Here is a 141,829-nt window from a genome sequence, read left to right as displayed (position 1 = left end):
TACAATCTCCTTGCTAAAGCTGGACATGGAGCAGTCACTGGTGGAGGCACTCACAGCCCCTTGCAATGTCATCATTCTGTTTGGACCAGTCTCTGCCACAGCTAACAGTGCAGCCTTGCAGTGTGGGTTAGGAGAATGCCTGCACCTGAGCTGAGAACACAGCATGCAGTCCAGTGGGCAAAACCGACACCAATCAGCCAGGTGGAGTGGGGCAGAGGTGGGTAGGGTTTTGGGCAGCCATGCAGCACATTAAACTCTCGCCATCCAAGTGGTGGCCAGCAGTCTCTAAGAGTTAAGGGGCCTTCAGACTGAACCAAGAGAAGTCCTTAGTACACCCAAGCTCCCCCACGCATCTTTCTTTCATCCTGCAGGAGGTGTACATCAGGAACATGGAGCCTGGTAAACTAGCTGTATGCCTCGTGGCGTACAGAGAGCAGAGACGAAGGAGAAGAGAGCAATGTAGGCGCCTGGCTGGGCAGAGGGAGGAACAACACTCTCAGCACACTCACACTCTGGGGCTCCCGCACATGCCACCGAAGAGCCAAAGTGAGCCGTCACTGGTTAGACCCAGGATCTATAGTCACCAACTTTCATTCCTGCAGAAGACCGAGAACCAGTGTCACTGAAGACTGCGCATGTCTAGGGAACTGGTCGGTCGCATCTGCCACCAGCTGCAAGATTTGGCGCCACAAAGACATGGAAGGCATCCACTGCCAGTGGCCATGAAAATGACAGCAGCACTCAATTTTTACACACCACTGGCTCCTTTCAGGGCTCCACAGGTGACCTTTGTGGGATATCATGAGCCTCCACCCACAAATGCATCCATGAGGGCACACAACTTTGTGCATTTCGCCCAGGACCAGGAAAGCCAGGATGCAAGAGCAATTGGATTTGCCCAGATCTCAGGCCTCACACAGGTGCAGGGTGCCATCGATTGCACTCACATGGCGCTCAGATCTCCGTGGCAACAAGCGGTCAACTACGTCAACCACAAGAGCTTTCACTCGCTAAATGTTCAGCTGGTGTGCAACCACCATAAACACATCCATGGAGTGCCATGACCCCTACATCCTTAGCAGGTCATAGATCCCTGACGTCTTCAAGGGTACACTGAGGCTGCAGGGTTGGCTCCTCGGGTTCAAGACTACCTGCAGAGGACGTGGCTGAAGACATCCATGTGGTGGCCTCAGACTGCAGCTGAGTGAAGGTATAATAAGGATCAGGCTGCAACTCACAACTTGATGGACCAGACCATTGAGATGCTGAAAATGAGATTCCAGTGCCTGCACCAGTCTGGTGGAACCCTGCAATATAGTCCAGAGAGGGTATCACGCATCACCGTCACCTGCTGCACCCTTTACAATCTGGCGCTGCAACGGAGAGATGAGATGGCTGAGAAGGAGATGGAGGAGCTGCACATCTCCTCCGATGAGGAGGATTTCAATGGGAATCAGGGTGAGGAGGCCCTCGAATGTGATGATGATAGGGATGAGGCCCTCGCACTGGCTGGACAAGGCAGGCATGCTCGGGAGGCCCTCATAGCTGCTAGATTTGTGGAGGATGATGACGACATGCAGTGAGGAGACACCATAGATCCTCGCATTGTATCTGTGAATGTTTGACTCCATTCTGGCTTACAGCAGCACACATACCCTCTGTGTTAATGCTCCTATCATGGAGACACAGTGGAGGCCCTAATAGTCACTCAATTCCAGGAGGATGATGACGACATGCAGTAAGGACACTCCACAGATCTTCACATAGCCTGTGTGAATGTCTGACTCCTGTCTGGCCGTGGACAGCTTACTTGTACTCTGTGATCAGGCTCATATCATAGAGACGCAGCCATGAAACTTTAGAAGCATCTGATTCTTTGTGACTTCAGCACCTGAGCCCTTCAGGAGCACAGAGTTACTGGTCACAGATGCTGAAGAGATGGGGGCCAGCCCCACCTTAAAAGTGCTGAGAGCACACAGAGACTATGAGAGAGCTCTGTGACGCTTGCCCATGATATTCTGGCAGCAATGACATAGAGGTGCAGACATCAGTAATGTGTCCAGGGAGTGTGAGGCCGGACCATCACTTTGGTCTGAAGGCCGCACAAAGCACATGGAGGGGGCCCTGGACTGAGACAACTGGCTTTATCTTGTGCAGGAACCAAGATTTCACATCTGAGTGAAAGCAACACTGCTCATCAGATCAAGCAGCCATAGGCAGGGAGACATTCTTGGGAGTTTATTTACAATAGTGAACATTATGTACAAGCGATTAACACCTGTGCCTAGGTTGTGAACCTGCTCTTGGGCCTGGCCAAGTTGGCCATTAACAGGTCCAGGCAGTGGGCGATCGACGGGGGAGTCCCGCCCGATTGTTTATCCCTCTTACGCGGCTACGTTCGTGGCCGGGTACCCTTGGAGAGGGAGCACGCGGTGTCTGCCGGCACTCTCGAGGCCTTCCGTGCCCGGTGGGCACCGCGGGGACTGCGGTGTTTTATTGACCCCTTTAATCACGTTTTGTAAGTTTGTAAGTTTCCTTTAAACTTTGTTCTTAGTTCTACAGCTGACCTGAATTAGTGGCTGGGCTTGATTTATCCCAATTTTGTTAATTTAGTTTGATTGTTTAACTCAAGAAAGAGTTACATCTTCTTAACCTTTTTGTTTTCTTTGCGCTTCCACACTCCGGATCTATGGGCACCTGGTGCAGAAGGGGGTCGGGAAGGAGGAGGACCTCCTCGTGAACCTGCTCCTGGGCCTGGCCAAGTTGACCATTAACAAGTCCAGGCAACGAGCGATCGAGGGGGGAGTCCCGCTCAATTGTTTGTCCCTCTTCCGTGGCTACGTTCGTGGCTGGGTGTTCCTGGAGAGGGAGCACGCGGTGTCTGCTGGCACTCTTGAGGCCTTCCATGCTCGGTGGGCGCTGCGGGGACTGGGGTGTTTTATTGACCCCTTTAATCGTATTTTGGTTTAATGTTTGTAAGTTTCCTTTAAACTTTGTCCTTAGTTTTACAGCTGACCTGACTTAGGGGCTGTGCTTGATTTATCCCTTATTTTGTTAATTTAGTTTAATTGTTTTAACTCTAAAAGAGTTACATCTTCTTAACCTTTTTGTTTTCTTTGCACTTCCACATTCCTGATCTACGGTCACCCGGTGCAGAGGGGGGCCGGGAAGGAGGAGGACCTCCTCGTGAACCTGCTCCTGGACTTGGCCAAGTCAGCCATTAACAGGTCCAGGCAAGGGCCATCGAGGGGGTTGTCCCACCCGACTGTTTGGCCCTCTTCCGCCACTACATTCGCAGCCAGGTGTCCCTGGAGAGGGAGCACACGGTGTCTGCCGGCACCCTCGAGGCCTTCCATGCCCGGTGGGCACTGGGATACTTTATCGATCCTCTTTATCACATTTTGATTTCATGTTTGTAAGTTTCCTTTAAACTTTGTCTTTGGTTTCACAGCTAACCTAACTTAGGGGCTGTATTTTCTTTATCCTTTATTTTGTTAATTTAGTTTAATTGTTTGACTCTGAAAGAATTACATCTTCTTAACCCTTTTGTTTTGTTTGCACTTCCATGCTCCTGATCTACGGGTACCCGATGCAGAGGGGGGGCGAGAAAGGAGGAGGACCTCCTCGTGAATTTGCTCCTTCTGGCCAAGATGGCCATTAACAGGCCCAGGCAGCAGGCGATCGAGGGGGTCGTCTGACCTGAGTGACCCTCGAGGCCTTCCGTGCCCGGTGGGCACAGGGTGGGGGGAGTGCGGTGGAGGGGGTGGCTGGTGTGCTTTATTGACCCTTTTAATCACATTTTGGTTTGATGTTGTAAGTTTCCTTTAAATTTTGTCTTTGGTTTTACAGCTAACCTAACTCGGTGGGCTAATCACCAGCGCTGCCACCTCCTCCCATGCCTTCTTTGTGAGGTGCAGCGGCCTCCTCCTCCCATCTCTGTGGAGAAAGGTGTCCCTTCTGGCAGCCACTTTCTCCAGGAAGACAGGGCGGCACTCGTCAGAAAACAGGGGCCGCGTGGCCCCCTGACCTGCCCTCCCACCTGGTGTTTGCTGCCGCACTTGAGTCCATCCTTGTAATGGCAGGCAGATGTCCTTCCCTCACAGCCTTTCTGGGGCTGCCTGGGCTGTTTTGAAACAGGCTGCCGGGTTGCCATTGGACTCGAAGGCCGACAGGAATTTGGAATTAATAATGGTAAATAAAGAAATGGCTGATGAATTGAAAAGATATTTTACATCTGTCTTTACTGTGGAGGATACAAATAACATCATAGAAATAATAGTCAATCAAGTGGTGAAAGGGAGGTAGGAACTGAAAACAATTACAATCACTGGGAAAAGGGTACTGAGGAAATTATTACAACTAAAAACTGACGAGTTCCCAGGTCCAGCTGGACTTCATCCTAGGGTCTTCAAAGAAATGGCTGCTGATAATAGATGCATTGGTTTTAATTTTCCAAAATTCCCTAGATTCTGGAAAAGTCCAATTAGAATGGAAAACAGCAAATGTTGCTCCTCAAGTCAAAGAAGAGGGGAGACAGAAAGCAGGAAACTTCAGGCCAATTAATATCTGTCACAGGGAAAGTGCTGGAATCTATTGTTAAGGAGGTTTTAGTGGGGCACTTAGAAAATCTCAATGCAGTCAGGCAGAATAAACATATTTTTGTGAAAGGGAAATCCTGTTTGGCTGATTTATTAGAATTATTTGAGGAAGTAACAAGCAATGCAGATAAAGGGGAACTTGTGGATGTGGTCTACTTAGATTTCCAGAAGGCATTTGACAAGGTGCCACATCAAAGGTTACTACACAAAAGAGCTCATGGTGTAATAGGTAAGAAATTAGCATGGATAGAAGATTGGTTAGCTAAGGAAACAGAGAGGAAGCATTAATGGGTCATTTTTGGGATGGCATAATGTAACAAGTGGGGTGCTACAGGGATCTGTGCTGAGGTCTCAATATATATTAATAACTTGTATGAAGAGACCAAATGTATAGTTGCTAAATTTGCTGATGACACAAAGGTAGGCAGGAAATTAATTTGTGAAGAGGACGTGAAGAGTCTGCAAAAGGACATAGGTTAGGAATTAGGCAAAAAATTGGCAAATGAAGTATAACCTGGGAAAATGTGTACTTGTCCACTTTGGCAGGGAGAATAGAAAAGCAGTTTATTATCTAAATGGAGGGAGACTGCAGAACTTTGAGGTACAGAGGGATCTGGGTGTCCTGGTACATGAATCACAAAAGGTTAGTATGCAGGTGCAGCAGGTGATTCAGAAAGCAAATGAAATGTTGTTATTTATTGCAAGGGAAATGGAATATAAAAGCAGGGATGTTTTGTCACAGTTGTACAGGACGTTAGTGAGATCATATCTAGAGTCCTGTGTCAAGTTTTGGTCTCTTTATTTAAGAAAGGACATAATTGTATTAGAAGCAGTGCAGAGAAAGTTCACTTGACTGACTCCTGGGATTAGAGGTTTATCTTATCAGGAAAGGTTGGACAGGCTGGGCCTGTATCCATGGGAGTTTAGAAGAATGAAAGGTGATCTTATTGAAACATATAAGATCCTGAGGGAGTTTGATAGAGTAGTTGTTTCCCCCTGTGGAAGAGACTGGAACCAAGGGACACAGTTTTAAAATAAGGGGCCATCTCCCATTTAAGATGGAGATGAGAAATTTTTTCTTTCAGAGGTTTGTGAGTCTGTGGAACTCCCTTCCCCAGAGAGCTTTAGGGACAGGATCGTTGAATATTTTTAAAGCAAAGGTAGATAAGATTCTTGACTAACAGAGGTCTCAAGAAGTATAGGGGGTAGGCAGGGAAGTGGTATTGAGGCCACAATCAGATTAGCCTTGATCTTATTAAATGACAGAGCAGGCTGGAGGGCCAAATGGCCTACTCCTGCTCCTAATTTGTATGTTCATATGTAAACCTCCAAGTTATCTGTGCTCCTCTAATTCTGACATCTTGCGTGTCTTCACTTTAAATTGCTCCACCATTGGTAGCCTTGTCTTCAATTGCCTAGGCCCTATAAGCTCTGGAATACCCACCCAACACCTCTCTGTCTCTATCTTGCTTTCCTCCTTTAAGACACTGCTTACTTGGACCAAGCTTTTGGCCTTCTGACCTATTATATGGTTGACTCTTAACAAGTCTCAATAAAGGGCAATTAGGGATGGGCAATAGATGTTGGCCATGTATTAAAAAAATCACTCAGGGAAATAATGGAGATGGACAGTATTAAAAATATATGGAAGGATTTGATCAAAATTTGAGGAAGCACTTGTTTTTTGGACTGGTTGGTTTGGCTGTATGGTTTCCTTGTGCCCTGTACTTTCCTATGTTCCCTACTTATCTTCAATTAACTTTTATATACAAGTACTTGCCAAGGTACAGTAACTAGTCCATTCCAAATCAAATAATTTAGCTCCAGGTAAAAAAAAAAACTGCCCTGTTAGCAAAACAGAGCTAACGACTAGTTTAAATAATATTTTAAAACTTGCCTATAACGGAGATTATTTGTCCGTTCTCCCTCATTAAAACACTGCTCTAAGCTACTTGAACAGGTCTCAGTAGGGGACTGGGACAGAAGCCATAGGGTGCAACCTGGAGGCAGTTATAGAAATTGAAACCAGGCAGCTACACATGTGATGACAACCTGACCCATTGTTCTATTTAAGAAACGCAGTCCTAGATTAGAGATGCAGGCTGGGTGAGAAAGATCGCAGAAGCAACAAGAGCGACCAATTAAGTTGCCTTCTGGCATGCAAAGGACCTCCTCAGAACAAAAATAATTTGATTCCAAGTTCTCATTGATTCCAAGTTCCCTTCCTGCCAAGGTAAGTCCAAGCCCAATGCCGAGACATTAGAAGAACAAAAAGTTTGGCTGATTATAGAAAATAATTAAGCTTTAAATCCTTACTTATAGGATTTTGCAAGACAAATCCTCCCAAGCGTCTCTGTTCCACTGTGCAGTGCAAGGAGGTTACAGGGATGGAAGGGTGAGGACATGGAGAAATTTGAAGAGGAGGATGATAATTTTGGAATCGAAGTGTTTCCGAACCGGAACTCAATGTAAGTTAGCAATCATAGGGGTGATGCATGAACAGGGACTAGGTGTGGGTTGCGATAGGGCAGTAGAATTTTAGATGAACTTAGGTTTATCAAAGCTGGAAGGTGGGAGGACAGTCAGGAAAGCATTGGAATAGTCAAGTCTAGAGGCAACAAAAGCCATGGATGAGGGCTTCATCAGCAGATGGGCTGAGGAAGGGACAGACAGGCGATGTTATACTGGTAGAAGTATATGATCATTGGAGAAGATATGAGTCAGAAGCTTAGCTTAGGGTCATGTAGGATGCTGAGGTTGCTAACTGTCCAGTTTAGCCTGAGATAGTGGCCAGGGAGAGGGAGGAAGTCAGCATCCAGGGAACAAAGATTTTAATCTTCTTAATATTTAATTGGAGGAAAGTCCAGCCCATCCAGGACTGAATAGAATATAAAAGTTGACAACATAGAAGCAGTGGAGAAGTCGAGAGAGATGGTGGTAGAGCTGGGTGGCTATCAGTCTATGCAGAAACAGGTATAGGCCATTCAACCCAATCAAGTCTGTTCTGCCATTCAGATAGATCATGGCTGATCTGTACCTTAACTCCATTCACCTGCATTTGCTTCCTTAATTAAGATATCCTTCGATACCTTTATCTGACAAAAATCCATCTCTGCCTCTAAAGCTTTAATTGACGCAGTATTCATAGCCTTTTTGAAGAGTTCAGCTTTCCACTACCTTTTATGTGTAGGCACACTTCCTGATTTTACTATCATTCTGCATATAATATATTTATATGTGTGTATATGTCATTTATATATGTCCACGAAACTACCCAGTTAGGCCATTACATGTTTCCTGAGGTGGGGTGCCCAAAATTAAATACAGTACTTTAAATGGGGGCTGAATAAGGTTCTATACAACTGATATAACACTTCCAACTATTTGTAATCCTGCCCCCTTGAAATAAAGACCAATATTCCATTAGCCCTTTGCACAGGTCCACCAGCTTCTGTGTACATGGACACCTAAATCCCATTGTTCCCCCACAGTATTTAGTTCCCCGCTATTTACAAAATATTAGACTCTGATTTGTCCTTTCTGGATTCAATGGGAATCATCTCACACTTTCCGGCATTGAACATGATTTGTCACTGTTTTGCTCATTTACTTAACCTGGCTCTGGTCTTTTGTAATTTCCTGCTCCCAACTGCATTACTTAGCATGCCTCCCAACTCAGTGCCATGTGAAACCTCACATCAAATGTTCGGATCATGTCATTAAGGGACAACTTACACGTGAGAAATAGGATGGGAGCTCGGATAGATCCTTGTGGGGCTCCAGAGGTAATTGTGTGAGAAAGACGGGCCATTGCAGGAGATTCTTTGGCTGCAATTAGATCGATTAGCAACTAGATCCCACTCAGAAACATTGCAGGATGATGGTGTGCTCAGCTGTGTCAAAAGCTGCGGACAGGTTGAGAAGGATGAGGAGATGTCGTGTACTATGGTCACAGTCATGTAGGATGTCAGTTGTGACTATGATAAAAGCCATTTGTGTCCTGTATTAGGAATGGAAACCTGATTGGAGTTCGATGTTGTTGTGTTTCATGTATACTGTTTCTCACTAAATTTTACTGATCATTGAATTTACAAGAGAAACAAAGGAAACTTTATCCAGTAGTCTGGTGAAAGTTGTGCCCAACCCATTAATCCTCCATCAATCTAATATTAATTCTGCATTCCAGAGAGAAACCATGTGTGCTGTACCTTGCTTATGCTGACCTCTACGTCCACATTCCGCCAACTGAAGCTCTGCTTTGGAAATACCATATTTTGTGAATCTCTTTACAATTTCACTAAACCAGTTGGGCTGAGGAAACCTTCCACCAGTGTGCTATAACTGAGAACCAACAACAACCTTATGAAGTAAAATGATATCACGTGTGCAACAGGAGCATTATCAAACAATATGTCACCGATTCAGTTAAAGAGATACTAGGACAGATGATCAAAAACTTAGTCATGGTTCCAAGGGACGTCTTAAAGGAGGAGAGAGATAGAGAAACAGTGAATTTCAGGGAGGGAATTCCAAAGCTTAGGTCATAAGCAGCTGAAGGAACGGCTGCCATAAATGCCACATGGGGCGATAAAAATCAGGCGTGTAGCAGAGGCCAAAATTTAAGGGTCTTAGAAGATTATAGAGGAGGAGAAGGTATGGCAGGTCAAATCCATGGAGATATTTCAGCACAAGAATGAGAATTTTAAATTTGAGGTATTGCCAGTCAGTGAAGACAACCAATGTAGATCAATGAGCACAAAGGTGAATGGGACTATGTGAGTTAGAATAGGGGCAGCAGAGTTTCAGATGAGCTCTGGTTTGTGTAGGGTGCAAAGTAGCAGTTGGCTAAGAAAGTGCTGGAATAATTGATTGTCTGTCTATATTCAGCACTGTATTTCAGTTGTTGGCTCTTTATCATTTGCCAGATTATTTCTGTGTGTGCAGAGTCAGCTCTTTTGAAATTGTTGGCCAGCTTTTGTTAGATTTCTACATTGGGATGTCTGGCAAGTGCTTGTAACCTGGCAGAGTATAATCTGCATTATACCCGATGTGATTTCTTCAGTAAATTGGCTGTGCTAAATCTGGTTCCGGCATGTTTACAAAATTGGATGCAGGTGTATCTCTTCTAACTGAAAGAGTGATAAAGCTTACACTAGAGATGACAAAAATGCTTTTTTCAAAAAATACTGCTTTCAATCATTTTATTATGGGATCATGTTGTACTAAAGTAAGTTTTATTACTCCTCTGTGCAGTTAGCAAGTTGGCTTGCTCACAAGATGACACACCTAGCTCCAATGGGCAATTTCTGTTGTTGTAAATCATTTGATTTTATGGAACTTAAAAATAAATGGTAACATATGATTTTTATATGGAGTCAGCTACACATATACCTTGAACAAAGAGAGTCCCCATTTATTTTCCATATAAAAATCATATGTTACCATTTACTTTGTTCCCTCGGCACAGCAGTGCCAAGATGCCTGGTAATCAACTGATCAAAGCTAGTCACTGTTAATTGCACTGCTGATGCTGCTGTCATTGAGTATACCAAAGGCTTGCCATTGCAGGGCAACAAGAGGGGTACAGTTGAAGAAGGCGCTTCAAGATATCTCAGCTTATCCCACTAAAAGGAAAGATTGGCATTTACATCTCAGCTCCCATCATTGTGTCTTTTGTGTAATCCTCCTAATTTACAGCAAGTGCTGCCATGAAACTGAAGTAGAACACAATATGATTGATTTCAAAGCCACAATCTCAGCATTAAAGGGGAAGAAAGGTGTAAATTAGAACCAGTACATTTTGTTCAAAATATCCTCCCATTGCCTACTGAGAAAAGAAAGGTACAAAGATATTGACTGTCATTTTTGTTAAATGTAAATTTTCTCCTCATCCCCTCCAATCTTTCTATCAATGACTGAAGGTACTCTAGGTCCTATAACTGTTCTTGCTATATTTCTCCACTGCTATGTTTTAATTGAAAAAAGTAACTTACATTTTAGTGAGCACATTTCTAAAGTTATACACTTACTGTGAAACATTTTGACATGTCCTCTGTCCACTAGAACTTTTTAAAAATATTTTGCCCGACGGCTTGTCTCCTAAAAAAAGTGTTTATTTTATCATCCCTTTGGCCTTCCTCTCTAATTATTCATTTCCCATTTGATGTCTTCTCTTTTGTAAAATGTTTGAAATGTCCTTCCAAGTGAGGACTGCAGTATAGGTGTAAGATCTGTTTCTCTCTTTAGCTGATTTTGTCTCAGTTCCTCAAGCCCATATAATTCCCTATCAATCTGAACTTCCCCTCCCTCCTACAATCAAGTCTCATAGAACTGAAGCTGAGCAGAGTAACATAGGAACAGGAGTAGTCCCTGTAATTAGTTACATCATTCAAAGTGAAAGTTCTAGTTGAGCTCAGCCTTGAACGTCATGAAGTGAGGGTTGTTGTAAGGTGTTGGGCATAGTTCGGTAGGTCTTATTAAGGTATTTGTTCTCCTATGTGGTTCAACCAGAAGTATTTATTAACTATGAGAAACTGTATACATAGGTACAGTAAAGGTCCAAGCTAGGAGCTGTCTCCATGCTTGCTTCTACACATGGCTCTGTCCAACACTACACTGACCTCTTGGTGTGGGTTATGTGTTCTCTTACATCACTGCGTGGGCAGTACTGTACTCAGTTGCACATTAACCCTTTATGTGCCAGACACTTTTCTACAAGGATCTCTTTGTTTATTGCTGAATTCTTACATCACAACAGTGACTACACTTCCAAATTAATTCATTGGCTGTAAAGCACTTTGAGAAGTCTCGAGGTTGTAGAAGGTGCTATGTAAATGCAAGTTTCTCTTAAAAAAAAAATGAAGTCAACTTATAAATGTCCCTCCCAGTGCAGGTTTTCATGACTTCTGGTGTTTGAAACAAGTAGTATGTGCATGTCCTAATCCTGATCTCCAGATATTAATTTTCTGGATCGGTAAAGGTTTTAATGGTGTATTTGATTGGCTTCACATCTCACTGCCTCTTGACTCATATATTCTGTTGACCTTACACAAAACTGGCTATCAGAGTAGGAGCAGACCTACACACAGAACTGGATTACCATTTGGCTGAGTCACAGGGTTGCATCTTGTTTCATCATGCAGTGGTGCTCTTGTCTGGGTACTTTTCTTCTCCATTTTCCTGAAGATGTTGACTCTTGCCACAGATGTCAGCAGGGCTCTGATATCTCCTCAAAGCAGCCACGCTTTAGGTATGAACCTAGGCATTGAGTGCCAGCAACCTATTTGAATGTGAAAGGCAGCATTGCTGAGCCCAATCCTGTCCTCATTTGACAATTATACACATGAAATTCCAACAGGTAATTGAGGAGTTGTGGGTTTGTGTTTCCCTCCTAGCTCAGGAACACAATTATAGCACTCCTTCAATCATGTGTGCTGATGTAATGTAATACAACTGTAGACATCACCTAGTTGTCAACAGTAAAATTCAGTTGTGCAGTCTTGTAACCTGGAAGTCAGGTCATGGGTTTCTGCTGGAGTGGGGATTTTTAAATATGCTATTTAAGTCCAAAGAAGCACTCTAATTGTTGTGGTAATAATTAGTTACTTTTAGTTCCAGACCCTCTAGCACAAAAATTCCCAAACTTTACTCATTACATATCTCTTTCCCGCTGTATGTGTACTTCGACCAGAATAGAATTTTAAACAGTTTAATACCTAAGTATTGTACAAAAGGCACACGTCGTAATATACACATGTGTACAACTTAACCAATGACTTAATAGTGCTACTCACCATTAGTGTGATGGATGAGGTTGTTTGTTTGAGCTTGGTTGTATAACGTTTGGATTGTTAATAGCTTGAACCCTAAATTGTTTTCTATACAAAGGCATTGACAATACTTTGATTTCATTCCAGTGAATGATGAAAATCCACCTTCACACAGGTAAGTTGTAGCAAATAGTTGCAAAAATTATCAGCCATGGTGGACAATTCAGGAAAAGCTGTTTGCATTTGGATCCAAAACTTAAGACAGCAGCTTTTGTTGGAACTCAGTCTTGATTCCACTGTCTGTTGAGTCACCCAGAAGGTTCTCTTGTTCTTTTATTGATAGGTTTACTGGCATGGGAAATGCAGAAAAATCTGTGAAAGGGTAGTGGAATCAGTTGTTTGCAGTCCCCATCAAGGGAAAGTAATCACATAATTGTCTCACAAGTTTAGTGAGAAGTTCCTTGATGTCATCTGTCCCACAATGGCAGTCAGGAATTCATGCATGTTTGGAAAAATTACAGTGTAGTTTTCCTCCACAAAGCAAAGCCCAGAATTCTAGCTTTTTTAATCATTGACTCAATTTTGTCCAAGGCATTGAAGGTGGTTGTACTCAGCCCTTGAAGTCCCAGATGAAACTCAGTCAGGTGGGAGAAAACATCTGATAAGTTGCCTAGCCATTGGAGCCAGCCATATCATGCAGACAATGAGAGAGTGGGAATGGGTAATCAGTAAAGAATAACTTCACCTCAGAGTGGACTTCAAAGAAACATGCCAAGACCCTGCCACGTGACAGCTATTGAGCCTCCATGTGCATCTCATTACATGGAGCAGATGATATTCTGGAATTCAAGGCTTAGCTTTCATAAATTTAGCATCTTTGCAGGACCTCCTTCAAATTGTTAAGCATGGTTTTGGTAGTGAGTGCTATCCCATATATGCTCCAATACCCCCAAATTAAATAGGGAACTACTTTGATGCATGTCACTTCTCCACTGCTCCTACTAGACATTGACTTGGCTCTATTTGTGGATGTGTCAAAACCTTGTGACCAGGTGATTTATGAAGTTGTCGAGCAATCAGAAAATCTCCTCAGTTGCTGTTCTGGTAGGCAGTGTCCAACAAAACAAAATGGCCACCTGTGTTTCACCTTCATAAACTTATCTCATGTACATCAGAAGGTGAGCTAAACCTGCCATATCTGTGGATTTGTTGCAAAGCAAAGTACTGGCTCTAATGACACAGTTCCCTAACTGAATTAGGATATTATTGGCCATGTCATTAATTCAGCATGATGCTGTGCTCTTTGATAATTGCAGTTCTTCTACTTTCAACTTCTCCCATTTTACTTGGGGTCGTTACAATGCTGGTTGATCACCCTTCTCCATCTCCTCTTCCTCTTCCAATGTTGCTGTGTTTAAATCATGATAAAGCTTTAACATGAGTAGTTGGAAATAACAATAGCCTTTTCCAAGTTCCTTTTCATGATAGCTCGATGTTGCTGATCTCTTTGTTGCCAAAAGCTTAAAAGTGTTTTATGAGAATTTTTGTTTACAGCAACAGAACAAGGTCATAAAACCACCACCAGATGGCAACAATTTGGCAACATTCTAAAACCAGTCTGGATTCTTTGCTATAACTTTTAAAAACTTTAAAAGTAATAACAATTTGTAGAACTTGCTCTCTTGGGCACCTGGACATTGCATCACACATCAGGAATCAACCACAGGAACATAGGAGCAGGAGTAGGCCATTGGGCTCCTCAAGCCTGCTCCGCCATTCAGCTAGATCATGGCTGATCTTCTACCTCAATTCCATTTCCCCGCACTATCCCATATACCTTGATATCTTTGATAACTAGCAATCTATTCATTTCTGTCTTGACCATGCTCAATGACTGAGCCTCTGCAGCCCTCTGAGGTAGAGAGTTCTAAAGATTTACCACCCCTGAGTGAAGAAATTCCTCCTCATCTTCATCCTAAAGGGCCAGCCCCTAATTCTGAGACTGTATCCCCTGCTTCTAGACACCCTGCCCACACCACCCCCCACCCCCCACAGCCAGGGGAAACATCCTTCCTATATCTATCTTGTCGAGCCCTGTATGAATTTCGTATGTCTCAATGAGATTACCTTGCTTTCTTCTAAACTCTAAAGATACATCAGTCTTCCCACTCTCTCCTCATTGGATAATACTGCTATCCCAGGAATCAATCTGGTGAACCTTCGTTGCACTTCTTCTATGACAAGTATATCCTTCCTTAGGTAAGGAAACCAAAACTGCACATAATATTCCAGGTACAATCTCACCAAGGCTTTATACAACTGCAGCAACACTTCTTTAATCCTGTACTCAAACAATAAAGGCTAACATACCATTTTCCTTTCTAATTGTTTGTTGCACCTGCATGTTAGCTTTCAATGACTTGTAACTAAGGACACCCAGGTCCCTTTGGACATTAACACTTCCCAATCCCTCACTATTTAAGAAATAATCTACATTTCCGGTTTTCCTACCAAAATGGATAACTTCACATTTTTCCACGTTATATCCCAGCTGCCATGTTGTTGCCCACTTACTTAGCCTGTCTAAATCCCCTTGAAGCTTCTTTGCATCCTCCTCACAATTCACACATCCAACAAGTCATCAGCAAACTTGGAAATATTACATTTGATCCCCACATCTAAATCATTGATATAGGTTGCAAATAGCTGGGGCTGAAGCACTGATCCTTGCAGTACCTCACTAGTCACAGCCTGCCAACCTGAGAATGACCCATTACTCCTATTCTCTGGTTTCTGGCCGTTAACCAATAGACATTCCATGCTAGCATATTACCCCCCACTCTCATGAGCTCTAATTTTGCTTACTAACCTCTTGTGTGAGACCTTATCGAAAATCTTCTGAAAATCCAAATATACCACATCCACTGGTTCTTCCTAATCTGTTCTCAAACAACTCTAAAAAGTTTGTCAAACATTATTTCCTTTTCAAACATTATGCTGATTCTGCCTAATCCTACTATTATTTTCTCAATGTCCAGTTATCACATACTTTATAGTAGACTAGCATTTTCCCAACTACTGTTGTCAGGCTAACAGGTCTGTAGTTCCCTGTTCCCTCTCTCCCTCCTTTCTTAAATAATGGGGTTACATTTGCTACCCTCCAGTCTGCAGGAACTGTTCCACAATCTATAGAATTTTGGAAGATGGCCACCAATACACCCACTATCTCTACAGCCACCTCTTTCAACACTCTGGAATGTAGATCATCAGGTCCAGCGGATCTATCAAATTTCAGTTCTGATAATTTCTCCAGTACTACTTTTTTACTAATACTAATTTCTTTCAGGTCATCAATCTTGCTAGTCCCTTGGTTCGCTGGTATTTCAGGGAGATTTTTTGTATCCTCCTCCATGAAGATTGACACAAAGGTCTGAATTTTACCCTTGGTGGGCTTGCGCCATCAGTGGGCCCGCAATCAGTCTTGGAAATGGTCCACCACCCATGATCGGCCACCAACTGCAATTTCACGCTGGCTGGCCAATTAACAGCCAGCCAGCATAAAATGCATCTTCCCAATGTTGGGAGGGGCCAGGTGGGGGTCTGTCGGGCTGCCGAGTCCAATGGCAAACTGGTGGGCAGTTTTAAAAACAGCAATGGCAACTCCTTGAAGGCTGCCAGGGAAGAACATGTTTGTAGCGTGCTGAAGACTGAAGCTATGGCCTCAAGTGCAGCTGGAGACTCCAGGCGAGAGGGCAGGTCGGGTGGGCACTTGGCCCCCCCCCCCCCCCCCCCCCCCCCAGTTTTTGGACGAGTGCCTCGTGATCCTCCTGGAGGAGGTGGCTGCCAGGAGGGATACCTTCATCCCCAGAGATGGAAGGAGGAAGCCACCACACCTGACAAAAAAGGCTTGGGAGGAGGTGGCAGCCCAGGTCAGCAGCCACAACATTGTGAGGCATACAAGGATCCAGTGCTACAAAAGGTTGAATGACCTGCTGCGCTCAGCAAGGGTGAATACCGTGTTGGCATGGATCAGTGTTTTGAAGTGTTAAGGGCTGGCTGTCCCCCCCACAGAGCTCAGGGGGTTAGAGTCTGAGCACCAACTGTCAATGACGCTGGAGCTGACCAAGAGAGTGAACCCTGGCTGCTTGGACTGAGTGCTTTGCGGCTCAAGGGCCACAACTCGGACATGCCCTGCAAAGTGTTCCTCAGGTGGGGTTGGCCAGGCTGCAATGGCGCTGCAGGTAGAAAGTGGACCAATCAATGCTCCTCTGTCCTTTCAGGAGAAGACGATCCATAACAACATAGAGAGGTCATGGATATGGAGGCCCCCCAAACCTCCTAATCTTTACGAGCTTTGAGCAGGATGCCTTGGAGCAGGAGAGGCTCAGTCAGTTGGTCAAAGAGAGGCTGGGGTGTCAGACAAAGGTAAGAGTGCAGCGTACAGAGTTGAGAGTTTCGGATGGTACAAACATTCATGTTTAGTTTCTTCATTGATGGGAGTCTCAAAGCTGGGGTTCCCAATGATTATATGAAAGACGATGGCACCATGATGCAGATCTCCATGGTGTCACCAGAGTTCCTGGTATGCACAGTGACAGTGTGATGATTTAAACTAATGACATATCATTGTTCTCCTTTAGATTCACCAACATGCGCGCATTCTCAGGACCCCGGAGAGCCACCCCTGACACCAGAGGACCGCCAGGCTCCAGATGCACCTGCATCACACCCAGGCTCTGAACCAGGCACCAGCACAGATAACAGCACCTTGGTGGGCATTAGATCTTTGGCTAGAATGTCGGAGCACAGTGGTGAGGGAACTTCACACACACTTGAGGAGCAGGCTGAGGTAAAGAGTGCCCAGGGTGCCTGGAGTTGGAGGACTACAGGAGACCAGGATGATGCTGAGTCGAAGGCAGATGATGAGCCTCTGGAGTCGCCCATTAGGCAGTAGATGCTGGATGTCCAGCGGGATGTGTGGGAGAATCTGGCGGAGATCCATGAGGATATGCATGCCATGGTCTCTGTTGCAGAGGAGTCCATGTGAAGCATAAGCACTGCGTTGATCCTCATGGCCGAGCACACAGCCTCCTCCATTGAGAGAGTGGTGACTGTTATGAAAAGGCAGCTCCAGGGACAGAATCAGGTGTTGCTGGGGTTGTGCTTGGACCTGCAAGCCCTCACACAGGCAATGACCTCAGGTGGACAGTGTCAGTGTGGGAGATGGATGAGACACCCAGTATCGCAGCTAGGTGCTCACCCATCAATGGTGAGCAGGGAGGTCCAGTGTGACCTCACTTTGGAACACGAGCTGCCTGTTGTCTCTGCGGGCTGTTCTCAAGGTGCTCTGGGTGATGACAGCAGCTCCTCCACTCCTCTGCCAGTGACTGTGGCATCTGGTGAGGCTGCGATGACTGGGGAGATGCCAGCCGTGGCACTGGCCGCTCCCTCCCAGGTGGGGCCAGCACAGGCTCCACGGACCAGAGGACGACCGCCAAAGTCAGGCCAACAGGGCAGCAGAGTCAGCCGGCTGTCTCCAATGCCAGTGCTAGCGAGGAGTGAGCACCAAGATGTAGCTCTCGCAAACGTAAGTTTAAGGCACAATGAGCACAAGAGGGACTCTTTATGGGTGACGGCTGATCTTTGGCAGCCTAGGCGAAGGAGCATTGGATCAAGGTATCCCGGGTGTCCTTGCCTCCCTGAAAGATACAGAAGTCTGCTTCCATGCTCTCAGCATTCTCCTCACTGTGCTCCTCTCCTGATTCATTACTGGACTCATCCTCTTAAGCCTGTGGAGCTGCCTCAAGATCCTCTTCCTCCGGTGGGTTCCCTCTTGCCAGTGCCAGATTATGGAGAGCGTAGAATACAACCACAATCAGTGACACACAATCTGGGGGTATTGTAGTGCTCCCCCTGAACGGCCTAGGCATTTGAAGCGCACCTTCAGAAGACCTATGGTCCTCTCTATCACCACCCTTGTGGAGGTATGGCTCATAATGCAGCTCTGCCTCTGTTCTTGGGTGGCAGAGAGGCATCATAAGCCAACTTTTCAATGGATAGCCCTTGTCACCCAGCAGCCATCCATCCAGTTGGGCTGGAGCAGCGAAGAGCCTCGGCACCTGGGAGTGTCTGCGGATGTATGCATCATGGGAGCTGCCAGGGTACCTTGTACACACTTGCAGAATCTGCATCCTGTGGTCACACACTATCTGCACGTTCATGGAGTGGAAGCCTTCCTGTTGACGAAGGCACCTGGATGGCCCGCTGGCGCCTTGATGGCCACATGTGTGCAGTCGATGGCACCCTGGACGATGGCACCTCTGGCTCACTGAGCCTGGGTGGCCTCATCCGTACGGAAATGAATAAATACCAATATCCGCCTGAACAGAGCTTCTGTCACCAGCTTGACACAGCTGTGGACAGCTGATTGGGAGACTGCACCCAGATCCCCCAACGACCCCTGGAAAGAGCCAGAGGCATAGATGTTAAGGGCCACTGTGACCTTCAGAGTCACTGGCATGGGGTGACCACCCACACAGTCAGAGCTGATCTCAGGCCCTATTATCTGACAAACGGAAGTCACAGACTCCCTGGAGAGATGCAGCCTCCTTCGGCATTGCACCTCTGCCATATTGAGGTAGCTGCATCACCGCCTGTAAATCCTGGCAGCAAGATTGTGGCATCTTCTGCGGCCCCTTCTGCCATGGACTACTTGTTGGCCCTGTGCCCCTTCTGCCTGCACCTCTCCTCCCACTGGTCCCTCTCCTGGAAGCTGCACTGGGACACCTGGCCTCTTCTCCTTTCTGTCCGTCGCTTCCTCCTCAGAGGAGGTACCTCCAGCGGAGGCCAGGATCCCCATTATGAGGGTAACAGAAGGCTGTCTGATACCTGGAAGGGTCCACATGATCAAAATCCTCTGGGGGGCCTTGGAGAGTCCTGAAATGAAGCCTGGAAATACAAAGAATGAAGCTCAGAACAAGTTAAGTTGTTAAGTTCAAATGTGCAACCAGCTGCAAACTATCTCCTAAACTCCTCACTCCTCACACTGGCAATGCTGCTGACCCTTTTTATTCTGCCCTTAGATGAGGTTTTGCAAAATGTGGACTACACGCCTGCCTGTTTTTCCCATGTGATGAGTGCGAAATCGCACGGGCAATGTAATATCGGGTTCCATTGGGTTTTTAATGCCCTTTTAATTGATGGCGGGCATGGCTCTGACACCTACACACGCCCACTGACCTGAAGATTTCACGCGTGCGGGATGATGTCGGGACACTCACCCAATGCCTTCTTGAGCTATTTTACGCCCAATCAGGTCGGGTGCATACCTGCCCCCGAGGGGTAAAATTTTGCCCAGAGTATTTGTTTAGTTTCTCTGCCATTTCCTTATTCCCCATTCTAAGTTATTCTGTCTCTGCCTGTAGTGGGCCTACAGTGCTACAGTGGGTCTTTGCTAATCTTTTCCTTTTTACATACCTATTGAATCTTTTACAGTCTGTTATTATGTTTTTTGCTAGTTTAACTTTCATATTCTATTTTCTTCTTCTTTATCAGTTTCTTTGTTCTCTTTCACTAAATTCTAAAATTCTCCCTGCTCTCAATCCTCAGACTTATTACTCTTTTTGGCAATTTTATATGCCACTACCTCTGATCTAATAGAATCTTTAACTTCTCTTGTTAGCCATTGCTGGATCATTTTTCCTGTGGGGATTTTGTGCCTCAAAGTAATGTAAATTTGTTATAAACCCTGTATTAATTCTTTAAATGCTAGCCATTGCCTACCATTGTACTTTTTAATGTTTCCCAATCTACCACAGTCAACTTGCCCCTCATATCTAGGTAGTTTCCTTTGTTCAGATTAAAGACGCTAGTTTTGGAATGAACTTTCAATTACATTCATATTTAATGTAAAATTCTATCATATTATGGTTCCTTTACAATGAGATTATTAATTAGCCCTTTCTCATTGCACAATACTAGATCCAAAATATCCCGTTCTCTTGTTGGTTCCTCAACAAAACTGTTTTAGAAAACCATTGAGTATACATTCCAGGAATTTATCCTCCTCAGCTTTAGTGTTAATTAGGTTTACCCAGTCTATATGTAGATTGAAATCCCCCTTGATTACTGTATTACCATTGTTAAATGCACCTCTAATATTCTGATTTAAACCACGCCCTACATTACCACTACTGTTTGGTGGCCTATAAACAACTCCTACCAGTGTTGGTTGTCCCTTGCTATTTCTTAGCTCCATCCAAACTGATTCTACATCTTCTGATCTAAGATGGTCTCTCACTAATACACTGATATCCTTTATTAACAGTGCTACCCCAGCTTCTTTTCTGCTTTTCCTAACCTTCCTAAATGTTGAATATATTTGAATATTCAGTTACCAGCCTTAGTCACCCTCCAGCCATAACTCCATAATGGCAATTATATCACATCTGTTTACTTCAATTTGTGCTGTTAATTCATCTACCTTGTTATGAATGCTGTGTAAGTTCAGCTAAAGTGTGTTTAATTCTCTCCTTTTATCATTTTCGCAACATCTAGCCTTATCTCCTGGCACTCTCAAGTTTGTACGCTCTGTCCCTTCCTGCCACACTCTGATTATCATTTCCCTTAATACTACCTTGCTCTCGTACCTCCTCTTTTCTTCAATTTATCACATCTTCCCTCACATGATCCCTTAACCCACCCTTTAGTTTAAAGCCCTCTCTACAGCTCTAGTTATATGACTCACCAGAACACAGGTCCCAACACGGTTCAGGTGAAGACAGTCTCAATGGTACAACTCCCACTTTCCACAGTACTGTACCAGTGCCCCACAAATCAAATCCCATTTCTCCCACACCAATCTTTAAGCCATACATTTAACACTCTAATCTTAGCCAATTTCCTCATGGTTCAGGTGTTAGTTTGCTTTTATTCATTTACAGGATGTGGGCTTCGCTGGCTGGGCCAGCATTTATTGCCCATCCCTAATTGCCCTTGAGAAGGTGGTGGTGAGCTGCCTTCTTGAACTGCTGCAGTCCACGTAGCATAGGTGCACCCACAGTACTGTTAGGAAGGGAGTTCCAGGATTTTGACCCTGACACAGTGAAGGAATGGCGATATATTTCCAATTCAGGATGGTGAGTGACTTGGAGGGGAACTTCCAGGTGGTGGTGTTCCATGTATCTGCTGCCCTTGTCCTTCTGGATGGCAGTAGTTGTGGGTTTGGAAGGTGCTGCCTAAGGAGCCTTGGTGAGTTTCTGCAGTGTATCTTGTAGACGGTACACACTGCTGAGACTGTGTGTCATTGGTGGAGGGGGTGAATTGTTGTAGTCCAGAGATTACTACCTTTGCAGTTCTGCATTTTCATGTAACTCCTAGCTGCTCATACTTTCCAAACAGAACCTCTTTCCTAGGCCTACCTGTGTTGTTGTTACCTACGTGGATCCTCCCCCTCCCATTGCAAGTTCCTCTCCAGCCCAGAGCAGATGTTCCAAAGCCTGGCACCAGACAGGCAACACAGCCTTCTGGACTCTTGGCTGCCGAGAACTGTGTGTACAGCCCTGACTATATTGTCCTCAACTGCCACTATATTCCTATTAACCCACCCCGCTTGAATGGCTTCCTATGCCATGGTGCCAATGGTCAATTTGCTCATTCACCATGCAGCCACCACTTTCATCCATTCAGGCTGCAAGAACCTCGAACCTGTTGGACAACTGAAAGGGCTGACGCTCCTCCACTTCTACCCTCTTGATCTCCTTACCTCCTTTGCTTGCCGTCACATCATTCTGTCCCTGACCATGGACCAAATCAGACGACCCTATCCTAAGGGGTGTGACTGCCTCCTGGTACAAAGTGTCCAGGCAACTTTCTCCCTCCCTGGTGCGCTGCAGTGTCTGCAGCTCAGCATCCAGCTCAATGACTCTGAGCCAAAGTTCCTCTAGCCGCAGAAATTTACTACAGATGTGTTTGGCTTGGATCACATGGTGTCCACAAGACCGACATTCTGCAATTGCTACATATCACCTGCCATGTCATCTTTATAATGTTTAATTAATTATTTTACTGAATAATTTAAATTAATGTCTCTACACCTGCTTGTGCTTATATTCGTTATTTTAATAAATGTTCTACTAACCCCAAATGAAATATCCTAGTTAAGATAAATAGGAAATACTCACTAGCTAATCCAATAAGCTTTACTGCTATTAGTAAACCTTCTACCACTAATGAAACCTACTAATTACTAAAATTATCCAAGTTTTGCAAAGGAAAAGAGAAAAATATTCACCAGCTAATCAACTACCTGTTTCCCTTTGACACCACAGTTAACTTTTCTCAGAACATAGTCCAGTTCATTCTGTGGCTCAGAGCAGACCAACCTGTCTGAGGGTCCTTCTCTCGCTGCTCCTCTAGGTCATCATATGATGATAATTCTGCAAGCATCTAAACTGAAACCTTAGGTCAATAATAGAATTAATTTAGGGAGTTAGAGTTATTCACTTTGCAGAGAGTAGGCAATGGAAGCAGGAGATGTAATTTTTTTCTAATGATGGAACGGTTGGGTATTGATTTTTATATATGATAGGGATAGTAATAGTCTGACTAAATTGCATGCCCACAAAATACAAAGAGTCAGGTTAGATGCTAAAATCAGATATGCCAACCCTCAGAGGATGGTTACCCTTTGTTAACACGTCACTGATACAAGTGCTAAATGAGGTACAATGAAGCCCTTTTAGAAGACACTTCATATACTGCAGAACTACATGGGTTAGTTAAGTTCACCTAGCAATGTGGCACAGATCTTTGGCAGCTTGCTTGATTGCCTTCTGGAATCAGAGAGGAATTTTCTAGAGTTCCCCTGAAGTTGGCCCTGGGTCAGTTGCTATGCTTTTGCTGGCTTTCCCCCAGTGATTAGCATTTCAAGCAGTTGCGCCATCTAGTGGATTAGAGCCTTAATTGATGAACCCAAGACTTTTATTGGCCCTCTCTCTTAACATCAGTACAAAGTCATGCTCAAGTCCCCAAATTGACAAAATGACCTTGGAAAGGTGGAGACATTACTTCTTTATGACAGCTGAGGCTTTCTTCATGGTGTTTTCTCAGCAAATTACAATAGACAAAATAAATGAAACACACAAGTCTTGAACCAGCCTGGAATTAGCTATTCCAAGGGAAAAAAACAGCTGGTACATATACTACTTCACAAAATCTACATCCAGCATTGTCAACCATTTAATTTCACATGTAAAAATACATAATATAACTAAATTATTTTAATGGCAGTATTATTAAGCAACTTTGATGTGCTGATTCATTGTTAAACACTCAATTATAGTTTTTAGTATATCAATTGCACATAAATGTCAATTATTAGTAAGGTGGCAGTAACTAATGCACCAAAAATAAAAATTTCTAAATGCCCCTCTTTCCGCCATATGGAAACATGGTTTTACCATTTCAAATTTCACTTAGCATTTCAGGAAGGTGCTCTGGCTCTGCCTCTCTTACAATTAGTTTCATGGCATTAAATAGACATCTGTGAGAGTGTTACATGGTTTCCCAAGTGATCAGAGTAAGTCACAACCAAAACAACACTGAACACACTGGTAAAACATCCTTTTACTGATCTGAAGATTAATAAGGAGGAAAAAATTAGAGTACGAGAGAAAGCTAGCTGGAAATATCAAGACAGATTGTAAGAGTAACTACAGATATTTAAATAAGAAAAGTTAACAAAGTGAGTGCTGGCCCAATAGAAAGCGAGGCTGGGGAATTAATAATGGTAAGTAAGGAGATGACATGAATTTAACAGGTATTTTGCATCAGTTTTCACTACAGAGGATAAAAGTAACCACAGAAATAGCTGTAAATCAGGAAATGGAAGGGAGGGAGGAAATCAGGAAAATTACAATAACCATAGAAGTGGTATTGAGCAAATTGTTGGAGCTGCGGGCTGACCAATCTGTGGGCCCTGATGGACTTCATCCTAGGGTCTTGAAAGAAGTGGCTGCTGAAATAGTTGATGCGTTGGTTTTATTTTCCAAAATTCCCTAGATTCTGGGAAGGTTCAATTAGATTGGAAAATAGCAAACGTAACTCCTTTATTCAAAAAAGGAGAGAGACAGAAAGCAGGAAACTACAGGCCATCTGGCTTAACATCTGCCATAGGGAAAATGTTAGAAGCTATTATTAAAGATATTATAGCAGGGCACTTAGAAAAGTTTAAGGGAATCAGGCAGAGTCAACATCGTTTTATGAAAGGGAAATCATGTTTAACTAATTTATTGGAGTTCTTTGAAGAAGTCACATGTGCTGTGGATAAATGGAAACCTGTGGATGTATGTACTTAGATTTCCTGAAGGCATATGATAAGATGCCACACCAAAGGTTATTGCAGGAAATAAAAGCTCAAGGTGTAGGGGATAATACATTGGCATGGGTGGAAGATTGGCTAGCTAACAGAGGGTAGCCACTAAGTGGGTCTTTTTCTGGTTGATGGGACTTAATGAGTAGTATGCCACAGGGATCAGTGCTGGGGCCTCAACTTTTTACAATTCATATAAATGACTTGGATTAAGGGACAGATGGTATGGTTGCTAAATTTTTTGATGACATAAAGATAGGTAGGAAAATAAATTGTGAGGAGGATGTAAGGAGGCTACAAAATGACATAGATAGTTTAAGTGAGTGGGCAAATACCTGCCAAATGGAGCATAATATGGGCAAATGTGAAATTGTCCATATTGGAAGGAAAAATAAAAAATAAGCATATTATCTAAATGGTGAGAGAATGCAGAACTCTGAGATTCAGAGGGATCTGTGTGTCCTCGTGCATGAATCACAAAGGGCTAGTATGCAGGTACAGCAAATAATTAGGAAAGCTAATAGAATGTTATCATTTATTGCGAGGGAAATTCACTACAAAAGTAGGGAGGTTGCTTCAGTTGTACAGGGCACTAGTGAGACCACATCTGGAATACTGTGTACAGTTTTGGTCTCCTTATTTAAGGAAAGATGTTAATGCGTTAGAAGCAATTCATAGGCTAATACCAGGAATGGGCAGGTTGTCTTATGAGGAACAGGTGGAAGGTTAGGCTTGTATCAACTGGAGTTTAAAAGACTAAGAGGTGACTTGATTGAAACATTCAAGATCCTGAGAGGCCTTGACAGGGTGGATGTGACAGGATGTTTCCTCTTGTGGGAGAATCTAGAACTAGGGATCACAGTTTAAACATAAGGGGTCGCTCATTTAAGACAGAAATGAGGAGAATTTTTTTCTTGCAGAGGATTGCGAGCCTTTGAAACTCTCTTCCTCAAGGCAGTGGAAGCAGGGTCTTTGAATATTTTTAAGGCAGAGGTAGATAGATTCTTGATTAACAAGGGGGTGAAAGGTTATGGGGGGTAGGCAGGAGGTTACAATCAGATCAGCCATGATCTTATTGAACGGCAGAGTAGACTTGAAGGGCCGAGTGGCCTACTCCTGCTCCTAGTTCGTATATTCATTTGTATCATTTTTCAATTTTGTTTTCAGCAATGCCTTAAGGGGATGCAGTCTGAATTCAAAGGGAAGGTTCACAATAATAAGTAGAATCAGCAGCAGCCACCTGCTACAAGGCTGTATGAGATGACAACATACTACTATTCACAAATTACCTTCATTTGTAGTCCAGATCTTTTGAGACCTTGAGCAATGTTCTAAATGCCCCTTTCTCACTCCTTCGAGCTAATTGGAGGAGGAAGGGGAGAACGATTCATTTGGTGATCAGCACTATGCTGAGGAAGGCTGACTAGAGCCTTAGCCCAGCACACCATCTCTTAAATTTCATATATGTACTAACAGTACAACTGGCACCGAGAGAACTGTATTTCAGAGTTAATAATCAAGTGGACTGAAGATTGGTGTACACAGTCAGGATTTGGACCAAAACAATTGATGCACATTATAGGAGCTACATGTCTCTACTTATAGCACTATTCACTTTTGATCATTAACAGTTAAATACACTTCAGAATGTTTAAGGATGAAGAACATGGCGCAGAATGCTCAAGAAACATTTCATTAGGGTTGGCATCACTGGTTGCAGGTACATCTAAACACTCTTTATTCAATCATGAGACAGGGACATCACTGACCTTTAGAAGGTAGTGATGAACTGCATTCTTGACTGCTACATTATGTGTAGTGTAAAGGAGGAAGTGACACCATTCCAGGATTTTGATCTAGTGATGATGAAGTAACGGTGATTTGTTTCTTGGATGGTGTATGACTCACAAACGAACTTAGAGGGAGTGCTGTTCCCATTTGCCTGCAGCACTTGTTCTTTTAGCTGGTCAAGGTCATGAGTTTGGAAGGTCAGTAGAAGGAAGGCGAGTTGCTCAATGCAGCTTGTAAATTGGGTGTCAGTGGTGCAGGAAGTGATTGCTTAAGGTGGTGGATGGGACACCAGTGAAGCAATCTCTTTTGTCCTGGATGGTTTGTTGCTTCTTGAGTATTATTGGGCTGGCACTTACCAGGCAATGGAAAGTATGCCATCACATTCTTGACTTGTGCCTTGTTAGTGGTAAACAGGTTTTGGGGAGTCAGGGTGTGAGTTACTCACTGCAGAACTTCCAGCCTGCTGTTATAGTTGCAATATTTATATGGCTGGTCCAGTTAAGTTTCTGGTCAATGGTAATCCCCAGGCTGTTAATGGTATGGGGGAATTTAGCAATGATAATGCCATTGAACATCATGGGGAGGTAGAGTCTCTCACATTGGAGATGGTCATTGCCTGGGACTCATGTGACACAAATGCTACTTGCCAATTAGCAGTCAAAGCCTGAATGTTGTCCAGGTCTTGCTGCATTTGGGCACACTGCGTCAGTATCAGAGGAGTTGCAAATCAGGCTGAACACTGCAATCATCAGTGAACATCCCCACTTCTGACCTTAAGTTGGAGGGAAGGTCATTGATGAAAGTAGCTGAAGATGGTTGGTCCTGGACACTATCCTGAGGAACTCCTGCAGCAATCTCCTGGCCGAGATGATTGGTCTCCAACATAACCATCTTCCTTTACGTTAGGTATGGCTCCAACCAGTGGAGAGTTTTCCCCAATTCCCGTTGACTTCATTTTTACTAGAATGCCTTGATGCCACGCTCAGTCAAATAGTCTTGATATCAAGGGCAGTCACTCTCCCCTTTCCTCTGGAATTCAGCTCTTTTGTCCATGTTTGGATCAAGCCTGTAATGAGGTAGGAGCTGAGTGCTCTTGGCAGAATCATCCTGAGCAGGTTATTGCTGACAAAGTGCTGCTTGGTAGCAATGCTGTCGATACCTTTCATCACTTTGCTGATGATCGAGAGTAGACTGATCAGGCAGTAATTGGCTGGATTGGATTTATCCTGTTTTTGTAGACTAGACATAACTGGGCAATTTTTCACATTTTGGGTAGATGCCAGTGTTTAGGCTGTACTGGAACAGCTTGGCTAAGGGTGCAGCTAGTTCTGGAGCACAAATCTTCAGTACTATAGCTGGGATGTTGTCAGGGGCCGTAACCTTTAGCTGTTTTTTAATATTACGTGGAGTGAATTAGATCAGCTGAACCCTGGCACGTGTTGCTGGAGTTGTGCTGTGAAGTGTGACCTTAACCTTAGCAAGAGAAAATTGAACATTCCAAAATTACTAGCGTATATTTACCAATAGATATTCACTCTACATGTGGCCATTCTATTTCTTGTGATTGATGTTATCTCTGCAAGCTCTCATTTAAAACAGCAAATGTTTAATTTGCACTCTGCTGAGTTAACTGTCACATCTTGTTTGGGTGGTGATGGGATGGGGGTTGGCTTCAGTAGGGTGAAGACAGGATTAGAATCTGTTCTGAAACTCACTCCCCCCTCCAAGTCAAACCTGTGAACACACCCTCAAGGCTGATACATGAGGATCAATCACTTTGGTGAGGTAGTCTGACGACACACAGCATCTTTGGGAGCAGAGAGATAGGAGATATCAAGAGAAAGATTCCATTTAAATTATATATTTTGGGGAGAAAGTTCAAATCAATTACCCAAATCTGGGTTATACACTGACGAGGGACCACTTTATACAAGTAATCCAAGGTCACACCCAGTCTGCTCACTATTCTGTTACTTTTCAGTTCATGTTCCCAGCCTCAGCACAAAGGAACATTCTAGGCTTGAAGCTTCTACTGCTATAGACATCACTTACACTATAAAAAGGCAGCTGGTATTGCTGGAGCAAAATGCCCAAACCTGCTTCTCCAACCAGATAGGCATTTTACTTAGAGTTTAGTAGTTAGACCACATAACTGTGTTCATTTATCCAACTTTAAGGCTATGGTAGAGAGCACAAGTTCACATTGACACTTTAGTAAATACATTCCCCTATGCAAAGAAGTGGCTTCAGGAAGAAGAAGGGAGACACGCACGCACACCAAAAGAGAGGGGGGGGGGGGGCACACTCAGGTAAAGGGGCAGCGACAGGTAGGAGAAAGGGAAGGGGCACCAACATGAAGAGAGAGGGAGGGTGCTGACAGGGAGAGTGGGAAGAGTGCCGACAAGAAAGGTAGGCAGGGAAGGGTGTCCAACTGGGGAAGGGGGCTGCGGGAAGGAGGACGCTGACAGATGCTGGCCCATTCCTCTTCTTTCCCCCACCACCTTGGCACCTTTTTAGGTATATAAGAAATTCCCTTTTGAAAGTTATGATTGAACGTACTTCTACCATCTTTTCAGGTAGTGCATTCCAGGATGTAAAGGAGTTTGAAAGATAAAGACAATTTTATAGAGATATGCTGACTGATGATTAACACCTTTCTCTTTCCCAAATCATTATGAAAATTACTGCTAGCTTCATAAAACAAAACAGTAACTGCCTGGAAGGGTGTCTGAGTTTTGCCTTTTTGTCGATTTTATTAAAATATTTCATACCAATGATTACAGCCACAAACATGATTATTTCTAACAAAAAATGATCAAGGAGCAAGAGGGCGTGTGTGAGGGATAGAGATTAAAAACGTATTCAGCAATCGGACGCTGGGACTCACAGTATCAATGGCTGTAACAACACAACAAAATGATTCAGGTTGAATTCCTAATCTGGTTTCTACTTCACATTACAACTGACATAAATTCTCATTCTAAACAGAAGAAAAAGAAATAACCTTGGACTTTTTTCCTTTAACGTTAAAAAGGTATTTTGTGAAAATTCATGGTGTAAAGATAATACGTTTGCTTCAAGTCCCTTCAGGTACACCTGATGCAAGTACTATTGCTACGTTAGAGTGTGCCAACTGATTTAATGCTTACAGAATCAGACTTTAAAAATGAAGTTTAAATAAATTCATCGGCTTATTTTAAATTGAGAGATAAAGCAAAAAGGCCAACTTCTCATTTCCAGAGGAGTCACCTAATCCCCACACACTGTAGTGCTCCATGCAACAAGCCAAATAAAAGCTTATGTGCTGCTTATTTAATGAAACCCACTCCTACTTCATAGTGATTGCATGTGTGTGTTGGGTGGTGGTGGTGGGGGTGGGGGGAGGGGGGGGAAAGAGAGAGAGAAAGATAGATAGGAGGGAAGGAATGGTGAGGTGTGAATAAGTTGGCAGAAGGAAAGATGCAATTGATGATGGGCAGGAAGGCGAAAATGAATCAGAACCAGACTGCCCCACGGATCTCGCTTCAATTGGAGAAAGGATAGGCAGGTGTCAACTTTACCTGAATGAGTCAGGTTGAACTATGAACATACCGGAGGCATTATACACAGGTTTTTTACTTCCACGGGGTTGGACTGGGGGGTTGTGAGTGTGAGGTCAAAAGGCAGGGTACAGTTTCTGAACTTGGATACGATGCATCTCCCACCAGACACTGTAACTGGGAGAACTGCAGCTACCCGAGTGGGGCTCTGTGAACCTCTACAGCCATTGTTAACAAAGACTCTGAAGGGACTTGGTGCAAGTCACCAAGTAAACGAAGACAATAAAATCATGAAGTTATTTTTTTCGCCTGAGAATCTTGTGCACTGACAAAACATCTCCATATGCAAAAGTAGGAAGTCTTGTATATTTTCACTTTTTCTTTTAAAAAGTATATTCACAGCTAAACAAATCTGTGGCTTCTACAAAACTGTACACAGACGGAGTACATTCATGGCTGACTTGAGGTACTACAAGGTTTTTTTTTTCCTTTTCATACAAGGTCACAGAATTACAGACGTCAATTGGAAATGCAGTAAGACTCCACACTTTGCTTCTGTTTAACTGCATAAACTACACTTTGCAGTCCCAGTTTTTTTTTTTGCTGTGAACTTCAGGGCTACTTCCTAGCGGAAGGTTAAAGGTCAAAAGGTGAGGAATGCCATTTCTTTTCTTTTCTTGAGATTTGCTATTGGTCAGCTGGGATATCTCTGTCAGGTTCCGATTTGGCTGTCTGGCTTGGGGATGGCGTGTGCGAAGGGTGGGCTACTGAAGGCATCCCATGTTGCATGGGGATGGCACCTGCTACAATTCCTTCGACTGCAGCAGCTGGGATGCCTGCTGCCGTTACCCCGACCACTCCACTTGGAAATCTGCAATGAACCAAACAACCATTAATGAGCCATCCAAGTATAGGGGAGCTGAACTCAGAAACAAAACTGTGTTATTCAAAGGCAAAAGGTCCAGTTTGGATGGCTTGTTGGATAACTGCAGTTTGGGTCTAAGCAAAACATACCAGCAAGGTCACAGGTTCAAAATGACATGATCTGAAAATTAGAACCAAACCAGTTTGAAAGCTAGTTCAAGGAAAATGTATTCACACACGCTGCTGAGTGTATGTGGAACAGACTATTTGAGATACATAATCAGTTGACTTTCAAAAGGACATTCAATATTTGCCTGGGAAGTGAGAGACGTGCAGAAAGGTGAGAAGAAAATAGAACTGGGATTAGGAAGAGGAAACATAATTATGAAAATGACAGAGGAGGTTCAACGGGCTGAATGGCCTACTCTTGTACAATCTGTGCTGAGTTAGCCGATTTCAAATAAGAAAATGGCAGTGGTACTGTAACTGAACTCAGTATCCCTTGACTAATCAATCGATCAGCCAATCTTTCCATTCCTCAATGCTTCTGGAAAGTGTGAGGATAACGGCTGAGAACAGGATTAGATTCAGCAGTAATTCCTCTTCATGACTGAATACTCTGATGTCTACTGTCTAAATTTCCACATGTACAATGGTTTCTTGGTCAAAGTACTGGGGGGCAATCAGAGCTGGAAATGCATGCAATAGGCAATGAGGTGGTGCCCTTATGCCCACAGCAGACACCTGGTACTTCCCTCAGGGAGAGAGAATCAGTGGGCTGTTCACTGGTTGGTTGCTTGCTTGCTCCCTCCTGTGCAGGCACAATTAATGTAGTAACTATTTTAGTGAATTTATCTGCTCAAGATGAGGGATGTAAGCTCTGCAAAACAGAACACACTTCCAGCATCTGACACCCTCTCCTCACCTGTTGGAGAGAATGCTTTAATTCCGGTTTTGCATGGATGACACCCAGACAATGCTGTGAACACTGGTCCTTTACCACATGTTAAGTGTGAAGCTTTAGCCAAACTCCCATCAGATATTCCCAAGGTGAGGCATACTGGACACAAATTGCAGGGGCAATTGAACTGGGAAAAGTCTGTGAATTAGGAGATTTTAAATTCCCAGCCATTCAATGGCACAACAGCAATCTAGCTGACTGCTAGAAGACTTGTAAATATGATAAACAATTAATTTGTTAGATGTTAGTGAGGAAACTGGGGGTGACTAGACATGGGGTTTAATTTTTAGTCGCCCTGATAAAGTAACAGACCTCCAAGTAGGGAAACATCTGGACAAGTCACCATTGTATTAAATTTAACTTGATCAGCCAAGCTAAGACTGCTGAAGCTTTGAAGTTAGCCCTTTTTAAAATCTGGTATGAATTTTGCAATGATGTCAAATGGCTTCATTAAGAATCATTGGATGGTTCCACTAGGCAGAGTTAATAGCAACATTGAAGAGAAATGGAATGTCTTCAAGACCTCCTATATACAAAAAGATGCTGTGCATGTTTTAGGGTTAAACAAAGTGTTATGATCCCAGCTGATGTTAAAAGTGAACAAGCCAAATCCCAGGGCGGAACCCTGGCTTGATAAATCCTAACTTTAATTTTTTGTTTAAATACGTGGAGAGTGGCAGAGTCACACAGAAGTCAGTTGATGAACTTTTAACAAAAGAATAAAACATTTATTAAAGCAGAAAGGATGAACTGTATTGCAATACTCCTTCGCCCACAGCTTTACATTCACAGATATATAGAGATTTGTAAGGATAGCACAAGTTACAAAAGCTATCTTATACTCTAATGTTCACAGTAAGTAGACAGTCCATGTAAACCACTAGGCAACCTGTGGTCAGACACACTACACTCTGAAACCAAGTGACAGATGCCACTCCAAACATGCTATGGATCTCTCCTCAACACCCCCCAGATGCTTGCCACACTGAGCCAACCAACAGTGTTCAGTCTCATTGAATTCCATCTTTCACACGAGGATTTCCAATCTCCACTCTCCAAGAACTTGCTTTGGAATCCTCTCCTAAACCAACGACTTCTCTCAAAATGCCTTCCATAAGGGTCCACCTACAGGGCTTCAAACTTTCCTTCCAATGTTCCTCTCCCCTCGATCACCACATGTATTCAAGCTTCCTTCCATGCACTCTCTCAAATGCTCAGCCGTGCCAACAGAACACCACTGCTTCACATGCCCATGGTAAAGAGTTACAGGCCTTCAGCTGTGTCTTTGGAACTTCTGGCTTCTCCTTTCACTTCCACAGAACAGGACCTTTTCCAGATTCATGTCCTTTGACTAGAATGTCCTCTTGGAACATTTCCTGTTCCACTCCCCTGGACTTGGGGGCTTTCTTCTTTGGAGAAACCTGCCTCCTCTGCAGTTCCCTCACATGTCCAGCTTCCCCTGGCAACTGCTTCAACTGAATTCGAACTGTTTTCTACTGAACTGAAACTACCCGTTTATCTCTGTGGGGCCTCCTCTCTCTCTCTCTCTCTGGACCGCCATTGCTAGGCAACAGCACTGTTTTTTTTCCTACTCTTCTGTTTGTTTTAATTTCCCTTCAAGAGTCGTAACAATCTTATTACAAGGCAGATATACCTTAAAGATATACCTTATTCCTAACATACCCAAATGCACATATAACTTATTTAAACTATTTCTTGACACCCTCCCCCTTGAAAGAATGCTTCACAACAGTGAAGGTTTCTTTACAATGGCCTTACACCGCTTCACACAAACCTATCATAAACCTCTAACAATAGATTACATACCATACAAATAAATTTTCCATCTCGTTTCACAATTACACATTATTGTACAATTACAAAGATTTAAGCAGCACAAAGTCCAGAAAATTAGCAAAATTTGTACATTATTGCATTATCATAACCCAATCTTTGTTTCTTTTTCCTTTTATTCCCACTCTTAAATGAATCATTCTTTACTGAGTTAAAGTCCACAGCCCAATTATCCTTTTCATTAGCTGCAGGTGTTATTCCAACCTCAAGCTCCTTTTCCGAACTCAAATGTGGTAAATTCTCATTTCAATTTAGCAAAGTTGAAATGGCATTTTTGAGTTAACATCTCATTTCATCTCTGGTCAAAATCTCCTGTTGCCATTTCAAAGAGGTTATTGATATGCTTTTTATGTTCATACAAATGTGTTTCATACTCCAGCTTGGTTTGTTCTTTGAACTTATGATCTTGTTGCTTCTTCAGATCCCATTTTGAACAGGTTTTTTCCACTTCTCTTTGAGCAACATCAATTATGCTCTCCCTTTGGAGCTTCATAGTTTGTTCAAACCCTTAGCTCTTTTACATAACCTATGAACTATATCATTCCACTCTTTTACAGGTTTTGGAATGGTCTTTTACAAATTGTCCACTTGCCTGGATTCCAACTGCTTTATTTTGTATATTAGCACCAGCAAGCACTTTAAATCAGCGTCACTGGTCATTGGCTTTCCCAGGCCATTTTGCGATTTCTGTGCTTTTTGTTGACAATTCTTAATTTCCAATTCTGCAGGCACTTTAGTTGTTTTTGTACTGTCCATTACTAATGTTGATGCATTATTATTACTTGGATCAGTTCTTTGCTCAACTGGACCACCATCCAGAAAATAATTTTCATTCGCAGAAACAACTTTTGAACTGCGACACTCCATATCTCACATCTACCCCTTAATTTTCTCCAGTTTGCATTGAAGTTAGAGAATCTCATTACTCTTTTCCAGACAAAGTTCTGTTTGTTAGTCTTGGTTTTTAAATCTGCATTCAACCAATTATTTTAATTTACCAACAATTCTTTTTCTTGTTCAAGGCATTTTCCACGATATTTCATAGCAACTGCTGATACTTTAAGTTCGTCAAGTTTTAACTGAAGATTGACCTTTGTTAAATTTGCTTCTGCAAGTTTATCATTTAGACATTTCAAGTTCTGAGTCAAGTGTTTCATTTTCTATGACTGATTCTCAATTGTTCTCACCAATTCTCTTCTTTCATTAGCAAACCCCTCTTTCATACATGAAAGTTGGTTTTCTATGTTAATCAGGTTTTTCTTCAATTGCTTATCGGCAATAAACATCTCATTTTTGACCACAGTTGTTTTCTGAAGTTTGTTCAGGTCAGCATGATCAACCACTACCTGCTGCAATACAGTCATTGCCACATTACTGTCTCTGCTAGCTAAATCATTACCCACAATAAAATCTACCTCTTCAATAGGTGATCTAGGAATAATTCCCACCGTAACAATTCCATTTACAAAGTGACTTTGTAAGCTGACATTACACAAAGAAACATGCTCATAAATTCCATTAATACCTCTTATTATAATTTTATGAAGGAGTAAGTACCTGGAACACAGATTGTATTAGCCGCCATTGATGATTGATCCATCCCAGTATCTCTCAAAATTTTAATCTGTTTACTTATTTTGTTGGAGGAGTAAGGAAACTTTTCTCCCTTCAAAACATCGAGAACCTCAAAGCCTGAACTCCTTCACCAGTAATCGAAACAGAATTTTCTGAACTATCCTGAGCCATATCCTCCTTTCCTATATGTTCTGAGGGAACACGTTTCACCTGTACTTCTGCTACAGTTTTAACAACCATTTCCTTTTCTGATACAATCTTTCTTGAGGACTTCTTAGGCATCCCTACTACTGCTAATGGTCTACCATATAATCTCCAACAATCTGCTGAACACGTCCCACCTTGTTACAATGGAAACACTTAGGCTTTCGAATGTCACTGCCACCCTCGGCATCTTCCTTTAAGGCCTGAGGAGGAATTTCCTGGGACTTCCCAAAAGTCCCTTCCCTTCTCTGGCTACTTGCCGTCCTTTCACCTTCCCGTCTTCTATTCTTTTCGGGTTTATGGAGATGACAGAAAAGGTTTAGATTTATGGGCCAGTTTGTAATTATCAACCATCTCTGCTGCCTGTTTAGCCATTTTAACGCTTTGGTCTTCAAAATGGGTTTTAACTACAGGAGGAAATGTATCTTTAAATTCTTCCAAGGGAATTATTTCCTTAAAAGCCTCATATGTTGCATCAACCTTTAAAGCCCATATCCAAAGGTCAAAATTACTTTGCATTACCCTCTCAAACTCAATGTAGGTCTGCCCAGGCTGTTGCCTTACATTCTGAAATTTCTGCCTGTATGCCTCAGGGACAAACTCATAAGAACTCAGAAGAGCATTTTTTACTGCATCATAATCTTCTTCCATCACCTCTTCTGACATTGATGCATAAACCTTATGAGCTCTACCCACCAACCTACTCTGTAAAAGCAATGTCCACATTTCTTTTGGCCATTTCATTTGCCTAGCCACGTTTTCAAACGAGATAAAGAATGCCTCTGCATCCCTTTCCTCAAACTTTGGGAGAGCTTGCACAAACTTAAGCATCTCCCCCCCGGGCTTTGGCTTGGAGGTTTTTTCATCCTCAGAAGCCTCTTTTTTAAGATCCAGACTTCAAAGCCTGTATTCCCTTTCTCATTCTCTCTCTCTCTCCTTTGCCTCTCTTTCTTTATCCTTCTCCCTTGCACAAAATTCAAGTTCCAGTTTCCTAAATGCTCTTTGTCTGTCCTCTTTCCTTTCCTTTTTCCTCCAATTCAAGTTTTTTTTTCAGTTCTTTTCCATGTTCAAGTTGCTTCATTCGCAACTGGGTCTTAGCTATCTCAATTGACCCACACCTTGGAGAACATGGTTTCTCTGGTATTCCGTCCAGTCTCAAATGTTGCACCATTATCTCAACTATCTCTGGTAATTCTAACTCTAGCTTATCTACCAATTCCATTAGTTTAGTCTTGGTTACTTTTTGTAAGCCAGTCAGGGTTACATATTCCATCTGTAAAAATAGTCTGAGCAATCTCCAAAGCCATTTTGAACTCCAAACCATATAATACACCTCATAGCAACTCTAACTCCTATGTCCAGTACTTCAGTACCTCCATGATAATCCCAGACTAATTATTATTCCGGATCCAATCACCCGCTGTTAACGTTTCACCCGCAAGAGTCCTCAGTTTGTTATGATCCCAGCTGATGGTACTACTGGACAAGCTAAATCCCAGGGTGGAATCCGGCTTGATAGATCCTAACTATGTTTTGTTTAGATACGTGGAGAGTGGCTACTGAACAGTCACAGAAGTCAGCTGATGAACTTTTAACAAAAGAATAAAACATTTATTAAACAAGAAAAGATGAACTATATTACAATACTCCTTCACTCAACTATACCTTCACAGAGGTATGCAGGTTACAAGTTACAAAAGCAATCTTATACTCTAGTGTTCACAGTAAGTACATGGTCCATACAAACCATTAGGGACCTGTGGTCAGACTAATCACACTCTGAAACCAAGTGACAGATGCCACTCCAAACAGATGCTATGGATCTCTCCTCAATTTGCCTCGACGCTTGCCACACTGTGAGCCAAACGGTCTCACTGAACTCCGTCTTTCACACGAGGGTTTCCAATCTCCACTCTCCAAGAACTCACTTTGGAATCCTCTCCAAAACCAATTGATTTCTCTCAAATGCCTTCCACAAGGGTCCACCTCCAGGGTTTTGAAATTTCTGACATTTCTCTTGCTTAGGTCCACACATGCATTCAAGCTTCCTTCCACGCACTCTCTCAAATGCTCAGCCGTGTCAACAGAACACCACTGCTTCACATGCCCATGGTAAAGAGCGCCAGACCTTCAGCTGTGTCTTTGGAACTTCGGGCTTCTCCTTTCACTTCCACAGAACAGGACCTTTTCCAGAATTCCTGCCCTTTGACTAGACTGTTCTCTTGGCACCTTTCCTGTTTCACTCCCCTGGACTTGAGGATTTTATTCTTTGGGTTCTTTGGGGAAACCTGCCTCCTCTGCAGTTCCCTCTCCTGTCCAGCTTCCCCTGGCAGCTGGGCTTCAACTTCAGTTTGGGACTTGCTACCTGTCCCTCTGCTAGGCCGTTTCTGCTGGTAACTGCTTCCAACTGAACTCAAACTGCTTTCTATTGAACTGAAGCTACCCTTCTCTGTGGGGCGCATCTCTCTCCTGACCCCTGTGGAGGGCAGTTTTGTCCCCCCACTTTTCTGTTTGTTTTAATTTCCCTTCAAGAGTTGTAAAAACCTTAATACAAGGCAGGCACACAAACAAAGCCTTAGACTTGCTGTCTCCACTCAAAAATGAAACTAGATCCCAGGTTTCACCTTTTAACCCACAGTCAGAAAAAAATAAAATTAAAGATACACCTTATCCCTAACATACCCAAATACACATGTAACTTACTTAAACTATCTCTATTTCCTAACAAAAAAAAGGATAAAACAAACAGATAAGCCAACTACATGTTTAATTGAATTAGAGATAGGGACTCAAAGCTAATAAGCAAAATGACAGTAATGAATAATGGCACTTAGGAGTGATAAACCCCAGGAGCAAAGGCTTTCCATTCCGGGGTTTTAAAGGAAGGTGAGGCCATTGCAGATGTCTAACTATAATTTCCAAGCTCTCTTGGTTCAGGAGCCATTCCTGTAGTTTAGAAAATTGGAAATGGTCACTCACTATTTAAGAAAGGTGTGATAGAGAAGCCAAGGTACGAGACCAGTTAGCCTAACATCTGTCAAGGGATTATTAGAATCTTTAATTAAGGATAGGGTGACTGAACACCAGCATTTTCAGCAGTTCAGACAGCCCCAGCATGGATTTCTAAAGGGTATGCCCGACAAACCTCACAATATTTTAAAGAGGTGACTAAAGTAATGGACAGAGGTTGTGATCTTCATATCTAAAGGACTAGAATACAAGGAGGTAGAAGTCATGCTTCAGCTATACAAAACCATAGGTAGGCCTCACCTGGAGTACAAAGAGCAGTTTCAGGCACAGCACTTTAGGAAGGATATATTGGCCTTGGAGAGAGTGCATTGTAGGTTTACCAGAATGATACCTGGACTCTAAGGGCTAAATTACAAGGAGAGATTACACAAATTAGGTAATTCCATGGAATTCAGAAGATTAAGGATTGATTTGATCAAAGTTTTCAAGACATTAAGAGGAACAGTTAAGGTAGTCAGAGCAAAACCATTTCCTCTGGTTGGGGTATCCAGACTGGGGGCACAGTAACAATTACAGCCAGACCTTGCAGGAGCAATTAGGAAGTGCTTCTACGCAAAAGATGGCAGAAGTTTAGAACTACCTTCCACAAACAGCAATTGATTCTAGATCAATTGTTAATTTTAAATATAAGATTTATAAATTCTTGTTATTCAAAGGTATTAAGGGATATGGAACAAAGGCAGATATATAGAGTTAGGTACAGATCAGTCTGTGGTGTAGGGTACAAATTAATGCAGAAATAAATCTTTAATGTTGTCAATGAAACAAGGTTGTAAGGAAACCCTGAACACAGAGGTTCATGCGCAACAGGCTTTATATCAGTTTTCACAATAATTAGCATGATCATCCTGTGATATACACAGATCCAGATTCATTGTACCCAAAGTGCAGAACCGCAGTTATGGAACCTGATCTGCAATTACATAAAATGTGAAAGACAAATGGAGAATACACTATGAAGATACACTATATATTGCTCCCTAAACCTCTTCTTGGCAAAGCTTTCAGCCATCTCTTTGCAATATCTTGTTCTATGGCTTGACATTCATGTTTCTTCGACACTGGCTCTGGGAAAGGCATCAGCAATGCTTTTCGACATTAAATGCACCACATGCCTGCACAATGTGATTCCTGTTCACTCATGTGCAGACAGCTTCTATAGTGCAAGCTCTATCCATGCTTCAGAGAAGTGAATACTTGCAGCCAACTGTCTCATTAAGAATCCACAATGAGGTCCCTATCCTACCTGTAAGCAGCTCCGTTCAGTTCAGGATGTACAGCAACAGGATCGATGCCAGTCCATTGAGCAGCTGCTGCTAAATACTCTTTATTCACACAGTTTTTTAAGGTATCCGGAATGCGGCCTGTAGAGAAACAAAGAATATAACGAATGCAACAATGGTCAAGTCAAAATCCGGGCAAAGACAAGAACTAACTTGCGAGGGACGGTAAAGCCGTCAGCCAGTAGTCTGAGGCTGGCTCACCTCCATATACTCTCGCCCTTCAGCACTCTTGAGAGACAGTCACCCAATGTCACTCCTGTAAATCTCTCTGAAAGCGATTAGAAAAGTGGCAGAGGTCTGGTCTCCCACTCCCTCTCAGTTCTTATCTAGGACTAGCCTGTGGGGTGCAGGCTGCCTTGGTGTATCTCTTTCTAGTTTAAAATCCCCTAGTTAACCTTTCCTTCCTCATAATATTCTTGTTTTCCATTCTATAACATACACCCAGAATTACACATTTAGTCCGAATAAAAATGAAGGATCAGAAAAATACATTGCAGCATACAATATTGTTGTAATAACTAAACTGTAGCCTTGCATGTGTGAACACTGAAAGTTAAGGATTGAATTGCACACAGGTCATGTAAAGCTCTGTGGTATACTTCATACATATGCAGGTTTATGGATTGAAATCACATCCTGTGACGTTGGTAACTTCTGTACTTATATAAAGTTCCCTGATCTGCAGTTTTACACCTTTACCAAAACACTAGACAGAAGAATTTCATGTAATTCTATTAACTACTAAATGCAGTAGTTTTGATTTGAAATTCTCGAATAAAACATGACAATGTGAGAGACCTGCTACAGATGTTTCAAAGTGGCCAACTGACATGAAAGATTGCAAGGCGAGGAGACAGATAGATAAACAGACAGTCAGAGGCCCTTTAATGCTGCAGGAGCAGACTTTCGGCCAAACGTACGTGGCATTCTTTTCTACCACATGATGGCCCCAAGTACACTTTGCAAGCTGAGCTGCAAAAGCACACTACTGCCCTCTTGTGGCAGGATAAATACTTAGTTAAAAGCAGAATGCCAATAGCTCAACACAAGTGATTATGCTTAATTGACTGTACCAGAGTTTCATAACATTGCTCATATATTGATAATTTAGAAAGCAATTTTCTTTACCCCTCCTGAAGGAATCAATTCCCTTGTACATGATGCAGTAATACAGTACCTGTGATAGCTCTACGAATCTCTCGAGCCGCCTCCTCCCGCACTTCAATAGAAGCCTGCTCACTGTACCATGCTGTGTGCGGGGTGCAGATAAGATTTGGTGCATCCTTCAGAGGTCCTTGACTAAAGCTGGAAGATGAGAAGAATAAAATACATTTTTTAAAATTCTGAGAATTTGATTTTAAAAGTTCTGAAACAAACATACAGAAAAGTTAAAAAAGGCAGGTAACATTTTGGAGGTACAGATAGCAATGTGTCATTTTTTTTCTTTTTCCAGCAATGAACAGATCTGCTTTGTATTTCCTAAATTTTCACCTTCAATTTCAGCGATACATCACAATTTCACACTACAGATACGCCCGCAGCTTTAGAGCTGGAGGGTACACATCTTACAATGACCTGTCACTGTGGATAACACTTATCCTAAATTTCAATATTTAAATTTCATGTCCTGACAACTGTTTAAAATGGCACTGAAGTTCAAAACTCCAAATTTTCTTCTCCCACTCTTAGTATCATAGAATGGTTACAAGCACTGAAAGAAGCCATTCAGCCGTTCGCGTCCATGTCGATTCCCCTGCAAGAACTCATCAATCCCACTCCCCACTCTTTCTCCATAGCCTTGCTAATTTTCTCTCCAGATAATTATCCAATTCCATTTGGAAAGCCATGTTTGAATTTGCCTCTCAGGCAGAGCATTGCAGATCCTAACCAATTACTGCTTTAAAAAAGATTTTCCTGATATCGCCTTTGGTCCTTTGACCATTCCCTCAAATCAGAGTCCTCTGGATTTTGACCATTCTGCCAATGGAAACAATTTCTCCCCATCTACTCTGTCCAGACCACTTGATCAAATTTCCTCTCATCTTTCTCTTCTCTAAGGAGAATGCCAACTTCTCCAATCTATCCTCATCTCTGGGACCATTCTCATAAATCTTCCCTGCACCTATTACATTCACATTCTTCCTAAAATGCAATGCTAAGAATTGAACACAAAGCTCCAGTTCAGGCTGAATTATTGTTTTATACATGTTCAACGTAACTTCCCGCTTTTGAGCTCCATTTCTCTATTTAAAAAGCCCTGGATCCCATATGTCTTATTAACCAGTTTCTCAACCTGCCCTGCCACTTTCAATGATTATACATCCAGGTCCATCTGCTTCCGCATCTCCTTAAACATTATACCCTTTATTTAATATTGCCCCTCCTTGTTCTTCCAAAATATATCACTTCACACTTCTCTGCAATAAATTTCATCTGCTACATGTCTACCTATTTCACCAACTTGTCTATGTCCTTTTGAAGTCTATCACTACTTGCCTTGCAGTTCACAATACTTCCAAGTTTGGTATCAGCTGCAAATTTCAAAATTGTATCCTGTACACCCAAGTCTAGGCCAAGAAAAACAGGGGTCCTAGTGTCAATCCTGGGAACCCCACTTCCTCCAGGCTGAAAAAACTACCATTCCCTGTCACTCAGCCAGACTTGGCACCCATGCTGCCACTTTCCCTTTTATTCCATAGGCTTTGACTGTACTGATAAACCCAATATATGGCACTTATCAAATGCCTTTTGGAAGTTTACGTACACATCAACCACACTACCCTCATCAACCTATAACTCATCAAAAAACTCAAAGCAAGCTTGTTAAACACAATTTGCTTTTAACATATCCATGCTGGCTTACTATAATTAATGCACATTTGTCCAAGTGGCTGTTAATTTTGTTCTGGATAATTGTTTACAAAAGCTTTCTCACCACTGAGGTTCAACTGACTGGCCTATGGTTGCTGGGTTTATCCTTAAACCTGATTTTGAACATGAGTGTAAGATTTGCACTTCTTCAGACCCCGGGCACCACCTCTGTACTCACGGAGGATTACAAGATTATTTCTGGTGCTTCCACAACTTCCACCTTTAATTCCTTCAGTTTCCTCAAATGAATCTCATCCAGTGCTAGCAACTTTTTAACTTTTAAATACAGCTAGCACATCTGTCAATTTTTAGCACATCCAGCATCTCAATTATCTCCTCGTTCCCTATGGCTTTGGCAGCAACTTCTTCCTTGGTAAAGACAGATGCAAAGTGCTCATTTAAGACCTCAACTATGCCATCCACCTCCTCTTTTTGTCTCTAATCAGTTCCAGCTCCTTTTACTTTAGACAGCATCGCTGTCTAGGCCAGCATTTATTGCCCATCCCAAATTACCCCCGAGGTGGTGGTGGTGAGCCGCCTTCTTGAACCACTGCAGTCCATGTGATGTTAGGAAGGGAGTTCCGGGATTTTGACCCAGAGACAGTGAAGGGACGGGGATATTGTTCCAAGTCAGGAGGATGTGTCACTTGGAGAGGAATTTGCAGGTGGTATTGTTCCCATGCGTTTGCTACTCTTGCCCTTAGGTTGTAAAGGTTGCGGATTTGGAAGGTGCTGTCTAAGAAGCTTTTGTGAGCTGCTGCAGAACAACTTGTAGATGGTACACACTGCTGTCACTGTGCATTGCTGGTGGAGGAAGTGAATGTTTAAGGTGGTGCCAATCAAGCAGTTGCTTTTCCTGGATGGTGTCAAGCTTCTTGAGTGATGTTGGAGCTGCACTCATCCAGGCAAGTGCAGAGTCTTGACTTGTGCCTTGTAGATGGTGGACAGGTTTTGGGAGTCAGGTGGTGAGTTACCTAGTGCAGAATTATCATCCTGTTCCTGTAGCCACAGTATTTAAATGGCTTGTCCAGTTCAGTTTCTGGTCAATGGTAACTCCCAGGAAGTTGATAGTGGTGGATTCAGTGATGGCAATGCCACTGAATTTCCAGGGGTGATGGTTAGATTCTCTCTTATTGGAGATAGTCATTGCCTGGCAACTGTGTGCAACGAATGTTACCTGACACTTATCAGCCCAAGCCTGAACATTGTCCAGCTCTTGCTGCTTTTGGACATGGACTGCTTCAGTATTTGAGGAGTCGCAAATGACGCTGAATGTTGTGCAATCACCAGGGTACATCCCCACTTCTGACCTTATGATGGAGGGAAGGTAATTGATGAAATAGATGAAGGCAGCCTAGGACACTATCCTGAGGAACTCCTGCTGCGAGTCAGGGATTGAGATGATTGACCTCCAACAACCAAAACCATCTTTGTGCTAGGTTTATCTCCAACCAGCGGAGAGTTTTCCCCTGAATTCCCATTGTGTTCAGTTTAGCTGGGGTTCCTTGATGCCACTCTGTCAAATGCTGCCTTGATGTCAAGGGCAGTCACTCTCACTTCACCCACAGTATGCCTATAGAACTTTTGGATTCTCTTTTATGTTAGCAGCTAGTCTCCTCTCACATTATTTGCTTCTCTTATTAGTTTTTTTAGTTTCCCTCTAAACTTTCTACATTCACCCTGGTTCTCATTTGCATTATCAACTTGCTATCTGTCACATGTACCATTTTTCTGCTTCGTCTTCCTCCCCAGTGCTTTTGTCAGTCAGGGAACCACGGCTTTGTTCATCCTACCTTTCCCCTGTTGTGGGAATGTGCCTCCATTGCAGCCCAAATATCTCCTATTTAAAAGGCAGCCCATTGTTCTGTTACAGTTTTGCTGTCAATCGTTGACTCCAATTTCCCTTGGTCAGATCAATTCTCAACCCACTGACCTGGCCCTCCCCCAACTAATCATTTCTAGCCTGGATTGCTCATTATCTTTTTTTATAGGAAGTCTAAAAGTTATGCCATCATTGCCCCCTATATGTTTCCCCTACTGACATTTGATCCACTTGGCCCACCACGCTCCACAGAAGCAGGTCCAGCAATACCTCCTTCCTCTTCAGGCAGGAAACACTAATCTAGAAAATTCTTCTGTATACACTTCGGAAACTCTTCCCCCTCTCTGCCCTTCATTTTAGTATCCAAGTCTATATTAGACTTAAAAGTCCTCCTTTATAACTACTCTATACTTCTTGCACCTCTGATTTCCTTGCAAGTTTATTCCTCTGTAAATTTCCTATCAGTTGGTGATCTTTAGGATACATCCAATAGTGTAATGGTACCGCTTTGTTTCTTAGCTCTAACCAAATAGATTCTCTAGGGCACCCTCTCTCTCCATCACTGTAATATTCCCCTTCAATACTGCCACCCCTCCTCCTTTCTTTCCTTCCCTATCTTTCCTGAGCATACCATATGCAGAAATATTTAGCATCCAGTCGTGGCCTTTTGGAGGCAGGTCTGTTTCATTGCAGCAAAATCATATTACCTGGTGTCTGCCTGCACCCTCAGCTCATCAATTTTATTTACCATACTCTTGCACATTTACATATAGGCATAGCAACATAATTTAGACCTTACTGCATTCCCTCTTACACTGACCCCACCTAATGCCTTACTATTTCTTACTCTTGTGCTAGCTGTCTGCTCTCTCCTTTTGGGAATCTTGTTTCTCCTTTTTAATGTTATCGCCTGGTTCCCATCCCCCCTGCCAAGTTAGTTTAAAATCCTCCCCAAGTGCTGGCAACACACCCCCAAGGACATTGGTCCCGGCCCTGTTGAGGTGCAGCCCATCAGGTCCCATCTCCACTAGAACTGATAACAGCATCCCAAGAATATATAGCCCTCCCTCCTGCACCATCTCTCCAGCCATGCATTCATTTGTTCTATCCTCATATTTCAATGCTCACTAGTATGTGGCATCAGGAGCAATTCAGAGATTACTACCTTTGGGTACCTACTACAACACATCATTATTCTTGCAGGCTGCTGTGTTACACCATTACACGCCATCCTACTTTCTGCTGACTGGTACAGCATCTGCACAATGCTTTGGATGTACTCTTTAAACTGTCTCACTCCAGAGGAGCTCCTTAACTGGATTATAGTTTCTTTTTGAGGGATAAGTCTGGTACTTTGCAGCCACAAGTGACCTTAGCACATTTCCCTCCCCATCTTTCCTGATGGTGCAGTCTCTCTGTTGGCGTATTCCTCCAGTATCTCAAGTGGTTATTACTTGGGTAAGCTTGGGCAGTGAGTGCCATCAGGCTACTTGATGCAGGGCATTAAAAGAATTTGAACCTGTTCATAGCAAAAGTTACATATGCAAATGCAGCAGGGATTACTGAATAGTGCCCATGATCAGTCACTTTTCCATCTTCTTCGTAGCTCTGGAGTTCCAATGCCAAGGGTGAGTGCTGCTCCAGTTGAGGTTAATTAACTCAGTACACATGGGAACTGAGTCCTGGGGTCTTCCAAGTCTGTCTGGCTCAACTACTCACAGGCTTTGACGAAGGAAAGGGGGGTGGTCAGCAGGTGGTGGGTTGAAGCAGGCGCTAAAGTACAGGAACACATTCTGGGAGAAAAATCTTGTTCCGCTCCTTACTATCCGCTCAAGCTACACACAGCCTCCACAGACAAAATAAAATTAAAGGAAACTAAACACGCGTACCAACCCACCTCGCCTTCCTTTTAGAAAGTCAAATATACACTGTACCTCACCTGAAAGGTTCTGATTCGTGAACATCTAAAGCTGCTCCTCGTATCCGTCCGTCCTTCAGCGCCTGGCTCAGTGCTTTCTCATCCACCAGCCCCCCTCGTGCTGTATTCACCAAGAACGCCCCCTGACGCATCTGTGGATTGCATTCACCAATTGCATATTACCAACAAAAACAACAGGGCAACATTGATAGATAAGATGTAAAATAGTTGCATGAACTAATTTAACAAAATTAAATAACACAACAATGTCCTGGAATATAAAATGGAGGCAATATTTTTTGATGTACAGATTGCTGCTCAATAAACCAGATGACACAATCAACTTCTGTAAAAGTTCTTAGGCATTCACTGACACCGAAACAGTTACCATCTGAACTGACAGCTAGTGTCAGTAGGAGTGGCCCAAACAGAATTAATGCCACTCAAAGTTGATTCTGTGCTTATAAAGAATTAACTGCAAACAAGAGAGTACGATTTCCACGTCATCTAAATAGCTGATTTTGCAAACTATCCAATTTCAATATGGGGCTTGGTAACTCATTACGTATTCAATTATCTGATTGCAACAATCTATTAAATTACAAAAAATAGTTATGACTCAGTCTTAACAGGTAATCATGATGGATGTGGCATTAGTGGTCAATGATGCATTATGGGCATGAAGACTATGTGCAGCCAACTCTTACAAATGGTCACCTTGTACCACATGAGATTAGTTAACTCAGTACAGATAGAGGATGAAACCTGGGATCTTCACGCTCTGTATGGCTCAACTGGTAACTGAGCCATGGGAGAACATCAGACTATTGCACTGTGGGTAGAAGTCTCAGCTTAGCACAGGTACAGTGGTTACATTGCTGCAGTAATTCAGAAAACTATGGCAGTTCAAGTATTTAAATTTAGTTAAAAAAAAAATCTGGAAATAAAATCAAAAAGTAATCACAAAGCTGTTGGATTGCTGTAAAATCCTAATTGGTTCACTAACGTCCATTAGGGAAGGAAACCTGCTGTTCTTACCTGGTCTGGTTCTAGTCACACACCAACATAGTCGATCCTTAACTGCAGTCTGAAGAGGCCTAGCAAGCCAGTTGTACCAAACTGCTACAAAAAGTAATTAAAATGTTCTTTCAGCAGTTTAAGAAAGGACTTCAGTGGTGGCCAATAAATGCCAGCCCTGACAGTGACGTCCACATCCCGAAAATTAATTTAAAAGCCTTCCCTGAAGCTACACCACCTACTGTTTATTCTAATTGATGGACAGAAATGTGGGGATTGTGTGTTTAAAAAAAGGCTTGGAGAATGTAGGAATAGCACACTCGCATTTAAATAGTGTCTCCGAGGGGCTCACATAATAAATTGTTTTTTTTTTTGAGTGACATACTGACACAGTAGTACACAAGACCCTGTCCTCTCTCTACCTGTTTGATGGTGAAGTCATTGATGAGGTGGTGATTGTGCTCATTCAGGCTGCAGTGCAGGGTCACACAGTCACTGTGAACCAACAGGTCCTGTAAGGTGCTTATTCTCTGGAGACCAAGTGATTTTTCCACTCCGTCTGGCAGGTATGGATCATAGAAAATGACATTAAATCCAAATGTTTTTGCCCGCAAAGCCACTGCCTGACCAACACGGCCTGCAACAGAAAAGGGTCACATGAGACATCAGAAACAATTACCACTCTCCTTGATGGTTAAGTTGGGAAAATACGCAGAACAGGCAGTCCCAGCATCAATATCAGGTCTTTGTAGAGTTAGCGGAGCTCAGCTTGGGCAGAAGTTGGGGTAGATTTGGGCACTGTTCCCACTCCTGATTATCATCCAGTAACCGCAGGAGACCGAATACGCAACCAAGGACAGCAACGGTCAGAACACTGTGCTGGCAATCTGGTCTGCATCCTACTGCCCGATTGTCATTTTCTCCTACCAGGCTCCGAGCTGCTGGAACCTGCTCTACTTAGTCAGTTTCTCACATTTCTGTTTCTGCCTGCCTTTCCTGCACCTCTATATCCAAATACTTTGTGTCTCACATGTATCTTTCATTTCTCCCATTATGCCTATTATCTTATGCTGATTTTACATAATCCATTAAATCATTGCCTTTCCACTTAAGCACTTTGCAAGCTCAAGCTATTCAATGGGGTGGGGTGGGGCGTGGGAAGTGTGGAATGGGTAATCTTATCTCATGGTTCCATTTTAAATGCTGTTTTTAATATCTTTCAGTCTTGCAGAGAATCTACGCTCAAAGCAACAACTCATCTGTTCTCTCTACAGATTCTGTCTGACCTGCAGAGTGCTTCTGCAATTTCTACTTCTGTTGCACAAGTTAGCACCAATGCCCACAGAGCTATAAGATAGCCTTCAGAAAAGGAAAAGAGAGGGCGAGGGCAAGGGAGGGCGAGGGCAAGGGAGGGGGTGGAGAGAGAGAGAGGGGGTGGAGAGAGAGAGAGGGGGTGGAGAGAGAGAGAGGGGGTGGAGAGAGAGAGAGGGGGTGGAGAGAGAGAGAGGGGGTGGAGAGAGAGAGAGAGGGGGTGGAGAGAGAGAGAGAGGGGGTGGAGAGAGAGAGAGAGGGGGTGGAGAGAGAGAGAGAGGGGGTGGAGAGAGAGAGAGAGGGGGTGGAGAGAGAGAGGGGGTGGAGAGAGAGAGAGAGGGGGTGGAGAGAGAGAGAGAGGGGGTGGAGAGAGAGAGAGGGGGTGGAGAGAGAGAGAGGGGGTGGAGAGAGAGAGAGGGGGTGGAGAGAGAGAGAGGGGGTGGAGAGAGAGAGAGGGGGTGGAGAGAGAGAGAGGGGGTGGAGAGAGAGAGAGGGGGTGGAGAGAGAGAGAGGGGGTGGAGAGAGAGAGAGGGGGTGGAGAGAGAGAGAGGGGGTGGAGAGAGAGAGAGGGGGTGGAGAGAGAGAGAGGGGGTGGAGAGAGAGAGAGGGGGTGGAGAGAGAGAGAGGGGGTGGAGAGAGAGAGAGGGGGTGGAGAGAGAGAGAGGGGGTGGAGAGAGAGAGAGGGGGTGGAGAGAGAGAGAGGGGGTGGAGAGAGAGAGAGGGGGTGGAGAGAGAGAGAGGGGGTGGAGAGAGAGAGAGGGGGTGGAGAGAGAGAGAGGGGGTGGAGAGAGAGAGAGGGGGTGGAGAGAGAGAGAGGGGGTGGAGAGAGAGAGAGGGGGTGGAGAGAGAGAGAGGGGGTGGAGAGAGAGAGAGGGGGTGGAGAGAGAGAGAGGGGGTGGAGAGAGAGAGAGGGGGTGGAGAGAGAGAGAGGGGGTGGAGAGAGAGAGAGGGGGTGGAGAGAGAGAGAGGGGGTGGAGAGAGAGAGAGGGGGTGGAGAGAGAGAGAGGGGGTGGAGAGAGAGAGAGGGGGTGGAGAGAGAGAGAGGGGGTGGAGAGAGAGAGGGGGGGTGGAGAGAGAGAGGGGGGGTGGAGAGAGAGGGGGGGTGGAGAGAGAGGGGGGGTGGAGAGAGAGGGGGGGTGGAGAGAGGTGGAGAGAGAGGGGGGGTGGAGAGAGAGGGAGGGTGGAGAGAGAGGGGGGGTGGAGAGAGAGGGGGGGTGGAGAGAGAGGGGGGGTGGAGAGAGAGAGGGGGGGTGGAGAGAGAGGGGGGGTGCAGAGAGAGGGGGGGTGGAGAGAGAGGGGGGGTGGAGAGAGAGAGGGGGTGGAGAGAGAGAGGGGGTGGAGAGAGAGAGGGGGTGGAGAGAGAGAGGGGGTGGAGAGAGAGAGGGGGTGGAGAGAGAGAGGGGGTGGAGAGAGAGAGGGGGTGGAGAGAGAGAGGGGGTGGAGAGAGAGAGGGGGTGGAGAGAGAGAGGGGGTGGAGAGAGAGAGGGGGTGGAGAGAGAGAGAGGGGGTGGAGAGAGAGAGAGGGGGTGGAGAGAGAGAGAGGGGGTGGAGAGAGAGAGAGGGGGTGGAGAGAGAGAGAGGGGGTGGAGAGAGAGAGAGGGGGTGGAGAGAGAGAGAGGGGGTGGAGAGAGAGAGAGGGGGTGGAGAGAGAGAGAGGGGGTGGAGAGAGAGAGAGGGGGTGGAGAGAGAGAGAGGGGGTGGAGAGAGAGAGAGGGGGTGGAGAGAGAGAGAGGGGGTGGAGAGAGAGAGAGGGGGTGGAGAGAGAGAGAGGGGGTGGAGAGAGAGAGAGGGGGTGGAGAGAGAGAGAGGGGGTGGAGAGAGAGAGAGGGGGTGGAGAGAGAGAGAGGGGGTGGAGAGAGAGAGAGGGGGTGGAGAGAGAGAGAGGGGGTGGAGAGAGAGAGAGGGGGTGGAGAGAGAGAGAGGGGGTGGAGAGAGAGAGAGGGGGTGGAGAGAGAGAGAGGGGGTGGAGAGAGAGAGAGGGGGTGGAGAGAGAGAGAGGGGGTGGAGAGAGAGAGAGGGGGTGGAGAGAGAGAGAGGGGGTGGAGAGAGAGAGAGGGGGTGGAGAGAGAGAGAGGGGGTGGAGAGAGAGAGGGGGGTGGAGAGAGAGGGGGGGTGGAGAGAGAGGGGGGGTGGAGAGAGAGGGGGGGTGGAGAGAGAGGGGGGGTGGAGAGAGAGGGGGGGTGGAGAGAGAGGGGGGGTGGAGAGAGAGGGGGGGTGGAGAGAGAGGGGGGGTGGAGAGAGAGAGGGGGGTGGAGAGAGAGAGGGGGTGGAGAGAGAGAGGGGGTGGAGAGAGAGAGGGGGTGGAGAGAGAGAGGGGGTGGAGAGAGAGAGGGGGTGGAGAGAGAGAGGGGGTGGAGAGAGAGAGGGGGTGGAGAGAGAGAGGGGGTGGAGAGAGAGAGGGGGTGGAGAGAGAGAGAGGGGGTGGAGAGAGAGAGGGGGTGGAGAGAGAGAGGGGGTGGAGAGAGAGAGGGGGTGGAGAGAGAGAGGGGGTGGAGAGAGAGGGGGGGTGGAGAGAGAGAGGGGGTGGAGAGAGAGAGGGGGTGGAGAGAGAGGGGGTGGAGAGAGAGAGGGGGTGGAGAGAGAGAGGGGGTGGAGAGAGAGAGGGGGTGGAGAGAGAGAGGGGGTGGAGAGAGAGAGGGGGTGGAGAGAGAGAGGGGGTGGAGAGAGAGAGGGTTGGAGAGAGAGAGGGGGGGTGGAGAGAGAGAGGGGGGGTGGAGAGAGAGAGAGGGGGTGGAGAGAGAGAGAGGGGGTGGAGAGAGAGAGAGGGGGTGGAGAGAGAGAGAGGGGGTGGAGAGAGAGAGAGGGGGTGGAGAGAGAGAGAGGGGGTGGAGAGAGAGAGAGGGGGTGGAGAGAGAGAGAGGGGGTGGAGAGAGAGAGAGGGGGTGGAGAGAGAGAGAGGGGGTGGAGAGAGAGAGAGGGGGTGGAGAGAGAGAGAGAGGGGGTGGAGAGAGAGAGAGGGGGTGGAGAGAGAGAGAGGGGGTGGAGAGAGAGAGAGGGGGTGGAGAGAGAGAGAGGGGGTGGAGAGAGAGAGAGGGGGTGGAGAGAGAGAGAGGGGGTGGAGATCGAGAGAGAGAGGGTGGAGATCGAGAGAGAGGGTGGAGAGAGAGAGAGAGAGGGTGGAGAGAGAGAGAGAGGGTGGAGATCGAGAGAGAGGGTGGAGATAGAGAGAGAGGGTGGAGATAGAGAGAGAGGGTGGAGATAGAGAGAGAGGGTGGAGAGAGAGAGAGAGGGTGGAGAGAGAGAGAGAGGGGGTGGAGAGAGAGAGAGAGAGGGTGGAGAGAGAGAGAGAGAGGGTGGAGAGAGAGAGAGAGAGGGTGGAGAGAGAGAGAGAGAGAGAGGGAGGAGAGAGAGAGAGGGTGGAAAGAGAGAGAGAGCGAGAGGGTGGAAAGAGAGAGAGAGCGAGAGGGTGGAGAGAGAGAGAGAGAGAGGGTGGAGAGAGAGAGCGAGAGGGTGGAGAGAGAGAGAGATTCATACAGCTTCACAGGGTTACACTGTATCTACCCAACATACCCAGGCCAATGATACCCAGAGTCTCTCCGCGGATTCGAGCTGCTCCTGCAGCTACCTCTCGAATCTGTTCAACACTTGACACCCTTGTCCCCTCTCGCAAAGCCTGGTGGAGCCACGTTGATCGTCTGTAAAGGTTTAATATGTGACACAGTGTAGAGTCTGCTGTCTCTTCCACCGATGATGAGGGAATGTTACACACCGCAATCCCTGTAACAAAAAAAGTTGTGAATTACATCTTACCATACAATGCCCATAACCCTGTCAGTTATCAAATTACCATATTCCCTATCAATGTTATTAATCAAGTTAACTTTATCAGCATTATTAATTGGGCTGGGAAAGACAAGTCTTTTAGTTGAAGCAAAGGGATGTTGTTTTGGCGTATATTTGCACCAAGCACATCGCAAATAAATAGAGGTTAGGCACAGAACAGAGTTCTATCTACACAATGCCATCAGGCACTCTTAAGTAATTTGCTGCATGGGTTGCACACAATATAATGCTCCTCTTACGTCACTCTAAGTGGCCAGCAATGTTCAAATTACAGCCTCCGGGCTGGGAGCTTGGCTATTCAACCTGTAAAATCAAAACATGGATGTAAACTCCTCCCTTCTCACAATGTTGCTGTCATTCCCTACCACTTGCTGCTGCTCCAAATGCATTCCAGTTACAAAACCAAATTAAGCTACTCAGGCAAGCTAGTCCAGCATATTGTTCTACTCACATTTACATGTCCTGCTCTCAAATCTCCAAACCCTTTTCCTTCATCCACCTATCCAGTTAATCTTGAATGTTGACAAAGCTTCAACATCAGCCACTAATCCTGGAAGTGAATTCCATAGCACCAACTTTGTGAAGAAAGCTTCATCTGCTCTAAATCTCTTGCACATAATCTTGCATCAATGACCACTCAATCAAAATAGTTTCTATCTATCCTGTCTCATTTGAAACATGCTTATTACATTGGCCCATAATGTGCTGTTAAAACCAATTCATTTTTGTATTTGTTTTTCCTCAGACTGGGCGGTACCCTAGTGAATCTGTGCTATACCCTACTGAACACTGCAGCACAGAGAGCAGGCATGTCACCTTGAACTAGCTGGGGAGTGCAAAGGAGAGCAGCAAAGCATTTAAGCATCAAAGAGCATGAAAAGTTTTTTTTTAAAAGCAGGATATTTCAAACAGGCTTCTTTTGGCAGTATTTGAAAATGTTGTTCTGGATGTAGCCATTAGGCACAATGATTAAACAAATAGTGCTCAACACCCTCATATCAGATGCCTTAATCTATGCTCGTTGAATTTGATGAAAATGGTTGCGTGTGATATTATTGCTCAGTAAGGAGCAGTGTACTGCTGGAATACAAGTTTCCAATTTTGAGCAGCATGGACATTTTCATACAAAATGCTAAATTATGCGACTAGGTGGTTGACATTGATAGTAGTAACAAGTTTAGTGGACAGTGCTGACATTTCCAGACATTCTGTCGAAAGCCTACACTAACCAAGAGGGCTTGCAGTCAACTTGCTTCAAGGTGCCAATAGTGTAAATGTTACCTTGGCAAATTTTCATTTTAAATCTTTTTGACCCTATCAGAAATGCCCTCAACATCCACTTATCCCCTTTTCCAACGGTGGGACAAGATCTGGAACTTACCAGTCAGGCCAAAACAGAAAGGTGAAAAGCTAACTGTCACCATTCAAAGTTACAAAATAGAGCTCCAACATGCTGTCCCAACATGAAGGGAAAGTCGGTGATTATGGAGAAAGTAGTAGTAGGGGAATAAACCCGGTAACTACAATTAATCGTTAGTCACTCAAATTAATGAACAAATAATACAAATAATTATTTAATACACTCCGCGTCCTCAGGTAAATCAAATGAGACATGCATCAGGCCAAACTGTGTGCTAACAAGGTGCCCATCAGCCACCATATGACTGCAGGATAGCCACCAGGGCAGCACAGTAGTCCAGTGATCACAGTTGCTTTGTTGAAGTCGGCTCGATTCTCCTACAACTCACAGCTCTGAGTGGACTGTAGCCCAATCCCTTACCCAAATCTGCAGCAGATTTGATGTCGACGTTGTCATAGCCGCTGCCAATCCTGACAATAATTCGAAGTGCTTTGAATTTCTCAAGGTCCTCTCGCGTTAATGTAATGGTGTGGTACATCAGGGCACCCACTGCTTCATTCAGTACCTGCAGTGAGACAGAGTCCGATCAGTCTGGCTTTTTCTTCATGTACACCCAAGTGGGCATAGCTCAGGTGTAGATGCAGAGCTCTCAAGCTCCCTATATGGTCTACTTTTGGTAAGTTCAGTCACTTCAATTGAAAAAGAAACTGAATTACCCAATAGTGCAAATTAAACAGCTTTAATATTCGTCTGTTTTTTTATTGCACAGTTTGAAATAAAAGGATAATTCAAAATGAGAAACTTCAAGTTGAAGAGGAGTAAACCACAACTATACTATCAGCGCCTGCTGGGTTAGGCACAACAGGAGACGATAAAAACATTTTCTACACTGTCCATCAAGCATTCACAGCCTATGTACTGCATGGGTTAAAAGTAAAGTTCTCTGAATACCCTCAACAAGCACATCCAGGTCAGGTTCCACTTTTTTCTCATACATAGTTCAGTGAGTGCCTAGAAAAGCACTGGCTCTAGCTGGGTGCAGTTCTACAGACTCAAGTCACCTCCCCAGCAATGTGCACGCACACACGCACACAGGCACGCACACACTCACAGCAGTGTAATATTCTTAATTCATCCTTTTCAACATCTGTCACCAGTACAAACTGGTGACAATCTCTATCCAATACCAATTTACACTTCCAAGCATCTCACATTTGAAAGGGCAAGGATACCGAAAAGCTTTGTGAGAATAGTTCCAGGAAAGAGGAACTTCAGTTACTTGACTAACTTGGAGAAGCTGAGGATGTTCTCCTTAAAGAGAAGATTAAGAAATTTGATAGGGGTGTTCAAAATCATGAGGGGCCTGGACAGAATAGATAGGAAACTGTTCCCATTAGTAGAAGAATCAGAGGTCACCATTTAAAGCTAATTTGCAAAAGAGGCAACAATGACATGAGTTGACATGTTTTATTCAATGAGTGGTTAGAACCTGGAATGCACTGCCCAAGAGCATAGTGGAAGGAGATTTAATTGAGGTCTTCAAAAGAGAATCAGATAACTATCTAAAAAGAAAAAAATTGCAGGCTAAGGGGAAAAGGCAAGGGAGAGGGACTAGGCAAGTTGCCCTTGCAGAGAGCCAGCACAGATACAACAGGCTGCATGACCTCCTTCTGTGCTGTAACCATTCTATGGAAGGACTGAACTTAGGAGTATTCAAATGACACGGTATAAAAACGGCCCAAGCCACTACTAGATTGCACAGGCATTTTGGTAGCTTATACAGCTGCATGAAAATGTCATACATTATACTTGACTGAAATTCTAATGACAATGCAGCACATAATTTAAAAAGTTTGCTCTGATGAATTTTCTTTGAGGCCATTTAATGGCAAACACAGACCGCGTACAAAAATGGACAGAAAAAAATATCACTGGCAGTTTTATCAAACATTCTGTATTAATTTCAGCCTCACAGCTCTGGCTGGTAACACAAATACAAGTCCAGTAATTCTTCCCTTGTACCTTAGTCCCAGTTAACTCTAATGAAGGAAACCCATCTCATTCAGTGTGGCTAAACCAAAATATTAGTTCCATGCTAACTTTGCAAGGTGCTCAAGGCTGACATAAATACTTTAACCACACGTTAGATAGGAATCAGTCTGACCTAACACTTTTATGCTAAGTGTGAAGGGTGTGCTGATACTTTTCTTTGAGTAGACAGTGCACAGTGCTGGTCATTGTAACATTAGTAGCAAAGAAAAGCTAAGACTGGAGTTACACTGTAATCAGTACCATAGTAAGCACATCTGAAAGAATAAACACACTTGCTTTGATATACTACAAATGCAAAATACCTCAGATGCTGAAAATCTGAAATGAAAACAGAAAATGTTGGAACCCTCAAGTCCCACAGCATATGAAGAGAGAAACAGAGTTAATTTTCATGCTTATGCCCCATCATCAGCACTGATCATGGATCATCAGCTTGAATGTTAACCCTTTGTAACCTAGGTGTGCAAAAAGGCTATTGTATTTACCCACAAGAAATAGGAGGAGTATGCCTTTTGGCCCCTTGAGCCTGCCCCGCCATTCAATAATGTCATGGCTGATCTGATCATAGTCTCAACACCAACTTCCTGACTGCCCCCCATAACCCTGGACTCCCTTGCGGATCAAGAATCTAACTCGGCCTTGAACATACTCAATGGCTCAGCCTCCACTGCTCTCTGGGGAAGAGAACTCTACAGACTAACGAATTCTCTGGGAGAAAAAAAGCTTCTCCTTCCTTAGTCTTAAATGGAAAACCCCTAATTTTTAAACTGTGTCCCCTGGCTCTAGGCTCCCTAAGGGGAAACATCCTCTTGGCATCCACCCTGTCAAGGCTCCTCAGGATCTTATATGTAACAATAAGATCACCTCTCATTCTTCTAAACTCCAATGGTTCAACCTTTTCTCATAAAATAAACTCATCCCAGGAATCAGTCCAGTGAACCTTTTTTGAACTGCTTCTAATGCAATTATATCCTTTAAGTAAGGAGACTAAAACTGTACACAGTACTCCAGATTTGGTCCACTTGATGGGTGCTGCATTTTAAATTGGGTGCAGGTGGAAGCAGTTTGAGTGCTTGTCAGTGACATGGTAATGGGCTACACGATTGGAAGTCTCTTTTCTTTTTATGTCAAACTAGTGTGAATCCCATGCCTTCTCAAAACTCAGTCAATGTGACCCATCTCCTGCTTCCTCAATTCTATTCTCAAACTACTGACCATCCAACTTTCTGGAGGATTGATATTGGAAATCAAGGAAATCGCAGATGAACTGAACAGGTATTCTGCATCAGTCTTCACTATAGAGAATACAAGTAATATCCCAGGAGCAGTTATCAAGAAATGAAAGGGAGGGAGGAACTCAGGAAAATTACAATCACCAGAGAAGTGGTATTAAGGAAATTGTTGGAGTTGCAGTCTGACAAGTGCCTGGGTCCTGATGGACTTCATCCTAGGGTCTTAATAGAAGTGGCCAGTGAGATAGTTGATGCATTGGTTTTAATTTTCAGAAACTCCCTAGATTTGGGAAAGGTCCCATTAGTTTGGAAGATTGCAAATGCAACTCCAATATTCAAGAAGGGAGGGAGGCAGAAAGTGGGAAACTACAAGCCAGTTAGCTTAACATCTGTCATAAAGAAAATGTTAGAAGCTATTATTAAAGAAGCTATAGCAGGGCATTGGTTAAGTTCAAGGTAATAAGACAGAGTCAACATGGTTTTGTGAAAGGGAAGATCATGTTTAACCAACTTATTGGAGCTCTTTGAGGAAGTAACATACTGTGGATAGTGGAGAACTGGTGGATGTACTGTACTTCGATTTCCAGAAGGCATTTGATAAAATGCCACAAAGATTATTGCAGAAAATAAAAGCTCAAGGTAAAGGGGGTAACATACTAGCATGGATAGAAGATTAGCTGGCTAATAGGAAGCAGAGAGTGGGCATAAATGGGTCTTTTTCAGGTTGGCAAGATGTAACGAGTGGTGTGCCACAGGAATCAGTACCAGGACCACAACCGTTTACAATTTATATAAATGACTTGGATGGATAGGATGGTTGTCAAACTTGCTGGTGACACAAAGATGGATAGGAAAGTAAATTATGAAGAGGACATAAGAAGGCTACATAAAGATATGGATAGGTTAAATGAGTGGGCAAAGATCTGGCAAATGGAGTATAATGTGGGAAAATGTGAAATTGTCTATTTTGGCTGGAAGAATAAAAGAGAAGCATGTTATCTAAATGGTGAGAGATTGCAGAGCTCTGAGATGCAGAGGGATCTGGGTGTCCTAGCGCATGAATCACAAAAGGCTAGTAGCAGGTACAGAAAGGGATTAGGAAAGCTAATATAATGTTATTATTTATTGCGAGGAGAATTGAATTCAAAAGCAGAGGGGTTGTGCTTCAGTTATACAGGGCACTAATAAGACCACAGTATTGTTCACCTTATTTAAGGAAGGATGTAAATGCGTTGGAAGCAGTTCAGAGGAGGTTTACCAGACTAATACCTCGAATGGGTGGGCTGTCTCTTGAGGAAAGGTTGGACAGGCTAGGCTTGTATCCGCTGGAGTTTAGAAGAGTAAAAGGCAACTTGATTGAAACCTTTACGATCCTGAGGGGTCTTGACAGGGTGGATATGGAGACTGGGTGACCGCTTTGCAGAACACCTTCGGTCTGTCCGGAAGCATGACCCAGACCTCCCTGTTGCTGGCCACTTCAACACTCCACCCTGCTCTCATGCTCACATGTCCGTCCTTGGCCTGCTGCATTGTTCCAGTGAAGCTCAATGCAAACTGGAGGAACAGCACCTCATCTTCTGACTAGGCACTTTACAGCCTTCCGGACTGAACATTGAGTTCAATAATTTTAGATCATGAACTCTCTCCTCCATCCCCACCCACTTTCCGATCACCCACACCTTTTTTTTCTTCCAATAATTTATATAGATTTTTCTTTTCCCACCTATTTCCATTATTTTTAAATGTATTTCCATCCATTGTTTTATCGCTGTCTTTTATCCTATTTCGATTCCTTCACCCCTCCCCCACTAGGGCTATCTGTACCTTGCTTGTCCTGCTTTCTACCCTTAATTAGCACATTCCTTAGATAATATCATCACCTTCAACAACTCTTTGTCCTTTTGTCTGTGACATCTTTTGGTTATCTCCAAACTCTTGCAAGTACAAACCTGTTTCCATCTGTTTCAGATGAAGTTACATTGTTTCATAGTTTGCCATTGTGAGATTTGAACTCTTGATCTTGGGGTTACAAACCCGGTACCATAACCACTTGGCTATTTAGGCCAAGCCTTGGTTATCTCCAACTAGCACTGGCCCTCTATCCAGCTCTACCTGTCCCACTACATCCCTCCCCCTCTTAAACCAGCTTATATTTCACCTCTCTTCTATTTTTACTTAGTTCTGTTGAAGAGTCATACGGACTCGAAACGTTAACTGTGTTCCTCTCCGCAGATGCTGCCAGACCTGCTGAGTTTTTCCAGGTATTTGTGTTTTTGTTTTGGATATGGAGAGGATGTTTCCTCTTGTAGGAGAATCTAGAACTAGAGGTCACCATTTAAAAATAAGGGGTCATTTAAAACAGAGATGAGCCGAAATTTTTTCTCAGAGGGTCGTGAGTCTTTGGAACTCTCTTCCTGAAAAGGCGGTGGAAGCAAAGTCTTTGAATATTTTTAAGGCAGAGATGGATAAATTCTTGGTAAGCAAGGGGGTGACAGGTTATCAGGGGTAGGCTGGATGCAGATTTGAGGTTACTATCAAATCAGCCATGATCTTTTAAATGGCGCAGCAGGCTTGAAGGACCGAATGGCCTTACTCCAGCTCCTTGTTCATATGTTCCTGGCCCCCATGCTAGCCGATACAGTTAGAAGTTCCTTCTCCTCTGATACTGTCCCCCTTCCCTTTCAAATCTAACATCATTATCCCATTCTTCAAAAAGCCTTTGACCCCAGTATCCCTGCAAAATACCAATCTATTTTCAACCTCCCTTTTCCTTCAAATTTGTGCCAATCTTCCCTCCAACATCCATTTAAATGTCTCAAATCAGTTTTTCATCTCTACCAGAGTGATGAAATGGGCTGCAAAGTCACAAGCAACAGCCTAAGTATGGTGCATTGCACCACCTTGTCCTTCCCAACCTATCTGCTGGTTGATACATTGGTTTTACAACTGACCACATTATCCTCCTCAAATGCCTCTCGAGCATTAACCAGCTGAATGGGATGCCCTCACCTGGGCATTCTATTCTTGTCTATCCAGTTGCAGCTCGAGAGGCACCTACATTGGCTTCTCTTCCTGCTCCCCGCATTGTTACCTGTGCTGTCACTCAAGGATCTATCTTTGGCTCTCCTCCTATTGCTCATCTATCTGCTGTGCCCCAGCAAGTTCATCTGACATGTTAAATTCAACATGTATGCTAACAAGGCCCAGCTCTACCTCACCACTACCTCTCTTGATCCTTCCACTGCCTTTGGCATTGTGCTGTTTGTCCAACATCCAAGACTGGATGAGCAGAAATTTCCTCCAAATTAAATATTGAAAATACCAGAGTCATCGTCTTCGGTTCCACTCCCTAGCCACCAATGCTATCCCCCTCCATGGTTTCTGGCTGAGGGCAAACCAGATTGTTCACAATCTCATTGTCCTATTTGACTAAGCGGAGCTTCTGGCCCCTTATCCTCTCCATCATCAGGGATGCCTACTTGCACATCTATAACAGCATGCAGGCAGGAGCAAAAATTCTCCATATTTATATCATTCTTTCAGGACAATACATTTCCCAGCAAGAAACCAGTGTGTCCAAACTCCCTGGAAGAGCAGCAGCAGAGATAGCGTTCAAAATCAGCCATTGGAGTAATTGCTGCCTAACGTGAATTCCTTAATATAATTTATTCTCATCATCCAAGCGTTTACAGAACTTTCACAACAGGTGCAGTGAACACACTAAAGTCTACAATAGTTACAGGGACCGTTCTTCAAGTCATATTTTGTGTAGAAGTTTTAATACTCAACTGTACTCACATTAAGGGATCAATGTATAAGTCAACCCTTGAAGCCTCAAAAAATCCCTCCAAAACCTGTACAGAGTCGATGTGGGTGGTCACCATTTTGAAATGTCGTCGGCATCTGGTGCAGAAAATGGGCGTGCCTTAAACTCCTGCACACCTTTGCACCACAGCCTGCACGATCTGCTTGCTCCCTTATAAGGTACAAGTAAAACATATCATGGCTGAAAAAGTGGAAGATGTGGTTGTTGGGGGTGGGGGGAGGGGGGTGCAGGGGTCAGGGGTTGACTTATGCACCAAATATATACAAGGCATCATTTTTGGGGTTGAAAAAATCAGGTCAACTTATACGTTGCAATTTACATGTATATAATCTTTGAAAATAAAGCTGTTGCTGTCAACATCTGTACCTCTGCCAATTCCTCAAAGCTACAACTGGGTTTGCAATTATCCCTTGGCTGTGCTTCACCTCCACACACAGTTATTTCTTTAGGAAATGAATTATGCACAAATAACCCTAATATCTTTCATTCCTAACCTGAAGGTACCAACTCTTTGCTAGGATTTGTTCTTATGAGCAGCATTCCCCCTTGGCCAAGTGGCCTTCACCAGTGGGCAAGCTTAGACAGTAGGTATTAGCAGATATGTGCCCAAGGCGGCATCATAGCAAAACCACTCCTGTCTTCACTTGATATCCACACAGCATACTCAGCAGCAGACACTACTAATAGCAAGTTAAAAGCACAAAAGTCACACCCCCACCCCCCCCGCCCACCCACTCACCCACCCAGCACCAAATACCCACCCTCCAAATTCTGGTTGGGACCACCTAACACAACAGACCAGAGAGTGCAATTCCATTAATTCTTTCATCACATTAGCCTACTGAGCCATGTAACACCAACAGGTAAGACGATGGGGACCCTCCTCCCAAGCTTTCACACGAAAACAATTCATGTGATGGCTTTTGGAAACATGCAACAGCACACACGGATGTGGCTCACCAGGGAATTTTCCCTCTTCTGGGAGCTGGCACTTACAACTTCCCATAGCAGAGGTATGGAAAATAAATATTTAGCAGTAGTGCAATTGCAATTATCTTATTACACTTAAATATACCACCATCCCCTTTTTAAAAAAAACTAACTCCAGAAAAACATCCAAGAGGAATGCATATAAAAGCATGTTGTAGCACCAAATCCAGAGTCGCCCTAACTTCCAGACCTCATTAACATCACCTTAATTACCAGTGAACATCTGTACCTATGCTGTTTAGTTATGTAATATTTATTTTATACACCTGTGACATTGAACTAAACATTTCATTCACTTCGAACAGCCAGGCAGATTCAACTTCAGATGAACAGGAAATGAAACCAGAGATAAAATCAAAAAACTGCGTATGCTGGAAATCCAAAACAAAAACAGAATTACCTGGAAAAACTCAGCAGGTCTGGCAGCATCGGCGGAGAAGAAAAGAGTTGACGTTTCGAGTCCTCATGACCCTTCAACAGAACTAGGTGAATCCAAGGAAGGGGTGAAATATAAGCTGGTTTAAGGTGTTGGGGGAGAGAAGTGGAGGGGTGGGTGGGTGGGGGGGGGGTGGTTGTAGGGACAAGCAAGCAGTGATAGGAGCAGATAATCAAAGGATGTCACAGACAAAAGAACACAGAGGTGTTGAAGTTGGTGATATTATCTAAACGAATGTGCTAATTAAGAATGGGAGGTAGGGCACTCAAGGTATAGCTCTAGTGGGGGTGGGGGGGGGGCATAAAAGATTTTAAAATGATGGAAATAGGTGGGAAAAGAAAAATCTATATAAATTATTGGAAAAAACAAAAGGAAGGGGGAAGAAACAGAAAGGGGGTGGGGATGGAGGAGGGAGTTCAAGACCTAAAGTTGTTGAATTCAATATTCAGTCTGGAAAGCTGTAAAGTGCCTAGTCGGAAGATGAGGTGCTGTTCCTCCAGTTTACGTTGGGCTTCACTGGAACAATGCAGCAAGACAAGGACGGACATGTGGTCAAGAGAGCAGGGTGGAGTGTTAAAATGGCAAGCAACAAGGAGGTTTGGGTCATTCTTGCGGACAGACCGCAGGTGTTCTGCAAAGCGGTCACCCAGTTTACGTTTGGTCTCTCCAATGTAGAGGAGACCGCATTGGGAGCAACGAATGCAGTAGACTAAGTTGGGGGAAATGCAAGTGAAATGCTGCTTCACTTGAAAGGAGTGTTTGGGCCCTTGGACGGTGAGGAGAGAGGAAGTGAAGGGGCAGGTGTTACATCTTTTGCGTGGGCATGGGGTGGTGCCATAGGTGGGGGTTGAGGAGTAGGGGGTGATGGAGGAGTGGACCAGGGTGTCCCGGAGGGAACGATCCCTACAAAATGCCACCGGGGGGGTGAAGGGAAGATGTGTTTGGTGGTGGCATCATGCTGGAGTTGGGGAAATGGCGGAGAATGATCCTTTGGATGCAGAGGCTGGTGGGGTGATAAGTGAGGACAAGGGGGACCCTATCATGTTTCTGGGAGGGAGGAGAAGGCGTGAGGGCGGATGCGCGGGAGATGGGCCGGACACGGTCGAGGGCCCTGTCAACGACCGTGGGTGGAAAACCTCGGTTAAGGAAGAAGGAAGACATGTCAGAGGAACTGTTTTTGAAGCTAGCATCATCAGAACAGATGCGATGGAGGCGAAGGAACTGAGAGAATGGAATGGAGTCCTTACAGGAAGCGGGGTGTGAGGAGCTGTAGTCGAGGTAGCTGTGGGAGTCGGTAGGCTTGTAATGGATATTGGTGGACGGTCTATCACCAGAAATTGAGACAGAGAGGTCAAGGAAGAGAAGGGAAGTGTCAGAGATGGACCACGTGAAAGTGATGGAGGGGTGGAGATTGGAAGCAAAATTAATAAATTTTTCCAAGTCACTACGAGAGCATGAAGCAGCACCGAAGTAATCATCGATGTACCGGAGAAAGAGTTATGGAAGGGGGCCAGAGTAGGACTGGAATAAGGAATGTTCCACATACCCCATAAAGAGACAGGCATAGAGACAGGGCCCTCGACCGTGTCCGGCCCATCTCCCGCGCATCCGCCCTCACGCCTTCTCCTCCCTCCCAGAAACATGAAAGGGTCCCCCTTGTTCTCACTTATCACCCCACCAGCCTCCGCATTCAAAGGATCATCCTCCGCCATTTCCGCCAACTCCAGCATGATGCCACCACCAAACACATCTTCCCTTCACCCCCCACGGCGGCATTCCGTAGGGATCGTTCCCTCCGGGACACCCTGGTCCAGTCCTCCATCACCCCCTACTCCTCACCCCCCACCTATGGCACCACCCCATGCCCACGCAAAAGATGTAACACCTGCCCCTTCACTTCCTCTCTCTCTCACCGTCCAAGGGCCCAAACACTCCTTTCAAGTGAAGCAACATTTCACTTGCATTTCCCCCAACTTAGTCTACTGCATTCGTTGCTCCCAATGCGGTCTCCTCTACATTGGAGAGACCAAACGTAAACTGGGCGACTGCTTTGCAGAACACCTGCGGTCTGTCTGCAAGAATGACCCAAACCTCCCTGTCGCTTGCCATTTTAACACTCCACCCTGCTCTCTTGACTACATGTCCGTCCTTGGCTTGCTGCATTGTTCCAGTGAAGCTCAACGCAAACTGGAGGAACAGCACCTCATCTTCCGACTAGGCACTTTACAGCCTTCCGGACTGAAAATTGAATTCAACAACTTTAGGTCTTGAACTCCCTCCTCCATCCCCACCCCCTTTCTGTTTCTTCCCCCTTCCTTTTATTTTTTCCAATAATTTATATAGATTTTTCTTTTCCCACCTATTTCCATTATTTTTAAATCTTTTATGCCCCCCCACCCCCACTAGAGCTATACCTTGAGTGCCCTACCATCCATTCTTAATTAGCACATTCGTTTAGATAATATCACCAACTTCAACACCTCTGTTCTTTTGTCTGTGACATCTTTTGATTATCTGCTCCTATCACTGCTTGCTTGTCCCTACAACCACACCCCCCCTCTCCACTTTTCTCCCCCCGCCCAACCACCACCTCCTCACCAGCAGCGCCCCCCCCCGCCTCCTTAAACCAGCTTATATTTCACCCCTCTCCTTGGATTCACCTAGTTCTGTTAAAGGGTCATGGGGACTCGAAACGTCAACTCTTTTCTTCTCCGCCAATGCTGCCAGACCTGCTGAGTTTTTCCAGGTAATTCTGTTTTTTTTTAGGAAATGAAACCAGCCAGGGCAAATGCCGGTGACTATCATGGAATGGTTACAGCACTGAAGGAGGCCATTCAACCTATCATGTCTGATCTGGCCCTCTGATGGTGGAATTTATCTTGTGCCACTGCCCTGCCTTTTCCCCACAGCCCTGCAAATTTTTCCTTTTCAAATAACGATCTAATTCCCTTTTGGAAGCCTGAACTGAACCTGCCTCCACCACACACTCAGGTAGTGCATTAACACACTCCTGCTCCTCTCTGCCCTTTTTGCACTATGACCTATCCCAGTCAATGTTCAGATAATTAAAGTCCTCCATTATAACTACTCTAAAATTCTTGCACTTCTGTAATTTCCATCCTTTTCTATCCTTCACGAATATCTTTTTTCCAGAAATATTTAATACCCAGTCCTGCCCTTCTTTGAGCCAGGTCTCTGAAATATGATGTTGTAATGATTATAATGTGGCCATCTATCCTTGAAACTCAATCTTATTTACCATTTATATACATACACTGGAACCCTAATTTAGACTTTATTACTTTCCCTCTTGTGTTGACCCACTTAATACCTTACTATTTTCTACTCTAGTACTATGTTTCTTTGCACCTTGGTATCCTTCTCTAGTATTACCTTCCAATCAAACACTGCTGCCATGAGTTTAAACCCTCCCAATCACACCAGCACATCAGATTGTTCTTACCTTCTCATGTATCTCCTGAGTAGACTGCGCATCACAGAATGCCACCGTTGCGACGTCTTTCAGGACTGGCATCTCCACAGTGCAATCCCGGCCATCCAACAACGCCACTAAGGGGCGCGGGTGCATTGGGCCATTTAAAATGGGAGGACGAATGCCTGGAAACAAATGGAACATGGATCAATGATTCCACCAACCTGCAAGAACTGTCAGCTCCTTTGTAGTTAATGTTACTGGATTCACAGAAAATCATTACTTCCCTTGTCTGAACCATTCTCAATGTTTCCTTCACTTTTGGATTAGGCTTTCTACTGCCACCTTGACTCAGTCTTAGCGTTCATGCCTCTCAGTCAACGGGTTCAAACCCCACACTAAGAACCATGGCACACAATCTAGGCTGAGATACCAGTGCAGTACCAAAAGAGTGCTGCACTGTCAGATGTGTCATTTATTGCATGGGACATTAAAAAAAGAAATCCTGCATTTCTTCTTGGGTGTACATAAAAGATCCCATGACACTATTCCAAGAGAGGGCAGTTCTCCTTTATGTCTTAGATAATATTTATCCCTCAACCAATCTCACTAAAATAGATGATAGTCATAGTCACGTTCTGACTGCTGTTCATGGGAGCTTTCAGTGTGCAAAATGTCTGCTGAGTTTCCTACATAACAACAGTGACTAGAATTTCAAAGTAGTTAATAGGTTGCCAAGAGCTTTGGGATGTACTGGGGTGCTGAAAGGCATTTAAAAAAAAAATCTACTCGCATTTATATATATTTTAATATTGTTCTCTTGTGACACAAATCGATTTCCTCAAATTGATCCCACCACTAACATTATCAGTTACAGACCAATAACCACCAGAACTCTGTCCTAGTTTTATATAACTTAAAATGCTCTTCCGAGACACAACCCAAGTTTGAAAGGGTAGAGGGCACACAGCTTGGCAATTAAGTGGACACTTAAAAAACTTCAATCACCCTTCATAACATTTTAATAGAAGTCTTGGTGACAATGCTATGTCATTCCATGCCCAAAGCTGGATATACAATTCTATAGAATCACAGAGGTCTACAGCACAGAAAAAGGCCCTTCGGCCCATCGAGTCTGCACCGGTCAAACAAGTACCTAACTATTCTAATCCCATTTTCCAGCACTAGGCCCATAGTCTTGAATGCCATGGCATCGCAAGTGCATTTCCAAATACTTCTTAAATGTTATGAGGGTTTCTGCCTCTACCACCCTGTCAGGCACGGAGTTCCAGATTCCCACCACCCTCTGGGTGAAAAAATTCTTCCTCACATCCCCTCTAAACTTCCTGCCCCTTACCTTAAATCTACGCCCCCTGGTTAATGATCCTTCCACCAAGGGGAAAAAGTTCCTTCCAGTCTACCCTACCTATGCCCCTCAATTTTATACACCTCAACCATGTCCCCCACTCAATCTCCTCTGCTCCAGGGAAAATAACCCCAGTCTATCCAATCTCTCCTCTTAACTAAAACTCTCCAGCCCAGGCAACATCCTGGTAAATCTCCTCTGCACTCTCTCTACTGCAATCACATCCTTCCTATAATGGATTCCAGAACTGCATGCAATACTCTAGCTGTGGCCTAACCAGCATTTTATACAGTTCCAGCATAACCTCCCTGCTCTTATATTCTATGCCTTGGCTAATAAAGGCAGGTATCCCATATGCCTTCTTAACCACTTTATCTACCTGTCCCGCTACCTTAAGGGACCGGTGGACATGCACACCAAGGTCCTTCTGATCCTCAGTACTTCCCAGGGTCCTACCATTCATCGTGTATTCCCATGCCTTGTTTGTCCTGCCCAAGTACATCACCTCACACTTATCCAGATTAAATTCCATTTGCCACTGATCAGCCCATCTGACCAGCCCATCTATATCCTCCTGTAATCTAAGGCTATCCTCACTATTTACCACCCCACCAATTTTCATGGCCACTCACCATCCTGACTTTGAACTAAATTGCTGTTCTTTCACTGTCGCTGGGTCAAAATCCTGGAACTCTCTCCCTAACAGCACTGTGGGTGTACCTAAACCACATGGACCGCAGCAGTTCAAGGAGGCAGCTCTAGGTAAATTTAGTCTGCCATTTATCTGCCCAAAGGTGAAGCAGGTGTGGATCTCTGACCAATAGCTTCTGCCTCAGGCCACCTTTCTTTTCTTTGCAACCTCGCATCATCCCAGAATCGCAATATTTTCTAACAGTAGTAGTCAAGATCATTAACTTTGTGAATTCTAGTAAGGGTTTGGATTGACCCCGGGGACATCCACTATTCAACGGTAAGTGTTACCCTCTGTAACTAGTTGGGATGTAAAACTCCCAATTACGTTTCAACACAGGTGAGCAGACTCAGCTTCAAATAGCCATGGTTTTCTCATGAAACACTTGTAACCTCAAATCCTTACACCTAAGGGGGCACCTAAAATCAGCAGAGTGCCACAAAAGTCAAATGTAGTGAGTAATGTGCCACTATCACAAAGAATGCCAGGGACCACTATTGCATATTTAAAAATGGTATAGACGAGTGGGGCACTTTATACAGAAAACACTTCTGACATAGGCTATTCTTCTGACTTAAACCTGGTAGTTTCCAGTAAATGTAATATTTATTCTGACAAAGTGATAAAATTAGCTGCCTGCATATTAAGTATCACTATAATCATGGATTTTGCCTGGGTGTCCCATATATGTCACCACCTGGCCAGGGTACCAGACTTCAAAGAAAGCACTAGTGTCTAAAGTAAAACAGCTTTGCTAATGCAGGCAGTTTTTTTCATGAAATCATGTTTGCGCACAAAGGAAAAAAACGATAATAGAAAGTCAAAAACTGAAGAAAGCCAAAAAAATTTGTTCCTCAGAGAGTGGGGACTCAACAGTTTTGAATATGTATGGTCTAGGTCATTGCAAATCATTAACAAATGTCAAGGCTGATAGCAGTTCAGCTGCATTACGACCCTGACAGTTCCTGCAGTCCAAAAATAGGTGCTTATCATTCTGACAGCAGACAATAAGGTTCAATGCAAAGCCCATGGCAACAAGGCAGACCATACAGAAACAGAAGCACCGGAACTGTACGCTGGACGGTTAACCACTTAGAAGTCAGCATTAAATATTACCACCTAATTCGAAAATTTTACCCACCATGAAAAGTTAAAACTGAAGTTTTCCAAAATATGCAAAGAAAATATGATATCTTTATAACAAGAGTAGTTTACACTTATTTAGCACCTTTATTTTAGTCAAACGGCTGAAGGCACTTCACAGAATAGACAAAATTTGACACTGAGCCATTAAAGGAGAAATTAGAGCAAATGGAGGTAAGTTTTAAAGAATGTCTTAAGAGGTGGAGAGGTTTGTTGGGGGAGTAATGAAGGGGGAGAATTCAGGGCTTAGGATTGGCAGCTGAAGACCCAGCCACCAACTGGGAAGCTCTGAAAAGAACAATCTCAGCTCTAGTCCCTCCACTTATCTGAAGTCTGTGGCCTCAAGTATGATTCTGGTAAATCTCTTCTGCACCTTCTTCAAAGTATTGACATTCTTCTTAAACTGTGGTTCCAGAACTGGACAATATTCTGAGGACAAACCAGTGATTTATAAAAGTTTAGCATAACTTTGCTGCTGTGCTCTATGTCTCTTCTTATGAAGCCAGGATTCCTGTATCCTCTTTTTAATCATCATATCAACAACTTCTACCACCTTCAAAGATGTGAAGCTGATTCAAGCTCTGCTTTGGAACCATGCCGAAACTTAGACATCAATGCCATCATCTGAGAACATACAGAGAGCTCCAGCTAAAGAACAAAAAGCGAAGCTTGGAACATATGGTTGAAACAAGAGGAGGAGAAAAGGAAAAGTGAAATCAAAGCACCAGGCTGAAGGGAAAACTGGTGTTGGGGGATGGTTTGAGACAGGAAAGCAGAAGAAAGAGAGCACGCAAATGAGGTACACAAAAAAAAATTGGGCAAGAAAATTTGAGCAAGCAAACACAAGGATGGATATTTTGTAGACATACAAAGAGCTGGATGACCGTTTTCTGCAGCAGACTCCATCCCTAAAGCTCAGCTGCTTACAGTTGGGTGTGCACAGGCATTAGGCTAAGGTCCACTGCAATAGCCGAGTGTTTACTCATGACACTGCCTGGGCAGCTGTGCACCCCACAACATACACAGGTCATAGCTATGCCAAACTTTCCACCAACAGTTGCCATCGTATTGCAACAGCTGCGGTCTGACGGAGATGATACATCTCGATTTATGCAAGTGAGGAATGCAAGTGTCAGGCTGAAACACTTTGCCTTGGGTCAAAGGTGTACAAGGTTATGACCGGTTTCGATGAGAGAGACAAGGAAAAACTGTTCCCAGTAGCCCAAAGTATAAGGACTAGGGACACACACACACACACACACACACACACACACACACACACACACCAATAATAATTTTTCACAATTTTGTTGTTTAAATAAAATTAATACAAAAAGGTAAATTGATAAAAGCTGAAATGATATTAAATTAATCGTTCTGTTCAGCAGTTTTTTTTTAAGATTGTGCGAATTACTAGATGAAATGTAGCCCTTTCCTCCAACTGCTATCAAATGGGTTTGCCTTCGAACTGTGGGCACGAGAGTACAAGCAAAAAATGTGCCAATCTCAAGACCAGAGAAGCTAACTCCGATGTGGGCTGAATAAAGGCTCTTCCTATCGATGGCAGAATGTGGTGCCAGTGAAAGTCTTGTTAGCAGATAGGGCTGAGCCTCCAAAGTGCCATATTTCATCTGAGGCAAAGGGTTTTACAAATGAATCATTACCAGCTCCTTTCAAAAACAGGGATTTTAGTATGATTGATGAAAACACTGCCCAGTTGAAAACCTCAATTAGTCATCATTACATAGCAACCCCACGTTCACTCTCTCTTTTCTCGGAAACAGTTGTGGTTTAAAACAGAAAAGTAATTCAATTTTCCTTTTGATCCCCGTCAAATAAGGGCAATTTTCCTCTTCAGTTTCCATAAAGTTTTACTTTAATAAAATTGTTTCATTTTCTCCAAAAGGTAACAGCTCTTACTGGATGGAGTACAGCCATCGTGAAAGGGGCCATTTCCTTTTTAACCCTATGGCGGCAATTGAGGAAGCAGCAATGCACAGAGAGGTCACCAAAGCAAGGTACATGTCTATTCACTTCAGTGTCAGAGTTAGCAGGCCACAAAAGCAATTGCTAAAAATGTTTAGAAGTATCATATTTGGCCAGATTTCAACTCGGGGATCTCAGAAGTGCAGGGGGAGATCATGACAGTAACAGCACTTCATTCAACACCACTCCTGGTAGCAGTGCATGGTGCCAATAGTGACAAATACACCATTCTCCGGAGCAGCTGTTACAAATGCGTATGGTAGTTGATTATTTTTGGTTTGGAAATGTATTTTTTTTAAATGCATGTAGGATAAATTAAAGAATACCTGATCTGAAGGGGTGGCAGACAGGCCTGGTGTAATTACAGGTCAAAAGGGTGAAGTCATGATGTGAGGTGTTAAAAGTTAAACAATGGAAGCCTCGTTAACAATCTCTTGAGGAAATGCTTTTTCTGTGGGGGTTTATATTATTCATAACAAAAACAGAATTACCTGGAAAAACTCAGCAGATCTGGCAGCATCGGCGGAGAAGAAAAAGGTTGACGTTTCGAGTCCTCATGACCCTTCAACAGAGCTGAGTAAAATGAGGAGAGGGGTGAAATATAAGCTGATTTAAGGTGGGGGGTGGGGGCAGAGGTGGGTGGTTGTAGGGACAAGCAAGCAGTGATAGGAGCAGATAATCAAAAGATGTCACAGACAAAAGAACAAAGGTGTTGAAAGTGTTGATATTATCTAAATGAATGTGCTAATTAAGAATGGATGGCAGGACACACAAGGTACAGCTCTAGTGGGGGTGGGGTGGAATAAGACTAACAGGGCATAAAAGGTATAGATTTTAAAATGGAAATAGGTGGGAAAAGAAAAATCAATATAAATTATTGGAAAAATCAAAAGGGAGGGGGAAGAAACGGAAAGGGGATGGGGACGGAGGAGGGAGTTCAAGATCTAAAGTTGTTGAATTCAATATTCAGTCCGGAAGGCTGTAAAGTGCCTAGTCGGAAGATGAGGTACTGTTCCTCCAGTTTGCGTTGAGCTTCACTGGAACAATGCAGCAAGCTGGAGGAACAGCACCTCATCTTCCGACTAGGCAATTTACAGCCTTCCGGACTCAATATTGAATTCAACAACGTCAGATCTTGAACTCCCTCCTCCATCCCCACCCCCTTTCAGTTTCTTCCCCCTCCCTTTTTTTTCTTCCAATAATTTATATAGATTTTTCTTTTCCCACCTATTTCCATTATTTTTAAATCTATACCTTTTAAGCCCTGTTAGTCTTATTCCACTCCACCCCCACTAGAGCTGTACCTTGTGTGTCCTCCCATCCATTCTTAATTAGCACATCCATTTAGATAATATCACCACCTTCAACACCTCTTTGTTCTTTTGTCTGTGACATCTTTTGATTATCTGCTCCTATCATTGCTTGCTTGTCCCTACAACGAACCCCCCCCCCCCCCCCACTTCTCCCCACCCCCCCCACCTTAAACTAGCTTATATTTCACCCCTTTCCTAATTTTACTCAGTTCTGTTGAAGGACTCAAAACATCAGCCTTTTTCTTCTCTGCCGATGCTGCCAGACCTGCTGAGTTTTTCCAGGTAATTCTATTTTTGTTTTGGATTTCCAGCATCCGCAGTTTTTTGTTTTTATCTTTATATTATTCATGTAATTTCCTAGGAGATTGAAGGTCACTGGTAAACAAGGTAAAGATAAGTAATTTGGATTTCTGAAGACAGGCTGTGTATCACATTGCCATGGAGATGGGTTAAGAGGGGGAGGTTCTTTTGTTTACTATATCTCTTATATATTTGGCAGTCGGGAGGCGAGGGGGTGGTTGGTGGTAGTCAATGTGTCCAGAGCAGGTTGGAGAAGACAGAGAGGATCTACTAGCAGCCAATAAGCAAGGAGCAGAGGGTCATCAGGAACCAGGGTTGTTTCTGATTTGGGGTCACTACGCAAGGATGCGAGTGAGGCCCATGCTAAGGCTGGGGAAATCCAAATTTGTGGGGTGTTGAACTAGGGCTAGAGGATTCACCTAGCCAGATGCTAGTGGGAGAATCCCAAGAAACCCCACATCTCATAAGATAACTTGGAAAATGGAAAAAAATGCCTTGGGAGCTGAGACATACATTTGTTGTCTGCTTCCATGAGACTTGAATGGACACAAGAAACTGTAACAAAAAAAGGAGTTCTTGGTTGAAGTTAAAAGTAGAATGGGGAGAGTTCTGTCCAGAATTTTGGTTTAAAGTATATATGCTTATGAGATATGGTGTGTTAAATTAATATTGTTTGCTCATTTTCTTTTGTCAGTAAAAGTTTTTTTCCCTTTTAAACATGAAATCTTATTGCATGGTCTTCTCAGCTAATAACAGGGGATTTAATTTTTTTTAAAAAAGTTTCTGGGTCTACCAAGATCATAACAGTGCACAATGGCAACCATGCTACTTGCAGTATCAGCACAAATCACACAATCATATTAAGAGTACAATGGAGTAAGTTCAGGACAATTACAACATGGTGCAAACTTCATAACCATCTTGGGTGTTTTCTGTTTTATCAAATTGCTTTTGATTGTGTTTTCAGAATGCCTAACGCCACTATCATACTGTAGAAATGTGGTTTTCCCGCCATGGATACACAATGAACTGAAGTTACACTGATCTGGAATTTATTAGATTCAATAAGCTTTGGTTGAAGCCATGGTGGATTATCAGGAGGCACTCCTTGCACCCTCAGGCCTTGAATTAAGTACCTGAAGCTGAGCCCAGAGCAGCACCTGGCCCAAGAGGAGAGACCACCCTCTGTGCCTAACTCATGCTGCAATATCTCAGCCAGTTCAACAACCTGAGGCAGACTAAGCTAAGACCCAGACTTCACTTGCCAGGTGATCTGCTTCAGTTTGTGAGCATATCTATCCCAAGTCCTAAAATACCACTGATGGGATTTGTCTATGGTTCAATGACTCTATTTGTTTTGTGCTATATCTTCAAAACTGATCAGGAAGATAAAGGAAAGCTCATCAGGGAAGGAATGGAGCATCCATTTAGTCCATCATCACGAGTTCTCAAAGCAGAGACAACAGGCATGACAAGTAATTGCACAGTAATTGCAGAAATGATCAAATATATTTATGCTTTAATAAACGATTAACTTAAATAAGTAAACAAACAAGCCAATCAATCTGGTAATTTGTGGGCTGGCACTATAAAAAGAATTACCAGATTATCAACTAGTTCAACTCATGACGGTCACCCCTAGATGATACTAAGTTCGGAGGCACAGTATGTTATGTAGATGAAGGGAGGAAGCTCCAAAGAGGCACAGACTAAAGTGAGTAAACCTATAGCAGATAGAGTTAAATGTGGGGGAGGTGTGAGCTCATCCACATTGGATCTCAGAAAGACAAATTGGAATTTTTTTCATGGTGCAAGACTAGGAGCGGTGGAGGAACAAGAGAGTTAGGTGTCCCTGTGCACACATTAAAAGCTAGTGCATAGGTGCAATAATAAGCAAAAAAGTTAATGGAATGCTGCCCTTCATCTCAAGGGGGCCAGAGTTCATAAGTGAGCAAGTGATCCTTCATTTGTACAGCCTCGGTTATACCTCATCTAGAGAGCTGCATTCCATTAGGACACTAAAACTCAGGCAGATGATCCGTCTTAGAGGATGGGCAGCTCAGATTCACCAGAATGACAGGAGAGTTTAAAAGGTTAAATTACGAGAACCGATTTCATAAACTTGGCTTGTATTCCCTTGAATTTTTAAAGGTTAGGGGTGATCTGAGTTGTTTAAAATGATTTAAGGGATTCAATAGGGAAGACACAGAGAAACTATTTTCTTTGGTGGGAAAACTCAGAAGCGAATACAATCTGAAAATTCAAGCTGGTTCATTTAAGGGTGAAATCAGGCAGCACTTTTTCTACACAAAGGGTAACGGAAACCTGAAACTTTCCCACTCAAAAGGCTGTGGATGCAGTCAATTGAAACTTACAAGATTACGAATGACAGATTTGTTGGATAAGCATATTAAGGCACATGCGGAAAAAAGGCAGGTAAATGGAATTGCATTACAGATCAGCCACAATGTCATTGAATGCTGTTGGAATAGGCCCGAAAGGTCTCCTCCTGTTCCTGTGTCGACTCTTTAATGTTAGCTGGCTGCCCAAGCTGTACAGTTGTAAATGCATTTCAGAGCAGCCATTTTCTCAGGGCAACAAGGGGAAGAGCACCGCACACACTCCCAAAATCTAATGCCTGCCATGCCATTTCTACACTGTTGTGGTATGGACTTTCTCTCCGACTTACCAAAGATTCAGCAGCACAAATAGCAGTTCTAGCAGCCTGCGCTCAGGTACTGCCTACTCTTCAACTGCACAGCCAGGGATGTAAAACAGAACTGTATTAGCCTCTCTCCCACTGGCCCATCTGTCCCACATGTAGAAGCAATGACAGACATCAGTGCAGACATCTCGGTATTCCAGAAACCTCTACAGGGTTAAGCAAACTGGGAGAGTTGCCAGGGGAATATGCTGTTCAGGCATAGGCCTATCCTTGTTTTCACTTGTACACTTGAGATTCCAGTTCCAAAGGAGTTAACCTGAACTGAAATCTTACTGCAGACAGGAAACCGCAAATGTAATCAGGAGCTCACACAACATTCAAACAGGCCTCTGCATTGTTAAGTAAACAGTGCTCTCCCAGACTAGTCCAAGCAGCACAGATTCCTACTTTTTACCACTCCCATTCTCTCATTCTCTCTCTCCTCCTCTCTCTCTCCCCCCACCACCCCCCCCCTCCCCCCCAACCACCACCACCTTCTTCGGCACAGACAGTATTCAAAAGCTGTGATAACGAACAAGCTACTCATTCACAAATCTTGCCACTCCAACAGATCAACATAGGAAAGGTTGGGAAAGAGGGGGTGGGATAAAGAGTCAAGGAATCTGTTCAGCCAGCGTTGTTAAATTTAGCGGCTGCGCCTTCCATTGTTCTTGATTGTTTTTGCTGCTGCTTTTGAAGATTTCATGCTTACCCTATGAAAAGTTTAACGCCTTTCTCTGTATAAAATGATCTGCGTTTCAACTTTCCAGGGATTATCAGCAAGGTTACAAGCCAAGGGGAAGCAAACCCTATGTCCTTTTCAACGTGCCAAAATTTTAAGGCGCTTCAAAAACTTCGCTAGTATTTTAAGTGATTTATAGGGGGAGTGTGGTTCGTGCAGTCAAATTCTAGGTTTACATACAATACTACCTAAATGCAGTTCAGGAGAAAAATTATAATGCAAAGTTGCCCTTTCAAGAGAAAAAGGACAAATCTGAGTGTTTTCAGTTCTTTTGAGCAGAATTAGCCAAAAACAGTCAACGAAACAAAATGTGTCATACTGGTACAGTAATATCTCATTTAGCAATGTAGTTGCATTCCTGAAAAGTGCAATTTTGAATGAAGCAACATTAAGCGAACCAGATTTTCCCATTACAGCCAATGTAAAGATGTAATTTGGTTCTGGAGGACCCCTCTCATTAGAAAAAAAATCAAAACATTATACCTTGCAAGTTGAAATGCTGCACATTCCTAAATTCAAAAATGAAATAACTTTTAAAATAAATCTATGTAAAAAATATGCCAACTCTACTTGTCTCCCATTTGCTGCCTCTCCATCTCGCCAATTTTCCCACACCATCCTGCTTCCCAACCTTCTTGCTCGCCGTTTCCCTCTCCCGAACCCTCAGTGAACAAGTGGGAGGGCCTGCTCCAAAATGGCGCAGATCGGATCACTCAACACTACATCAGCCCCAGTGCAAAATAACACAAACAGAAACCCCAACACCAAATGTTCATACTGGCCCATTATTATAAATTATCCCTGTTAAAGCAGGGCAACTCAAAACGGGGACTTACTGTATTTCATAACATGAAATTAAAATGGCACCAAGAAATGGTTTGAGAAATCTGGGGTGTATTCCTCAAAATAAGTTAACATTTATTTATTATGGAATCATCTCCAATAATGCAAGGGACAGATGGAAACTTTTCAATTGATTAAATTCTATTCTGCAAAAGTCTCAATTAATGAACCTTTACCCCCAATTCATTGCTGTGGCACAGATCCACAGGAAATCACCCTGAAATAATTCCTATTGAGCAGTCAACTCTTCCATGTGTAAGTGAACATCACAAGCTATTTGTGGAAGTCAGTGCTGTTTATGCCCCATCACCTCATGTATACACATATATACAAGGCAGAGGTTATTGGTGGACAGAGATCAGGAGGTAGAACACTGGCCAGTTTTCTCTTTTCGTTCTGACCCAGGAACAGCAAGGCCATCCATGAAGCTACCCCAGCTAAGATCATCTATCGTGGAGAAATCAAACTTCTAGCCGTTTGAAACCAACATTTACTTTCCCACCCTTTACAGGAAAATTGAGGAATATTGAGAATCCCATGCTTGCTCATCAACATTGGCCTCAATACCGAAATATCTCAATTTTAAAATTCACACTGGCCTCAAATCCATCCATGGCCTTGCCCATCTCAATTTCCAATTTCCTCCAACAATGCAACCATCCAAGAACCCTGCAATCTTCTAACTCTGGCCTCTTGCCCATTTCTAATCTGCTTCACCTCCCCATTGGCAGGTTTGCATTCAGCTGCCTAGGCTACAAGCTTTGGAATTCCCTTTTTACACCTCTCTGCCTCTTTAAGGGCCTCCTTAAAACCCAGCTCTTTGACCAAGCTTTTGGTCACCTGTCTTAATGTTTCCTTTAGTCTCAAATTTTGTCTGATTCTGCTCCTGTGAAGTACCCTAGGGCATTTTTCTACTTTAAAAGGTGCAATACAAATGGAAGTTTATTAATATAACGCCAGACATCTTCAGATTTCAGAGATTAGACTGGTAATTATTCTCTGATTCTACTTTAAGGAATGCCTAGTCCCCAATCAATGATGTGTGTCAAAGCTGGAACAGAACATAAAAGATTTTGTAGCTATGTTCAGAAATGACCCAGCTGTAGACATTCTAACCTGGCTTGAAAGCAAATTCTTTTGCTTAGCTAATTATCGACAAAAAGAAATCTCCAGACAGCTTCCTCATTGCTTGGTTTAGGCATTCAAAAAACAAAAACACCTGCAAATCATTTCTTCATTTTCCATCGTGAGACTGGAAATCTTAAAAGTGGCGTGAGGGAAATAGTTTTACTCAAAAATGATTCCCACTCCACCCCATCGCCAAGTTCCACCCTCCCATTTGCTCCTCCCTCCTGTGCTAAAATAGTTAATATGTAGAAGCTCAGATCAATGTCCATATGGCAGGCTCAGGTTAAACAGTACCTCATTAAAACATTCCCACCATGGTTCAAAACATTGGAGCAACCTACAAAGGAAGCGACTAAGTAGAATAAGAGAGACAGGCAGTAATTTCTGTGCCAGACAATGAACTGGAGGCAGTGAGCTGCAGAGGACAATTGATTGGACTGTGAATTGGTGAGGAATAAATTGGCAGTGAAGGACAAGTCTCATTAAATTGAGAAATTTTGATGTCAGGTTGCAAGGGCAAGCTCAAGCTATATGTTCTCTTCAGCGCAATATTGAATTTGAGCTTTAAACCCCTTGCCAGTTATTTATTATAAATATGTACTGTATAAATATAACACTGATTGCCGTCTCACTCAGCAAGGTCACAGAAACTGGCAACATTAGAGATGGAATTTTTTGCACTTATGCAGTACTCTCCTTCAGAGGATGAGTTTATGTCTCATTGATGCTTCACTTTGAATCAAGCTTGATTAGGTCAGACCATCAAATAAACGATCAGAAAAGACTGAATTTTATGAATCTAACTTTGTTAATAATGTAACCAGACACACCTCAGCTAGGTAAGCACAAATTATGCCAAGGTTTAAAATCAAGTTGGAAACTCAAGTACCGTATTTCCAAATATCCAGTTGACTTCAAACTTGGTTTGACCATATTTGGCTGAAATACCCTCACCATCATGTGCAGAAAAGCATTAGATATCAGCTGGAAAGACCACATCCCCAAGGAGATACTTACATGGAGGCCCGAGACAAAATTCTACAACAGTAACACAGCGTAAAAGTCTAAAACTTGCTGGCCATTCCTTCAGGCAAAAGAGGAACCTGTTTCAGAACTATTATTCCATTAACCAAAATAAGAAATCAGAATGTAGATCTTCAATTAAGTACAATAGTTAACTTGTACAGGGCACTGAAAATTTCCACAGAAGAATGACCATCATGGACGAATAGGTATGCAGGACAGTCACAGGAGGACAGTCAATAGTTGAGCAATGATGACCATGTGAAGAATAGCCACTTTGGTATGGGGGAAACAAGCACAAATATGTTATTTGGAGCTCAACACAGCCAGTGGTACCTCTAGTCAAGAGAAGGTCAACAAGCTTCACTCTGTTCTTTGGATTTAAGAATACAACAGCACTACTGTAGTTCAGAATAGACTTCTGAATACAATAAACAATGACCCGAATCTCACCACAACTAACACATACCCCTACTCCTTTTATCTGGGAGTGTACCAAGCAAAAAGGAACATTAAACCAAATTTTAATTCTCAATTCCTCCACCTAAATTCAAGACAGAGGGGGGTAAGCAAAAATGAACGGTAATCTAGGCAAAAACACAATGCAGTTTTCATTTAAATGAACAGGCCACACAACAGAAAAATTATAGGGAACATTGCTGAGGATGATCTGATAGAGATGTTTATTATGAAAGGTTTGATAGGGTAAACATGAAGAAAATGTCAGTGCAGCTGAGACCATAATCAGGGGCCATAATTATAATAAAGTCACCAATAAATCCAATAGGGAATCCAAGACAAACCTCTTTACCTTAACAATAGTTAGAATGTGGAGCTCACTACCATAGGCAGTAGTTGAAGCGACAAGCATAGATGCATTTAAGGGGAAACTAAATAAACACAAAGGGAAAAGAAAGAGAAGGATGTGTTTGTGGAGATAAAAACAAAGAAACTGCGGGAAATCCAAAACAAAAAAAAAAAAATACCTGAAAAAACTCAGCAGTTCTGGCAGCATCTTTTTCCAGGTATTTTTTATTTTTTGTGTTGATGGAGTTAGATGAAGGGAAGTGGAAGGCAGTTTGTGTGGAGTATAAACAGCGGCATAAATCTGTTGACCCAAATGGCCCGTTTCTGTGCTATAAATACTATGTAATGCTATGTCTTTAACCTTCCTTCAGGTCAAAAAGGTCTCAGCATGATAACGTTTATCTCACCTGTCAATTTATCAAGGCTACCTTTCTTTAATGGTCTAGTGACATGCAGCATTCCCACTGCTTGGTTTAACATTGTGACAACATTACCAAGCAGCTTTTAAGACTGCAATGGCCCTTTCGTGTTTTATTCAGAGCAGCCAGCCATCTACAACAAGGCTGAAACTATGTGCTTACACTGGGTTTTATTCCATTCAATAAACTAGAGTGCCTGATCCCAGAAGGTTTGGCAAGGCGAGCAAATGTGTTTGTGTCATCAAATTACTTTTTTTTTCTCTCCTTTTGCTGACTCAACTAGTACACCATTTCTGTTGTTATCTAACAATTTATTTTTTCTCAGTGCTCCATTGAGTCACTGACACCATCTACTTGGAAGTCATAATGGAGGGAAGGTCCTCAGGATTTTGTCACCATGTGCAGGAAGGTCCCAGGAATACGTCAACAGTCACATATTTCTAACACAGAAGCTTAAATACCACAGCAAGAGAAGATTGTGGATACAAGGAACCAGTTATGACAACTTCCTTCTCCATCATCTTAGCTTTTCTTAACCAATGGCTATGGTCCATGTGTGTCTGCAACCTGATGTCTCACTCAAGAAATCACTCTTCTATTGAGGCTATACCAAATCAACTAACAGCTAAACAGGTCCTCACCCAATATACACATATGGAGTTTCCAACAGAGAGCACACGATACCACATTGGCAACAGGTGTCCAGGACACCATGACCAGTCACATCATGTCAAGCATGGGCAAGCTGATTGAGCGCAGACCAAGAATCGAACCTGTGCCCTGCTGGTCCAAAGGCTCTGTACTACAGCAGGCTTTCAAGGTAATTTAATGCCAGTTTGCCATCCTGTTGCTGCTTAAAATATTCTCTCTCCTAGTGAGTATATGAAACATATATATGTTGAGTCATACAGAGCTAAAACAGCCCATTCTATGCTTACTCTGTGGGGGCAGCAGTTGGAACACAGTGGCATTAGTGTCATCTTGGTGGAAGCATGAGAAAGAAAGATCAGCAATGGACAGTTTTCCCAATTGCTAACCAACAAATTCTAAGTTAAGTACTGGGATATGTTGTTATACGCAGCACTATTGAATATTCTGCCAGCAGGCCCTACTTATGGACACATGGAAGTAACCACTTAGTATGGTAGGGAACTCAAAACACCTATGAAACCAAATGCCAGCATTGTGGAACTGGAGAGAGTCAGTAATATAGGGTGCTGATTGGGAGGGGCTAAAGCCCAGTGTGAGGAAGCTGGATTATGAATAGCATAAGTTGGTGACTGGAATAAGTTACTGAGCTAAACATTATGCTATTTTGTTTGGACTTTATGTTTTGCTTCTAATTGAAAAATGTTGATTTAGTCTAACCCCACAAAAGAAGAACGACCTCTTGGTTGAAGCATCGGGTTGCAGACACCATGAAATGAAAGAAAAATCCAGAAAAGTTACATTAGTAGTTCACTCCAAGTTTTCCACCTCTTGATAGCACTGACCTCTGCTGGGAAATGACTCCCTAGTCACAGCCCCCTTTCTAAAACCCTTAGTCATCAACAGTTAACCTCAAGTGAGCATAAACAAATCACTCAAAGCCCACACCATAGGTGAGCCCAATCCGATCCTTACCCTGCATCCATACCCACAAGCTCTCCCAACAGAGGACTTGGGACGGCTACCATGAGTGGGAACCCTGACCAATAGTTCCCATCGCGAACTGAGAGGCACAAGAGGCCAATCTTACCACCCTTACTGTGTGATTTCTCTAATGAGTACTGAATCCTTTCCTGTGAGAGCTGAGATGTATCAGCATATGTAATACCTCTGGAAATTGATGCCTCTGGATCAACCGAACAGGTATCTTATTCTGAAAAATACAATTGGCAATCCAACAACTCAGCTTCTGAGCAGGCCACCCATTCTGTCACATGTGCAAACAAGGAAGATTCGGCTCAAAGCAGGAACTGGATTGTTAGGGATAAAAATTCAGTATTAGAAATATTGACAAGTCATGTAGCAAAATCATGATAACCAGCATCTAATACTAAGTCTACTTTGAATATCAACTGTCTGTTTTCTACCCTACAACAATGATTATGCCTCAAAACTAATTCATTGGCTATGAAGCATTTGGGATGGCCTGAGGTAGTGAAAGATACTCTAAAAATGCAAGCCTTTTGTTCTTGCTTTGAGCAGATTAGGGAGAGTGAAAAGAAAATAATGATAGGTAGCACAGGAAGAGATGTAAGTGACCCAGCAGCAATCAGTGATGAAACACCCCCGGAGTAATTCTGGAAAATGTGCAGCTCACTAACACTAATGACGAGCAGACAGCCACACCCAAGAACATATCCTCAAAAGATCACTGCATCTCATCTTCATACTCTTCCATCACAGGGGCTAGATATGCCTTAACATTCTACTGATCGGTAGCATTAAAAGCATCTCCCAGAAATGGACTTTACCTTACAGGCAAAAGTCATATGCATACCAACACACTACTAATGATTGGAGGTGATCAGGTAGATTGACAAATAGGTGAAGCCCCTCCTGGAACCTGATTAAAAGGTAAAATCCATTCATAAGCAGTTTCAGATAGCAGGTTCAGATACATATTCTATTTGATATAATGCACATCCTGTTTCAGCAACCCCTCCAATACTCCAATTACCAATGAAAACCTTCAGGCCTCACAATTTCATCACCCACCACACCACCAAAAGCATCAGGAACATGAAAAAGCTACCGGGCCAAACAGCTTAAATGGTAAAGTTAAAAATTTATGCATTTGAAGCAAAACAAGTGCACTCCATGTAAAGGATAATAAATGCCCAAGTTACATACAGCAATTAACTGCACACCTTTCGCTCTATCAAAATGAATTGTAATAGCTAACTCAACACATGGCACCCCCACCCATTACCCTCTATGTAACTCTTGGGGTCCTTCTGCCTGTCATCCACAAATTCCTATCCCACCCCCTTTGTCCATTAGCCTCTGTACAATTCTTAATCTCCTCTCCCATTATCCTTTGCATTGCTTGGAATCCCCTGCTCACTATCATTCATTACTTCCATGCCCATCGCCGTAAAACTTGCAATCCATGCCTTTCCGCCAATCTCTCATTGCTCATGAATTCAACTGCAGAGGGAAAAATTTGCTCTTCTCAGGGCACAACCCGTTCATATCCTTAGAGATTCAAATGCACCCACAGATTTCAGATAAAGATCTGGATCCTGAAAATCTAGAGCATTCATTGTGGACACTAGCCAATACTACAGAAGTGCAACATACCCCCTAGAATACACTGCTTGAAATAGTGGTGGAAGAGAAGGGAATTAGATATATATTTGAGAAGAAAACATTTGCAGGGCTCTGGGGAAAAAAACAACAGCAGTAGGAATAAATGAATAACTCTTCCAAAAGAGTCAGCACAGGAAAGAAGGGACCAATAACCTCCTTCAGTGTTATACAATTCTATGCTATTGATGGATTAAAGAAACATGCACATTCTATTAAAAATAATTTAATAATTAAACACTTCATTTCATAGTTCAAAGAATCATAACAAGCATGGTGTTTGTAATTTCATGACTGAATAACTAAAGTCTCACAACTAATACGGGGATATTTGCATTAGACTCAAAATCAAGCTCCACTTGTTCGATTTCTTCAAAGATTTGGGATCATTAATTATGGCATTCACAAATAATAGCCTTCTGTTCCCACGAGCTACAACAGCTCTCATTTCAGGATCCTTAAGGGTTGCCTACACTAAACTGCTCCCAACAAAATACACTGGCAAGTCTAGCAACTAGAACTTCATGAAGATAATATTCACTGGACAATTCCATTAGCAGCTCCGTCAGAAAAAAACAATTTATCATCTCCTCTCAAGCTCTCAACCTCCTGATGGAAGGTTTTCACTTAAAAAGACATGCATTTTCAAAGAAAGCTCCTACATGAACTGTGGATACTTAATACACTGCTGCCTTGGTGGGCCTGTCACTCATATGTGGTTAGCTTGTCTCAGGAGTAAAGTTTCCAGAGCTTGCCCAATGGCTTAGCAGGTCTGCATATTAAATCACTGTAAAGTCTTAACTTGTGATCTTCAGTCTCTGTAGAGTGCACTGATCTCAACTAGTGTTTCTGCTCCCAACTGCTGCTCAGCATCTCTTCCTAAGAGTGTGAGACTACATGCAGTGAATGGAGGGGGGATGGGGCTCTATTTCCTCTTGCCAATGGACAAATAGTCCATTAGCCTTTGTAAAGATGTGAGAAGCGGTGCAAGAACAAACAAGGGCTTCCCACAGTTTTAATGTTCAACCTCTCTCAAATGTTCTCCTTCCTCCTCTTAAGACACAAGCCTTAAGTTGGGGTACAATCCGACAGCAGAGTACCATTCCTAACATACAAACAGTGTCAGCAGGCTATTCAATTGTGGAGAACATTACAGCTAAGCCAGGGCTAAGCCCTCCCTACACCAAATGTCCACGATACCCATTCTTTCCCAAAAGGAGTCACTGGATAGTGGTAACCCTACTACAGCCCCAGCTGACTTGGGAACCTCTCTGCATCTACCCAGTAAAGCATTTTCCAGTGCATTTCCAAGGCAACTCAAGTTTTTGTCTCAAGACTGTGATACACGTTTACAGTTTTCTCTATAAATGTTCTGTAGCTGGCTAATCGAGAGCACAATCCATAATGAATGCAAGTTAGACTGTACTTACTGCTGCTTGCAGTGCCCAGCTACCTGGACATACAGAACAGCTTCAGTGCCCAGCAACCCTGCGGTTCAAAATATCAAACCTTTCTCGCTTCAGCTACTAGACCACTTGCAAGAAACCCTTCAAGTGTTTGCCATACAACATTAAAATTAACACAGCAACAGAAAATAAGATATATGTGAGCAATTAGAATTAAGGTATCAAAAGTTCAGGAGCCTTTGCAAACAACAAAATGAGATTACCTGCACGTATGTCTATTTTCATACAATATATAAGTATATGGAGACTCCCCCGCCCCGATGCTTGGTGTCAGAGTGGACTGGAAGAATACTGCACAGAGGAACTGAAAGCCAACATCCTTACTGAATAAAATTTTGGCATCTCAAATGTACAAGTTTCACAGAATTTAATTTGGAGCAAAGTACTGGTAAAGAACACATGCACGTGCATTAGCATTTTCACCATTCCTGCCACTAACATTTCACGAGTGAAAACAAAAGCATTACATACATGTGAAACCAGCACTTGTCAGCATACACCCTGCATTGGTGCTTCATATTCCACACAGGTACCGCAAGGCAAAGGGGTGTTGACGACTGATAAATCCTTACAGGTTTCCACTGAAGGATCCACCAACATAACTGCCATTCTTCAAATAGAAAACTGTTCAACTTAAATCTCTAGTTCACTAATCTTCCACGTTGGGGTTGTGGGTGTCTGTCACTTTCCTAATATAGACAGGCACATTACTACAAAGATCAGAACAAATAAGGGTGACCATTTAGCCCAGTTAGGTCACTACTCTATACATGCCTACAATTCCCAACAAAGCATCCAACCCAATTCTTGAATTATGTATTTGCCTTCTACTACAACTACAGATTCTGATCAATCTTTGTAAACAGAAATTCTGACTTTAGCTCTGACCTTGCCTTTTGTTTGAGTTTGTATTTTCTATAGCTTCATTTGGATTGAAGTCTTATTTACTGCTTATAAGCTCAACAGTCCCTTGTTCAATGTCCACCGTGCACATACCTAGCAGATCTCAGCCAGGATAGTTGTGGGGTGATGCCTGAAGCATCCTTGGGTTGGAGACTGGTGGTAAAGCAGTGACTCCCCTCTATAACTTCTGCTGCAAAATGTAAATATCCAATCAGAGCTCGACAGGGCTCAGCTGCAATGCCGTCCAAAGCTAAACAACTTAGCTGCACTTTGAGGGGGGCAGAGGCAGAGAGGGGGGCAGAGGCAGAGAGGGAGGCAGAGGCAGAGAGGGGGAGATTTAAATTCAAATCTAGCTGAATTCTTAAATACAGTCTCAATTACTGCACGGCTAGTTAATCTGTGTTTAAATACAACTCGTTTCTTGTTGCTTTGGATATTTTGCATCTAAACTGCAATTGCACTTGAAAACAAAATACAATTTGCAAATTAAAGCTGACCAAGCAAAATTGAAGTACCACATCCTAAACAAAAAGATGTTGCTGGGCCTAATGCCTTTTGCCCCTAAAACCGAAGGTTTTGCTGATTGTTTCGATGCACCGAAACAAACTCATCTGCAATTTAATAGCTGAGGATCAATAACAAGAAGAGGAGTTAGAGTTCTGAAACTCAGAGTAACTCGCCAAGGCTTTCAACAGTACCTTCAAACCTGCGACCACTAAGGACAAGGGCAGCAGATGCAAGGGAACACCACCGCCTGCAAGTTCCTCTCCAAACCACACATCATCCTGACTTGGAACTTTATCACTGAACCTTCACTGTTGCTGGGTTAAAATTCTGGAATTGTCTTCCTACCAGTACTGTGGGTGTACCAACATCACAGAGGCTGCAGCAGTTCAAGAAGGCAACTCACCACCACCTTCTCAAGGGTAATTAGGATGGACAACAAATGCTGGCCTAGCCAGTGATGCCCACATCCCCTGAAAGAATAAAAAAAAATTAAACTCACTTTCCTGTCACTCCAATTTTCAGATAAGCCACTAAGTGACTTCATCTGGTGACTGTTGGAGGGCGGGGGTGGGTATGGTGACATGTTAGAAAGAGGATGGAGCTGCACAGGGAAAACTGAGTTGTAGCTGTATTGCCCATATCTATCAAAGAGCTAGCACAGGCATGATGGGCCAAATGGTTGCCTTCTATGATGCATCTTTCATGATGAGCACTCTCAAAAATCAGTGTGTCCTGATTGGTAAAGGTCTGCCAGCACTTCCAGAGCCAGCTGTAGCTCACCTCAGATCCAGGGTAAAGGCACTGTATACTTTGCCCCATCAAGCTGTCTTAGACATGGCACGGGATATTCTGCAAGATACAGGGCAAAGGAATCAAAGGTTATCGAGGTTAGATGGGAATATGGAAATCGAAGCACAAGATGATCAGCCATGAGTTTATTGAATGGCAAAGAAGGCTCAAGGGGCCAAATGGTCTGCTCCTGTACCTATTTCTTATGTTCATATGCTGCTATATCTCAAATGTACAATGACCAGCTCCTGGTGCATCAATGAGACACTTGCATATCAAACTTGCTGAGTGCGATGAGCATGCTGAACTATGGGGCTATTCTACATCGTGCATATGCACTAGTTCTCATTCCAGAACCATACTACTGAGGGGTCTGGCACGTCACTGCATAATGGCTATCAGAGGAAATTGGAATTTACCAGCAGCATTCAGTCTCAAACCAAGGCATAAGGTAGGTAGGTCACTGGTGTTTGTATGTCTTATAGTCACTGTGGTCTCCTGGAGTAACCACATTGCTTTTAGGGGTGGAGATCCAGAGATGAATTTCCCGGAGTATTTTTCTGAATTAGTTTGGTTGGAGAGTGGGGGGGGGGGGGGGGGTGTTTTTTGCAGGGAAGAGGGGTTTTGGGTCATGCTGTGTAGAAGTTAGAGATGAAAGTGATAGCCGCGATATGAACCAGCTACTCTTTTCCTGCACGTGTTTCTAAAATGAACAGAAGGGAGCGGATACTGCCAATATCCGAAAAGTCAAAAAAAAGTAGTGAGATTGAGTTAGATACCTGTCATTTGGCACCATAATAACTTGATCTATAGAACAGAATGCCAGGTTGTGCAGTAGACCCTAATTCAGCCAGAGCGCACAGGTTTATGGTAGGTAAAAGATAACTCAGTGAGAAAATGCATCACCTGGGGTTGGATTCCTGATCACAATTCAGTAACAGAAGCTGAAGTGTGTACTCCCAGATGTCAGGCAAGGACTGCAGCCAACTGGCCTACAGCGCCCTATGCAGTGGCAAGCACTCACTTCCCAGGTTCACCCATGATGAATGGCCAATTGGTGAAGTACTGAAATATATCAATGGTCTTGGGAACTCCAACCTAGCTCAAGTTGACAGATTTGAAGGAGATAAAATTCAAAACAAGTTTAAAACAGCGTAACTACAATTAAGTCAAGTCCTTGCACAATTTGTCCAAGGGATCTTGAACTTCAAGTAAACCAAGCCTCGAGTTTGCTCCCTTCCCAAGACCTCCACTAATAATGCACCTTTCAGCTGCACAGAAAGACCATGCGGATGGCAAGTCATAACTTAAGCAGGAACACGCCAACAAGCCACAGACTTGTACTTCCTCAGGCAAGGCATTTGCACGTTAACAGACACTTTCCCATGGCAAACCGCCAGATACCTCTGAGGCAAATTTACACACCCGCACTGGCAAACAAGCTGAACTTTCTCCCCTCAAAACACTTACTGAAATTGGAAATCTGCAATCCCTCAATTTGACTTTGCTAGCCCTTGCTTCGTAAATCTGAATTTTGCCATTGGGCTGACTGCTGTTCTGTTTATTTCCATCAACCACAGATGAAGAGACTAAGTCAGCTACTAACTGATCACTTCCATCGTTCCCTTATTTGCATCTTCTCTCCCAAGACACTCCCACCCAGTAAACAAGTGGAATTATATCCAGTGCTAAATTTCCTTTAAAAGTAAATTACAACTGCCCATGACTTGTCCCACTTATTGCGGAGCAGTGAAATACCAAAGCCCACACATGGTGCAGACGGTTTAGCTCACTTAACCCTCAAGGCCTGGTGTTGTATAGTGAATGATCAGTTTCCTCATACTATTTGGTTCAGTAGCTCCTCCCAGCCAACACTCTGCGACACTGACTGCATCTCTGATGCTGTTGTTAATCCTGCTTCATCACACCATAGTTCAGTAACCTCTCCTAGACTGCACCCTCCAATACTGACTATAGCTCGACTGATTCAGCTTCATCACACCATCAAATTCAGTGACTCTTATGACTCAGCATTATGCAGACACTATTCACAAAGTCAACTGAAATGGAATGAAAGAAAAAAAATCACAAGGATGCCAGTGTGGATATTTTAATAAGATTTTTTAAATAAAGAAAAGTTCCTGCTTTAACTTGTGGAGGGGCTCTAAGTTTAACCAAACAAATGCCTTAGGAGACCACAGCTCAGAGAGTTCTAAAAAACTACGAAAAATGATTAGAGATAGAACAGCCAAGGAATTAATTACTTGAGAGTAAGCAAGCAACATGTTCCTGAATAATGTTTGACCATCAATGGTGGCTGCTAAATCATTAGCTGCAAAATGTAAATATAACGTGTATTATCACAGCACTTCGACATCATGCCCCAATTTCTAAAAATAAATGCAAATTCAATCCTGTAGTGGCAGAATGATTTATAAAATGCACCCATGCTATCCTTAATATTTCCTCATTAACAGGACAGCAGAGTTACCATCAGAACTCATTTCTCATCCAACTAAGCATAAAATTCCTTGGGGGCTAGATGCAAGCCAACTCCAAAAGAAATGATATGCGGTTTTCTCCTCACTGTCTCACCCGTCACCACAAGGCAAAACAAGTGATATAGATTTTACAAATCCCATGAAATGCATTTTGTCATCCACCCCCTCTATAAATAGATGCTCTTCCATTGAAGAATCTCGTACTCAAACTCAAGACCTTGGGACAGAGGGGAAGCTTGCTATGCCAGTTTAAACAGGCTAAGCCCAACTTCCTCCAGCTCATAACACCACTTCCTTTTGGATGCAGATACTGAAAAGCTTGGAACAAAGCCAAGTTCTATTTTCTTACACTGCTTTGCTCAAAGGGTGATTGCAATTGGTAAAAAGAGCAGGATCTTGTCAAGCAAGTTACAACCAGAGGGTGTTAACATGTCCCTAGCTGTACCGTGTGATATTAGCTGTACCGTGTGACATTTACAGCATACTGCAGAACGTGTTATCCGGCAATTTAAGTAGGGTGGAATACAAATGACTTGGCATCTTCTACTCTTAAGTAGAACAGTAAGAATTAACAACAGGTTAGAATTACGATCTTCATTGTAGAAGGGAGCTGACCACCACAGCACTCATTTACAACTGCATTTTTACGCTGTCCATTCAGCCTGCTCGCCAAGTTTAGTAGTTATTTCCAGCCTGCACCCTCCCTAATACCAGTCAAAGCCTTAACTCAATGTCGGACTCCATAACCCTTCCTAGTCTCAATGTCAATGAGGGGAGTACCTTAACATCAGACTCAATAATTCCTCTCATTGTACTTAACCTGGGAGTATTTTAACCTGAGCAGGGTAGGCAGAGAGGTTTACTCTAATTGCACTACCTAGCCTGAAGGTTCTTGAAGAAGAGAACAGAAGGAGCTTTACGCAACAATCGCCACCATGAGCACTTGTTGGGGCAATGTAGTGGGAGCTTTGCTTGCAAACAATCCCAAAGCTAAGTTTCACAGTACCCAATGGAGTGGTATATATAACGTAAGGGTGCTTAATATGGTCAAAGGCAATGGGAGCAGGCAGGTTTCCCTTCCCAAACCCTCAGAAATAGAACTAAATACAAATTTTGTAGATTTTTATGTAAAAAAGGGAAGGATAACAATTGATATCTGCAATAAATTATGGTGCTTAACCCCCCGCTTTCACAATATAAGAGTTAATAACGTGTGTGCGTGTGTGTGGTTTAAAAAAAAGGTCAGTGTCCACCTGTTAAATGACTCATTTGTAGTAGTGCACATTAGTTTAAAATAATCACACATTTTAATGTAAAATAAACCCTACATCATACATTTAAAAACAACCATACTCTTTCTGGTAAATCTGACTTCCACCATTTCCTGCCCAGTGTTGATAGCACAATTACAGTCAATGTATATGGATACACATAGGTGTGGAGGTAGCCCCAGCATGCTCAGTTGTGGAAAGACCATATCCAAGTAAGACAAGCCATTAGTGGAGTGAATTAATAAATAGCTTCAGATTATTTATCTATAAATTTTCTATATGCTGAGACAGGAGCGCACCCTGTTCGTACTTTTTAATGCAGTACCTGATGAGTTTAAAGCTTGCAGTATCATTCAAGATATCACCAGAAGATTTTGCCTTCAAATGGTTATGAGTACCAATGCATCAATTGCATTCTATAGACCTTCAGTACACTGAGCAATTTTTGAGTTCTATGTTCAATATAACTCACAATAAGGTCATACAGGGAGGGGGTCTCACAAATCTGTCTCCAAGCTCTAGCTGCAAACTGGCAGCAGGGCTGCTCTGGAGGTCTTCAGATTTTTTGAAAATCATTCTTCAGATGTGGGAATCACAGGCAAGATTGCCATCAATATATTGCCAATCCCTGGTTACCCTAGAGGTGGTGGTGGGGAAGCCTTCTGAATTGCTGCAGTCCTTGTGGCGAGCGAGCTCCCACAATGCTATTACACAGGGAGCTCTAGGATTTTGACTCAGTGACAATGATGGAATAGCACAGATATATTTCCAAGTCAGGATGGTTTTTGATTTGGATAAGGGTTTGAGAGGTGATGGGGTTTCCACATACCTGTTGCCCATTACTTGCACATCTTCAAATATTAGGAAAGGAAGGATGCATGTATGCTAAACAAGGGGTTCCAAACGTCACCTTATTCACTACAGAAATTAACTCTTCAAATACAATATGACCTGCACCCTAAACCTGCAACTTGCTGCATTACTCTTAGGGAATTGGTGAACATCTCTCTTTTGCAGAATATAAAAACATTTTCATTGCACTGCAATAGACCCTGGATCAATGCGTACCTGTCCTGTGATTTATTGCTTTGATCAACACGATCACTTCCTATTCACTTTAGTGTAGAACTCTAAATTCTAATGGGCACAATCACTCATCCAATCACCAAAAAATCAAATATTTGATATAATTGATATTCTTGATGTAGTACGCCTTTAGCATAGTAATTTCGAATGTACTTTGAACTATGTTAATTAAAAAGCACTAACAAGCCATACACAGCATTTTCTTTACAAATTTACTCCATCATAAAAAATGTTACCGAAGGCCCATTCTTTCTATATCACACTTTTCATCTGGCTGCTGAAGGAAACATTAGAGGGTCAAATGAGCATTTATATTTTCTTAGGACCATTGGCAATACCAAAGTAAATGTCAAATTCACCAAGGCCCATGGTCAGAAAGACTGTTTTGATCTTACAAAAAAGGGGTCTTATCAAAGTATGCTTTCACGAATCTGACAAGTATTTTTCAGTGTTGCCACAAGTCATGCAAGATCTGCGTGCAAAAAACTGACAGTAAAATTGGCAATAAGAAAAAACCATAACAGTTGGAATTCAGTATTTCTTGACATATAATTACCAAGGTCTATAGTGACACTATTAAGCGCTTTATTGGCTATCAGCAGGCCTTGGTTCAGTGGTAGAACTCCCACCTAAGAGTTAAAAAAAAAAGTCACAAGTTCGAGTCCCACTCCAGTGCAGCACTGAGGGAGCTACACTGCATTGTTGGTTTAATGTTTCATGCAAAACACTCCACGGCTCCTCTTGGATACACACAGAAGATCCTACACCATTATTCGAAGACCAGGGAACTTTTCCAAATGTTCTGGCCAACATTTATTCTTCAACCAACACCTAAAACAGCCATTTGTGTCATTTATTTCATGGTTGTATACAGGATCTTGCTTTGCACAGGTTAGCAGCTGCATTTCTTATGTTACAACAGTGACTTCAAAATTAAGGATTTTGATCAAGTAGAAGAACAGTTTCCACTGAAAAGTGGGTCAATAAATAGCATATATTTAAAATAATTGGCAAAAGAACTAGAGGGGAATGAGGAGATTTGTTTTCTACACAGGGGATGGAATTTTTTTCCTTTACTCTTTAATGGGATGTGGGGTTTGCCAGCAAGGCCTGCATTTGTTGCCCATCCCTAATTGCTCTTGAACTGAATGACTTGCCAGGCCATTTGAGAGCACAGATAAGAGTCAACCACATTACTGGGGATGTGGAGTCAAATGTAGGCCAGACCAGTTAAGACTGACAGATTTCCTTCTCTAAAAGGATTGAAGCAAATGGGTTTTTACAACAATTGATGATAGTTATCATGATCACTATTACTGAGTCTAGCTCTATATTCCAGATTTATTAACTGAATTCAAATTCCACCAGCTGCTGTGGCGGGATTTGAACTTGTCCCCAGAGCATTAGCCTTTATTGGTCCAGTAACATTACTACTACACGAGCATCTCCCCTCCAAGGGGGTAAGAGAAGATAAACCATGCCGTTGGATTTCAAATCTGGACTTAAAATCAAATGTGATTGCAGCTCTACCCCCCCAAGTGGCAATGCTGAGCTCCCTGAAGCAGAAGTATTGTAAACTGTTCTTGATTGATTTTGATTCATTGTCTCTTACATGTGGATGTACTTGGAGAACTAATTTGCATGATTAAGGGGTAAGGCAGGGTTGAGATTAAATTGAACAGCTCTTTCAAAGAGCCAACACAGGTACAACTTGCCAAATGCACCCTTCTTTGCTGTAAGATTCCATGGCTATGCTACAAAAGTACTTGAAGTCTTCTTTCTTTCCAAAAATATACTTTATTCATAAAAATTGTAAAACTACATTACAAAACATTTTGAATTGAACGTTACAGAAAGTGCAATAAAATTCAACTTTCCTCCATACAGCATGTTCCACTCCGAGATGCCTCTAAACAATTTCAAATACTCTTGATTTTCACAATGTATATTCCATGTCAGGCATACAGCCCGAAGGGTTCTACAGTTTCCAGCAATTTGGTGCACTATAACTGAAAGGCCTTAGACAGAAACCTTTCTCCATTATGCCTCTATGTCAGCTCCTGCAGCTTTAATGTGTCTCTCAGCATGTAGTCCTGGACCTTGAAATGTGCCAGTCTGCAAAGTACTGTTGAGGACAACTCTTTACACTGGAAGACCAGCAAATTTTGGGCAGACCAAAGAGTTTCTTTCTCCAAGTTGATGGTTCTCCAGCTGCAGTTGATGTTTATCTCTGTGTACATCCCTGGGAACAGCCAGTAGAGCACAGAATCCTGGGTCACGGAGTTCCTTGGGATGAACCTTGACAAAAACCATTGCATCTCTCTCCAGACCTCCTTTGCAAAGGCACATTCCAGAAAGAAGTGGTCAACAGTCTCTTCCCTACCACACCCACCTCGAGGGCAAATTGCGGAGGGATGAGACTCCGGCATGTACAAAAGTACTGGAATTAAGTGTGAAATGCTTAGGGACATCTTGAGATTGCAAAGAGTTCCATTTAAGTGAGTCTTTCTTGACTGATCATTTAACCACTTGTAAATTGTTCCAACTACTACCTAGCCCTAAATACATACTCATTAGAATATACAACATGTTCCTGGGCTTTTATATCAGATATTAGAACTTGCATTTACATAGCAGCTTGAACATAGTAATACACCCCAAAGTGCTTCATGGAGGGGTACCAAACAAAAGTCAACAACAAACCATTGGAGGAGTTTTAGGGCTGATAAAAGATAGGTTTTAAGGAGTATCTTAAAGGAGAAAGAGGGGAAGAGAGGTTTGGAGAAGGAATTCCTAACCTTGGGGTCTTAGCAGCTTAAGGCATCGATGGGTTAATCGGGATGCTCAAGATGCCAGAATTGGGAGAAGCACAGGGAGATCGGAGAGCTGGAGACCTAAAGGAAAATGCAGAGATAGGGAGAAAATAGGCCATGGGAGGATTTGAAAAGAAGGATGGAAATTTTAAAATTGTGGCGATGTAGATCAGTATACACGGGTGACAGTGAATGGGATTTGGTGCAAGTTAGGACACAGACAGCAGGGGTTTTGAGGGTAGAAGGTGGACAGTTGGCAAGGCATGCAATAGAATAGTTAAGTCTATAGGTAACAGGCCTGGATGAGGGTTTCAGCAGCAGATGAGCTGAGGCAAGGACAGGATTGGGAGATGTTACAGAGATGGAAACAGGCAATCTTAGTCAGAGCATGGATTCATAACTGGGAGCTCATTTTGAGGTCAAATATGACATCATGGTTCAGTCTCAGACTGATCTAAGGAGAGTGATGGAGTAGTTGGCCAGGGTAGAGAGTTTGTGGAGAGGGCCAATAACAATGGCTTCAATCTTTGCAAAAATATAGGTGGAGGGAATTTTTACTCAGTAAGACAGGATATCAGACATGTAGTCTGACAATTTGGTGAGGTAGGTCTGGATGCTATCAACACACATGTGGAAAATGATGCTGTGTTTTTGGATGCTGCTGTTGACTAGCAATATGTAAATAAGAAATAGGATAGGGCCAAGGATACACCCTTGGGGGACAGAGATAATGGTGCAGGAGCAATAAGAGATGTCAATCCAAGTAATTCTCTGGCTATGATTTTACCCATAAGAACGGAACCAGGTGAATGCAGTCTCATTCAGCCAGACAGGCATTGGGAGGTGGATAGTGTGGTTAACTGTGACAAAGGTTGCAAACATACCAAGTAGTATGAGGAGGGAGAAATTATCAATATCACAATCAACTGGGACCTCATCTGTGACTTTGCTAAAAGCTGTTTCAGTACCATGGTCAGGCAAAAACCTGACGGGAGGAATTCAACCATGGAGTTCTGGGAAAGATGGGCACCAATTTAGGAGGTGACCGCATATTCGAGGACTTTGAAGAGGAAAGGAGGTTGGTGATGGAGTTTGCAAGGACAGGGGGGGTCAGTGTTTTTTATTGAGTAGAAGGGTGATGATGGCAGATTTGGAGAGGGAGACAGTATCTATGGAGAGAGAATCATTAACAATATCAGTTAACAAGGGAGCCAATAGGGAAGTTGGGCAGCCAGCAGTTTAGTGGGGGTAGGGTCAAGGGAGCAGGAGGTGGGTCTCAAACAAGATGAGCTTGTAATGAGTATGAACACACTGGATATTACTGGGAATTTACAACACTACACATTGGAATATATTATCCATTTACTGGGTGACAACCAGTCAGCCTACTGCCCTCCAGCAACTAAATGCATGAGCTGAACTAACTCACTGTCAGGAGACCTGCCAGAATCACAACTTTAGATGGCTGTGAGGAGTGTGAACCAAATCAATTGGTATAGGAGGCAGAGAACATCAAATCAAGAGGCTAACATCACAGCCAACTACAAAAGAGAGTTAATCATACAAACATCTATTCATTGCATCAGTTTTCCCTGCGCAAGGACCTTGCCCTCTATTTACTGGCACCAAGGCTATCCATCTGGCTAGCAGACAATTCCATTAAATATTTTTCCCATTTTCTCTGCACCTTGAATATTATGCAGCAACTTGTATGCTCCACAAAATACTTAAAACCACTCCACAGTGCCTTGACGGACAGCACTTACAGAAGTTGACAGACAGACTCCTCTCAGAACAGGGTTTTTTAAATAATCCCTGTGCAAATATTTGACACATTTCCACATTATCTTGTGCTGTGATGTAAAAGGGTGGGGTGGGAGTGGAGGTCGTAGGTTGGGCTGGGGTTGCAGGGGGTGGCTAGAGAAGAACAGTTAAGTTTTACAGGATGCTAAAACTGTATTTACTATCTAGCTTCTGGGCCTTTAACTGCAGATTTTTTTTTAAAGGAAACTGATCTTGAATTGGCTGTTCGCATCTCAGCAACGACATGGTGCTTGACGTTCTGCATTCTGCAACAATAAAGCAGTAACCTCCCTGCCAATAGCTCCGAGGAGCACACAGAAACCTCTGTTCAAGTCTGTGTTCAAAGAGCGGCTGGAACAGTAGCAAGCCAGCTGCTGCAACCCCACCCTGACCTTACTAAAGGGAAAAAAAAATCAACCCCTCCCCCTACAACCCTTGAAATATCAGTTAGGCATAAACAAACATTACAAATATTTGAATGTCTGAATCTAAAGGGGCAGGGAAGAGCAAGAGAGAGAGCAAGGGCATGCGAAAGAGAGCGCGACAGCAAGAGAAGGGAGGAACTAACCTTGCATTCCTGTCTTTACAGCTTTCTCCACAGGCTAGGCCAGTCCAGGGAAGCAATGGAGAATGTGCAGTGTGTGGATCTACTCACTTTCCACACACACACACACACACACACACACACAAACACACACACACAAACACACACACACAAACACACACACACACACAGCTTCAAGACAAACCAATCAGACACAGACATTATTCAGTGCCAGCCAACCATGACAAAGCTCATTAGCTATACATCTTGCTCTTTTGGTTAAAGAGCCCGAACCACTAACAGTGGATTTTATTCAGTGGGATTTTTTTTTAAGCCATTAATTCCCACCAGGAAAAACCCGAACAAAGCTTCAGTCAGCCTCCCTTGGGAGAAGCTAAGGATAAGATGTCGGGAACAGCACAGAAGCTTTGAGCTAATTCAGCCAGCCCCTTTGCCTGCTGTCTCACAAAAATGTGCTTTGGTCATACAGCCCACAGCACCTACAGGAATAATTACCGTAAAATGCTGGTATTTACTCAAGGGGAATTTGTAGGTCATTTCTCAAGAATAGCCATCAAGTTTCTGAATGTTAAAGATAACCAGAAAACTACAGAGTTCCACAAATTCTCAACTTTAAAATCAAATAGATTTGAAGTCAAACAAACTGTGAAAGATACTTTTGGCCCAATGTATAGCAAAACACATTAGTATCCTCTTAATGTTTGCACCCTGTTATAACATTCATTTCTTTCAACCTCATTCAGGCGAGAGATGCTCATATTGGGGGTTGGAGCATCATGCATCAGGCTTATTGCAAGTTACAGGCAGAACACAGTTTACCCTGTTCAACCCCAAATTAGATAAAGTGCAAGTTAAATTCCATGCAAAGCTCCTTCTTTGGGACATGCCCAGAGTCAATACAATGTACTAGTCTGATAATGAACATTGTGACTTTGTCATTTTTGCATATCTCCCGAGTACACTGGAAGACCACCACAGACAATGGTCATTATTGCCCCCTGCATCGCCCCACTTACCAATGCAGTAATTTCATGGATACAATTATGCTGCAAGGATAAGATGCTCAATACTTAACGCATAAAAGCCTCCAAGTCATCCAGTGAGTCATATTTTAACAGAGGTGGAGAAGAAGAATAGAGTGATGCCCTGAAGAATTTCCCAAGCCCCTCATTATCTGGAAGGGAAATCACACCAGAGTTTTGACATTTACCTTGGGGAAATTAGAACAAGGGAGTAATTTCCCTAGTTGTCAAACAACCTATTCCTGACAGAGGTAACCTGATGCCACAAAACAAAAATGCCAAAAAGCGATGGCCAGAAGACTATCTGCCCACATTTGCATATTCCACAATAGTAGCGTCATTCAGGAGCTTGTCCTCAACCCCTGTACACTCAAATCAAATCTCAGTAATTCGAAAAATTGAGCATGAAACAGGATTGCACAACTATCCCTTGCTCAGCACTCCTGATGTGTTCCTGAAAAAGAGTATGCTAAACAAAAATCACTTTCCCTTAAGAATGTAATAAAGTTGTGTTACATTTCTAACCTGTAATTTTTAAAAGAGTAAAAACCTATCCAACACTGATCCACAGCTCAACACCAAAACATCAGCATCAAAACAACACAAAGACCTCACTGGAAATATTTTTAAAAATTTTAAATGCAAAAGTCATAACTTAAACAGGTACTAGGAACGAAGGAGCTCTGACTGTGGGGAGCAGCCTGGACAACAGAGGCTGAAACCTCAGGAAAGCCCTGTCAGTCATCCGGTGAGTCATTCAGTGGTAGCTAAAGAAGCAAGGAGAACGGGAGGGAAGAGGCCATACCAGGTTCAGAGTGGAGTCAAACAGCAACGTCAAACCGGCATGCCAAGCTGAGGGGCTTTGTGTGCACAGAAACTGCGCTAAATTGAAGTTGACGGCAGCGCTATTTGGATAAGTTCCTTATTTTCTAATCCGTGCCAGAGCAAAACAACAATTTTGGAACACACTTTAAACAGAGGATATCTGTATTGACATCTACATGGCAGAGCTGGTATTACAAGCACAAACAATAGTTTAATTAACCCAGATCTGGATCACCAGATACTGAGGGCTCTCCGAGGACTTATAGTAGATATGTTTCGCATCCATATCTGCCCATATTGAAATTGAAGCCCCCAGGAGAAGTTAATTGCAACTATGGGAAATACCAAAGAGTCATGACTACCTTTGGGTGTTTATATGAGAAAGGGATCAATCCAAGGCTGCTACTGACCAAATAAGGGTGGAGCAATAGAAGTCAAATATTTCACTTTCAGTAAAACGAGGACGCAACAAACAGGACCCCATGTGACTGCGCTACGTAATTCAGAGCCCAATCAGGTGCATCAAGAACGACAGAACTTGCCTGCAAAATTCCAGCACTCAGCTGCTGATCGCAAGCTTGCTGCAGCCCTTGCAATGCCAAATTCTACAGGCACTAGAATCACTGGAAAAAGTTAACCGGTTTGGAAACTGATGAATAAAATTCAATTAGGATCAATTTGCAGCCCTACACTGACGACTGACCCAAATCATAGAATCCTCCAACACAGGAGGCCATTCAGCCCTTGCGAGCTTTTTCAAAGAGCTATCAAATTAGCCCCACTCCCTTGTAAGTTTTCCCCCTTCAAGTATATCTCCAATTCCCTTTTGAAAGTTAGTACTGAATCTAGTTCCATCACTCTTTCAGGAAGTGCATTCCAGATCATCACAACGTTCTTGTTTTTGCACTCCATATCCCTATTTATAAAGCCAGGGGCCCCATATGTTTTTTTAAAACAACTTTATATCAGCCTTCCACATTCAAAAATGCAACTTGATTACAAATGACATGCATCATTGAATCCAATTTCATAAAGAAAGAAACCTAGAAGCAGATCCAATGGGCCACATACAGCAATACCATAGAACCTCTTGGCTATGGCTGCTCTGAAATCCATACGGCATTTAACAATTTCCCTATGCCAGGTATTGAGCTGACCGGCCTTCAGTTTCGTGCTCTCTCCTTTCTTGAATAGATGAGTCATATTCGCTATCTTTCAATATGATGGGACCTTTCCAGAAACTAGGGAATTTTGGAAAATCAAAACAAATGCACCTACTACCTCAGCAGCCAGGATGAAGGCTATCAGGACCTGGGGACTTACTAGCTTTTAGTTCTAATAATTTTCTTTGTACCCTTTCCCCAGTGATTGTAATTGTTTTAAGTTCCTCCCTCCCTTTCACCTCCTAATTCACAATTAATTCTGGGGTGTTTCCTCATCCTCTACAGCAGGCACGTCCAAAGCACAGATGAAGCACGACAATGTGGCCCCCAGAGGCAGTTTTCTAAATGCTGGTAACTGGAGTGGAAGATTCTGAAAGAAACTGCTCTTCCAATCATAGGCCGTTCCTCTCCCACATTAGCTGCTGATAGGCTCATAAGCAAACTTGGGAGAGAAGCAGTCTGTGCTTGAAGGAGCAGCAGTGAGTGTGCTCAAGAAAAAAAAAGAGGTATTACCAGGGGCTAGGTGCAGGTCCATGCACCTGTGTGTCCAGGTTTTCCTGTGATTTCACAGTTTGATTTCTCTCAGGATGTGGCAGCTCCACTCTGGAGCCACAGACTGTACCTCTTCTAGGTGCTGCTGACTGCCTCTGGGCCCTCTTTCCACCCACTCTCCAGGACAAAACGGATATTACATGGACAACAACTTGTGTTCATATAGCACCTTTAACTTAATAATATGCCCCAAGACATTTTACAAGCATCTGAAACAAAATTTAACACTTGAGTCACATAAGGAGATGTTAGGGTAGGCTAGATTATTAAAAGCTTGGTCAGATGTAGATTTTAATGAGTATTTTAATAGGAGAGCTAGGTAAACTGGTAAACAAATTTAGGGAGAGAACTCCAGAGCTCAAGGCCTTGGCAGCTAAAGGTCCGGCTGCCAATAATGCAGTGATTAAAATCTGGACCACAGAGATCTCAGGGACCAGCAGAGTGTAAGGCTGGGAGAGATCACAGATTAGGGCGACTGAACAACACCTTCCTTCTATGCTTAACTATCAGAATTCCACTCCAGACCGTTGCAGAAAATTCACCAACATTCATCTCCTGTGATAGGAATCTTTTAACCATATTGGCTTAGCCGCAAATCTTTCAGTCCAACGTTCACTCATCTGTACTCACTGACCTACATTGGCTCCCTGTTCTTGAATACGTCCATTCTACAAAACTAATCCTCGGGAATCCTTCTGCAGTGTTCCCCATATCTACAGCCCCGAGAATTCCAATCTCTTGTCCATTACCAACTTCCTTCACCCTACTATTTAGTAGTGGCTGTACCATCAGCTGTCTTGGCACCAATCTCCAATATTCCCTCCCTAACTCACTCACCTCCATCTCCGCTGTCGTCTCCTCCCTTCAAACTCTCCTTAAAAACGATGTCTCGTCAAACTGTTGATCACCTCTCCCAAAATCTCCTTCTGTGAGTGTCCAATATTGTCCAATTGTGTTTCTGTGGAGCGCCTTGGGGTGTTTTACTGCACAAGGCGGCGAAGATATGAATTAAGAGGAGTAAGCCATTTGGCCCCACAAGCTTGCTCCACCATTTGATAAGATCCGATTGTGGCCTCCACTTCCCTGTCTACCTCCCTGTGCCCTTAGATTCTTGACTGACATAAATGCAAGCTGTTGTAAGAGTGTTTTGACATCTGTAAGTCCCACCTCAAGACTATATTGGATGATAGCTAGTAAAACGATTTGACTGCGGCACGTACCACTCAAAAGAAACTTAACAACGATTGCTCATTCTAAATTGTAGTTAACATACCAAAGTCCATTTAAAGATTGATTATACTTCCCAATAATTCTACATAAAACCAACATTTTCAGTTACATGAGTGAATATGAATTTTTACTATGACTTTCCATTACAATTGTACATTAGGTTTCCTTCGCATAGAATTATTTTACTAGCTTTATACAAGTTAGTTTGCTCATGAAACACTTTTGTCCTTTAGGCTTATTTGAAAGGGATCGACAATGGTCAGAACTGAAAGCAAGTACATCTGGTGCCCTCTGTTAAATCCCTTACATCAGATGACAATTAACTCTGGTTACACTACTGGAAAAATTAAAGCACCAAAAACTAACCAAAAGGCTTGGCCCAAAGCTAGAAGCAACTTAGGTAAGTAGTTTGAAACTGCACTGTACAATATTAGCAATGAAGCATTAAGTTGTTTTATTAACATTCCATGGCACAGCTTCAGGTGTTAAAGTGAAAACTTGCCTCAAATTAATGGACATATTTCTCTTCCCCAATTCAATATTCCTCTCTCCTTCCTATGTAAATCCAAGTTCTTTCTTACTTCTCTGGAAGCTGCAACTCAAAAAGGATACAATTCCACAAGCCTTGTATCCTTTCACACCTTTTACAAGTGCTTGCCATGACAGTGATTCAGCTACTCAACTAAGCAGTGCAAAAGAAATGAGCCTGACCCCATCATCAGAGCTCCACATATACATACCGTCCAAGAGCATTCCACTGGAGAGCTTGGGTGCATTGGGACCAGTTGCAGCATCCCCAGTCCCAAGGCTTTCCAATATGTATGGTTCACCACCAGCTCAAGTTCTTTTGTACCATTAAAGAAGTGCCTAATTTATTGTTTTGCCAGCTCCAGATGTGAAGTTTAATATGTTTTAAATAAAAAAAAATCCAATGGATCAGTTTTGAAGAATATACTTTTCAATTGGGAATAACAACTTTTATTATTGGTTGTGTGATGGTTCAAACTCTTCTAAGACTTAAGCGTGTAATCTAGGTGAACAGTACAGTTTGGTGGGAAAGTGCTACATTCTTAAGAGGTGCCACCAACCTTTCAGCTGAGACATTATAACAAGGCCCTGTTGGCCTGTTCAATGAACAGTAAAGATCCTACAGCAAAGAGGAGCATTAAGCTCTTCCCAAACAGCATCAAAATAAGATTGATCAGTCATCTCTCTGGTTTGTGGGCATGGCTGGCATAAAACAGACATGCAATTCTGTTTGGAGCAGAATATGGGGTTATATAAATGCAAAACTTCTCTTCAACACAGCATCTAAACTCACTTGTAGCCAAATACTAGCTCATTTTGAAAATAAGAAAAAGTAAATTGACACATTAACACAGGATATTTCATGAACTTCCTTGACATCTGATAAATATGTCCCCAGAACAGATTTTCAGAATTGATAAACTAAATTATCACTTGTTGCAGATTTGTTTGTGCTCTACAAGAAAAGGCTTGGAAATGCCACACCCTTCTTCACCCTTTAGTGGCAGATGAATCACAATCCTTCCTTAAAACAGAACAGTACTTTCTACCTGTACTACCATTCCCACTCTTACAGTCAGTGATATTGCCAGTCTGTACCAAATTACAGGCTAGTCTGTCTTGCGGTCAAGACTCCTCCATGCTGATTACATGCATATACAAATGTATGTGACCAGGTAAGAAAAAGCAATTTCACCCACCACTGCTCACTTTACTCATTAGACAAGGAAGCCTTGTACACCACCCTCCCCAATCGCTAGCAATGCTAACTCCTTGAGATGCAAATAAAATCTTCCAGGCAATTACAAGAAGGAACCTTGGAAAATTCCTCCCCAATTTCCTAAAGCAACAGATCATGGTTGCCTATGATTGGCCATCTGATATGACTAACCTATGCATTCGCTCAATATGTCTCAAAGCTCATAAGGATTGCAAGGGACCATTTTTATTCATCAGATCAGTTCCAAACTTCATATTTAAATTAATCTTTCATACCATAACCCACTTGATCTCACCACTGTCACTTTATCTTTATCATTCTTCATTAGTCCAGTCAGTGACCAAATAGATCCAATTTCACTGTCAGTCTTGGTTGGATTGAAACTCTGATGAAAGGACAGCAACTCAGTACGCCAGCATGATCTTTCATAGAGGTTTTCAATTGGAGTTAACTTGAGTGAGTGAGTATTTTTAAATTAATGATCAGATGAAGCTAGCTTTCCTAATCTTGAAAAGTGGTAAGGTGACACAGCAGCATGTACTGCTCATGATTTCTCAAACTTTAGCACACAGATGTCAAGGAGAGGATAGGTCACTAGCTGGTTCTCCACAGGGAAAGGGACAATTACAATCAAACAGCACATCATTACACTCTAACGCACTTGGTCTGGGTCAGTTAAGAACAGCAAAGACACAGGCCTGAAAAATGAGTCATCCATCTGCCCCAACACAGGCACTGAATGATGGGTAGCACAAGTGAAGAGTGCCGGATGTGAGTAGCACTCTAGTGTAGACAGGAGACCAGGTGAGAATCCTACCAATTCAGGAAACAGAAGAGCTCAATATGAGGTTAGAATATGACAATTCTAGGTAAACTTCACTGCATCAGAATGGCTTTAGAATACAACAACCTGCAATTTATCCAGTGTTAAATCCACAACATAATCAACTGACAATTTTTAGAAGGGATCTGCACTGTGCTCTAGATACCAGTCAAGCTAGCAGTAATTCACAAAATGCTAGAATCAAAGAAGAGGCATTGCTAACTGCAGAAGTGCAGAGCCAACGGTAAGTACTTACTGTAGGTGGCAGTTTAAACAGTGACTCCCCCTAATCCTTTCTTTAAATATGGAATATAAGGCATGGGAAGGACAGTTAGTCATCAGAGCACAAGGCTAGACCAATGTGAAGAAGGGTTTTGCTAGTGAGACATAAAAGCAGGGCAAAATGATTATGAAAAAAGTGTCCATAAGTGTATGTCAAATACTACAACACTATCTGGTTATTATGGGAACATATCAAAGTAAAACATTTTAAACAGATATACCACAAATTTGGACAGAAGTCAAGAATGGGAACCAATAAACAAGAATGGTACCAGGAATGAAAGACTTCTGCTATGTGGCAAGACCAGCAAACCTGGGGTTGTTCTCCTTAGAACACAGAAGGTTATGAGATGGAAGAGTTCAAAAATAATGTGTTTAGAAAGAATAAATAAGGAGAAAGAGTTTTCAGTAATAGAAGGGTCTATAGAAGTGGACATAGATTTATGGTGATGGTAAAAGAACCAGAGACAACGTGAGAGTGTTTTTAAAACAGTAAGTAGTTATGATCTGGAATGTACTGCCTGGGATTGGTGGAAGTAGATTCAATAACTTTCTTTCAAAAGAGAATTGGATATATACTTGCTTTGAGAAAATTTGCAGAGCTATGAGGAAAGAGCAGGACAGTGGGTTTAATTGGATAGTTCTTTCAAACAGTCAGCACAGATCTGCTGTGTCATTCTATGACCTATGAAGGCACACTGTTACAGTTATGTTGGTTCAGTTAGTAGCACCATTATGTAGTTGGTCAGAAGATTGTGGGTTTGATCCCCACAACTTACAAACCAGGTACTCTAGATCAACCACACTGTCAGAGGGACTATCCTTTCATTTCATGCCACAACGAAGGTCCAATTTGTCTATTAAAGGAAACAAAGCCACAGTGGGAAGCTAACAGGTAGGTATTTTGCAAGAATGAGATCAAACTAACTGATTAGCTTTATACTTTTTAACCTGCTGACATAAGATTTATCCTGAGTTATGGAACACAATGTTGTCTGCCAGGGACAAAAGATCTAGACTTCTTCAGATTCAAAGTATTTTTTAAAAATAGTATATAGAATGACAATGATGCAGCAGGAAGGAAGCCATTTGACACACTGAACTTGTACCAGCTCTTTGGTAGAGCTCTCCAATTGGTCCCACTCTGCTGTTTTCCTATAACCCCTGCAATTTTGTTTCTCCTTCAAGAATTAGTAAAATTTCTCTTGAAAATTACAACTGAATCTGCTTCCACCATCCCTTCAGCCAGTGAATTCCAGATCACAACACTTTACCCTATATAAAAAAAGTCTAATGTGACCTCAGGACCGACCCCTCTGGCACTGGAAACTCACTCTCCTTATATGCCATCAAAACCATTCATGGTTTTGAACACTTCAATTAAGTGTTCTCTTAATCTTCTCTGCTCTAGCAAGCATAACCTTAGCTTCTTCAATCTTCCCCTCATCCCTGGTACCATTTTAGTAAAACAGCACATGAAATAGGGCTGCCAACTCTGACTGGACACATTCCTGGTTTCATCACATAACTCTACCCCATTCCCGTAGCACTGGCCTCCCACACATCCATTTGCACAGGGGACCCAAAGATCACGTGATATTAAGTTTGATATTATGTGAAAGAAAGGAGGAACCAATTTTCATTTTATCAACAAACTTTTTGCATTAGGCAAATCTAACCCATAAGGTTCGCATAACCCACCAGGATTCTCCTGTAGTCTTCATCAACAAAAAATTCATCTCGACGATACTGCTGCATATAATCCGGAAGCAAAAACAGAAACCAGGCTTTACATAAGCGCTTCTTTTAAATTTCTTTGAATGATTTTTATTGGTTATAAAAATATTAGGGTTAGATGAAAAAAAAAGGCCATTCGACTGATGATCAAAATTTATGTAAGCAAGTAACGAAGTCCATTTCCTTTCCAATTGAGAGGAATGTGAAGCCGAGGACAGATGTGCAGGGTGATGAATGGAGGAGGTCATGTGGTGACACCTCCGGAAACATTCCCAACCAAATGAGCAATCCTATTGCACATGCCGTTTTACTCAGAATACTCTGCTGACCGAAAGCATGAGACTACACTCAACTGTAGACCACTCGAGTTAAGCAATGCAGTGCACTCACAACAAGATCAGTTTAGATGAAGAAAGCCTTCTGGCCCATTTAACTTCCTATTTCCAAAATATCTATCCTATTGTCACCCCATTACAACATTGATTTGTTTCTTAAATTGAGTTGAGTGCTCTAGCTACTCCTCTTGACAGCCCATTCCAGCTATTGACCAGCCTATGCATAAAGAAATGCCTCTGATGTTTGTCCTAAACTTGCCCCACAATCTTGATTTGTGCCCTCCCCAATCCTACAAACACAAACTGCAGCATAATTTGGCATTTAGATCTCAATCAAGGAAGAAACCAAACACTACCTTTGATTTTTTGGGGGTTTTTTTTAAATAAAAAATCCTTACACAACATGTGAAATGGACAAGGATGGGAAAATGCTGGTGCTCAGTTTCCTTCCTGCCTTTGCTTAAATAAGTGTCATGTCACATAATTAAATATTGGGTCTCTGAGGCAATGACTAATGATATAACCATGCATTACTCAGTGACAACTGTTTAGCTTTGCTGCAGAGAAAATAAAGGGAAGCTCACCGCACTGCAAATACTTTCCCACTCAGTACTTTTCACATTTTTTTCTTTCTGTAAAGCTATGACACTGGCATCTGCCTGATATGAAAATCTGCCCAAGTATTTCCCCATCTACAATGAAGAGCAAATCTTACCCAGCATCATAATACCATTGTCTCCCAATCATCAGTAAAGTAATGGAAGGAGCCATCAATAGTGCCATCAAGCAACACATTAGCCAATATTCTGCTCACCAAAATTCAATGCGAACTCCACCAAAACTGATTTCTTTATACAATGACAACATTCCAAGGTACTTCATTAACTGAAGCATTTTGAAGTGTCCAGAGAACATGAAAGGTGCAGTATAAATGCAAATTTATTCCTTCTTTACTTTCAGTCAATGACCCTCTCCAACAAGAGAGGACCCAAATAGCTCACTGACCTTTTATGTCACTAGCATCGCAGAGTGTCTCAGTAATAACATCTTGGATGTCATCACTGACTAGAAACTTAACTGGACCACACTTATCAAAAACATGGCAACAAGAGCAGGGGAACGGTCGAGTCCAATGCAATGAACAGCTTACCTCCTGTCCCCTCAAATCTTTTCCACTATTTTATGGTCTCAAGACAGCCACATCAATATTTAAACTCAAGCACCAAAGGCAGCATAGCTTACGTGAATATCACAGCTGCCAATGAGCTCAATATCCATCCCCACACCACACAGTGGACAGTAAGACGTGTTATCTACAAACAACTATGGATATACAATAAATGCAGCCTTTAATGAACCAAACAGGGCTTTTACACACAACGTTCTGCTCTCAAGATTCTTAATCTGGCACTGTAGCCGTACTATCTACTCTTGCTGATATCCAATCTGATCACGAGGTGGAGGTGAAGGGGAGGGCAAAGAGAAAGGTGGGGTTGGTAGAGCGAGAAGGATGCCAAGGGGTGGAGGAGGGGAGCACGAAAGTCTGCTTCTTCTCCTTAGCCTCACCATCCAGCAACAGGTCACAAAGTGATTGGTAACGGCGCAGCCCAAAGTTTCCTGCACGGTGGCAGCAAGACTGGCCAGAATAACTGCTCCTCAACTTCCAATTACAGGTTCCCTCCCTCCAGCCCTTGCTGCTTCTCCCATCATCAATTGCTGCTCCTGCAGAGACAGAGGGGTGCTAAGAGAACCTGTGATTGGAGGACCAAGCATGGGAGGGGCAGAATCTGTGGTTGCAGGAGCAGCTCTATCGCTCCTGTATTCACTGCTCCTCCGATCATAACTCTGCAGTCAATTCCTGCTCTCTCAGACGGAGTTGTTTTTTTTTAAGCCTTGGACTAGCCCTAAAGGTTTGAACATGCATTTAAAATATCAGATTTCTGAGACACCAGTGTCAGAAATCTGCCACACGGTGGAAATTTCTCATCCCTGTCCAGTCCCACGGAAAGTCCTCAGAACGATGAGATACATGCTATGCAAGTCCCTTGTGTCTCATTTTTAGTAGTTCATTGCACTCTGAGGCAGTTCCCTTCAATAGTAAAGGGACTAACACATTCCCCATCTTAAAAAATGAGATAAGCTAGCCCCTTTGGTTACGGGTAACTATAGGCTCATTAACTGACATCAGCAATAGGGAAGATGCTTGACAAATACCATTAAAGATGCAATACATGAGCAGAACATATCAGGGACAGCTAACATGGCTTCAAAAAAAAAAAGTCATGTCTTACAAATTTGATCTTTTTTTAAAATCACCGAGATGAGGAATGAGGGAAGCCCAGTCACAGTCTATTTAAACTTCCACAAAGCTTTTGGCAAGGTATTGCTTTGGCAAGAGACTTCTTTATAAGATTAAGACTTCAGCATTAACCGTAATATATTGAGCTAGGTTGAGAACTGGCTCGAAGATTGTAGCAGATGGATTTGGTTCTTCTTGGGGACTGGTAACCAAAGTTATCACACGGGATCAGCGTTCAGACCACTGCTCTTAATTACTTTTATCTATGCTCTAGATCTAGGTTTTGGTGACATGATCTGCAATTTTGCAGATGGTACTAAGATTTGTCTGAGTATTTGTATTGTAGACAATGAGCGGCTGCTTCCAGATGTTGAGGTGTGGGGGATTTGGCTTGTGATTGTACTTTTCTATGTTAAACAACATTTGCCAGTGTTAAGCATGTGGGCAGGGTGAATTCTGAACATATGTTCATCCTTCCTTTAGGGAAAAGCAATAGAGTATGTATGGAAGGAAATTTGGGTATTTTACTGCATAAGTTTTTAAAGGTTCGTGAACAATGTTGCGAAGCAATTGCAAGAGTGAATAAGGAGTTAGGAGGCGTTTGTAAGACATTTGACTATAAAGGCAAAGTTTACCATTTTATCTTTCTACAAGACATTGGGTAGGACTTAGAAGTGTCCAATTTTGTCTCCTCCAGTGGTTGATATTGAAAAGGATACAGAGGAGGGGCACAAGGTTAATTTCCAGTTTGAGGTGTCTTAATAATCAAGATAGGTTAAAATAACTGGGGCTATACACTTTAGAGAAGGCTTTGAGGTAATGGGAGTGAGGTTTATAAAATGAAGAGAAGAGAATAGGCATGTTGCTCCAGTTTCATAAGCTAGGGAGGGCTGAAGTAGAGGGTGGTCACTAGGCCACATCTAGGTTAGATGTCAGCAGGTAGTTCTTCAACCGTGGACCTCAAGAACAGGCTGTTGGCTCATGCAATGGTTACCGATTCCTTTAATTTCCTCAAGAATTGAACCTGTTCCTTGCTAGGGCAATAATCCTTGTTCAAAAGGGTCAGTACTACGTAGTTTGATCAGGACCAGAAACTATTTAGTTTTAATCACCTAAGGGAGGGTTTAAAGGAATTTACCAGTTTTTTTCCTCTCTGAAATTGGCTTGGGTTTTTAAACTGTGCATTTGAGCCTCTCCCCAGAAATATGGTTTCACATGTGGTGGGGTGTGTATATATAGTGAAGCACAAGGCATTACAATTGTGTGGGACAAGCTGGATGCACCAAAGATCTATCAGTCATCGTTTGTAATTTCTATCCACTCAGTGATACAGCATTGTCTCAATAGTCTAACCACTGCCATGCACTACAGCACAATAATTCCTCTATGCCTATAGATACAGTCCCCCAGTTTAGGTGTCAGTGGTAGCATTGCCTCTGAGTCAGGTGAGGGGGATCAAGCCCCACTTCAGACATTTAAGCATCCACACCCCATGCTGACACTGCAGTACAGAGAAGGCATCTCCTTGTCGAAGGTGACATGTATCAGATGAGATGTTAAACCGAGATCCCGTCTGTTGCCTTTGGTAGAAGTAAGATCCTAGAATACTCCTTGGTACAACCAATATTTATTCCTCACTAAATCATGTTATCTTGTACTGTCTCTCATTGTTATTTGAGGGAGCTTGCTGTGTGAAAATTAGCTGCTCCATGTCCCAATATGATAATAATGACTACACTACAAAAATCTTTCATTGGTAATAGGATTTTGGAACGTATAAAGTCATGAAAGGCAATGTAAGCCCTTTGTTTTTCATCTTCTACCCACTCCCAACTGTGAGTGAATAACTATGTAAAAGATTAAGTACCAGTTTGTTATTTGTGTTTGTCTTCATTCCCACGTCTAGGTATTGCTATACTACATGTAAAACTAAAATCTGGGGATTCTTAGTTATCTGCCAATTTCTACTATTTCCTATATTTTGGTCATTAATGAAGATTCCATCGTACTGTCAGAAAAGGTCAAGGTATTTTGTATGCTTATGGGTTTAAATAGAGGAGCACTTTCATTATATGTCCACAAGCTGCTTTGCAGCTGATGAAATTTTGCATGTATTTCATATTCTTTAAAACAAAAACAGAAATAGTACAAATTAGATTCACCTCCTCACCACTTGCAATCCAAAGAAAGAAAAATTCTGTGTTCAGTCAATGCAATGCACTATTCTGTGCAGTCAGAACAAGGCTACGAATCATGCCCAATATATTAGTGGTGCACATCTGAGTTCAATAAAGGTGTTTTTTGTTAAATTTAGCAGAACGCTAAAATATTGTTTTACATCCAAGAGATGAGATTCCAGAGCAGAAGGCAGATACAATGAGATGTAGCTGAGATCAATCAAAAAGGGCAAGCTCATGTAGCCAGGGGACCCAAAAGCTGCTGCAAAAATTTTTCTACTGGCAGAGTGCCAAACATATAATACAGAATTCTGAACATGACTCACCCCTCTGGATAACCTACACCTCTAAAAAGACATGGTTTAACCCTGGACACCAAGCACTTGATATTTATAACCCTTTGGGAGTGCCAGTAACTGCCAGCTACCACCTTTAAGATTAAGGTTGTCATTTATCTTGAACAGTGACCATAGCACGATTACAGTTAAGACAGCTTTGGGCAAACCCAGTAAAAAAACATGTCCAGCTCATTGAAATTGATTGAGAGATTTCAAATTTGACTGCTGTTAATTTTAAACCCAACTTTGATTAGCCAAAAACCTGGGAACAGGTTCAGAGAATGCACAAGTTACTACAGATCCTGCATTTTAAATGCACAATAACTGGGTTAGATACTATAACACAACCAGGTTGCATAAAGATGCAACTGTGAGGTGGCATTTTATTATTGTACACTATATCCCTTTGGAAAGGAAAAGCAGGATATTAGATATGGAACAGCTGCTCATGTTTCACCCATTCCATCACACTTTGTCTCCAGTTCATCACACTGGTTTCTAGTGCAATGAGACTATCTTAAATTCAAATGTTACACTTTTTCCTGAGGGCAATTGCATCATTCAAAAAGCTTTGGGGACCTATTTCTCAATTATATCACAACTCTGACCTCCACATTTCAGCCAGGACTGTAACTTCAGAAGAATCCAGTATAGTGGCACCAAAAATTAAGTTGTGACTGTTGCCAGTGGTATTACCAATTTTCCCCACTGGGCAACAATCCCACCCAGATGTTGCCAGTGTACTCCCCCAGTGCAAACTATGAACAGTCCATCCACCTCAAGACAGACTCTCCTGCTTGTAACCAACTTTTTCACGTGTTGCACAAAGTGCTATCAACAAGCAACCAAAGTCAGGTATGGGTATCCATCAGCTGTAGAGCTCTTGCACTACTCATAATGCTTTCAGTATCAGCAGAATCATCTTCTCCCCACTGCACCAGTGTGACATTTTCCCACACTGCCAAACAACACAATCTCACTGAAAAACTGCAAAGGACAAGGCTGAAGCATTTGGAACTTCAGCCAGAAGTGACGTGTGGTTGATGCATCTTGGCCTCTTCCTGATGTCCCGAGTGTCACAGATCCCAGCCTTCTGTAAAATCAATTCGCTCTGCATGATATCAGGAAACAGCTGAAGGCATTGGAAACAGCAAACGCTATGGGCCTTGACAACGTCTCAGCAGTAGTGCTGAAAACCTGTGCTCCAGAACTAGCAACGCCCGTAACAAACTGTTCCAGTACAGCTAACAACACTGCTGAACACATTTTTCTACTTTTTGGGTATGTTCAGTCCACAAAAAGCAGGGCATTCAATTCAGCCAACTAATGCCTCATCAGCCTCCTCTCAAAGTAATGGAGGGTGCCATCGACAGTGCTATCAAACGGAACTTACCAGCAATAACCTACTTATTGAAACTCAGTTTAGTTCTGCTAGGAACCATTCAGCTCCAGACCTTATTACAACCTTGGTCTAAACAAGGACAAAAGGGCTGAATTCCAGGGAGAGGTGACAGTGACTGCCCTTGGCAACAAAGCAGCATTTGATTGAGTGTAGCATCAAGGAGTCCTAGCAAAACTGAAGTCAATGGCAGTGGGAACTCTCTCCACAGGTTGGAGTCATAACTAGCACAAAGGAAGATGACTATCATTCAGTCCCAGGATATTGCTGTGGGAATTCTTTGGGGTAATGTCATAGGTTCAACATCTTAAACCGTTTCAATGACTTCCCTGCCAACTTAAGGTCAGAAGTTGGATGTTTGATGATTCCATATTGTTCAGTGCCATTTGCAAATTCTCAGATACTGAGGTAGTCTGTACCAAAATCCAAGACCTGGACAACATTCATGCTTAGGTTGATAAGTGGCAAGCAACATTTGTGTCATGAAATTGCCAGGTAATGACCATCTCCAAAAGAGAGATTCTGACCATTTCTCCCTGAAGCTCAATGGCATCACCATTGCTGAATCCCCTACCATTAACATCCTGATGTCACCATCGATCAGAAACTGAACTGGACTAAGCATTTTAAAAAATAATTTACAGGATGGGGGCTTCACTGGCTAGGCCAGCATTTATTGCCCATTCCTAGCTGTCCTTGAGAAGGTGATGGTGAGCTGCCTTCTTGAACCGCTGCAGTCCATGTGGTATAGGTACACCCACAGTGCTGTTAGGAAGGGAGTTCTAGGTTTTTTTGACCCCGTGACAGTGAAGGAATAAGCCATAAAAATACTGCGGCTGCAAAAGCAGGTCAGAGGCTGAGAATTCTGTGGTGAGTTACTCATCTTCTTATTCCCCAAAACCTGTCCATCATCTACAAAGCACAAGTCAGGAGTATGATGGAATATTCTCCACTTGCGTAGATAGGTGCAGCTCCAACAAAACTCAACAAGCTCAACTCCATCCAGGACAAGGCAACCCAATTGACTGGCACCCCGTCCACCACCCACAACAAACACTTAGTTGGCAGTTACACATTCATACACGAAGGAAAATTATACTCAAAAGATTAATATTTAAATCCAAACATTTCAATGAGTATTGGGCATTTGGCACAGCCACTCTGTCCCTCTTTGATTTCAGAAGCAGGTGGCCTTCCAAAACAATGCATGGTGACATGGGAGCCTTCAATGCAGAGTACAGCCTTTTATCAAAACCACCACATTGAATCTCTGCAATATATAACAGCACCGGTCACAGTCATCCCTGTAGGTAGTATTTGAACATCTTTTACCTCAGGCCTGAAAGTACATCATTGACTCCCCACACAGAAGGTTTCGGAACTTACGCACACTAGCTAAGTACAAGGAAAGCACAAACAGATGTGACACAGTAAGCTGCCATTCCTAACAGTGGAACCAAATCAAAATTCAGTGGAGATGAGAAATAAGCTAGTAAATGATCATAAGCAACACCCACAAATAAATTCTAATTCAAACACATAATACAACACTGAGGCATGACTTCATAAGATATCCTTTTCAACTTTAATTTCTTACCTTCGCAAATGCGATCAAGACGTGCCCGCTTTACTTTGTGTTTGTCCATTACGGGCACAGACATGAGGACTACAGGTCAGAGGTTAGCACGTTGATGACTGAAGGTGGATTAACTTTTAACCACAGCAAAAACCGGAGGTATCAGACATCAAAATTCACAGGTTTCAATATTTCCAAAAGTTCCTGTTAGCCTGTTTTGTAAAAAAGAAATTTAAATAATCTCCAGTTAGGTACAGATAGGATTTTCTTTTCCCCTAATTCTCACAACTGGTTCAGCCAAAATGTATTTTAAAATCTGCAAGAGAAGTTAGCATATAAAGATGACAATACCCCATCTTCATGCTGTACCATTCACTTATCACTATGTTTATTTGACACCCACACAATATACAATAGCAAGTGACATTTGAATGTTAATTTAATGTCCTATCAATTTACATTGTAATTTTCTAAGTATAACTCACACCTCTCTGGTTCTCTCACTGAGCAATTTCTCCTTTAACTTGTCTCACTCCCTCCAAATAAAAGATGTGGCTATGGCTACCTGCATGGGCCCCAGTTACCTTTATGCCGCTTTTTAGCCCTCACCACCACCATTAACACTTCCTTTGTCATTTTGTTCATGATAGGCCCCACATATCAATGGCCATCTACCCAGCTTCACCTGCTCTACTCCCCTTAAACAGTATAAATTTCATCACATTTCCACTTCTCTTCAGCTCTGAAGAAAGACTGAATGGACTCAAAACGTCAACTCTGTTTTTCTCTCCACAGATGCAGTCATGCCTGAGTTTTTCCAGCATTTTCTGTTTTTGTTCCTCTCTGGTTATCTACTTGCACACACAGCGCAACCTAAGGCAACTCCAGATTGTACGTCATCTGAATCATTTCAAAATTACAACATTGTAGCTTGGCCATTCTCTTCTAGCCACCTTTCCATCTTCCATAAACCTGAGCTCATCCAAAACTCTGCTGCCCTAATCCACATGCAGGCCCATTCATCCATCAGCTCCGTACTTGCTCACTTACATTGGCTCCCTGATCCAGCAAAGCTATAAATTTAAAATTCCCACCCTCATACGCAAATCAATCCACAGACTCAGTGTTCCCATCTCTGTAGTCTCTTCCAGACCTACAACCTTGAGGTCTTGGCCCTAAAAAACTTTGGAATTTCCTCCCTAAACTTTACCAGTTTCTTTAAGATGCTCCTTCAAACCTAATGTTGACCAAGCTTTTTATTGGCTGTCCTAACAGTTTCTCATATGCCTTGTTCAATTTCTGTCTGATAATGCTCTCATGAAGCATCCTTGGGATCTTCAACTTATCCAAATCCATGATGCCCATATCCTCTCACAATAAGCCCCAGTCACCAATCACCCTTGTCCTCACTGACCTATATTGGCTCCCAGTTTAATGCCATAAATTTAGACTTCTTATCCTCATGTTTAAATCTCTTCAGAGATTTGTCCCTCCCTACATCTAATCTCCTGGGCTGTCATGCACTTTTTCATTTTGTCTTGTGATTAGCAGCCATGTCTTCTGCTGACCAAGCCCAAGCTCTGGAATTCCCTCAACTGCCTCCATTTCTCCACCTTAGTCTCACTCTATAAAAAACTTAAAACCCATCTCTTTAACTTCCTAATATTCCTCTTTTTGGTGCAAGTTTCTGTCTGATTACACTGCAGTGAAACGCTTACCAACTTTAAAAGGTGACATTTTTAAAATTTCTTTCATGGGATGTGGTCATCACTGGCAAGGCCAGCATTTGTTGCCCATTCCCAAATTGACTTTGAATGGAGTGGCTTGATAGGCCACTTCAGGGGGAAGTTAAGAGTCAACCACATTGCTGTGGATCTGGAGTCACATGCAAGCCAGACCAGGCAAGGATGGCAGATTTCCTTCCCTAAAGGAATGTTACAACAATCGATGATAGCTTCATGGTCACCATTACTAAGATTAGCTTTATATGCCAGAGTTTATAAATTGAATTTAAATTCCACCAGTATTGTGGTAGAATTTGAACCCATGTCCCCAAAGCATTAGCCTGGGCCTCTGGATTACTAGTCCAGTGACAATGCCACTAAACCACTGCAAGTTGATGTTGCAAAACTACAGGTAAAGGCAAAGAATAGGGATTTTAACCCAAATTTCACCCATCAATCTTCCTTCTCTTGACCTGAGATCAGCTAGTTCAGCACACAATGGAGATGGAATCCTGCCTGATCTATGTGACTGTGAGATGGTGTATACACCTGAGAATTCAAGGAAACAGGACACATCCCATTACCAAATACACTAGAAAGAAATACTGATCGTGCCCTTGCCAAAGGTTCATGCTCACATGCAGCTTCAACACCAATTATGGGATAGCTGGTTTTTCCCTCTTCCGTTTCCAAATCGACTGAGACCAGTCAATTTAGCTGAAAACAGGGATATGTCTAAACAGCTCAGCAGCACATTGCACAATGCCTTTATACACAAAATCAAAATCTTGCAACTGCTACAGCAGCATCATCAGGAGTTTGCACTTCAGAAGTAAAATTAACCTTTTGTAGTTTCATGAAATAAAATGATCAATGAAGGAATTACAAATGACCACAGAGGGTCCAATTAAGAGGGAGACAAGGCCCCTGTTGAAAAGACCATATGCAGAGAAATATGGCAAGAATGGCTCAGTTTAATACAATCCTAACATACAACATTGAGAATCATGTATAAAGAATGTCCAGAGGATGCCTGTGCTTATGGGGCTGTACTCTAATAATCACCAGTGTCAAGAAAGAGAAACTTGGGATTGAGGAATATTTATTTAAACTCTCAAATGAAATAAGCACAATAATGCTTATTAATCAACACTAGTGTCAGAAGAATTTGAACAACTGAGTTGAATAAAAAAATGCAGCATTTACAGGACCTGCACGCTTATGTACCAAGGAAGCGAATAAGCAGAAAGAATTTCACACCCCAAATAACATCAACAACAACAATCTGTAATACTTCCACATTATGACATACCAGTTACTGGCTCCTAATAAAATATTTTTCATGATTATTAAACACTTGAGCAGGGATAGCAATCAGACTCAGTAATATGCTGGCAGAGTACCATAATTCTGCTCAAGTTCCTGGGGTAGCACAAGTGCCTGTTTCTAAACAGAGCTCAGCAATAATAAATCACTTGCCTCACTCACAGCTTACAAGAACATTACGTAAATTTTGGTGCTGACTTTCCTAGCTCTATAGGTGGGACATTCAACCTCCTCAAGCAGTGGTCTGAATCAGAGAGAATGATCAGCTTGCTTGTGTTAAACAGAATCATACATAATTCATGGGGATAGAATCTGATCTATTCTATCAGCTGTATGTGCTTCAAGGGATCTTATTCAGTGATTCCAATCATTGTCCATGAAAACTACAAACAAATGGCCTCTATGATTGCACACCAACTCTAACTCTCAATCTTATTTCCACTTTTTTAAGCATTGAATCAGGCTACTTCTATCTCCTGTATTTTTCTTTTAAACATTTAGATTTTTGGGATGTGGGCATTGCTGGCAAGGCTGGCATTTGTTACCCCTAGATACCTTTTGAGAAGGTGGCTCAATTTGAACCACTGCAGTCCACGAGATTAAGGTCATATTTGGTAGTGAGCATCAGGAATTTGACCCAACAATGAAGGAAGGTGACGTACATAGAAGTCAGGATGGTGCATAACTTGGAGGGGAAATCTAGAGGTGATGGCAGTTCCAAGCACCTTGTCCTTCCAGGCGCAAGTACTTAATTAACTGCAGGAACATTTTAAAAAGTGTTCTGGGTGAGTCCTATCTTTAAATCCAGTTTGATATTGCATGGAATTATATTCCAAGCACATCATGTGAATTTGACTGCGAGTCTACCAACCCAGGAAGTTTCAACCCATTTCATAAGTGAAGGTGAACCCGAATCCAGCATTTATATTACAATTTGTGTATTGGTGTAAAGGGCTAAGGTCACAGTGCAGCAGCTTAAGGGTAAACACGACCACCAAACAAAAAACGAAATTATGCAAATACCAATTGGTCAACTTGCAAATGAAAACCGAATCAGTCTTTTTAATGCAGCAATTTAATCAGTGAAAAACTGTAAAAGGGGGTATTTTAATTCAATTTACATTCCTAGAGTATTGGAATGAGAACAGTAGGAAATGCTGCCTGGTTTTATTGATGTGAAGTAACATGTGATGAATTTAAGACCAAAAGCTGGCTAGCAAGATCGGAAGTAGTTATAACTTTTCGCTGATCCTACTTAAGGTGGGCCTTGGAAAGTTTACAATCTGCGTAACTGCAATACTATAAAGGAACATGGACTGCAGGGGCTTTGCAGCTCACCCCTCTTCCCTTAAAAATAAGGAAAATCCCCTTTTCATGCTGCATTTCTTCGTTACCTTAATCCTTTCTCTTTCACAAAAGTGCGCTAGATCCTTAAACCATGCTGCTTCCTGTTGGTTCCCACAGCGAGGCTGATCCTACCGGAAATACAAAGAAAGGAGAAAAAAAAGCATATCAGAAATAACTAAAAAAAAGGTGTTTTTGCTACCACTAAGTTCATTCAGGCAGACACAAAGTGTGCACGCTGCTTGCCACCAGCGGGAACAGTTTCACGGCACCTTTTACACTCACATTAGATACACCGCGTTCCACACGCACTCTCGCTACAATGTTGCCGCTCCGCACATCCAAGAAGCCTAGCGCGTGACGACCACGCACCAGAGCGTGCAGGCGTCACACCGCCACGTTAAGCCCCGCCTTCCTTGCGTTTTAACGTAAGACGTGACTTCCAATTGCCAACCGAGATTGCCTTAGCCCTGCAGTCGGGCAAAAGGATAAATTGACGTTTCGAGTCCTCATGACCCTTCGACAGAACTGTCGAAGGGTCATGAGGACTCGAAACGTCAACTCTTTTCTTCTCCACCGATGCTGCCAGACCTGCTGAGTTTTTCCAGGTAATTCTGTTTTTGTTTTGGATTTCCAGCATCCGCAGTTTTTTTGTTTTTATAAAAGGATAAATTGTCGATTTGAATGTTCAGCCGCCATTTTTATTTCCCTAGCGGTTCAAACTGGGGTGGGGGGTAGTATTGGAATTGATCGGTCCTCTATGGCCTGCTGCAAATTTTCCCGAATGTTCCCGCCCCCAATAGCTCAAACCTGAACACCCAAAGCTCTCGAATAGCCAATGTTTCCCGGCCGGAGGCATTTATGCACTTTGACAAACCCTCCCCGCCCCTCCCATTCACGCGCTTCTGGCCACGCGCGCTGCTGTGCACACCCGCTCTCGAACTGACTGATCTTCCAATCAGAGCTTGACTTTCTCCCGCTCCATTGCCGCTCGCGCTCCTGCCGTTGGGTGTGATGGGCACCACAGCCTCCTTTACGTGGAGGCTTCTCTACTCCGCCTTTAAATACCCTCTAAAATCAGATATATTGGGCCGAAACTTCCGAGTTCTCCAGCGTCCGAGTTGAGGAGTACCCCAAAGATGTGCTGCGGAATTCCTGTAGGAAGTTCCCAGGTAAGGGTTTGCACGGCAATTGCCCAGAACTGCACACTTCCTCTGGACAATGCGCTGCACTGGGAACAGTCTGACAATGCAGTTTGTTTGGTTCCAACAGGGTTACACCAATAGTTACTCAGAAAAAGTTAGAAGAATTAAAACCTCTTGTAAAGACCCAGACTGACCCTATAGAACTACACATCCACAACCCCGCCATGGGACTCCCCCAACAACCACCACCACCGCCTGACCTTCGACACCCCCGATCCCCAATTCACCACCCCTGACCTTCAACTATGCACCCCCAATCTTCGATTCCCCACCCCCTGACCTCCAGTTCCCCTGCCCAGGACCCCCCAACCCTCTGGGATCTTGCAACTGACCCCCACCCCCCCCCCCCCCCCCCGGGTCTCTCATGTCCCCCACTCGCCTAACCTCCCCCCCGCACCGCCCCCCCAGACCTCCAAACCCCTCACCACAGACTTCCAACATCCTGTCTCCCAAGGACTTCTGACCCCCCCCCCCCCCCCACTTTTGAATGCCTTGTTTGAACCTGCCTCCATCACACTCTCAGGCAGTGTGTTCTTGAACGTCAGCACTCACTGTGTCAAAAGCTTTTTGTACTCAATGCCCCTTTGATACAGCACAAGAAGCCGAATGCTTTACTAACCATTTTCTCAGTTTGTCCTGCCAACTTCAGTGATTTGTGTACACATATACCCAGGTCCCTCTGCTGCTGCACCCACTTTAGAATTTTATCCTTTATTTTATATTGTCTTATTCTGTTCTTTCTACCAAATTGAATCATTTCACACTTCTGTGTTAAATTTGATCTGTTACTTGTCTGCCCATTCCATCAACCTGTCTATGTCCATTTGAAGTTTTACACTATCCTCTTCACACTTCACAATACTATCAAGTTTTGTTTCGTCACAAATTTTGAAATTGTGTCCTGTATACCAAGTTCTAGGTCATTTATATGTATCAGGAAGAACAGGGTCTTAACACCAGTCCCTGGGAAACTCCAATCATAAACCTTCTAGTCCAACAAACAACTGTTCACCACCACTCTGTTTCCTATTACTCAGCCAAATGTATATCCATTTTGCTACTGTCCCTTTTATTCAATGAATTCTAACACATCTGTTGTGTGGCACCTTATCAAATACTTTTTGGAGGTCCATGTACACCGCATCAAATATTATTTTCCCTTAAATCCATACTGGTTTTCCTTAATCACCCGCATTTGCCCAAGTCACTATGAATTTTGTCCCAAATTATTGTTTCTAAAAGCCACCCCACCACTGGGATAAACTGACTGGTCTGTAACTGCTGGGTTTATCTTTACAACCTTTTTTGAACAAGGGTGTAACATTTGCAATTCTCCAGTCCTCTAGCACCACCCCTGAGTCTAAGGAAGATCAGAAAATTATGGTTTGTGCCTCCACAAACTTGATTCCCTCAGTATTGTTATAAAACCCATGTTTTACATCAAAAATACTTTATTGAGTGGGCTGAAATACTAGGTAAGTAAAGAGACTGAACAACAGCATTTTAAATGACTAAAATAACAATTCCTAACATGACCAAACATTTGCATAGCTGTACCCTACAAATTCCAAAGAATGGAGTAGGGTTGTCTAAAGGCTGTCCAGAGACAATCATGAATGATTGTGATGAATGTGAATGACTCATCTCCTGAACCATTCACAAATCATCCAGATATCACCTGTGTATTCAACTGGATGTGAACCAAGCTATTAGATTCAGTTACTTTGGACAATGGACCCCAGCTGAGAAGAGAACTCCAGCAGCCTTAATCTAATAATTTCTAAATAATTGACTTGGAACCAGCTTGCTATGGCCATGTTTGGGTAACTGTCCAGTTTGTGAAAGGAGGTCATATGATGAGAAAACTAACACTCTTTTTGTTTTAACAAAACTGCTTTTCTGCAGACCAGTCAGACAGAGAATGATTCAGAGTGAGAGACTAGAAAGACCCTGAGTGGGCACTCTCTCTCTCTCTCTCTCTCTCTCTGCAGCCATCCTACAAGCTTGTGTCCTGTCTGTTGTTTGACCAGCCACTTGCTGCAGGCAACATCTCAGAAGAAAAAACAGAAATTATCCCTCAACACCTTTAAATCATCCCATTGCAGAATCTGGAAAGACCATCGAGCCCAATCTGAAACCATTCAAGTCATCAATCTACAGGATCCATATACAATTGATTTTTTTGGACTCTTAAACCGTTTAACCTGCCCTCCCACTTTGTAACTTACTTCCGCGTGTGTGTGTGAACTCTTGAATGCATGTGTGAGTGAGAGTTGGAGTAATTTTATTATTTTATTTTGATCAGGTGTCAAGTACAATAAATACTACTTCCTTTTCTTTTAATACTTATAAAAAAAACCTGTCTGTGTGTCTTTTGTAATCACAGCACTCAAACAATTAAGTACTCACTGTATTGGCAAGTGAATTCTTTAAAAAAAACGTGTTGCGATCAAATGAGTGGAAAGAGAGGTGAGCCATTCTACCCCTTCACACCTGACTGTAACAGTGTCCTTGGATGCGTTTTATATGGTACTGGTGCTTTATCAACTTTAAGTGTGGACGGCCTAGCCGACACTTCCTTATCAATTTTAACCCTTCAAGTGTCTGAACTATTTCCTTTTTCACCATGACCCTGACAGCATCTTCTAACTTGGTAAAGACAGATACAAAGTATTTATTTAGTACTTCGGCCATATCCCCTGCCTCCATGTGTAAATCCCCTTTTTGATCCCGCTCCTTTCAGCACTTTTTATATCCCTATAGTAGACTTTTGGGTTCCCTTTTATGTTAGCTGTTATGGGAATATATCTCAACTGTACCCAAATTATGTTTTCTCCAAAGGCAACTCTTAGTTCAGTTACAACTTTATCTCCGATCTTTGATTCCAGTTTATCTGGGCTAGATTTATTCTTACCCTACTGAAGTTGGCTTTCCCCCAGTTTGTTGTTCATACTCTGGATTGCTTCTTGTCCTTCTCTATTGCTAATTTAAACCTTATGATATAATGATTGCTGTCCCCTAAATGTTCTCCTACTGACATTTGATCCACTTGGCTCACTATCCCCAATATCCAGATCTAGCATTGCCTCCTTTCTCGTTGGACTGAAAACATACTGCTGTAGAAAATTCTCCTGAACACACTGTAGGAACTCGACCCTCTCTGCCCTTTACACTAATACTATCCCAGCCTATTTTCGGATTAAAGTCCCCATTATAACTACTCTATAATTCTTGCACTTCTCTGTAATTTCCTTGCAAATCTTGTCCCTCTGCATCTTTCCCACAAGTTGGTGGCTTATAGACTACACCAAACAATGTAATTGTACCCTTTTTTTGTTCCTTAGCTCTAGCCAAATAGATTCTATCATTGACCCCTCTGGGACATCACTCTCTCCTGCACTGCAATGTTCTCTTTAATCAATACTGCCATTCTCCCCTTTCCTATCTTCCCTGAACACTTTATATCCAGGAATATTTAATACTCAGTCTTGCCCTTCTCTGACTCAGCTCTTCGTTATCTCCATAAAATCATACTTCCATATGGTTCTCTACACCTGAAAATCACCAGTATTATTTACTACCGTCTGCATGTTCACATACATGCACAGTAACCCTAATTTAGATTTTATTACTGTCCCTCTTGCACTAAATCTACCTAATACCTTACTATTTCCTATTCTAGTGCTATTTGTCTCTCCCAATATTCTGCGCACCTTGGTATTCCCCTCTAGGATTACCTACTGGTTCCCATACTTCTCCAATATTCAGCTAAACCCTCCCCAATAGCACTAGCAAATCAACCCACAAGGAAATTGGTCTCGCCTCTGTTTAGGTACAAACACATCCAGCCTGTACAGGTCTCATCTCCCCTAGAACTGATCCCAATATCACAGGAATCTAAAGCTCTTCCTGCGGTACCATCTTACAGCCACACGTTTATCTGCTTTCTCCTCCTGTTTCGATACTCGCATGTGATACAAGGAGTAAGCTGGAGACTGCTACTTTTGAGGTCCCACTTGCATTTCCTACCTTGCTCTCTACATTCTGATTGCAGGACCACACCCCTTTCTCTACCTATGCAAAACACAAAGGCTGAGAAAAGAAAGCTGGGAAGAGGATGGAAAGCAAGTTGACTTGGGTGAGGAAAAGAAAGAATGTGCATTTAAAAAGCACCTTTCAGGACATCCTCAATTAAGTACTTTTGAAACATCGATTCAGTTGTTATGTAGGAAACGCAGCTGCCAACATGGGCACAACAAGTTCCCATAAACAGCAATGACCAGATCATCTTTTAGCAATCTCAGTTGAGGATAAATACTGGTGAGGACACAGGAGAACTCCACTTTCTGTTCAAAATAGACCTTTTACTTCTACCTGAAAAGGCAAATGGGACCTTGGTTTAACATTTCCAAAAGACCGCATGTCTGACCATGCAGCACTCACTCAGCCCTGCATGGAGTGTCAGCTGAGAATACATGCTCAGATTACATGCTCAGATCTTCAGGTAGCGAGCTTCTTCTCAGAGGTCAACCCAGGGACTATAAATTAGGATTGTGTGCCTCAGTACAGCAATGATCATGATTGTGAAACCAGTTCTAGTGAAGGTGAAAAGAGGATAATGGATGAAGATATATCACAGTGGAATCAGTTAGGACTGGTGGGGCCTGGTGAAATGTTATTGTTAGAAGCCCTTTGCAGGCAGCCTGATGACCAATTGCAACCAACTTGATAACCGCACCTGCATGATCTTGTTCTAAAATCCCAAGGTTTAATGTCCTTGCTGTCTTATTCTGTGAGAAACATAGAAATGTAAAAGAGAGGAAATCAGCTCAAGCCATAGGTCAATAAATGACAAGTTTGTTTTGTGACTCATATGCAGGAGGTAAAACGTGAAATGAAAAAGGACACATCCAGCAAAAATGTCATTGCCAATAAGCCTAACGCCGAAACGATTGGCTCCAATCTTAACCAATGACCACTAAGGCTAAATCACATTGTGTAAATAGTATGACAAACGGACTTATTATGTTAATAGTCATTGTAATGTCACGAATGGCGCACGTCATTCAAGACAGTTGTCATTCCAAGTAGGGAGTCATGGGTCATTGAAAGAAACCTCAAAAGAAGCCAGAAGAGTTATTGTACTCTTCTTAAACTGTCAAGATTACAAAGTCAAGTGTACAGATTGCCATGAATCCTCTGTTCCCTTCTTGCAGCTTTCTTTCCTATTGTAAAGGACACCGAAATAATGCTTATAAGATGAGCGCAGAAGGAAATAGTATGCACTTATGGCTTATAGCTCTTGATCAGTGCTATGATCCCAGCTGATGTTAATACTGGACAAGTCATCCCAGAGTGAAACCTGGCTTTATGGATCCTAAATTTGTTTTTTTTTAGAAGCTGTGGAGGAAAGTTATTGAACAAATTCACAGGAGTTCACTGATGAACTTTTAACATAAAGAATAAAACATTTATTAAACAAGAAAAAAAAACTATATTACACCAAACTAAAAGGTTAGAAAGTTCTCAATAGAAATGTCAAGAAAATGATTTAAACTCACACCATTCCTTTTATCCCAGGAATACCCTTACAGACACAAAAATCCAATGAAGATTTATCACGATCTTAACACCAAGGCTTCTTGCTTGGACTGGCCCAGTTGCAAACAGTTTTCTTCTGGTAGAATTCTGAGCATTCACTAGATGCCTTTCCCCAGCTGGTGCCTCTCGCTATGACACCCAAAACCACAATCCAAACTCACTATTACTTCAACTGCAGAGCAAACACGAGTCCCCTAAACTCACTGCCCCAGCAGCCTTGCAGTATTTCTTATCAGAGAGCTTAGAACTCCTGTCTTCCTCTCTGATATACACACACTAAACTTATTTTCTGTCTTTCCCTGTGTCTCTGTGTGTCAATAGATCCCTGTTGCTGGGCCACACATAATGCTTCCTACTTTGTGTTTTTTCCTCAAGTCATTAAAATACTAATGCCTTTGTAACCCATCTCTTCAATTTAAGGGTTGTAAAATCTCATTAAAAATGCTCGTATACAAACAAATCCAGAAAAATTGCCCTTTTTTGCTAGGGGGCCTTCCAGACTTCCCAGCACCAAGCTCACAAAAAACCTAAGTGAAACTGAAACCATGTTCTACCTTTCTTAACACACAAATATAATACAAATTAAACTTAAAGTTATACATTGTTCCTAATGTCAGTAAAACAGCCAACTAGAGCTATGTAACAGATTAGGAGTTCAGGAAGTGAAACAAGACAGGTACGTTCCTGACCAGAAATATAGGCTCAGTCTCAGGCCCATTATAACTTTGTTCCCTTTCTGTTACGAGCCACCCTTCCCATATTTAATATTGTACATATTCCACAGCGATATCACAATGATAGAAATGTTTCAAATTATGAAAAATGAGAAGTAATAGATAGAAATAGGCTCTTTCCAGTGGCTGAGGGGTAAAGATGAGAATCTATAGATAGAAGACTTAAGAGATTTAGAACAGTGATCAAGAGCAACTTATTTACACAGCAAGTTGTCAGGCTGTAGAATTCACTTCCAGGGATAGTGGTAGGACACAAAGTTCTCCTGACAAGCGGTCCTTGTATTTTTATCCAAGATAGGCCTCAGACCAGTCATTTACTCCAAATTTTAAGGCAGTCGTTCAAGCTAAGGCATGCCAGGTACTGGGATCTGCAATAGCAGTAAATAAGATCTAACCGTAAGTACTGATATAGTTTCTCCTCAACTAATTCCATCTTTAGCTGAATGTGGCCTAAGCCAAGTGCCAGGATACTGGATCAATGCAAACCATAGAAAATGAGTTCAACACATTTGGTTCAAACTGTCACCTTTCTATTTCTTTGCCTCTTTTGACAGAATGTGATCACATACATTCACTGTTTGAAAGCTAGGTGGGTTATAAACCCCTCCTTTACATAGTTATGTTTGAAGTAAAATTTTGCTACTGGTCAAGTTAAACCAAAAAGGTTTATGATTTATTCTTACAATCTCTAACTACATCATTGGGAAAAGCTGACACAGCCCCACTGTCAACTCAAAAAAACATTTTCCAACGAAAAACAACCCTGAATTAAGACATAATCACCAAGGCCATGGCTTCAACTAGTTTAGTGTGATTCAAATCCTATTTAGTACAGAGCTTGAGTATTGCTGAAAAAAGAGACATATTGCCCAACCTTATCACCTCGTCCTCATCAGGACAAATGCAAGAATGTCAAATTTGGTATAGCTGGTTATAGCTGTATTGGAACAACTTGGTTGGGGATGCAGGTAGTTCTAGGCAGGTCTTCAGGACTACAGCTGGGATGTTATCAGTGCCTTCACAAGGAGTGAATCAAATTGTCTGAAGATTGGCTTCTATGATGCTGGGGACCTCAGGAGGAGGCTGAGATGGATCATCCACTCAGCATTTCTGGTGGAAGATGGTTGCAAATGCTTCAGCCTTATCCTTTGCACTGATGTGCTCGGCTCTCCCATCATTGAGGATGGGGATATTGTGGAACTTCCTCGTCCAGTTATTTATTTAATTATCCATCCCAATTCATGACTGGATATCATGGACTGTTGAACTTTGATCTGATTCACTGGTTGTGGGATTGCTTTGCTCTGTATATCACATGCTGCTTCCACTGTTTAGCATGCAAATAGTCCTGTGTTTTAGCTTCACCAGTTGATACCTCATTTTTAGGTATGCTTGGTGCTGCTCTTGGCATGCTCTCCTATACTCATTGAACAAGGGTTGATCCCCTGGCTTGATGGTAATGGTGAAGTGAGAGATATGTCAGGGGTTATGAGGTTACAGATTGTGGTTAAATATATTTCTACTGCTGCTCATGGCCCAAACTGCCCCATGGTTGTCCATTTTTGAGCTTCTAGATCTGTTCTGAATTTATCTCATTTTGCACAATGGTAGTGCCACACAACATGATGATCCTTAGTGCGAGGGTGGGATTTCACCTCCACTAGCACTGTGCAGTGGTCACTTCTACCAATACTGGCAGGGACAGATCCATATGCGACAAGTGGATTGGTAAAGGTGAGGTGAAGTAGATTTTTCCCTCTTGTTGGTTCTCTCACCACCTGGTGCAGATGAGTTGACAGACACATCCTTCAGCTCAGCCAGTCTCCCAACTTTGGCACATGTCCCCAGATGTTAATGAGGAGTACTTTGAGGAGGCTGTGCTTTTGTCATTTCTGGTGCTTCGGTCGATTCTAGATGGTTTTATTCTAGTTTTATTCTTCTTTAACTTGATTTTGTTTGATACAATTGTTTGGCATGCTAAGCTGAGCAAAGTTGGATGAATTTAAATTAAACAATTTTCCTCAGTTTCTTTTTGCAAGTAGAAGGATATCAATATTGGTTGGGGAATCATACACAATCTCTCTTTTGAAATTCACCATCATTACTACAAGCACAAAGCTAATTACCAACATTTGTAGAGTGAAGCTCCCCCTGCTGTTTCATCAAACATTTCCTGGCCAGATATAGTCCAGTTATATACAGGCTAAAGTTCTTTCTACATTGTCCTATTGGGCAGTTCCAGGTCACATATAGCAGGGCTTAGATGCAGAGTGAAGCTTGCTCTATATTACCCTATAAACCATTCCTAAGTTAGGTAGGGCACAGGTTAGATGCCAGGCAAAGATCCTTGTCAAACCTTAACAGCAGAAGAACTTCCTGAACACAGAACCATCCCTATGAGTAAGCTTGCCTGTTCAGTAGCAACAATGCCAAATTATGGGCAATTTTGTACAAAGATATGGCTCAAGACTAGTCAAAACTTATTTCACATAGGACCTTTGCAACCATCAGAAGGTGAGACTTTCCTTTCAACAATCTGTGCTGGATTTGAAACCATTTCATTTTGTTGCTTGCTAAAAGGTTTTCTGATTTTACTTCTCTAATCACTAACTTTATTGATAAACAGATTTTGAAATGAAATGCTTGAGGAGTCACTGCAAGTAGCATTTCAATTGCCAATTATAACAAGCTGATTAAAACCAGCCAGTAGTCCCCTGAATATGATCATGATGTACATGTGTGAAATGTGTTCATCAATTAAAAACAGATTTTGTCAAGCTGCATTTTTTTCCCCAGGATTGAAAAATACCAGATACTTTTTCCATATATCCTACATCAGAACATGAACGCTAACCCAAACCACAAATCCATCCTGGAACGTTTTCAGAAAAACTGAGTGAATGCTACTTGTTGAGAAACTGGATAACACCCTGCTGCTGGTAAAATTCTCTTTGTTGAAGTCAATCAAATCCAGTGAATTTATGACCTTTGCAGGCTGATGGAGTTTGTACAGTTCCAGAGTTCTGATGAATTGCAAACAGAAGCTCCATTGATGGCTCAGTGAGAGGCTGCTTTGGCTTAATAATAGCACTGAATCATTCAATCCAACCTCTCTGCTGAGACAGCTAAACATAGAATCAAATAGAGAATTCTTGGGACCCTCAGCATGGAAACATTCAAGGTCCCTCAGCAACCCCCAAACAATCCCCATCTCAATTCCCCTTCCCATCAGCTCCATCCATTAAACCACAAACACATGAAGAAATAGGCCTGTAAAATGTTTACACACAACTGTCTGTTTATATTGTGCCAACGATTCTATACAGTTTTTCTGCATTATGGAGAGCTTTACTGCGGACCCTTGGATACAGTATCCATATAGTCCCATGCATTAATTCACCCTTGTAAGTACCAGGATAAATCCTATCAGTTCAGAGAATGTAAGTAGTGAACTTATGGGAAAAGCATTATTTGCACGTCTCAAATGAAAGGGAGCTGGTAGGAGACAACAACAAAAGGCAGACAAGGTTGACCATGCAAATATATCAGCTGTATGGCTGAACGATTATATTGGTAGTGTTAGTTTAGCTCAGTGGTAGCACTCTTTTCTCTGAATCAGTGTGGGTTCAAGTCCCACTGTAAGATCGAGCACCTAATCTAAGCTGATCCTTCAGTGTAATACTAAGGGAATCTTTAAGGTGCTGCCTTAATTTCAGATGAGACATTAAACTGAGGCTCTGCCAGATAATGCAAGTGGATGTAAAAGATTACTTGGTGCTATCTGAAGAAAGACAGGGGAGTTCTCCTAGTGTCCTGGCCAACAATTATCCCTCTACCAAAAGAAATTATTCCAATCACTGATTTCATTGCTGTCATTGGGACCTTGCTGTTTATCACATTTGAGCACATAACAATAGTGGCTCCACTTCAAAACTCATTCATTGGCAGCGAAGCACTTAGGAATGTCATGAAAGCTGCTATATAAATGCAAATTTGTTCATTATGATGTAGGCCCTCTTTTCAGTCTGGAGTTTATGCTGGAGCAAAAGGCCATTACAACATTGTTTGTGTCCACCTGAAATAGCTGATGGTTAATGTGCAGGAGCTAACAGAGCTAGTGAGTGGGTGGGTGAGTGGATGGGATAATGACCTCATATCATATGTAATGTAGAATTTATATTTATACAGATTTATGGAGGCCTTATATTTTAAAATAATTTGATGTTTCATCTGTTATTGCTGGATATTTTGAAACTGCAGAGGAGGAAGAACTTAAGGAGGAGGACGGTGATTGAAAACCAGCTGAAACCTTAAAATTGTGCAAATAGTGTGGCTGTGATATAATTGTGTTCATCCCAATCACTGCACAGATACATTCCAATGTTTGCAGTATTTAGTATACGCACATGTTCCTGGCTCAAAAAATTATTTTGAATAATCCACTCAATCTCTATATCCTCACCTCCCCTTTCTCCATTCTCACTCACTTCATCAACACTCCTCCCAAGAGTGGGTGGCAAGAGACCAGAGGCCTTGAGGTCACTTGACAAAAAAAAAGCTGCAAAGGCTTTTTTCTGTGCTGAAAGTTTCATCATTGCTGTATGGGACAGGCTCTGTGGACTAGCTGTCTTTTCCCTGTCCATCATTTGTGTTTGTCCGTAATTCACCATTGATGTTCCTGCTGTCAGGTGTGAGATATCAAATGCAGAGTTTGTAACATCTTCACAGCCATCTGCAGGGAAAGCCCAAAACACAGAGGGAGCCAGCACAAACCAACTTTCTCAAATAAACACTAAAACATTGTGCATCCATTTATACTAATCTGTCGCTGTTGAATTTGACAGAGTTGGTAGAGGGCATTCCACATGGCAGATACCATACTGACTGTTGTCATGTAAATCCAACCATCTTGGGTAACCAATATCTGCAGCAGGACAGAGAGGGAAGGTGAATTGAGTTCCTCTCAGGGTGTACACGAGTAGATAAGTGCTGGTAGTCACTGTGTTGTTGGATATGGCTTCAGCACTTAGAGGTCATCATCTCCATAGCACCCACAATGTTCAACAGCAGCCTTAAACTAATAGTGCCCCTTCCACTAAAGGGCTACTTAGACATGACCTTAAATTATCTTGTTAGTCAAAGAAACCTTATAAAGTCACTAAAGAGAACTATAATGGTGGAATTGAGAACATATTATTTAGTGCTATTTACAGTAATTATTATTGATATGATTCCTCTGTATTTAGGAGAAATGTGTTTGTGGGTTAGGATCACAGAAAGGTAGAAAGCGCTATCAGGTCCAAAAGGATGGCAACTCTGACCTTGAAGTTGTCTTTAAGTAAACCCACAACAGATGACATAGCTTGGTCACTGCTTCTACAATGAAGCAGAGATGGTCCCACAGGCCTGCTTTGATATATCCAAGGAGGATTGCCATGTTCGATCAATACAGTTATTCAGGTACAGATGAGTGTTAATACATTGACCTGAGGTATCAGTGGGCTGGATTTTTCTGGGTTCATCGGGACCCGGATGTCAAGCTCAATTCCAGGTTAGGAAACTGGATGTGGCCACGGGAAGGTCCATTGTGATCTTCCTGGAGATGACCAGTTAAGAAGCCATCTCCAGGAGCCCCATGCAATTAAGAACAGAGGGTGGACCAGGGAAACAGCAGGCCTGATCAGAGAGCCCACAGCAATGGCCAGCTGGCTGCCCCACCAGGAGTGGTGGGCACTGTGGAAGCAGGCAGGTGAGTGTATTGAAGTTATAAATTAAAACACCCAAAGCTGGTATGGCCCATCAGATAGGAAGGGAAAATTTCTCTGCAGACGGTGCTGTAGCCTTTGATCCCCACAGACCTGTCATTGCGGCATGGAGCTTCTGGTCTATTGGCCTGCTGCTGGGATGCCTCCTCGTTTGATCTTGGGGCCTGAGCACAGGGCAGGGGATCACTCTGCATCGGTAAAAGACTAGCTCAAAATGGCCCCAAGTGGGACTTTAATTGGACTAATTGGCTGCCTACCTCTACAGAGCAGACAGTTGGCCCAATTTCCAACCAGCAGCTGGGAATGTCCCCCCTGGAGGCCAGAATATAACAGGGAGCCATTCCACTGCAGCTCCCCATTATTTTCCCAGACCCCTGCCTCCAACCCCTATTTCCAAGGGGCCAGGAAATTCCAACCCATTGAATCTGAAGCGTTTTCCCCTGAAGCTCCTCATCTAATCCAGGTTATGCAATGCGAACAACAAAAGATTCCCATCCTGCAACTTTATTAGCTAAAACTTGATATGCACCATCAAACTGCAAAGACATCTGGAGAGCTTTACCTCATAAACTAAAGGCCTTAGCAAAAGTGCAGACATGCACAAGCAAACAAAGCTGTGTGAGATGTTAATAGCTGACGTGTTGAACCACAAAAAAAAAAACAATTCACAACAGCAACATTACTTAAGGATTTGGCTACAGCTGGTCAGGCCCGTTGAGCTGTCATGCTGCCATTTTCCATGTGTGAGATGTGTGGAAGGGGTTGGAGCTTTGCCAAAACTCAAGAACTTAAGCATGATACTTTAATCAAATGATAATTCCAATTAAGAATAGCATTCCATTGAAAGTGTTGCCTCATTTGGCCCAGAAAAGTTACACGTAGATAAACCTGGTTTACTGTGCATTGAATTTATGAAGTCAACATCGGATCTGGTGAGCAGCATCTGTCACCAGTAGGTTGTGCAGTACCAGCAGAGCTTTGTAAAAACAGGGGCTTATATCACGGGCTAAACTATAAATTGTTATTGGTAAAAACATACTTGGAAGCAAATTAAACCAACAAATAAAATTAATACAGCGCATAACTTTTACTGGTAAATTAAACCATTTTCTAAATCCACACATTGAGTGTAATTCAGTGCCCTCCCCTGAGTGAGTTTGGAGAGGGGGGGGCGGTGGCAGCATGTAATTGGGCAGATGAGTGGTTTAAGTCTCATGGATGGCCTTCCTGTCCCGCCACCCATAGAGGTCCTTAAATAGGCTTTTAATGCCCACTTAAGGGCCTCATCCCACCACCAGTGGTATTTAATCAGCGGTGTATGGCATACCGGAAGCCAGAAAAGCAAACCCGACTCAGGCTCCCATGGAGGTCCCTCGTTCAAAGGCACTCAGTGCCTGATCGAGGACCCAGCATCAGGAATTTGGTGGGGGTGGCGGACAGCAGGCCATTGAAAGCCACCTCCTTGTCCTTGCTGCTGACTCCCATTCCGTGACCCCCACCCTGCGACCCCATCCCGTCCTCACTCACCTGTAGCCTGGTTCCCTTGGCGATCCTAGGCTTCTCGCTGGGAGTATTGCCGGGAGCGGTCACCACTCCCAGTGGTGATGCCTATAATGGGCAGCTGCCAGCCTCTGATGGTTGGCAGCTCTCAGTTAAGTAGCACTTAATTTAGTAGCTCTTCCCCAAAGGAAGTGAGACAGGGCACCCGTCGGCTCTCCAGCCAGCGGGCAAGACCCCCATTGCCTCAATTAAACACTGCCCATTTTTTCAAGACCTGACAGTTCTTTTCTCAAGCATCCTTTACTTGAGTTTAGGCAACAGCACATCTTTATGCTCATGAAATTTTGTCTTGTTGGGCGGACCTGGCAACTCAGTTGGTTTGAGTGAACAATTGCCTCGGGCTGACAATCCCCTAATATAACACCATCATTCAGCATCGCTCAAAGACATGATAGCAACATAGAGGCAGTTACAGAGCATATGTTGATAATTTATTCAGACATCACCTTGAGCTAGGAGCTGCTAAACATTGGAAACAATACATCATCTCCCCCCCAGCTGATTAATTAGCAGATCAAACAATCTTGACTCCTTTCTTGTGGGCAAACTGAACTCATAACAAAAACAAAAATACCTGGAATAACTCAGCAGGTCTGGCAGCATCTGCGGAGAGGAACAAAGTTAACGTTTCAAGTCCATATGACTCTTCAACAGAACTAAGTAAAAATGACTCATGCTCAGCTTGTGGTGAAATGAGGAAAGATATTTCCAAATTTAACCCCAGTTCAAATCATTGACATTTCCTGACATATAATAAGTAAAGTTATAAGGAGGAAAAATACATGTACTAAAATGTGCTGTAAGGTGAAACTTGGATTCTCTCTGACTACCATCGCCCTGGCTTTAGCAGACTTAACCAACTTTCAAAAGGAGTGAAGCAGCTAATGTAGGGAGGTCTTGTAAGTCTGTCACTGGCTTCCTAACATTTTATGAGGTAAGTGGTAAGTAGTCCTGCTAGGAGCAGGCACCATCTATTTCTCAGCCCATAAAAATATAACTGGTTCTTTAGGCCTGAAGCAATCCAACAACAACTAACTTTTTGTAACCTACTTTGCTCAGGAACACTTAAATCGTAAAACACTTCAAAGGACACAAATTCTTCAGTTTGAAATGTAGGCCAGTATTTAAAGTAGAGCTCAGTTAATATAGTTTAGCTTGCCAATGCATAAAAGTGACAGTAACAGTATTTTACTCTAACAGCTTAGAGCACCATTCTGAGAAAAACATTCAGGGTGAAACGTTTTGCAACGAAACCTCTGCATGATCATCGTCAATTCCTATGACATGTAGAACATTAGTTTCACAGTGTTTGAACAAAACAATAAAATAATGCAACATTTTGAAGCTATCAGATCATGTAACAAATGGACGATGAGCATGAGCTGAAGACCACCAACTGAGATAAAAAAAAATGATATGGAGCTCTGTTAAAAAGAATTGGATATTTAGTATTGCTGAAAAAAAGAGACATGCTGTTGAAGCTTTTCGTCTTGCACTTATAATGGCAGGCGCAAGAATACCAAATTTCATAATTAAAATAATTCTAAGGCCTTGCCTTTACTGCCCTACCTGTAAGACCATTCCAAGTGTTCATCACTCTTTGAGTAAAGAACATCCCATGATAGTTCCCAAATTTGCCTTTTAACAATTTGCACCTATGTTCTCTTAATCAACAATGAGGTTAACCCTTGAAATAGTGTTCCAGGTTTTCAAATATGAAACATTAAGGTCCTGCATATTTCAAATGCACAATCACTTTTACATTCTCACTTTGTTAATTGTGAAAGAAGCAGGAGCAAATAATAGTCAGCTATAGTGGTAGCACTCTCAATTCTGTCAGAAGGCTGTTGGTTCAAGTCCCAGTCTAGGGACTTGACACCTCAGTGCAGTACTAACGAAATGCTGCACGATTGGAGGTGCCAACCTTTGGATGGAATGTTAAACTGAGACACTGTCTGCCCTCTCAGGTGGGCATAAACGATCCCATGGCACTATTTCAAAGAGAAGCAAGGGAGTTCTTCCATGTCCTGGCCAATACTTTTCTCTCAACAAATATTGAAACAGATGAATTATTATCACATTGTCATTTAAAGCAGCAGTCTTCATAAAAAAATAATTTTGGCAAACATTTTGCTAACGAACATGGTATTAAGGATGCTTGTGTAATGGAAAGTAGGCAGATTGGGCCAGAGTAGTCAAATGTCATTCATTAAGAATGGCAATCATTCAGCTGCAGGTACACCACTCCTTCAAAATATGGACACTGGACACTGTGTCTGGATGGCCTTAAACCATCACCACCATCAGGTCCTGTTTGTTCAACTTTCAAATGGTCAATGTTCCAGAGATGGACAAAGGAAAAGCTTTTTCCCTGATAGCACAAAACAACAACTTGCATTCATCATCATTATTGTCAGTGGTAGCGGCGGGGTTGGCTGTCCCTCGATTTGAGGGTAATGTTTACTCAGGGTCATGAGCTTTGCCATGGATCTTCATGTGATTGAACAGGCCAATTCTTGACCCACAGTTCTTTGGGCACCATGGGGCAGGACATCCCACAAGGTAGAGGGATCGGCAGTGCAGGATTTGCTTCCTTTTCTTTCCTTCCCTGCCGCCACTCTGCTGGAGACCAGAGGGAATGGTTTTGTGATACGGCTTTGTAATGGTGTTCTGCCAAACGAAGGCGAATCCATAAATGCCATCTACCTCTTCCTAAGGGGAAAAAATTACTACAGAGACACTCCCACTGCCTGACAGCCCAATCTGGGAGAGTGACGGCTACAGATATGGTAATTACCAGACCAGTTTGTAAACAGCAGTCACTTGGAGCTGTGTGCTATTTCTATATAAGAAGCTTACCTAATCCAGATATAGCTGTCTGGCTTTCAGCCGTTCTGGATCACTGGGAACGAAAGCCACACGCAGAAGCTGCAGTTTACACTGAAAGGGAAAAATGTGGCGATTTCCTCTGCAAATAAGTTATTCAATACTTTTATTATTAAGACATTGTGACTCAAAGCTTGATAGACAAGTTGCCATTCTGAATGATTGGTAGCAAGTTCCTCCTAGTCATGAATGTCAATGCTGCCGTGCTTCAAGGAGAGCTTCAGAGTATCTTTGAAATGTTTTCTTTGTCTTCCCCTGGAACATTGGCCACTTGAGAGTTGAAAGAAACAGGACTTGGTGGGGGAGATGGTTTTCGGCCATCTGGACATAGTGTCCAGTCCGTCAAAGTTGATTTTGCAGAAGATTTGCCTGAATGCTTGTAGAACTGGTTTCAAGAATGACACTGGTATTTGTTCAACAGTTCTCCCATTGAACCTGGGGGATGCAGCAGAGGTATTACTGAGGGAATTTCTCCAGCAGTCTTATGTGTCACTGATACAGAGTACAGGAGTATGGTGATGACAACTGCTCTGTACACTAGGACTTTTGTTGAGTTGCACAGGTCTTTGTTGTCAAACACTCGCTGCCATAGTTTGTAGACAGCTGAGCTGGTGCAGCTGATCCTATGTTGGATCTCGTTAATGATGGCCTTTTGAGAGAGGAGGCTGCCAAGGTATGGGAAGTTCTCAACATATTCCAGAGTTTCTCCTTTAACATATATGGGAGGTGGAATATTTGACTGACCAGGTGTGGGCTGATATGAATTTTGTTTTGGCAACATTCAAGGACAGGCTGAGTTTCTTCTATGCAGAATTGCAGAGAGTGAGAGTGGCTTACAAATCTGGTGCAGAGTGGGCAATGACATTGCAATCATCCACAAACTGTAGATCATGTGTGTCTATGGTGGCCAGTTTAGTTTTGGCAGTGAGGTGACTGAGGTTAAAGAATTTTCCATCTACACGATATTTAACACTGACATCAGAAGGCAGTTGATCTTTGATGAGGTGAATAGCCAATGTCAGGTAGATTGTAAATAGTATGGGATCTCTCACACAGCCTTGCTTGACCCCAGTATGGAATTTGAAGGCATCTCTTTCAGTTGTCCCACTCAAGACAGTTGCAGTCATATTATGAAGCAATTGCAGGATTGTGATTAAATTTCTTGGACATCCAAATCTTTGGAGCACGATCCGCAGAGCCTTGTGATTTACTGAGTCAAATGCTTTGGTCAGGTTGATGAATGCAACAAAGAGTTCCTGGTGTTGTTCTTGACATTTTTCTTAGTCTTTGTTGTCGGATAAATCTATGTCGAAAGTTCCTCTGCAAGGTTAAAAGCCACCCTGTATCTCTGGGAGGATTTCCTCAGCCATAGGAAGGAGCTGATTCAGGAGCGACTTGCACTTATATAGTGCATTTAACATAGTAAAACATACCAAAGCACTTCACAAGAGAGTAATCAGATAAGATTGACACCGAGCCAAAATAGAAGACAAAAGTTCGATCTAAGAAGTAGATTTTAAGGAGGGTCTTAAAAGAGCAGAGATAGGTAGAGAGGTGGAGAGTTTTAGGGAGGGAATTCCAGAGCTAAGGGCACAGACAGCTGAAGGCATGACTGCCAATGGGAGCATGAAGGATGGTTGGGAGGGTTTGAATAGACAAAAGGCCAGCTTTTGAGGACTGCAGATTACTCAGAAAGTTTGAAATTGGAGGAGGTTACAATGATAATGAGCGGCGAGTCCATTGTGGTGTTTCACACAAGGATGAAAAATTTAAAATGAAGGCATTTGAGCACTGGGAAACAAGATAAATCAATGAGTATCACCAGTGGATGCAGCGCTTTAGTAGATAGTTCACATTGCATAAGTGATTGGCATGAGTGACTGGATTGTATGGATAAATAAGGAGGTGAGGAAGTTCAGAAAAAGCAATCAAAGGTTGCCCTTCAAAGTTAAGTAGGTGTAAGGTGTGATGTGATGGAGTACACTTGGCAAGACAGCGTAAGAGGCGGGGAGGGTTTTCCTGATAAGATTAGGTCATTAAAGTTCTTTCTGTATAGGACCCAGGTGCAGGAGACAATGCTTCTGCTGCTGACCTCCTCTTCCACTGCTAACCACACTTGCTTGGTGATGGCGGCAGGTTTCTTCTCCATGTTGCTGGGGAAGATTATCTCCTTCCTCTTCCTTACTGCCCCAGCACTACGTCAAGAGAAGTATTATTACAGTGCGGTACAGCCTTTGAATGACTTGAGCCCATCTTGCACATTTGTCCTCCCTTCGCAAAATCTCTCAACTCCTCCAAGTTCCTTCTTTGAGTTGACCATTTATATTGTCAAGTTGAGATCATAGGCAGAATTTTCCCCCCATTGGGGCCGTTGTGCAGGGGCAGGTGGGGGTGGGCGCGAACCCCATCAGCATCCCCGCCACCATTTTAGAAAGAGCATAGAAATCTCCCTGAGGCACAGAGGTGCCTCAGGGAGATTAGTTAAAGTTTTTAAAAGCTAAATAACGGAAAGAAAATATTTTAAGACATGTCCCGTCATGTGACCGTGTAACACAAGCTGGGACATGTCAAGGAACATCAATGAAAAACTTTATTTAATTTATAAAAACTTCATGAAACCTCATCCCGCCTGTAGATGAGGTTACATGAAAAATGTGAAGCCTGTCAGGGCTCTTCGCCTGCCTGCCAACTTTAAGGTTGGATGGGTAGCTTATTTAACTATTTTAATTAGTTTTTAACAGGCCTTAATAGGCCTTTGACAGCACTCGGCTATGCACCTGCCAAACTAGAAACCTAAATAACGCGCAGTGACATCGGGATGCACACCCGTCCTCACCGTGCGTCATTTTACGCATCGGAGAGCGGGCCCTGCCCCTGCTCGCCGACCCAAAAATTCTGCCCCATGTCTTGAAGGTGCACATCATACCTGCTGATACGCACTGGAGACACAAAGCCTCACAGTAAACTGATAATTAGGTACCCTGCTGAAGGTGGACGTTCCGCCCTGCTAAAATGGCTTTGGGGTTTTACACCCTCTATTGCCCCACGACACCCCACCAGTCCCACTCAGAATCTACCTCTGAGTTAGTGTCAGGCCCTATATGTCCATCAGACTTTAGATATCACACTTAAAATGTCAAAAATACTGAAAAAAGATTGAAAAACTTGCATTTTTGTAGCGTCTCTACCATAGGAAAACATATCAAAGTGCTTTACAGAAGCATTATAAGGCAAAAATTGACATTGAACCACAGAAGGAGACATATAGGACAAGTGACCAAATGCTAGGCCAGTGGCTGTTTTAAGCAGTATCTTAAAAGGAGGAGAAAGGCGGAGAGTTTTGCAGAGGGAATTCCAGAGCTTAGGGCCTAACCATCTGCAAGCACAGCTACCAATGGTTGTTGTGTGGAAGATGTAAAAGATGTCCGAGTTGGAGCAATGCAGAGATCTGAGTGTTGTTTTACTGGAGGAGCTAACAGAGATGGGAAGGGGCTATAGGCTAAGAAAGGATTTGACCATGAGGATTTGAATTTTAACACAAACATTTCCAATAAATTTCATTTAACCTGGAGCCAGTAATTTACCAACATATACCAATCAGCAAATTTCCCTCTACATCAGAATTAACTGCTACTCCAACTCATGATGTGCATATTTACAGTAGATTATAGCCTTGATAGAACAGGGCAGTTAAAAATATCTCCATCTGACAGAACAATAATTCATCTTATGTGATGTGTATAATGTTCTTTTAGCACATCCTCAAATGCATTCTGAGCAATGGAACACAAATTGTATCATCAGCCACCACCAAAGATTGACCTGCCCTGGTATCTCTCAAAATTTTAATGTTTACTTATTTTGTTAGAAGAGTAAAGGAACACTTCTCCTTTCAAGACAAAATACCCAGAACCTCATAACCTGACTTCCTTCACCAGTAATCAAAGAAGAATTGTCTGGCCTATCCTGAAACATATCCCCCCTTTCCTATAGGTTCTGAGGGAATACGTTTCACCTGTACCATTACTACAGTTTTAACAACCATTTCCTTTTCTGGTGCAACCTTTCCTGTGGATCCCTTAGGTGTCTTTACTACTGCAATAGGTCTCCCATTTAATCTCTAGCAATTAGATTTAATATGTCCATGTTTATTACAGTGGAAGCATACCATTTTCTTTACATCGCTTTTGGGTTCTAGCCTACCTCCTCTATTATTTTTGTGTCCTTCTGGTTATTCTTTAGAACTATTATCTTTCCTATTATTAGATCTTCTAGTCCTCCTATTTTCCTGTTGACTTTCATATGACCATTTCCTCCCATGTATCTGACTGTGAGATATCATAGATATCAGCTAAAACTGCTGCTTCTCGGATCTTTAATACTTGACGTTCACCTAAGTAAGTCTTAATTGTTATTGGAATACTATTCTGGAATTTGTCCATAACCATGATTTCCTAACGTTCTCATAAGTTTTCTCTAATTTCAGTGATTGAAGCCATTGATCCCATAGCATTTCTTTTTGTCTTGCAAATTCTACAAATGTCTGATTAGGTTTCTTTCTATGATCCTAAACTTGAACTGATAAGCTCCAGGGACAAGCTCATAAGCATTTAGTATCACTTTTTTTTCTTACATCATAGTCTACAAGTTGCTTTTCTGACAAGCTAGCATACACGTTCATTGCTGAAACTGACAATACACTCTGTTACATTATGGCTCAAGCATCTCTTGGCCAATTCAGCTTCATAGCTATCTTTTCAAATGAGGTGAAATACCTTTCAACTCCATTCTCTGTAAATTTAGGCACTAACCAAGGATTTTTAGTTA

General features: G+C 42.7%; 1 protein-coding gene across 1 annotated transcript; it reads right to left on the bottom strand.

Annotated features, from left to right (window-relative positions):
• Window positions 1-30,419: 30,419 nt before the first annotated feature.
• On the bottom strand, window positions 30,420-119,643 carry LOC121281090 (C-terminal-binding protein 1-like). The gene is made up of 11 exons (XM_041193752.1): window positions 119,537-119,643; window positions 119,302-119,382; window positions 114,879-115,069; window positions 65,920-66,074; window positions 54,341-54,485; window positions 52,288-52,494; window positions 47,889-48,103; window positions 46,471-46,601; window positions 41,016-41,143; window positions 39,802-39,919; window positions 30,420-30,938 (listed from the first exon to the last, which is right to left on the bottom strand). The coding sequence occupies exons 3-11, from the start codon at window positions 114,940-114,942 to the stop codon at window positions 30,755-30,757; spliced, it is 1,347 nt and encodes a 448-aa protein (XP_041049686.1). The 5' UTR covers window positions 114,943-115,069; window positions 119,302-119,382; window positions 119,537-119,643; the 3' UTR covers window positions 30,420-30,754.
• Window positions 119,644-141,829: the final 22,186 nt, after the last annotated feature.

The sequence above is a fragment of the Carcharodon carcharias genome, chromosome 8 (assembly GCF_017639515.1).
Source record: "Carcharodon carcharias isolate sCarCar2 chromosome 8, sCarCar2.pri, whole genome shotgun sequence".
Lineage (NCBI taxonomy): Eukaryota > Metazoa > Chordata > Chondrichthyes > Lamniformes > Lamnidae > Carcharodon > Carcharodon carcharias.
The sequence above is the reverse complement of the archived record's forward strand: the minus strand, read 5'-3'. Positions and strand labels throughout refer to the sequence as shown.

What these genes read in the sequence shown, in the direction of transcription:
- LOC121281090 (XM_041193752.1), bottom strand. Translation starts at nt 114,942, where the DNA reads ATGTCTGTGCCCGTAATGGACAAACACAAAGTAAAGCGGGCACGTCTT. An exon ending in ATGACTTCACCATCAAACAG is followed by an intron (nt 46,602 to 47,888) that starts GTAGAGAGAGGA and finishes TGCAATCCACAG; the next exon opens with ATGCGTCAGGGGGCGTTCTT. An exon ending in CACGAATCAGAACCTTTCAG is followed by an intron (nt 41,144 to 46,470) that starts GTGAGGTACAGT and finishes CTCATCTTCCAG; the next exon opens with CTTTAGTCAAGGACCTCTGA.